Consider the following 106,214-nt stretch of genomic DNA (forward strand, 5'->3'; position numbering starts at 1 on the left):
AGTTCCCTTGCACAACCTTTGTGACCTGTGGGCTTGCCTTATGTGATTGTGTTCCTATCCAAAGCACCCCAGAAAGCACCCTGTGAGCCATTTACCAAAGGGGAATTCTTAGCAACCACTTGAGATATAACTGAAGAGGACCCCTAAGTCCTGTATCTGGCTGCTGATAAGAAACTTTCAGGGTAATTAATTCTCGCTTTGGAGGTCCATGCCCATGCTTGGGTGTACACTGTCCGCTCCTGAGTGCCTTTCTTTCTATTAGCCACCTACTTAAACCTACAATAAAAATCTCTTCTCTTAGCAGGTTGTGTATTTGTATCTGTCCTTGTGTGTCTGTTTGTCCATGTGCCAGGTAGGTGTGCACATGTGTGTCTGTGCATTTGGAGGTCAGAGGTTAATGCTGGGTGTCTTCCTCAATTGCATGCTCTTTCTCTCTCCCTCTCTTTGGTTTTTCAAGACAGGGTTTCTCTGTGTAGCTTTGGAAACTGTTCTGGAACTCACTCTGTAGACCAGGCTGGTCTCAAACTCATTCTCTCCTTTTTTGAAACAGGATCGCGCACTGAACCTGGAGCTCACTGAGTGGATGAGGTTGACTGGTCAAAGAGCATTAAGTATCCTCCTGTCTCCACCTCCCCAGGGTTGGGATTACAGATTGGGATCACAGACAGCTTTTTATGTGGGGGCTGTGGATCTAAACTCAGGACCTCGTGCTTTCGAAGCAAGTGCTTTACTGACTGGTGCTGACTCTGTAGAAACTGCTCTGATTTAAGAGAAGCAGGAAGTGTTACAAGAAACAGTCCTCTGAAGGAGTGACAATTTATTGTTTTGTACTGGAAATTGAAACCAGGACCTTACATGTTTAGTGTGTGTGTCACCAACGTAATTCTGACTATATAGCTTTTCTATGTACTATGTATCTATGAACCAATCATTTATCTATTATCTCTCAATCTATTATCTATCTACTTAGATTTCGTTGAACGAAACAGAAAAGACTAAAAAAGGGAAGATAATTAAAATGAATCTTTTTTCTTTCTGTTAAAAACAAGGGAAGAGTAGTCCCCTTAACTTCCAGAATACACACACACACACACACACACACACACACACACACACACACACACAGAGCAATAACAACAACAAGAAAAGAAGTGGGCATGGTGGTACATGCCTATAATCTCAGTAAGGCAGAAAGCTCTAGTCTGAAGATTGTCAAAGGCTACACAGCAAGAACTTTTCTTAAAACACATAAAAAGGAAGGAACAGACATCCCCTCCATTTCCTTTAATTCGATCATTTACGCATGCTTCTGTAAAGTCTTTCTCTAGCTCTTTGAAGTGTTAGTCTTTCTAAAAGTCAAATAAAGGCTGGCAAGATGACTTGGTTGGTACAGTGTTTGCTGTGTAAGCATGTCCCAAGTCTCGGTTCTCAGCACCCACATACAAAGTGAGGTATAGCTGTTTGCACCTCTTATCTCAGCTGAAGACAGAGTCAAGAGGATCCCCAGGCTCTCTATCCTTTCTTAAAGAGCTAGAAACTATCTCTTTAAGATGCAAATGTCCAGACCGGGTGGTACTGTGGAGGATGGTCTTCCCTCCTCTTCTCTCCCCAGCCTTCATGCTGTGATCACAGGGATGTATCCAAACCCTGGCTCTACAGCAGACAACCTTTTATTGAGTTTCCTTTATATCTTGTCCTAATGGAATGGGTTATTGTTAAACCCATAATACACATTTTATGTTCTGGAAATGTTCACTGGAAGGTTCAAGTTTATTTCAGTTTTCTGATCATGTGTGAGTGACCAGGAGAGGTTGCTCACTTAGGCATTACTATTGTATAATCAGGATGGAATGATAATCTTTCCCTCTTGGGTGTGAGACTAGATTAAAGACATCAATATGTCACACCAGCAATTATCCAGTCTAACACAGCTTAATTGCATCAACAGACCATCTCATTTGGCACAGATAGAATATTTGTGTTCCTGTAAATAACTTTGAGCAATTGGAGAAAATGTTGGGGTGTTAGTTTTTAGCTCTCAAAAGTCATTGTCTCCAGGACCTCCCTAGATAGCTGTAGGACAAGCAACTCATGCATGGATTGAGAGTATTGAAATCAGCGCTATGAGGATCAGGGAAAGCACATTCCTTCTTGTCAAATCCCTGTGAGAGTGTGAGCAAAGCTGGTGGCTCCCCTTTCCAGATGTTTGATCCTATCAGACGCCTTTGATAGTTAAGCTCTCTGAGGTTGCTGTGGCACTTTTAATTAGCAGTCAGTAGGCTTTGGGCTGTCCGTGGAGTGGAGTGATAGTCTAGCAGTAAATGAAGGTGGGGTGCACCATCCAATCCGGATGGCAAGCTGACCCCTCCTGACCACCTTGCCCCAGAACAATCCACTTCCTTACTGAGTGCCTGGTGCAATTGCTGGTTCCCTGAGCACTGTGGTCTGAAAAACTCCCCTCTTGATGACACAAAGAGTTCTCAAATTCTTGAATAATTTTTACATCCTTGTAATCTTGTAGCCCCCTCCATTGGATTTTTCTTTTTGTTTTTTTTTCCTTTGTTTATTTAGGTTCTTAGTCCTGGCAACCACGAATCTTTGTTTTTTTTTTTTTTTACATTTCAGTTAGTTTGTGTGTGTGTGTGTGTGAGTGTGTGTGTTTGTGTGTGTGTGTGAGAGAGAGAAATAGAGAGAGAAAGAGAGAGAGACAGACAGAGTGTGGAGGTCAGAGAAGAACCGATGACCACCAGCTTTATTTATTTATTTTTATTATGTGGGTCCTAGGGATGGAACAAAGATTATCAATCTTGATGACAGACACCTTACCTGCCAAGCCATCTCCTAATCTTGACTTTTATAATTCTATGACCTCTTATCTTATGGGTCCAATTAAGAAAAGAAAAAGAATAATGCATTTTCAAATGCCCTTTGCCTTCAATTGCAAGCTTTTACATTTGGCCTTTCTGGAACAAGTCCAGCTGATATGAAAGCAAAGCACTTGGTGGGACAGGCTGAGTGGATTAGCGCCCACACGCAGCCACACCCCTTCACAGATAATTTCCATGCTGCTGCCAGGAGAAAAATCCATTAGGTGGATCCACCAAAGCTTCAGCTTCTTCTGAATTGTTTTTCTCACGTTTCATAACTTGCTTGTGGCTCGGTGCCATCTGTCACCACTGACTCCAGATTGGGATTAGAGGATTTGTTGGCCTGCAGGTGCCACAAGCCCGGTCACCTTCAAAAATCATTATCTCTGAGATGTCTGCAAGCTGCCACTGTGCACCGCCGATGCCTCCACTGAATGAGATGGTCACTAATGTCACTGTGTTTCTTTTGAATTTGGGAATTGCTCCCTTATGAAACTCGGAGCTGCCTGGCATTAAGAGCATGTGCTCTGGGGCCACACTTGGAACGGTCAGTTGGCAGCTGCCTCATCAAGTTGTTTCTCTGATGGGGAAAGAAGTCCTCCATTTCACAAGACTGTAGAGAAGGTAGACTTAGTTGATGCGTAGGAGCTTCCAGAACACAGTCAGGTGCCAGAGCTGACTCGGAGAGGAAGGAGGGTGGTAAGTACGGGGTCAGAGGGAAGGTCAGCATGCGGCCGGAAGTTAAGGTCAGCATGTGGCCGGAAGTTAGGGCATAAGTCCAGCAGGGCCTGGAGGGGCTGTGAGGGAAGCATCATCAAGTTAAGCAGGTTGGTGCCTGAGGCTGAGGGGTGACCACGTGCACCATGCATGGGAAGCCCAAAGCTGTGGGAAGAACAGGGAGGATGCGATGCGAGCTGAACTTAGGAGGTGTGGCAGCAGGGTGGGTGATGGCTGATGCAAGTGGGGACAGATTGCAAGAAAAACTCTCACAATTGGATACGTTCCGTTTCTATTGCTGTGATAATACACTATGACCAGGGCAAGTTCTAGAAGGAAGGGCTTATGTGGGCTTCCTGTTCCAGAGTGATTAGAGGGTATCATGGTAGTGGATGGGGGCTTTAGGTTCCTTTGTTTATTTAGGTTCTTAGTCCTGGCAACCACGAATCTTTGTTTTGTTTTTTTTTTACATTTCAGTTAGTTTGTGTGTGTGTGTGCGTGTGTGTGTGTGTGTGTGTGTGCAGACATGGTGGCCGAAACAGCTGAGAGCTCACGTCTCAGACCACAGGCAGGAAGCAGAGAGAGCAAGCTGAGAATGGTGTGAGGCTTTTGAAACCTCAGACCTTATCCCTAGTGGCATTCTTCCTCATCAAGGTCACAGTTCCTAACCCTACACAAACATTGCCATCAACTTGGGAACATCTGAGCCCATGGGGGGACAGTGTCATTCAAACCACCACACAGATGCATCAGCAAGACAAAACCTTTGTAAAATAGTATTGGTGGATAACATCTCCCTATGTGGCTTAGGGTGGGCTTGAACTATCCATCCTCCAGCCATTTCTTCTTCAGTGCTGTGGTAACAGGAATAATATACCTAGTTAATGTCTATGCTGTTAATTATGCATGAGATAGTACCCGTATTACTTATTAGGATTTAAAACTTATATTTATTTATAATCTATTTATATTTTTTGTGTGCTTCTCTGTGTGTGTGTATGTATGTAGGGGGTGCATGCATCATACGGCATGCATGTGGAGGTCAGAAGACAACCTGAGGGAATCAGTTCTCTCCATTCGCCACGCGGGTCCCAGGGACAGAACTCAGGTCGGCAGTCACGGTGGCAAACACGTTTATGCACTAAGTCATCTCCTGGCTCTACCACATATTATGTAAAATACTGCCTACTGTCTCTACATAATACGCATTGTGGTATTTTCTGTTCCATTCCACCTAAAAATGCTGATTGTATTCCAATATTTTTAACTGAGAGGTCACAAGCTGAAGCTGGAAAAAACAACACCTTCAACTCACCTACATATTTAAACATTATTTGACCAATTTTCTGTTTTCAGTTAACCATCATGTTTTAAAAAACTTGATGTCTTTCTTTTCCTTCTCTATGGCCTTTGAACTTCCCCAGTAATTAGTACAGCTGAGAATGTCTCCTGGCATTCTGGATCAAGTGATGTCAGAAGAAAGCCCTTTAAATGTGACACAGTAATGACTTCTAAGAAATGTATTATCTATTATTGTAAGTATGAGTTTGAAAACTAGTACAGCAGTTCTTGGAGACGCATCTTAGAGGAATGATTCCACAGATGACTTTTGATTTTATATGACAGTGACTTCCTAATACAGTACTTAATTCATGTACAAATTATGCTTTTAGGCCATGGGATATATTGTAACTGAAGAACATGAAGGAGACTAATGAAAAGGTTTTCCGTAAGCTTACGCTTGGGCTGGGGATGTAGCTCAGTTACTAGCATGCTTGCCTAGAACACAGGAAGTCCTGCGTTCTACCCTTAGCACTGCAGACCCCCTGGTGCATGTCTGTAATCTCAGCCTTTAAGAGGAGGCAAGAGGATCAGAAGTTCACAATTATCCTCAGCTCCAAATTGAGTTTGAAGAGGCCAGCATGGGCTATACGAACCCTTGTTTAACAATAACTAAATAAAATACAAAAGAACTTTCTCTTGATTTTACTTCGTTTTGTTTTAGGTCAGTTTTAAAGCTTATGAATAAAAACAGAAGTAGTCTTGTTTTGGTTGTTTTAGTTATTTATAAAAATTGTAATATCAAGCCGGGCGTTGGTGGCGCACGCCTTTAATCCCAGCACTCGGGAGGCAGAGGCAGGCGGATCTCTGTGAGTTCGAGGCCAGCCTGGTCTACAGAGTGAGTTCCAGGACAGCCTCCAAAATAATACAGAGAAACCCTGTCTCGAAAAACCAAAGAAACAAAACAAAACAAAACAACAACAACAAAAAAAAAACCAACAAAAATTGTAATATCAAGCTGAGCATTGGTGGCGCATGCCTTTAATCCCAGAACTCAGAGGCAAAGGCAGGTGGATCTCTAAATTCAAGACCAGCCTGGTCTACACACTGAGTTCCAGGACAGCCAAGGCTACTCAGAGAAACTCTCCCTCAAAAACTATCTGGAATGCTTCTTGCAATTCTTAGTTGCCTGGGGCTATGGAGAAGATGGCTCAGTGGTTAGGGCACACTGCTCTCTTGAGAAGGACAGGAGTTCAGTTGCCAGCACCCACATCAGGCAGTTCACAATTGCCTGTAACTCCACCTCCAGGAGAGCTGGTATGCTCTTCTGCCTCTGTAGGCACCTGCCCTTTTGTGTACACCACATACACACATACACACACACACACACACACACACACACAAATAATATAAAAAATAAATCTTTAAAGCACTAAGTTAGAATCACTGGGTTTTAGCCTTTTCTTTTCTTCTTTCCTTCCTTCTTTTTTTTTTTTTTTTTTTTTTTTGAGACAGGGTTTCTTTGCATTGTTTTGGGGGCTGTCCTGGGACTCGCTCTGTAGACCAGGCTGGCCTCGAACTCACAGAGATCAGCCTGCCTCTGCCTCCCGAGTGCTGGGATTAAAGGCGTGTGCCACCAGTGCCCGGCTGGTCTTAGCCTTTTCTATCTTCCTTTTATCCAGTTTGCTTTTGAGCGCCACAGCCTCAGATAACCTTTAAGTATGAAATATGCTGAGCACGTGTGCTTATTTTTAGTGTAGGAGTCCTAGTTTCTTTCTCTTGCTGCAGCCCATCACTGAAGGAAGTCGGGGCAGGAACCTGAAGCAGAGATCATGGAAGAATGCTGCTGGCTGCCTGTTCTGCTGACCCGGATGAGCTACCTCTCTGGTTTTCGTTTTTCAAGACAGGGTTTCACTGTGTGTGTAGCCCTGGAACTCATCTGTAGACCAGGCTGGCCTCGAACTCACAGAGCTCTGCCTGCCTCTGCCTGTGAGTGCTGGGATTTACGGTGTGTGCCACCACTGCCCCTTAACTAGCATCCTTATAAGGCTCAGGAATATCCGCCCAGGATATGGAATGGGCTGGGCTCTTCAACATCAATTAAGAGGCAAGACGGTCTCCACAGACATGCCCATGGGTCAATCTGATCTGGGAAATCCCTCAGTGGAGACTCCCTTCTCAGGTGACTCTAGGATGTGTCAATTTGACACTTTGAGCAAACTAGGACAGACGGGAAGGCAGCGCAATAGTGATGGCCTAGATCTCAGTTTGACTGGATGAACAACTGTGGACTCCCTTGTCCCTGCAGCCATCCACGGGACTAGGGTCTGGTTCCTGAACTAAAAGCTAGTCACTGCTGTCACAGAGCAGGAACGGGGTTCTGAAGCAGTCCTTAATAGATGGGCTTGGCGGAAGCCTGTTCAGCCTTGGTAGCACAGTATAGTATTGTTGCATTAATTAAGAATGGGTTCCTGTAGTTACCCCTGCCCCACTCCTCCTCTTCCTCACCACGTGCACGGCGTTGGGCATTGTCACTGGCCCCGTCCTTTGTGCAGGTGGTGGCTTCGTTCTCCAGGTAAGTCTGGAAGCCTAGGAGCTGCATGGAGTCCGCTGTCTGTCTTTGGTTCTCTCTGGGGCACTGGGTCTCCGGTGTGCTGATTTGCAATTTGGGTCCCTGAGATTGAGTGTGGGAGTTGGCCTTGATTTTTCAAGGGATTTTTTTTTCTGGGAGTGGGAGTGAAGGTTTCCAGTCGCAGATAGATGAGCAGGATAGTCTGGGTAGGTGAGTGGCAAGAAGAGACCACAGGCTGTGTGTGGGTTTTCTCTCTTCCATGATAATCTCTACCTTCCCAAGTAAATCAGAGCTAAGCTTCCCCACAGCACTCACTTTTGGGGAAGGCTGGGTTGTGATGTTCCAGGAAGGAGGCCATCTCAGCCTCTTTTTGTCTTTCATACCGAACTGTATTCAGGGCCACGTGTTGCTGGAGTGGAGTAGGGGTGTCCCTGCTTTCTAGAGGCTAGAAATAATTGTGGACAGTGTAGCTCCCCTTTCTACTTAGTGACATTTGGAGGCATTTTTGATGGTAGAGGAGGGGAGCATCTATCACTGGCTCTCTCCAACCCACAGGAGAGCTAGCCCACCCCAAGGAATTGTCAGCCCAGGACCTCTCTGGAGCCAAGCTTGAGACGATGTTTAGAACCTGAATACTCAGATGTTACGTATTAAGCAGGTTCCAGGGCTCTGCTCTGGCCAGGTAGGGCACACTCCTAGACTGCAAAGCTAGAAGGCGCTATGCCATTGCTGTGACACACTGCCTGAGATCATTAATTTATAAAGAGAAAATGTTATTTATTGTTTTGGGGGATCGAACCCAGGGCCTTGCCGGTGCTAGCCCAGTGCTCAGCCTCTGAACTGTGTTTAGTCAGCTTGACTTTGGTTTTAGAGGTTACAGGTCACCATCAGGTGGCCCCATCACTTGAGGTCTCCGGTGAGGAGGGTGCTGAATGGTGATGGTGATTGTGCAGGATGAAGCCAGTTCCTTATGTCATGTGCCCGGAAGCAAAAGAGGAGAAGAGGAAGGGGCTGTGGGCCCCCCATCTCCTTTAAATAAGGGATCTCCGGTGACTCAGTGATCTCCCTCTTGGCTCCATGTCCTAATCGTGTTACCGAAGGGACAAATCCTTTGACACACAGGCCTTTGAGGGGAGAAAACTTAAGATCTACGTTATAACATCTCTTTAGGCCATCACCAAGTGTTGCCTTGGAGATGATAACTGGTACAGCACTGGCCTGGGCATCACCAGCTTTTTTGTATTGCAGGAACGGTAGGAGGGACTGGGGAGGGACCAGGACTGGAGAGAGACCAGGTAGGGACAAAGAACTTACAGACAGCCCAGGAGAGTGAGGCTCAAGTGGGAAACTGGAAACTTTCTCATGAGTGGGCAGCAGAGGAGCCTGTCTCAGTGGCTACCCACAATTCCCAGAAGATGAAGTTGATGCTATTCTGGATCCTTCCTCACTGCTCCTGAAACGTGGAATGCTGAGTGTGCCAGCAGGTGGGTGCTCCCCATGTGAGCGATTGGGTGCTCCCCATGTGAGCAAGTGGGTGCTCCCCATGTGAGCAAGTGGGTGCTCAGGAATACTCTTAGGTCTTAAGAGTATAAATGGGCCAGTGAGGTGGCTCAGGGGGCAGTGAAATCTCTTGCCACCAAACGTGATGACCTGAGTTCAATGTTGGGGATCCCCAGGATGGACAGAGAGAAACACGACCAGTCAATTGTCTTCTGACCTCCACATGTATGCTGTGGCACACATACACTACCCCCCAAGTAAACAAACAAATAAATGTGAAAAATACAATGTACGTGAAAGTAGATTTAGAAAGTGGAACAATGGCCGGGCAATGGTGGCTCACGCCTTCAATCCCAGCACTTGGGAGGCAGAGGCATGCAGATCTCTGTGAGACCAGCCTGTTTTACAAGAGCTAGTTCCAGTACAGGCTCCAAAGCCACAGAGAAACCCTGTCTCAAAAACAAAACAAACAAAAAGTGGAACAATGTGCTGGAGAGATGGCTCATTGGTTAAGAGTATTGACTGTTCTTCCAGAGGACCCTGGTTGGATTCTCACCACCCACAGGGCAACTAACAACTATTTGTCACTCCAGTTCCAGTGGATCCAGCGCCCTCTTCTGACCTCCTTGGCACCATGGGCACCAAGCAAGTATGTGGTGCATAGGCATACATGCAGGCAAAACGTGTATACATATAAGCTAGTAACATTTTTTAAGAGGTAGGCCCTTACACAGGTTGAAGTGTGCTGTCTTCTTATTTAAAAGGGGTGCATATGTTTTTCTCGGTGCTGAAGAGACCCCCAACTGACCTACACGTAGGCATTTTATCTAGATTATGTTTCTCAAGCTATCAGACAGAAGCCCGCCTTGCCACCTGCCTGGCGAGGGAGCGGTGATCTCACTCTGAAGCCAAGCCAGAGCTTTCCTGACAGCGCCTCACGCTGGCGCGCTCAGTAGCTTAGCTCGTTCTGTGTCTGGATCATTTTCAAAGCAGGGCCTGGTGTGTGCGGTCATCGTGTGGCTGCCAGACTTGCTTTTTTTAGACATTTGGTGGAAAAATTCCTGTCCAAGTCACTGATTGAAGAAGTCCAAGGTCTTGGAGACACCCTCCTCACTCTCTCCTTCTCCTTCTACCCTGTAACTCTCTCTCTGTTTTATGAGACAGGGTCTCATATGGCCCTCAAACTTGCAATGGAGTTCAGCGTGACTTTGAACTCCTGATCCTCCTACCTCCATCTTCCAAGTGGTGTGATTAACGGCATGTACCACCATGCCCAGGATGAATTTTGTCTTGAGTCTTAAAATAATCCAAACACCTTTATTAGGGGATGTAATGCTTTCAAAAACGTTTCACATGAAATTATGAAACTGTCTTTGAGGGCCCTTAGTTTATAGCATGCTCACTGGGTTGGCAGGGATGGGGGTGGGGGTGGGGAGGACTGTTCAGTATCGGGCTACTGTTGGCTATAGTTCTGTCTCCGGGACCTGAAAAGCCTTTTCAGCTCTTTCTTCCGAATCTTCCTGGAACTGCTGCTGCAGCAGGAGCAGCAGAGTCTGAGGCAGCAAACTGCTGTGGTAGTTCTTTGCTACAACAGACCATAAATACTTTTCTTAAAGCAGAGTCACTGAAGGAAAATCGTCCTTGGTTTCTTGACCTTGGCTGTTTTTTGGGGGGTCTCACTGTGTAGCCCAGGCTATCCTCCCATCCCAGCTATGGATCTTCCCACTTTAGTCTTCCAGTGCTGGGACTAAAGGCATGCTCTTCCACACTTGTCATCAGCTGTCTACCTCATTTCAGTCTCTTGGTGATCGGCTCTGCTGGCTGGGGTTGAGCTTTCCTGTCCCTGAGATCTGGTGCTGGTGTCCCTACCCACATGCATGTCACACCCTCTGACAACTGGCTGGTTTTTTGTTTCCTGGGTTGGAAATGATCGAGGACCTTAACCATCATGGCAGAAGTCACTTCCTTCAGGATCCCCTCCTCATAAGAGTTGACTACACGATAGGGACTAAGCAAGGCAGAAGAGGTCGCTGCTTGGACACCCACACTGGTGCTTCACCTGGAGACTGGCTGGCTCCTGTTCCAGGGTTTCCATCTGTGTCTTCTCGTTGGTCTCAAGCAAGGTCAGGTCAGGTGACCCAGGGTACGGTACAGATGGTGGATGTGAGTCTTTGCTGCAGGGTCAGCTTGGGTCCGCATCAGGAAAAAGGTTCCCAACACTTTCAACAGTCATTATCTATTACAATGATCTAGTTAGGACATTTATTTGTTGATGTGACTGGCTGTTAATGACTCCTTGTTGCATAGAACATGCTGGAAGTCTCGGAGCAGAATGTCCTCAGCACTTTGATTGTACAGGACACTGTAGTTTCACCCTGTCATCCTCTCAGGTGTTGAAGACCTGCACTTCAAGAAGAGTAAGTAAGAGACTCCTTAGGAACACACCACATTTTTTTTTCCGGAACCTTATTTAAAACCTAATTCAAAACCCTGGGGCTGGTGGTGGCGGAATACTTACCTTGAGTTTGAGAAAAAAAATTACTTATGAAACACAAACTAGATGGTGTGTCTCTGAGACAGGATCGCCATAGCATGATTGTAAGTGACGTGCTCTAGCTGGGCCTGGTGGTGCACACCTGAAATCAGAGCGCAAAAGAAGTGGCAGCAGGGGGGTCAGAAGTCCAAGGTCATCCTTGGCTACACATCAAGTTTTAGGCCAACCTGGGCTACATGAGAACCTGTCTCAAAACACCAAGGGGGAAGAATGAGTTGCTACAAGGTTTTCAGTGCAAACATTATTAGGAGCTTATCCTTTCCAAAAAGGAAAACACTTCTTCTCTAATTTATTATTTGTGGGGGGACCTTGAAGGTATCCAGGCAGGGAAGCAAACCCATGAAGAGATGGGAACGAAAACCCGGTGCAGATTGACCTGAATCAGCGGCAGGCGGTTCATTGTCAGCATATTGGAGACACAGAAGATTTGGGGGAAGGTCTCCAGGCAACAATCAGTCCAATTTCAGGTGCACAATAAAGCGTGACTATACAGAGACTCTTACAAAATACGTGTGGTGGCAGAAAGGCCTAGAGTCTAGCGTGGTCTCTGACTGATAGCATAGCAGTCAACAGTACACAAAGTACATGTGACATCTCCCCGAGGTGGGTAATGGTCTAGGGGGGGAAGAGTCTGGGATAATCACTCTTGGGGTCAGGGTGAGGTCTGCTTCTATAGCAAAGGTGGGTGATAGCAAAAATGTCACCAGGTCGTTAACCAAATCTACTCTGTTTTCTGGATGGAATGCTGGTATTGGATTTTCTCTCCTCCAGTGAGGAGACAAGGGTGTGTGAGTAACACTCCCGCTTCTCTTCCCGCTTCTTTGTGAGTTCAAAGACCTCTGTGGCCAAACAAATATTTCTGTATATAAAGCTTGAATTCGCATTTTGACTATTTCACAACTCTGTGTCCACTCTGATGACGGTGAGGCACACCCGAGTTTCTCTGGGGTCTTCTGTCAACCTGGAGTGTTGGGCATGAGAAGCAGGTGCTCTGTCCCTGGGCCACATCCCCAGCTATGCTGATGTCCTGACATAATTCGCAGGGCGTTGGTGGCGCACGCCTTTAATCCCAGCACTCGGAGGCAGAGGCGGGTGGATCTCTGTGAGTTCGAGGCCAGCCTGGTCTACCGAGTGAGTTCCAGGACAGCCTCCAAAACAATACAGAGAAACCCTGTCTTGAAAAACAAAACAAAACAAACAAACAGAAAAAAGAAAATGCCAGTTGACAGGGCAGGCGAGTGTGATGTGACGGCTGCTGTTAGACAGTGTGGCTTCCAAGCCAGAGATTGTCCTTCCATGGCCGAAATCTTTCTGCTTAATTCTGGGTGTCCCATTTCAGAAGGAATATATATGTGTATGTATATGTGTATATGTATATTTGTGTGGTTTTTTTAGAACAGAATTTCTTTAACGATTCTTTGGGAAATTCACATCATGTACCCTAATTCTGCTCACCTTCCAGTCCCCTCACACTCTCCTTTCACCCCTGCAGTACCCCTAAAAGAAAGTTTAAAAAATCAAAACAAAACAGAGCAAGCAAACAAAACAAGAAACCTTCCCCAACTGCCAAAAACATCTTCCCTCCTCATCTTTCCAGCCTCGCCATCGCCTCTTCATTCATCCTGGTGGCATAGGGAGAAGGGTGTCACACAGTGTGTCCTTTTGTCCAATCAGTTTTACTGGCAGGTGTTCAATGAATTGAGTCACTGGTCTGGTTCAAGACCTTTGGTTTCTGGTACACCATCACCACTGGATCCTCACCGAAACTCCTCTGGGACATCCCATGACTCCTCCAAGTCATGAAGATCCTGGGGTATCCTTCCACAGGACACGTCTCTTCACAAGCTCCAGCAGGTCTTAGATTGAGTAGATGTTAGGGTGAGCCAAACCAAGGCCCGGCTGTGGGCCTGGGTGGTACTGAGCTGGCCAGTCTGGTTCCCTGGGGCTACCTGCCTCAGACAAGGGGGCCGAGTCAGCTCCCCTTCCCTGTGCCCTCAGAGTCAGTTCCCCCTCACCTGTGGTGAGGGAGGGGGCCATCTCTCCAGAGTGCAGTGGTCATCTCTCTTTTGGTGAGGGAGGGGGCCATCTCTCCAGAGTGCAGTGGTCATCTCTCTTGTGGTGAGGGAGGGGCCAGCTCTCTTGCTGCAATGCTCATCGAGAGGCAGGACCAGCTTTCTCAGGGTCAGTGAAGGATAGGGCAGGCTCACATGGCCCTGTGATGTCATTACACACAGTGCTTAAGCCCTCCCAACCCCCAGGTGACACGAGCCACAGACATCATTTTATTTTATTTTTTGGTCTTATGTGGCCCAGGTTGGTCTTGAACTCCTATGTAGTTAAAGATGATGTTAAACTGATTCTCCTTTCAGCACCTCCCATGGGCTAGGATCATAGCCTTGTACCACCGTCATATACTTACTGAAGGGAATTTTAATGGGAAAATGATCATTGTATTCAAATTTTGTGACCTTGATGATGAAGACTCTGAGTCAGATAAGACACAGCTAAAGAAACTAAGATCTTTGTCTAGAACGGAGATGACACAGTGGCTGTTTTTAAACATTGTCAGAAGCCAGGGTCAGGATCAAAGAGCAGGAAGTTCACAAGAAGACGGACTTGGCCGATACAAGGGAACATTTCCAGTACAGCACTTGTTTTAAACTGATTGTGCTGCTTTGCCAAGTGAGGAAGTTTCCGAGCTCTAGGCACCTTGGCCTTACGGAATAATCTAGATTAGAATAATCTTCCAGGAGAAACTTCTGTTCTGAATGAGAGGTGAGAATAAGAGTCCCCACCCGACTCATTAAAATTCTTTGATTTTTATATTGTCATGATTGTGCGAGAAATGAAGAGCATAGATATCAGAACTTCATGGAAAGTTCTGGGTGTGAAGTACCCGTTGGGGAAAGAAAAAATTACCTCATCTCGACAAGATGTAGCAAAACCCTCATTTGCATTAAAACCAACAGAAAGACTAAAACAAAACAAAATGAAACAAATCAAAAACCCCAACCTTTCTCCCCGTCTTCCTTTCTCCCTCCTCCCTCCTCCCTCCCTTCCTTCCTTCCTTCCTTCCTTCCTTCCTTCCTCCCTTCCTTCCTTCCTTCCTTCCTTCCTCCCTTCCTTCCTTCCTCCCTCCCTCCCCCCTCTCTCTCTCTTTCTTTCTTTCTTTCTTTCTTTCTTCTCCCTATCTTCTTTTCTTTCTACCAGAGGACTGTGTATCCCAGGCAGGCCTATGGGCCATCATGCCCAGTTCTACATGGTGCTAAGGATGGAACCCAGGATTGCACACATGTTGTGCAATCACCGAACCACACCCCCAACTCCTAGGTTTTTTTTTTTATTATTGTATATTTTTTATTCTTAGGACAAGTAACAAAAAATCATTTGAAACAATTTATTTACAGATACCTACAAGCAATGAGGCTTTTGACACATGACCTTTGGGGGAATGCTTAAACCTTAGCACTGCCCAGCTGGAGCTAAGTGATACACATTTCATGGCAGTTTTGCTATGAACTCTCCATGCCTCCACTTTGGAAAAATAACATTAGATCGTGCCCTCTTTACTACCTCCCCAAGCTTGGAATGCTAGGATGCCTTCTCCTATGCTATTAACTGCTTTTTTTTTTTTTTTAAAGTATGGTGATTGGGCCTGGAGATGGCTCAGCAGTTGGGAATGCTTGCTGCTCCCGAGGAGGACACAAGTTTGATTCCCAGCACCTACCTGGTAGCTCTAGCTCCAGGGGTTGAGTACCTCTGGTTTCTTTAGCACCTTCACTCAGTTGCACACACCTGCGCACGGGCACCAACACATATACAATAGAGAAAAAAGTCTAAGCGACTTAAAAGGGTGGTCGAAGCATCCTTTTAGCATTTCCTCTAGTCTTCACCATTTCAGGTAAGGCTTGATGTTACAGATGAGTAAATTCCTTTCAGAAGGTTTTGACCTTTTGCTCTTTTTCTGTTATTCAATGTCACATTGGACTTAGAGATAATAATTCAAAGCGATTTCTTATTTGTGGCCTTTTGTTACTCTGGGAGGTGGCTTGGGCAACATTGCTTGAGCCACATCGCAGATGATTTACGTCCTTCCCTTTGTCTCCTCTTGTTTGAACTACCTGCTGATTCCATGAAGTCACCGGGCAAGTCTGGCCTTGTTCCTCAGCGCCTGGAGTCCTTTAGCACCTTCCAGCTGGCTGCCATGCACCTCGCCTGTAATCTCTGCGACGACAGATGACACGTCAAACAGTCTCGTCCTTTCTGTCCCCTTAAGATCACAAAGAGGAGAACAGCTCTGTGAATCTCTGGATCAGAAGTTGGCAGAAATCCATGTGCTTCTAGCCGAGGCTCTTCCTCGGGGGCAAGTCCACCCAGGGGAAGCTCCACTCCCCTAAAAGCCAATAGAGAGCTGAACCGTAGAGTTCCCAGACAAACCCTTTCCTGCTGGGTAGCACGAACATAATTTTTGGACAGTGAATAATGTGCAAACACTAAGTTCTATTTTGTTTTTGTTTTTTTGAGACAGGGTTTCTCTGTTGTAGCCCTAGTTGTCCTGGAACTAGCTCTGTAGACCAGGCTGGCCTTGAACTCACAGAGATCTGCCAGCCTCTCCCTCTGCCTATGCTGGGCTTAAAGGCGTATGCCACCACCGCCCGGCTCAAATATTAAGTTCTTAATGTTTTGTTTTTCAGCCCTCTAAGTAAATTTCATGATCCAATGGGATTCAGTAGTTTATTATTAAGAACACTAAGCGACAGGTTCTATTGCAGCACTGTCACTTGGTACAGGCAGCTGACTTTCCTTGTGTAAGCAACCCTTTCATAATAACACATCGTGTTAACACTGGCCAAGGCAGCCAGGGCTCTCAGCTCCAGGGAATTTTCTGGGCAGGTTTATCGTTTGCTTTGATACAAGGGTTGAAGGGTGCTGGAGACCACATCTGGGCCACATCAGCCATGAACATAGGTCTAGATAGTCAGGACCCACAGTTAGAAAAGTAGCTCTGGGAAGACTCCTGGCCAATGGCTGACTTGGGGTGGCTGGATGCTGCTGCACAGAACACACCTCCACGCCTGGAAACGTCAAGGCTTCATCATTTGGGCCAAGCTTTTACTTCTGCTGTTCTTAATCTTTGAGTAGAACTCTCCTGTGTTTTCTTTACTGTATGGAGGAGATGAGAAACGCCTTTGCCTCTTACAACGCTGCACCTTCTTCTCATGCCGTGATCTTATGCTTAAGTCGTCTCACTTTGTTCTGGGGTGGGTGACGACTGAAAAAGTTATAGGTACCCAGGCGTTTTTATTTTTAAGCACAGAAACCAGATTTATTAAAGAAAAGTGAAGAGGATCACTAGAGTAGGAGGTACTCCAAAGGAGGAATTCACTGACATTCATTTTTTTAAAAGATTTATTTTTATTGTATTCTGATTATGTCCACATATGTGTGGCTGTCTGTATATGAATGTAAGGTGCCTATGGAGGGCAAAGGCATCAGATCCCGTGGAGTTGGAGTTACAGTGGTTGTGAGACACCTGACGTGGGTGCTGGGAAATGAACTCAGTTTCTCTGTAAGAATAGTACGTGCTCTTAGCATCTGAGCCGTCTCTCTAGCCAGGATGTTCATTTTTAATGCTTTCTTCAGGGTGCTTACATTATGAACTCCTACATTTTCATGATTAAGGTTGATATTATATAATTCATACTGGTTTTATACTTGAAGTTATAGGTTTTGTGAATTAAGTTCGGGTTCATTTGTGTGTGTGCGTATGTGTATGTGTGGGTGCAGGGTCTCTTCACTGGCCTGGAGATTGTTGGTTAGTCTAGACTGGCTAGCCAGGGAGGGTCAAGGATCCCTCTGCCTGTCTCTGCCTTCCTAGTGCTGGAATTACAAGTCCACACACCATGCCTGGCTTTCAAAACTGTGAACTCTAGGGACTGTACTCGGGTCATTTCGCCTGCTGAGCTGTGGCTGCAGCCGAGGTTCATTGCTTTATAACTTTAAATTTGGCTCTCTGTGTCACACTTTGTGAATTTTTTCCCCTCAAAGACTGGCTTATGGAGTTGGCTCTCCGACTTGTGATGTGGTCAATAGGAAACTTTTTGTGTGAAGTACTGTTTCCCAGCCTGGCTAGATCTTCAGCCTGGTTCTTCCTGGGGCTTGGACCATCCAACCAGAACTCTTTGACTGTCATCACCAAGACAGAGTTCTGAACCTTCGGAGATACCTTGTAAATGAAGGAACAGGGCCTCCACTACCTGTGGGGTAGCAGGTCTCCAATGTGCACAGTGGGGAAAACCAATACCAGAGTTCTGAATATAACTAGCAAAGGAACAAGCTCCAAGCATTTCTTCTCTTTGGGGCTTTTCAAGTGCTAACAAATCAGATCCCACATCACATGTGCAGCCATCTTTTCCTATGGTCTTTATTTGGTCATCTCTTAATGTCTCCAAACATACAATGTCTCATTTCTCTGATGTGTTTGGCAAATACTGTGCAATCAAGTCCTACATTAATCCTTTTTTTTTTTTGAAACAGGGTTTCATGTAGCTCAGACTAGCCTCAAGCTTGCTGTGCAGTTGAGAATGACATTGAGTTCCTGATCTTCCTGCCTCTGCTTCCCAAGTGCTGGAATTTACAGGTGTGTGCCACCGTATCGGGCTGAAGTCCTTCACAATGAGTACCCTTTAGACCCTGCTTCATGTTTAGTTTCCTTACTCACTGACAATGTGAACTTTGTACTGTTCAGACAAGGCCTCACTCTGTAGCCTTGGCTAGTCTGGAATTCAATGTGTAGCCAATGTTCACCTGGAACCTCATTTACTCCAGACTCCCAAGTGCCGAGATTACAGCTGTGAACAGGCCCGGCCCGCTGTGAGCCGGCTTAGGTACATGGCATAGCTTGTGCGTTTTCTCTAAATGTATGAAACACTTGTTCAGTGACTGACATAAAGAAGCAGGCATAGATGAATTAAAAGTGGATCATTCTAATAATTTAACCCTTGTCTGATGAGCTAGACTGTTGGCTACAGTGCTAGGGACCCTGAGGTCTACTTTCAGCTGTGGCACCATTCTTGTCTTGTGCGATGTTAAAACCCACATGCTAAATGGCTGATATCTTCACTTAATAAGGAAGTCACCAAATAAATAATGGGCCAGAATTAACGACACAACAATGAGCTGTCAATCCCTGAGTAAAATATTACATTTCTTAGGAAAATAAGTATCCAGGAATGACTTTGTTAGCTTGTAGAAGTAAATTTATTGAAGCACAGGACTAGTCGGAGCCAATTTCTCCTTTCTACTTTTTAAAGGAAATAAGGGGATGCAGGAAATGGGCTGGTGAGCTAATTTTGGACGGCAGGTTTTCTCGGGAGTGCGTCAGGATGGTATAGCTCTTCAGTGCCTCCCCTCTCAGTGGTTTCCTTTGACAGACGCCCCTGCTGGTCTGGAAACTGCTTATTTTATTCTCACTTCAGAAATGTTGCTGACTTGAGAGGAGACAACTACGCCATCTACCACCTCCTCTATGATGGTCTTCGTCACTCTTGTCTTGCTGGGATCTGAAAATCACGGGACCATGAGATCAGTCTGAAAATGGTCACTGAGGCCCAGAGCAGGAGGAACTCAGTACTTGCTGACTGTGCTCTCTCCGCATAGATATTGTCAGCAGCTGTGTACATTTTAACATTTATTTAGTGTGTATGTGCGCGCGCACGCGTGCGCGCGTGAAGGTGGGTACACATGCATGTGTATGTGTGCACATGGAAGTCAGAGGACAACCTCAGCTATGGTTTCCCAAGCAACGCCCACCTTTTTTTTTTCCTGAGTCAAGGTCTCTCAGTAGCCTGGAACTTGCCAAATGAGCTGGTCAATCCGAAAGCTCCAGCAATCTACCTGTCTTTACCTTCCCCAGCCTTGGAATTACAAGTCCATAAATCAGTGACACTATGCCTGGCCGTGGTCCCCTGCCCCTCCCCAGGGGTTCTGGTGTTGAACTAAGGTTCTTTTAACTTGTAAGGTAAGTTCTTCTGACTGAGCCATTTCCCCGGCCCAACAGTAAGATACAACAGACAAAATCCGCTTTTCATTGCAAAATACTCTTCAACAGCAATCCATTATAGAAACACTTTGAGATGGTAACATTGTCATGTCTACCTTTTCCTTGGCCAGAACAGCTCCCGGATCTTGAGTCATCCAACGCCACATGTCTGGATACTAAGTTTCTATAATCACATCCACTGGAGGCAAGAGGAAAGAATCTAAGGTGGGAGAAATCCTCCAGCCCCGCCCAGGCCTGGGTGTGTTCTGATTGGGCTATGTCTATTACCTTACTACTTTATAAGTCCATGTCTGACCCTGCCCGCTCCGTCTTTGATTTCGCAAGCCCACCTCACGCATCTCAGCGACTTTTCACTCACCCTCCCTCTCCATTGAGCAGGCGACGGTAGGTCTCGATCTCCTCCTCCAGGCGTGTCTTGATGTTCAGCAGGCATTCGTACTCTGCATTCTGGCATTGTGTCTCACCGCGAATCTGGCTGAGCTGCTCCTCCAGGCTGCTGATCTGTGTCTGGATTCCAGACAGTCGAGACATGTAGCCAGCTTCTGTGTCAGCCAGGGTCCCTTCCAGAGAACATTTCTAAGACAAAGAGAAAATAAACATTCACGTTGAAAATAAGTCAGGGGATGGTTTGGAAAAACGTCCGATTTTGTATGAGTCAGAGTATTCTTTCATCTGCTACGGGTACAATCTATATTATCTTGTCTTGCTTCTTTAACTTTCTTTGGCACTAGAGAGGGGTGTGTGTGTGTGCGTTTGTAGCTGGGAGTTGATACATATATATCTTCCTCTTTTGCCTTAGACATTTCAAGACAGAGTCTCTCACTGAAACTGGAACTCACCGATTTGGCTAGGTTAGTCAGGGATTTATCTGTTTCCATGCACACCCTCCTCTCCAAGTTTTCAAATGGGTGCTGGGGATCTGAACTCTGGTCCTCATGCTTGCACAGCAAGTACTTTCCACATGGAGCCATCTCCCCAGCCCCAGAGAGCAGCATGCTTGCCTCTTTATGCTCTACAGTAGACTAAACAGTTTTTCCTTTTCTGTGTTTATGGGTTAGTGGGCATCTGGTGAAGGAGGACAACTCATTTGCTTAACTCTTTGTTGGAGGGTTAAAACAAACTAACTAACAAATTATCAATATGTACATACCAGGGCCAGCTGGGTTTGAAGCTCGATTTCCAGGGCTTGCACGGAACGCCTCAGTTCCATTACCTCATTCTTGGCAGAATTGGCTTCCCCTGCATCTGTTGAGATTTGGGCTTGCAGGGATGCACTCTAGATGGAAATGAAGTAAGTTGTCATAGGCTGCAGCAGCAGAGGTGGCAGCTTAAGCAGGGCTACAGGTTGAGGTGCTCAGTGCAACACCATACCCGCTCATTGAACTGTTTCTCGGCTTCCTGGCGGTTCTGCTCGGCCAGCGCCTCGTACTGTGCCCTCATGTCATTCAGGAGTTTGGTCAGGTCGGTTCCTGGGGCAGCATTCATTTCTACTGTCACATCCCCTCCAGAGCTTCCCTGCATGCATTTCATTTCCTAGTATATAAAGAGATGTTTAAAAAAGGCGTCACGTTGCTGCGAATGGTGGGCTGCCAGTTTCTAATGCATGTGTCATTGTAAACATTTGAAACCGTGACACCCCGGAGGAACTTCAAGATGCAGCATGCTCTCTGGCCAACGGGTGTGTGGGGAGTTCGTTTAGTAAAACTGAGTTTACTTTTGTAGATTAGATGCTATATAAAACATGGACAGCCGAGCTGTTCATGCATTCAGAGCCCGTTCCTACCTCCTCGTGGTTCTTCCTGAGGAGGACCAGCTCTTTGGTGTAATACTCGATCTGCATCTCCAGGTCAGAGCGAGTCATGGTAAGGTCATCCAGCACCTTCCTAAGGCCATTGATATCGGCCTCTATGCTCTCCCGGAGGCACAGCTCATGCTCGTACCTGGAAGGGACAGCAGGAAGGCAGGTGAGGGACTCTCTCAGTTTATTTTATGTGACTGGTGTTTTTCCTGCATGAGTGAGGCTGTCAGAAGCCCTGGCCCTGCAGTTACAGATGCGAGCTGCCATGTAGGTGCTGGGAACTGAACACAGTCCTCTGGAGGAGCAGCCAGGGCTCTTAACTGTTGAGCCATCTCTCCAGCCCCAGAGTACCCCTCTTTCTCACCCCTGGAAACAGTTCTGACTGTGGAGCACTGTTTTTCATTTTTCCTTCTGTGTGGAGCCCAGGTCCTTTGGCTTTTGCAGGAAAATTTTCTAACCGTTGAACTACACACCCACAGTCATCCCCTGACTATTTTTTTTCAAGAAGGGGTTCTCTGTGTTACAGCTCCGGCTGTCCTGGAATTCACATTGTAGACCAGTCTGGCCTCGAACTCACAGAGGTCTGCCTGCCTCTGCCTCCCAAGTGCTGGGATTAAAGGCGTGCGCCATCAACGCCTTGCTCCCCCCTGACTATTTTGATAAATAAAATTAACTGAGGTTTCTTTGATGATTTTTAATCTCATAAATAAAAATAATTTCTAATATTAATTCTAGTCATGTACAATATTTTTCTAATAATTTTCAACTTTAATTTCCTCTCTCCCCTCCCCACTTCCTCCCTCTCTCCTGCTCTATTTTACTTTCCCTTCCCTCCCCTCCCCTTCCCTTCCCTTCCCTTCCTCCCCTCCCCTCCCCTCTCCTCCCCTCCCCTTCCCTCCCTTCTCTTTCAACAATAGTCTCCATAGTTTACTCCTGAGAGCCATGGATGGGAGTGCACTCTTGGACCATAGCAGTCGGGAGCTAGAGGCAGGAAGATGAAGAGTTCAAGGCCAGCCTCCATTCCACAGAGAGTTTGACTCCATTCTGGGCTACAACAGTCTCTGTCTAAAAAGAAAAGAAAAGAAAACAAATACAACAAACCCTCCTCCAAACCAAACAAATAGTAAAACAGTAAAAGATAACCATCCAAGTTCGCCCCTGGTCTATTTGGGAATTTAGGTCATGATCCCCCAAAGGGTTTTTTTCCCCTCAGCAAGTGTGTTGTTTTACTCCCTATGGCACTTGTTTTCAAATTCTTCCTGCTTCTTACTTCACCCTGAAGTCATCAACAGCCAGTCTAGCATTGTCGATCTGCAGAGACATCCTGGCATTTTCAGTGGTGGCTGAAATGACCTACGAAAGAGGGAAGACCAAATCCTAGCTGATTCTTCTCTTGCTTTTGACACCTACCTGTGACAGTAGACGTCTCGTATGCTCTTATGTCATTAAAGGTGGGTTGGCCTGCAAACTTCCTTCGCAGTGGCACATGTACACTTAGCACCATGTGCCTCTTACAGGAAACATCTTGCATAGTTTTTGGGGTAGACACAGGACACTGTTCTATAGAAAACTGTCCTTTGTCTATTTCTCCTGTTGAGAAGATCAATCATTTCCTCACCGATTGAAGAAATTAGTGTTAAACACTTAATTTCACTTAAAATATGCGACTCATACATCACCAGATTCTATAAGAATAATAGTCCTAAAGATGAATCCGGAAAGACACAAAAATGCACTAACCCGTCAGAATGAGTCATGAAGTAATTAGGTCACCCTAATTAACCATTTGGTACCATTACTCTTATATACCTGTCAGGTGGCTATCCATCATTGTAGGAATTCCATACTCAAATCTGATATTCAGACAGAGTACTATTGGCGTCTGTCATAAGCAGGATTGCTATAATCAAGATATAAGGATGTCCCATTGTGCACACATGAATAATTCATTGATTTAGCATCTCATTATGGGCCCCCGAGATGGCTCAGCAGGTGAAGGCACTTGCTGCCATGTCTGATGAGCTGAATTTGATCCCTGGGACTCACATGGTAGAAGGAGAAAGCAACTCTTATAAGTTGTCCACTGACTTCCACACTTGTGCAAAGGCATACATGCCCCTTCTGTACACACAAGTGCACACAAACATGCACACACACACACTCTCTCTCACACACACACACACACACTCTCACACACACACACTCACACACACTCTTTCTCTTTCTCACACATACACTCACACACACTCTCTCTCACACACACACTCACACACACACTCACACACACACTCTCTCTCTCACACACACACTCTCTCACACACACTCACACACTCTCTCACACACTCTCTCACTCTCTCACACACACACTCACACACTCTCTCTCACACACACACACACACAAATGTAAAAAGAAATTCATCTTAGTATATGATCTGAGTGAAAGACATGCTGTAGGAGAACAGCCACGGAGTCCCACCTGGTTCTTCAGATCTTCTATGATCGGCCAGTATTTGCTGTAGTCTCTTCCAGATTCACCTTTTCCAGACCCATGCTTGTCGTACCACTCCTTGATTTTAGTCTCCAGGTCAGTGTTGGCCTCCTCCAGGGCTCGCACCTTGTCTAGGTAGGTGGCCAGACGGTCATTGAGGTTCTGCATGGTTTGCTTTTCACTTCCAGAGAGAAGGCCCCCCTCACTGCCACCGATGCCACCAAGGCCACCTCCCAAACTACCTCCATAGCTAGAGAAGCCTGCACTAGAGTTCCCACCAAAGCCAGAACCTCCACCAAAGCTAGAGCCTCCACCAAAGCCAGAGCCCCCATGAAAGCCAGAACCTCCACCAAAGCCAGAACCTCCAACCAAGCCAGAGCCCCCATGAAAGCCAGAACCTCCACCAAAGCCAGAACCTCCAACCAAGCCAGAGCCCCTTACCGAGCAGCCACCAAAGCCCCCTCCAATGCCACTTCCAAAGCCACCTTTAGACACCCCACTCAGGCCACAGCTGCTGCTGCTTCCCTGGAAGCCCCAGGAAGACCCTCCCCCGAGCCCACAGCTGCTTCCACTGCTGAAGGTGTATCCAGCATCGTACACCCTGCTGCCCACGGCCCCGGAGGAGGAGGAGGAGACTTGGGAGGAGCAGGACCCTCTCTGAGCTGAGCAAAACATGCTGCTCCTGCTGATGCTGAGCTGTCTCCCGAGACTGGAAGAGGTGGAGTGAATGGCCTGTTCTAGTCTGCCTTTTGGCCCTTATATCCACACCAGCAGGGTGTTCCTTTTCTCTGTCATTTCCTAATCCCTGTTACAGTTTTCTTAATCCCTAATTGGATAATTTCTTTTCCATGAACCTACTCTACTGGCTCTTTTTACGAGGCTGGGCCAGACAGAAAAAATAAGGTGGAGCCATTTTTTTTTCAGAATTACTGTCCTAAGCTTTGAGAGGTTTTGATGACTGGTAATTCCTTCAGAAAATATAATTCCATTCAATTTGCTCCACGATTTCCCAATGGCAGAGAGTATCCCAGACTAGCAAAAGTAATTAAAACCCTCGGAGAGATGAGAGGGAACATTTCTCAACATGTAGCTTTTTGTTTGTATTGTTATCAAAGTCAAAATTAGTGTTAGCGTCAGATTTGATTTTGCATTTAATGAGGCCCTCTCCTCTTTGATTTGGTTATTTCTTGGTAATTGAAGATGAACTGATGCTTTCTTTCTTTTTTTTAACAGTTGATAAGAAAAGCCAATCACATACTTTCCCTAGAGGTTTGTTGGCTCTCAGGGACATACTCATTCAGGCAGATATTAACCCAACAAGGTTTCAGATTGTTCTAGCATGGGACCAGGGTGAGGCTACTAATACCTCATCCATGCCTTTCTGGTTGAACTCTGGTCCTCCTTGCACCACTTCCCGCCTTGAGATAGGGTCTTGTGTAGTCCAGGCTCGTCGAGGGAGCACTTGCCTTTCTGATCCTCTGCCTCTCCCTCTGGAGGCCTGCAATTATAGGCCCAGGGTTTTGTGGTCTCTAGGCAAGCAGGCTACCAACAGAGAGATACCTTTAGACCCCTGCTCTGATCTTACAGCGATGGCAAGATACCAAGTCGTCAGAAGCAGAGAGGAAGCATTGCTTACTGCTCCTGCCTCTGCTTTGAAGGGCACCGGAAAAGAGGAATCTGAGACCACTGTTAATATAAAAAAGAGCCACTTACACATGGGGAAATCTGGAATTATTCCAACCTGTCCAGTCTTTGCTTAGGCTTTTTTTGTTTTTGTCTAAGGGATATTTAGAAAAGAGGACCTTAATTTCTAATAACTCATGATATGGCTAAGATCATCATGTCTTAGCATCTTCAGTTCTGGGACCTTCCCCATTCATTTTCTGCTTTGTGTTGTTCCATCATTTTTGTGGTGTAGATATTTCCTTTTAGGCTGGCTACTAATTCCTCTGGTTTAAAAGTGTCGCTTTAAGGCCAGGTGGTGGTAGCCCGCGCCTTTAATCCCAGCACTCGGGAGGCAGAGGCAGGCGGATCTCTGTGAGTTCAAGGCCAGCCTGGTCTACAAGAGCTAGTTCTAGGACAGCCTCCAAAGCCATATAGAAACCTTGTTTTGAAAAACCAAAAGAAAAAAAAAAGTGTCACTTAAAAAGACTAGCAACTCTGGGCGGTAGAGGCACAAGCCTTTAAGGCCAGCACTTGGGAAGCAGAGATCTCTGTGAGTTTGAGGCCAGCCTGGTCTTCAGATTGAATTCCAGGATAGTCAGGGTTATACAGAGAAACAATGCCTAGAAAAACCAAAAGGACAAAAAACAAAGACTATCCATGGGGCTGACGAGATGGCTCAGCAGGCAAGGGTGCTTGCTGCCAAGTCTGACCACTCAAATTTGGTACGTGGACCCAAGTGGAAGGAAAGAATTGATTACTGCACGTTGTCACCTGACCTTCAGAATTCACTGCAGGATGTGAGCACTGGAGGGCATACACACATACAAAATAAACATGTGTAAATTGAAAATATAAAAGATTGCCAGTGTTTGACTCCACTTGTATTACGTTCCTAGAGGAGTCAAATTCATAGACATAGACAGTGGGGTGATGCTGCCAGTGGCTGGGCGGGGTGGGAGGTAGTGCCACAGCAGCTGTTGAGTTGGTGGAGAGCGTGAGCCTTGAAATGTGGCCGGGCCTCAGTAGATCAGTTGCACAGACAACGAGAGTGTGCTCAGCCCTGTTGAACTGTGTATGCCAAGTGATTATGATGGTAAGCTTGATGTGTGTAAGTCATCACAATTTTATAAAAGGTGTAAATGCTGGTGAGTCTTCCTTAGCTTTATATGCAAGGGACTGAGTTTCCATATTTGAAATGTTCTCCCTCATTGTGGCGGTGTTTTAAGTCTTGGGTATGTTTAATCATTATCTAACCTTCTTCCTTCATTAACTTTTCCTTAAGCTGATTTTTATTGTATGTTCATTATTCAATTAGGTGAAAGTTACCTTTATCACTTGTGTGTGTGTGTGTGAGCCTTTTTTTTTTTTTTAACAGGTTCTGGGAATCAAATGCAGGGGCTGGCAAGCAAGCGAGGTTTTTTTCCTTTGTAGATTACGCAGTGGAATCTTTCCACTCTGATAAATTGGACTAAGGAGGTTTTATTAAGAAAGGAACAAAGTGAAGAGCAAGAGACCTGATGGAACTTAGAAGCCGAAGAGCCTGGGGCCGAGAGCCTCATGTGAGAGAACAGGGAGAGACAGCATTCAAAGGGGTTGAGTTTCTCCTCTGTGTTCACGGTGGTTTCTGCAGCTGTCGTCTGTGCATGAGTTCATTATGATGTGTTTTAGGATGTTCAAGCCTTTGGGCCTTAACTGAGGAAGTATGGGATGGTGGAGGGACCCAGGGACCCGCACATGCTGGCAGTGTTCCACCAATGATCAACATTCCTAATTTTTTTTGTCTTTTAAATTGACATTCAAAATTAAGCCGTGTGTGTGTGTGTGTGCGCGCGCGCGTGCGTGCGCGCGTGCACGCAACCAACTGTGCAGAAGAGTGCAGAGGTCAGACGTTGACTTTAGAAAGTGTTTTTCATTCATTTCTCTACACCATCATCATCGAGACAGAAACTCTTACTGAACCTGGAGTTCACCATTTCGTTGGCATCAGCTGCCCTGTGAGCCCCTGGAATCCACCTGATTCTGTCCCCTCAGTGCTAGGTTACAAACCTGTCTTTTATGTGGGCTTAGGGCATCTGAACTAAGGTCCTCATGTGTGTAGCAAGTTCTTTATGCATGGAGCCATATCCTCATGTCTCAAATTAAGTTCTTAGGAGACACTTCCCTGGATCTTTTCAGAATGGACCAATGGGGCAGGCGTTTACTGATTGAAACAGCCATTGCTACCTCCAGTACTATGGATAATGAGTCAGTGTAGAAATGAACACACAGACACTCTGCAGGATTTCCATCTCTTTGTTAGTCTCCCTTAAATGCATTTTCGAATATGTGTGGCTTTTCTTCTACCTATCGAATCTATTGAGAAGACTAACCTAGACTCTGTGATTTGCCAACTGTCTAGTGCATTTACTGGATTAAAGGCTTTTTAATCACACATTTAAACACAACTCTGCTCTGGACTGAGGTCTTAGGATTTGTTAGTAAACATTACTCCCCATTGTTCCCAGACACCCTCACATGGAACTCTCACTGTATTCGAAATAAGGACCTGCCAAAGACAACAAATTAGTTCTTGGCATTTCCTTAATCTGTAATTGGAAGCATCAGGGACCTAGCGAGTTTTCAGTGGACTGCAACATTCAGAAGTGACAGTCTGGGTGTCTGGCAGCTAGCCAGGGGTTGTCTGATTCCTGAGAGCTCAAAATAAAGGACCAAACTGCAATGCTGGGGCTGTCAACTCAGTGCTCTGCCTAACTTACGTCCTATTTCGACCAGTAAAGACTTGTATAAATGACACTTCTTATAGGGTATGCTCTTTACAGAATGACTCACAAGTAGTAATTTTCTTAAATTGTTGGAAAATAGATGCTGGGTATTTTTAGTTTTTAATTTCAGATGTTTATGTTGCATATTTTTTGGGTCAATGGGAATTCCACCTTCGGATGGGCTTGGCTTATTGCTCCTGATGAATCTTTGCATAGTTGAGAATGGACTCAACTTACATGTCCTGCCTGTCCCAGAGGATATTCGAGTGTGTGTTTCTCATACAAGGCATATGATCAAGGTAGGTAAGGGGAGTGCCTAAGTTCAGAGCATTTATTGACTGTTGCTAGAGCTTTTGGTGGCACATGGTACAGGGTGGGGGAGTACAAACGGGACAGGAGGGGATGAGCAAGGTCACTGGGCCACGCCTATGCAGAACCATTGTGTAGAATAGCTTTTTGGTGGTGCTTCCAGGTTCAGCTACTTGAAGGAAATAAAAGTTTTGTCACAATATATATGCCTAGAAGCCACTCAGTGGGCCTAGCAGGGTCCTCCAGTTGATTTCAGTTGGTGCTGCCGTGGGACGCCAGAGAAGTTACAAACCACCAGTAAAAGGAAAGCAAACTGGGGCCAGGGATAGGGCTCAGTAGTTAAAGAGCACGGCTGCTCTTCCAGAGCACCCAGGTTCAATTCCGGGTATCCACAGCATGGCTCGCTCCATCTGTAACTCCAGTACCAAGGGATCTGGTGCCCTCTTCTGGCCTCTGTGGGCAGTGCATGCATGTGGTATACAGATGTACCTATAGACCAAACAATAATACACACAAAATAAAAAAAAGTAAGAGCAGATATTATACCCGTGTCTGTTTCTTCTCCTTCACTTGTCTTCTTACATTCTTTATTTCTTCTTTCTCTTTACTTGAGTCTTCTTTAACTTTTCTTAGTTTAGCTATTTATTTGTGATTTTATCCTTCAAGAAATGGACTGTTACTTTACAGCTAATATTAGCTTATAAGTGAGCACATACCATATTTGTCTTGCTGGGTCTGGGTTACCTCACTCAGGAAGATTCTTTCAAGTTCCATCCATTTGCCTTCAAATTTCCTGATGTCATTGCTTTTAACAGCTGAATAATACTCTATTGTGTAAATATCCATTTTTAGGTTGAGGGGCATCTAGGTGGTTTCCAGTTTTCTGGCCATTATGAATAAAGTTGCTATGAATATAGTTGTGTAAGTGTCCTGTGGTAGGATGGAGTTTCCTTTGGTATAGGGTATACCTGGGTCTTGAGGTAGATCAATTCCCAGTTTTCTGAGAAACCACCATACTGATATCCAAAGTAGCTGCACAAGTTTGCACTCCCATATAGCTGGGACCAGAACCCAGTAAAATCCTCATCAAAGAGACCAGAGAGAGTTCATTCAACAGCTGATGGGAACCGATGCAGAGTCCCACAGTCAAACATTAGGCAGAGATTGGGGAGTGCTGGGGATGAGGGAGAGGAAGGGCAGGAGAAGCCAAAAGAGGACAGGGACACCACAAGAACACAGCCACAGAATCAGTTGACCGGGACTCACGGGGTTTGCAGAGATCAGGGTAGGGATCTGACCTAGGTCCTCTGCATGTGTGTTAGAGCTGAGTAGCTTGTGTTCTTGTGGGATTCCTAACAGCAGGAGCAGGGGAAGTGCTGACTCTTTTGCCCATTTATGGGACCCTTTTCCTCCTACCGGGTTGCTTCATCCAACCTTGATATGGGGGTTTGTGCCTTGCCTTATAGTAGGATATTATGCTGGGTTTGGATGATGTCCCTGAGAGGCCTGCTCTTTTTTTTTTTGTTTTGTTTTGAGACGGAGGGAGGGTGGATCTGGGGGAGATAGGAGGTGGGGGAGAAAGACTGGATGGAGGGGGAAGGGAAGGAAAACTGCTGTTGGGATGTAATGTATGAGAGAAGAATTAAAAAAGAAATGGGGTTGTTAATTTCATTCATCTTTTAAAAATTTAATCAATTAACTTTTTTGAGATAGAGTCTCAAGTAGCCTAGGTTGGCCTTGAACTTCTAATGTAGCCACAGATGATCTTGAACTTCTGATTCTTCTGCTTATTCCTCCCAAGTGTGAGGATTACCGGGACAGTCCCAGTTTGGTGCAGCGCTGAGGCTCTAAGCCAGGGTTTTGTACAAGCTTCACCAGCGCTGTGCTAATGGAGCCCCATCCAGCTCTTGTTAATCGTGTCTATGGTTTTCTAATTTCTACTTCGTCTTTGTTATTTACATCTTCTGCTAACTTTGAACTTAGTTTGTTCTTATTTTGCTAGTATCTTAAGCTGTGATTGATTTCAGGTTCCATATTTGACATATTTTTTCCAGTTTTTAAATTAATTGAGTACATGCATATGCAGGTCATGTATGCTTGAATATCCATTTGTCACTGTGTGTGTGTGTGTGTGTGTGTGTGTAGGTCAGAGAACAACTTGTAGGAGTTTTGGCCATGGAGCTCATGCCATCAGGCTTGGTGGCCCTTACCTACTGAGCCTCTTTTGAGACAAAGTCTTATAGGATAGTTCAGGTTGGCCTGGGACTTATTATGTAGCCCAGGCTAGCCTCAAAATTGGCATGTCCAACCAGACCTCTTCTTATGTAGTTACTTGTCATTGTAAACTTTTCTCTTACCTTTGCTGTGTCTCTAAGATTTTAAAGTATTGTGTTTCCATTTTTGCTTGTTCTAAGAAATGTTCAATTTCCCTTTCTAAATTTGTTGCCAATCCATTGGTAGTTTAGAAACATAATTAATTTTCACATATTTGTAAATCTTTTTTTTCTTTTTTCAAGACAGGGGTTTTCTGTGTAGCTTTGGCTGCCCTGGAACCAACTCACTCTGCAGACCAGGCTGGCCTCAAACTCAGAGATCCCCTTGCCTCTGCCTCCTAAGTGCTGGAATTAACTTCATGTACCACTGCTGACTGGCTATATATCTGTAAATTTTCTAAAGTTCCTCTTGTTATTGGTTTTTAGTTTTACACCATTGTGATTAGAAAAGTGTTTGACAGCTGGGCGTTGGTGGTGCACACCTTTAATCCCAGCACTTGGGAGGCAGAGGCAGGCAGATCTCTGTGAGTTTGAGACTAGCCTGGTCTACAGAATGAGTTCCAGGACAACCTCCAAAACAATGCAGAAAAACCCTGTCTCGAAACAAACAAACAAAAAACAACAACAAAAAAAGAAAGGTATTTGACACAGTTTCAGTCTTCCTGAATTTGTTGACCCAATGGCTGACTACCCTGTGACCAGAAGCAGTTGGTACCCACTTCCCTGTGCTGCTGTGATGGTGAACACTGTCAAGTTTCTAGGGTCTGTAATCTCCAGAGACCAGCCCCTGGGCATGTCTGGTGGTGCTGAGACTCACCCTAACTGGGCGGTACCCATTCTTGAGTTGGGGTCCTGGACTGAGGAAAATGGAGAAGTCTAGCTGAGTGGCAGTGTCTGCAGCTCTCTGCTCTGGACTGTAGATTTGCTGTGAGCAGACCCTAAGCCCTTGCCACAGCGACTTCCCTGTCATGATGGACTGAACCCTCAAGTGTGAGCCATGGTAAGCACTTCAGTTCTTCGGTTGTTTTTGTCAGCGTTTGTATCACAGTGACAGGAAAAGCTGTGAATATAGTTGCGTTGTCTGGGTTTGGGGAAAGATGACTCAGGTTACATTAAACTGTCCCCTTTACTCATTCCAACTCATATTTTGCAATTAGTAATGTAATGAGATGGTTCTCACATTGTATCTGTGTGGATAGCTCTTCAAATTGACAGGGGCTGGAGAGATGGCTCAGCAGTTAGCACTGGCTGCTCTTTAAGAAGTCCCAGGTTCAATTCCTAGCACCCACATAGAAGCTCATAACTATCTGTAAGTCCATAACAGGGGATCTGATACCTTCTTCTGGCTTCCCTGGGCACAAGGCATGATGGTAGGAAAAGCATCCCCCGACTCTGAGGATGGTTTCCAGAGGGTCTCAGTCCATCTATCTTCTTTTTCCTCTTTTTTTCTCTCCTCTTCCATATCTACTTCTCCTCCTTCTTTTTCTTCTTCCTCCTCCTCTTCTTTATAGTGTGAGGTCAGAGGACATCTCAGCGTAATTGGTTCTTGTCTACCATCTTTACACTGTGTGTTAGCTAGTTTAGGTCAACTTGACACAAAGCAAAGTTATCTGAGAGGAGAGGACCTCAACTGAGAAAAAGCCTTCATATAGGTAAGCCTGTAGAGTGTTTTCTTAATTGGTGATTGATGGGGGAGGGCCCAGGTTACTGTGAGTGGTACTGTAGTGGGCTTGCAGTGGTGGATGAATCCTATGGGTGTGGCTTCTGGAGTTCAAGAGAGGGAGCCAACCCTCCTCTTCCTTATAAGGGGTCATATCTGCACACCTGAAGCCACATACTTAGGGTGTGGCCACCACTGCAAGTCTGCCATCAAAACAAGATGCCAATACATCTGGACTGGTGGTTCTGTGTTCTATAAGAAAGCAGGCTGAGAAAGCCATAGGGAGCAAGTCAGGAAGCAGCACCCTCCATGGCCTCTGCATCAGCTCCTGCCTCTAGGTTCCTTCCCTGTTTGAACTCCTGACTTCTTTCAATGATGAACATTGATGTGTAGGTATAAGCCGAATAAATCATTCCCCCCTAAGTTGCTTTGGTCGTCATGGCATTTCATCATAGCAATAAGAAACCCTAACTAGGACAAGTTGATAGGGGGGTATTGCTGTGACAGGTCTGACCGTGATTTTGGGAGGATTGTGGAAGGACTTTGGAACTTAGGGCTAGAAAAGCCATTAGGTGCTGAGAGCTCAGGTGGCTGTTCTGTAAGAGCTTGGATGACAAGAATGTTGAGAGCAGTGCAGAGGATGGAGGCCTGGCTTGTGAAGTTGCAGAGGAAAGTTTAAAGCTTCTATCAGGGCTGGGTGGTGTGGTGCAGGCCTTTATTCCCAGCACTAGGGAGGCAGAGGCAGAGATAGGTGGATCTCTGTGAATTTGAGGCCAGCCTGGTCTACAGAGTGAGTTCCAGGACATCCAAGGCTACACTGAAAAACCCCATCTGGAAATCCCCCACCACAAAAAAAAAAAAGACTCTATCAGGGCCATTTGCTATTTTGAATTAAGAATCTGTCATTCTGATCAGCTGGGGCTGAAGAATCAGCTATGATTCTTACCGGAGTCTTCCTGACTTGGCAGGCAGAGCCCAGGCGGCTGGCGGGGGTGGGGGGTGGGGGGTGGGGGGGTGGGGTGGGGGGTGGGGGTAGGATAAACCAAAGCGGCTAGCAAGAAAAAGCTTCTCTTAACAAAATGGTGTCAGGAGTGGGATTGAATTTCCACGCAAAATAACAAAAGATTTGAAGGAATTTTGGAAGCAGAAGAACGGAGAGAAGGACAGATTTTTGGTAGCAGCATTTTTCTCAGGTGTGCTCTGTTTTGCTAGCGACAAACTGAGATTCACGCGGCTCGCTTACGGGCGTCTTCCTGATGCGGCATAAAAAGAAAAAAAAACCCAACAAGGTTGTTTTAAGAGACTCTGCTAACGATTGAAAGGTGTGTACGTACAGCTGGAAGTGGCAGCTTTTGCTGGATGTCAGCATGGACTGAGGCGGTAAGCTGGAGTCATGCTTACGCCCGCCATCTTGACAAAAAACCGGCAGTTTAAAACAGCAGCGGTTTTACAGATTAGACACGTGGCCAGAAAAACATAAAGATTTACAGTAAAGTCAGACTTGGATGAACAAAACTTCTAAAGGTTTACAGTGTGTTTAAAAATATACGTGAGATTGAGAGAGAAAATAAAACAGCAAAGTGGTATATAAATACAAAAGCCGGCGTTGTGGTGGAGCATGCCGGTAGGATTTACTCCAGAGGCAGAGGCAAGCAGATTTCCAAAGAGAAACCCTGTCTCAGAGAAAAATAAATTAAAATAAATAAAGTAATGATCTATAAATAAATAAGCCATGTAAAGATGAAAAATACACAGAGAGTCTGGATACTGTACGCTATTATGTTTTTCAGTTTTTTCATTGCTAAGGAAGGAACAAATGCTAAAGTACACTTGATTATAAATGCTTCTGAATTAATTCAACATATATCTTTTGAAAATGCTTTGACCTCAAAATTTAAGTATAAGGATATGTTACTCGGAAAAGGAGTTTTAATTTATGTTTCCACAGAACATAAAAAGCTGAGGATTCCTTCCAGGCTTCTGTGGTTTGATGAACCAAGACCCCCGGAAGCAGTGGACCAGATGTTCCAACAATTGAGACAGCTAAGATGATGGAGCTTTATAGACCCCGAAAATATGGACTTATACTGGTTTCTGAGTTTTGTCATGATCCACATGGTATGAACAGCGCCCCTTCCAGCAGGAAGCAGTTTGGAATGAGCGACGTCCTGATTCCCATCTTGTTTATAAATCTTTGTTTTCATTTAAATGGGGTTGTTTATAATTGGCTAATGATCACAGCCAATCTTTTTAATGGTAAAAAAGGGAATTATGATATAGGTATTGTTTTTCATTTATTGATACAAATTCAAGGTCAATTTTGTGATATGTATATTTCTCCTCTTGATTAAGTATTGTGCTTATAATGATCTTTTAAAACGTAATACATAATTGAATACAGACTATAGACAGTTACTTTTAATAGTCAGAACTTATAGTTAGGTTAGTTAGGTTTTCTAGATATACAGAAAAATATTTGAGATAGATAAACAGTCTTCAAACCTCTCAAAGACCTTCAGAAAATGGCATTTAAAATGGTTTAGGGCTTTTCTTGACAATGAGAAATGTCTGCTCCTGGAAGCACCAATTACGTCTGAGAGGAAGATGGGCATCGAAGAAACTTGTTATGGAGTTTGCTTTCAACATGGCAAGATTAGCCATTTGGGCAAGAAACTGCTCTTGCCTAGACTGTTTGACTGTTGCTGTATAAACTGGACATGCAGGACCCACAGGAAAGTGAATGCTGAACTCAGTCTTACAGGGTTCCTGCTTCATGGAAGAGTCTATGAGACTTTCTGCAGGACAAAGAAAAATGACTGACAGACTGCCTACGCAGATGGACAGTTTGAAATTTCCTGCTTTGCTGAGAAGTGTTCCAGACACATTGTGGCCTATGGGCTGAAGATGGATGCCCCAACGTTACAGAGGAACTTCGGGTGACTGTCCAGGCAGTAAGATGTCTCTGTCAATCCTAGTGTTTATATATTGTCCTTCTGTGGTCTTTGATGGAGTTGAAGACAGATAGTTATAGTTTTCCTTAGTTATGATAAAAGATAAGCTACATATAGGACTTTGGACTCACAAGAATGAGATAGATGATATTTTCTTTAAATCTTACTGAATGTTGATAGACAAAATATTGTAACTGTATTCTTACTTGATAACTGTTCTGTTGTATATAATTTGACTATGTTAAAGTTAAGACCTTTCTTTTGTTTAAACAGAAAAGAGGAGATGTTGGGGAAGTCCTGTTATTTGCCTGTTATTTGTCAATAAAGTACTGTTGAGCCTATAGGAATCTAGATAGGTGGGGCTAGGAGTCCAGGAGGATTCTGGGAGGAGAAACACAAGAGAGTCAACATGTAACGCCATGGGGGTAGGAAGCCTGCAACTATTCTCCGGTAAGAAACATACTTATATTAACAATTATGGGGTAATTACTTAAGTCAGAGCTAGCTAGTAAGAAACAAGCAAGGCCAACAGCTTCATAATTCATATAGCCTCCTGTGTGTTTATTTGGGACTGATACGGCTCTAGAACCAGGCTGGCGGGAAAGCGGCTCTGGAACCAGGCTGGCGGAACGGCTCCTTCTAAAGGAAAAAGCTTCTCTCAACAGGGCACGATGGTTCTTAGATGGAGTTTGACTGGTGTTTTCTAAGTGTACTTACTCTTATATTGTGGCTCAGGTTTCAGTATGATAAAGGAGCTGGGAAGAATAGACAGCTATTAATAATTGATCGTGTAAGGACAGATTCCTAGAAGGGGAATCGTTGACTCTAAGGAGCCACGTGGAGCCTGTCTCTGTGTTGTTTTACGATGATGTTGCCAGCTCACCCTCCACCACGGTGTTAGTGTCTTTTCCATACTCTCTTGACAACATGGGTTGTAGTGGCCTCTTGCTTTGCCAGTGAACTTGTGGTAGTAGCATCCTAGGGGCGTGGCTTCAGGTGTTCAGATGTGACCCCTTATGAGGTAGAAGAAGGACTGGATCGCTCTCTTGGGTTGTGGTGAGAGCATTGGAAGGGCAGAGACTGCATCTTCTGGAGCAGGAAGACCAGGTGGTTATTTATTATTATTTGTGTAAGTGCTTCCCTAATAAATACCTAATTATCATTTATCTTGGGTCTGGTGGACTCACTTAAACCACGCCTTCAATGGGTTTTTACTGTTATTAAACAAATAGTAATTGTTTGATATTGAAAATGGCATCTCTTATTTTAATTTGCTTTGATTCCTGCCCATGCTGGGTGTGACTCCAAATGCAATGCTGCGTGGCCATTCCTAACCCATGAATTGTTCGTGCACATTGTGGGTTCATTTCTTACTGGTCGTGTTACAGCTTACTTATAGATCTGTTCAGCCTGTCTGTTGGCCACATATGACAAGAGTAATGAGAACGCTTCATGTCTTAGGGTATTATAGTGAATTTGGACCCACAGCAATATTTTCTTGGTTTCCATTCTGCACTCAGCCCTGGAGATGACCAGTTAATATAATTATATTTTTTTCAGACAGCAGGTGGGGCCAAATGGCAGCCAAGGCAATCTTTTTTAAAATTAATGTCTACTAATCACTGAAAAAAGTGAATTTCATGATAGCACTTCCATGTATGTATGTATGTATGTGTATGTATATAAACTAATATATATTATAAACATTAGTTTATATTATATTAATTATAAACTGCCTGGCCATCTACCTTATATTTTGAGACAGAGTCTCACATGGAACCTGGTGCTCGCTAGGTGGTCGGCAAGTCCCAGGGCCTCCAGTCTCTGTCGCCCCAGCACTGGGATTACAACCATGCTGCCAAGCCCATTGTTTTATGTGGCCCAGCAGATCTGAATCCAGGTCTTTGCACACGTGTATCAAGCACTGACACAGCCATCTCCCCAGTTCCTGTGCAAACATTCTCTTTTTAAAAAATTGAGGTATTCGAACATTTGCTTTCTCACATTTCTGTAGTCTCTGTGTGACTTATTTTGGTTTGAAGGGAAACTCTCTAAATCTGATTGTTGCTAGGGCTGGGGACAGGAGTGTGTGCAGCCCACACAGGCGGGAGTCAGGCTTGTCAGGGCGCCAGATCCATTCTTTGGAGAGTGGTCAGGCAGATGAAGGAACCAGGCTGCAAAAGGCCTATGTGTGCATAACCCCAAACCAAGCAAGTGCTCAGAGCACTGAGCCGTCTTCATGCTTGCCGGCCTCAGAGCTCCCGCTCTCAACAGGTGAGTGTGTGTGTGTTTTACACAGTCACAGGCAGACTTATTTGTATTTGCACAATACTGAGAAAGTGGCAGAAAAGTAATCCACCCCCTCCCCCACATAAGAAAGGTGACTCACAGAGCGTTGACCTAGATGTTGTCTCTCGGTTGCAGATGGCCAATTTGCTGTCTCCACTTGCTGACTGGCCACCAGCTGCCTTAGTCGGAGACCCAGTTTCCTCAGGGCTGGCCCCAGAGGCCCCTTGCCACCCCACTTTCCAATTCCACACCTGCTGTCACACACTTGCTACACATCCCCTGACCTGGCAGCAAGTCACAGATCCCCATTGCCAAGCTTCCTGCTATCCTCCTGCTGCTAAGAACCCCCCTTTGTCACTTGCTGTGAATGACTGTTGTCACCCCTTCAACCACTGAAATTCCATTCAGTACCAACTGCTGAGATCAGTGTGGGAACGATGAGGAGGAGGATATGTGGGTTCGCATCCTTGTCTCTGTGCTCCAAACTGGTCTAGAGCGCTGACGCCTAAGTGGGGAGTCTGTTCTGTGGTAAACTTAACAAACATCACCCAGCACTCTGAGATAGATACTGAGATGGGGCATGAGCAGCATTTCCTTGGCTCTATAGAGTTTCAGTTCAGCACCATGTGGTTTGAGTAGGCTGATACGGAATTTCATAACTTTATATAACTGCATCCGTGGGAAATATCTTCAGCTTGCAAAAGGTGGACATGGTGTGACCACTGAAAATCCTGGAGCTGTATTTTCACTTTTCTATTTCCTAACTTATTCAACTTTTGACTAGCTTTGTGACCCCGAGAAAGTGTCTTAATGTCTCCGGGCCTTCGCACCCCACCTGTAAAACAAAGACACCGGTCCCAGCTTTGGAGGGCTACCACAAGGCATCCATACATTTTATTTGTAAGGACAGGAACAATGACTGACATACAGTAAGTGTGAAGTGTGGAAAATAAAAACATTTACAAATCAAGGTGTGGTGTTCTATGCCTTTTATCCCAGCATTCTGGAGGCTGGGGAATTAGAAGCTAGCCTGGTCTACATAGAGAATCTCAGATCAGCCAGAGCTACATAGTGAGATCCTGTCTCAAAAATTATTATTATTATTTTTCAAATTACTCTTGTACTATGACTTTCATTTAAAACTGAGGACAGCTTTAAAACCTGTGTGTGTGTGTGTGTGTGTGTGTGTGTGTGTGTGTGTGTGTGTGTGTGTGTGTAAGTTAGAGGGCAACTTAGTAGAGTGGTTTCTGGGAATCAAACTTGGGTCTCCAGGCTTAGCAGCAAGTACCCGCACAAGTTGAGCCATCTTGCCCTGCCTGTGCCTTTGTTTTAATGATATTCTGAAGATATAAAAGTTATTCTGTCCTTTCCCACTTAACAATAAGTAGGAGTTTAACCACCAGTAGTATTTACCTTTAAAACAGAATAATAAAAAGGGTTGTAGTTTTAAACTCTCTGGAAGTCGTCTCTGGACCGTCACAGAAGGAGGGCGTCAGTGCTGAATGAAAGCCGCTGAATCTGGTCAGCGCTGTGTGAGAATTTAGGGAAACTGCTTCCGGCCTCTCTAAAACATCTCACCATTAATCTGAAAGCATGAGTGTGGCCGTAGATACTTTTGTAGATTGTTTGACCCATATGCTTTTGATAGTTAAGCTCTATTTTCTTGTGTACTTAAATATATGCAGCTATATTTTTATGAAAAATAATTAAGCATGGCAGTGCGCATGCCTGTGTCATATCCTCACTGTTCTATGTTGCACTGGATGCCTGTACACTGTGGTCTGAAACACCACACTACACACAGTGGGTTCTGAAGTTTGTGAACAGTTTTTGCTGCCTTGTTGGGTTTTTGGCACCCACTGTTTTCTCTTCATTGGTTTATCCCCAAAATAATAATAATAATAATAATAATAATAATAATAATGATAATAAAAGTTTAATACATTTTCAGACACCTTTTGCCTTCAGTCACAAACTTTTACATCTGGAAATTGCAAACAACACACTGCCCTAATGCTGCTCTTCTGTAACAACATAGCATAACCTCCCCATTTACCACTGCCTCCTGATTGGTTGGTTGATAGGTTGGCTTTACTAAGATCCTGTTGGAGACAGGGTCTCTCTCTGTAACCCAAATCAGCCTTGAACTCTCGGTCCTCCGGCCTCAGCCTCCAGAACGCTGGACCTCCCATCCAGAGCTGTACATCCGTCTGCCGCCATCATTTCTTACTGCTGACAGAAGGCTCTCCAGCTCTCTGAGCCGAGTTCTCAGTCACATCTGCTGCTTGGCCCTGTCCCCTCTCTGTGCCTTGCTTTCATCTTCTCAGGTAGTTCTGAGGCATCAGATCGCCCCTGGTCACGCAGAGCCCTTGATGGCTTTGAAGACCACAGTGTGCTCCGTGGCAGCACACTTGCATTTGACACTCATGCGGCTGTCTCTCTAAAAGAGCGAGGTGTCTAAAAACTTCAGTCCCTGAAGTGACATCCCTGGGCTTTGACAGGAGAAAATTTGCCAAAACAATTAGCAGCACGCACACACACATAGACACACACAGACACACACACACAAACACACACACAAACACAAAAGCTATTTTTGGTTATAGTCCTCGTAGACTTTGTGGTGGAATAATGCCCACTCTATCTGGCATGCAATTGTCCATTCATTCATGATGGCAGCTTGGGTTGTTTTCAGCTCTAGTTGCTGTGAGTAGTCCTGACCTCCATAGCAACCAAAAGCAGATTGCTACCTTCCAGGACTGAGGTGTGCATTAGGGACTAGAGTGCGAGCTGATTGGTGGTAGAAGTTTTCCCTGGTGAAGAAAATGGTTTGGAGCTAGGTTGTGAAGTTGGTCCTATAAAGCTGTGATTGTATTCAGTGGCACTGAAGCATGCATTTAAGTGAAGTTTCATGTTGGTGTTAAAAACTGTTTTTGAAATTTTTATCATTTTATGTGTATGGGTGTTTGGACTGCATGGATGGTACCCTGGAAGGCAGAAGAGGGAGTTGGATTTCCTTGGACTGGAGTTATGGGCAGTATGAATCACAAAGTAGGTGCTGAGAATTGAACCCCAGTCCTGGAAGAGCAACCAGGGTCCCTAACCACTGAGAAATCTCTCCCGTCCCAAGACAACAGTTTTATTAGAAAATAAACATGAAGCCATCATGTGCCACACAGCACACATGATTCACTGAGAGATTGCAAGCACAGAAAGAAAATGCTACTCTAAATTATTTTAAATTATATTTTTTCATTTTTATTTTGTGTGCACAAGCAAGCATGTGTATGTGTGTGTGTGTGTGTGTGTGTGTGTGTGTGTGCACGCGCCTTCATGTGCCACAGCATGCATGTGGAGGTTCAGTTTGGTTCTCTCCTGCCATGTGGGTCTTAGGGACTGAACTCTGGTCATTAGGCTTGGTTGCAAGCACCTTTATTCACTGAACCATCTTGCTGGCCCTGAAGCAAGCATGCCTTTTTATACAGCCAAGAAGATAAAACCCATCAGACCGTGTTCTCAAGATAAGCAACCATGAATTGTCAAAGGAAGACCTGAAAGATGTCCAAGGTTTGTGTCATGCACAGCAGAAACCCACTGGAGGGTGTCAAGAAGGCCGAGAATTGTGTATGCATGCGTGTTTAAAGGAGACAGAAGTTCTGTTTTGTAGTATTTGCCAGTTTCTATGATGTAAATACTTTTCAAGGGCTGATATTAAGCTGGAGAGCAATGGCACCAAAGGAGTTGGGAAGAGATATTCTGAAATCTCTCAGGAGATGGTAAGCATTTTCAGCAGACTGTGTGTATATAAATTAAAATTTCTCTTTTTAAGTACATAGGTTTGTACAATAAATGTATAGTTGTATAAAATTTACATTTGGAAGCATCAGTATAGCTAATGATGGAGGACCGGATGGGGGCAGAGAAGAGGGATGTGGGTTGCTTTCAGCGTTTTTGACAATTACGAGGTATGTTTTGAAGTGGAGTTTTCTCTGAGATAGAAATGTTTTCTTTTCACATAATCTAGGATTCCAGCTTCAGTGGCCTACAGCTAAGATTGTATCAGATGACCACAAAAGCAATTCATGGGTAATTACAGTGTGCTTAAGTGATGTCATCATCTTTTCTGTTGATGTTTTCCCATAGAGCTTCAAAGTAAAATTTCCCAAATGGATTTCAATGTAGATAATTCATCCACAGAGATACAAGGCTCAGTTAAGTACAAGAGACTACATTTGACACAAGCAAATTCATGTTTACAGTTCATCTAACAGGCGTGTCCAACCTGTGGCCCATGGGCCCCATGTATCTGAGGATAGTTATGAACATAGCCCAACACGTTTGTAGATGACAGCATTGTGTTGCAATGTCAAAAACAGTCAATACCCCTGACTAACATATTTCTCTTTATTTGGGATAAAGAGTTACAAATATTTGCTGTATGACCTTAAGAGACAAATGGATGAGAGGCCCCATCTATCTCTGAGGAGTTTAAGCCGTTAACGATTGCTGGGGGGTGGTGGTGCATTTTCTTCAGTGTTGTATCCATTGGTATGATACCTACTTGCCTGTAAGCATCCTTAATGATGAACCTCATTGTAATACACACACACACACACACACACACACACACACACACACACACACACACACACACAAATGGAAGGACTCATTGGGCCGGGCCGTGGTGGAGCACGCCTTTAATTCCAGCACTCAGGAGGCAGAGGCAGGCGGATCTCTGTGAGTTCGAGGCCAGGCTGGACCGATAGCCTCCAAAACAATACAGAGAAACCCTGTCTTGTAAAAACCAAAAACAAACAAACAAACAAAAACCCAAAAAAGGACTCATTGGGAAGAGGAAAGGCACTATATGAAAATGTCATAGTTCAACACATTATTATGTAATATTGATTTAAGTTAATAAAGAACTACAACAAAACCCCAAGTGGATGACTCTATTAGTATGCTTTGGATTCTAAGCCAACTTTTGCTCTAATCTTGATTATAATTGGAATATTATTTTAATATATATTCATAAGAACAGTGATTTTGAAAATGTATTTACTATCAGTATTGAAATTAAACTTAAGTCAGCACTTACTGAAGGTCTATCTCACTTTAAAAGATCCTTTACAGTGATTTGTTTTATCTTTACAATAATTTGGGACAAATGCTTTCTTTATTCCTAGTTACAGATGGAAGAATTTACCATGCACACGTTTGCCTATTATGACAGGAAATAGGTTTTCTTTGTTCAAGTGTGGCTGATTGATGTGTCAGCGTACACACTTTTATTCTCTCTAACCTTGTCTAGAGAGCCTTGTGAAAACCTAGGGGGCAGACTGCTTACTTAGTTTATAAACTTTCCACATAAATCCAAAATTGCTGTGCTAATATTCTGTAGTCCGGCCAAGAAGCTTTCAAAGATAAGACAATGCCAGCCACCAGAGATCAGTTGCTCAAGGAAGGTTTATTGACAGTAAAGAACTGCTAACAGACAGCTGTGGGGTAATCGGGTGAGCCTTCACGTTTGCACGTGACATCTCTCCAGACGGATGGGGAGTTCTGCTGCTGATGGCTCAGAAACAGAAAGGAACAGAAGGCAACAGGACAGACATTCTTCATAGGCTTGCTCATTTCCCAGACGCATTTCATGCCTTGTATTCTCTGAGGTTTTGACTTTTTTTTTGCTTATGATCTTTGTTAATTGCTTTGAGATTTCTCTTCCAGGGAGTGGAGCCTAGTGGTGAGTATTTTGCTGCGCTGGTCCACCTCCTCTAGAACTTTCTTAACCACTATGGCTTTGGCTGAATCTGAAAATTCCAGGTTAAAAGAAGGTTTTAGAAGCTAGGAGGAAACGAATAAGAAGTTATATAAAGGAATAATAAGATTTTTTTTTCCCAAACGTAGGTTGGAGTAGGTAGAAGGCACAAACATGACTCATTTTTGGTGAATTTTGATTACTTGGTTAGGCCAAATCATGCTGATGTTTGACTTTATTTAAAATAAGCTCACAGGTCTAAAGTTAGACATTCTAAGTCCTACTGCAGAAGAAAGACAATGATCTGTGTACTGGCAGTGAGGTAGACTGATATAACAATGGAATTTTATTTTCATTACCTTTGATTTGATTTCCAGCATTTCCAGATCCATAATCTTTAGACTTATAACTGGCAGACTTACAAGCCCTGCGAAAACACCACAGAAGAGTGACATGGAGAGATCTGTTTTGTTCTAGACCCAGTATTAGAATTTCTTTTGCTCTTTGGAGAACATACTCAGTGGGTTACAGTGGAAACCACTCTCCTTTAACATGAAGAAGTGATAGTTTTAATCTTCATTCCCTGTTGTGTTTGATTTTTGCCAAATGCTGCTGAGTTGTTTCTTGGCAATGGAGTATGATGCTTAACCCCGGCACCCATGGCAACAGATATAGCCACAGTTGTTCATGGTTACAGTCTCATCACAGATCTAATTGTTAAGTGCATTTCTGGATAGTCATCCCTCAGCATCAGGGGAGATAGGTTCTATGGCAGCAATGGATTCAGAGTCAAAGGATGTTCAAATATCATCACAAGGATGGCATCGTCCTTACATAGAACTTGCATACATTCTCCTCTACCTTGTCTGTCTGGGTCACTTACACTGTTGACTCTACTGCAAACGCTGTGCAAGTAGCTGCTGTTCTTTAAGGTTCAGGGCATGATCAAGAGAGAGCCTGTGCATGTCCAGCACCAATGTAGTGTATTCTTTGTGATATTTTCCTGTTGTGGGTGCTGGTATCCACTGCCGTGGGAGAAGTGGACAGGGAGGGTGGGGTGTATATGGCCTTTTGCATGTAAAGCCCTTCACCTACCCTTCATCTCCCCCTATGAGGAGGCAGTAGGTCTCGATCTCCTTCTCCAGGTGGGCCTTGACGTTCAGCAGTTGCTCATATTCCAGCTTCTGGCCCTCGGTCTCAGTCCTGACTTGGTGCAGCTGCTCCTCCAGGGCGCCGATCTGAGCCTGGATCTGAGCCAGCTGTGTGCAGTAGTTGCCCTCGGTCTCGGTCAGGGAGCACTCCAGCGAGTGTTTCTGTCAGGAATAACACAGAGCGGATGAAAAGGATGTATAGACGTGTTTGTCCATCAGGTGTGGTGGTGCACACCGCTAATGCCAACAGTCAGGAGGCAGAGGCAGGTGGATCTCTTGAGTTCCAGGTTAACCTGGTCTAAATACTAAGTTTCAGGTCAGTCAGAGCCATATGCGAAATCCAGTCTCAAAAAACAAAAGTATATGTGGATATCTTTTCGGCAACAAGCGAGACTTTTAAATCAGTAGGTGGAAATTTAAAACAAACTTATGGAGCAATAATATACTCCTTCCATGCATACCGTGGCTAAGAGAGACTGAAGTTCAATTTCCAGGGTTTGGAGAGTACGCTTCATTTCGGTCAGCTCGTTCCTGGCTGAGGTGGTGGCACCCACGTCCTCGGTGATCTGCTGCTGCAGCGAAGCGCTCTGAAATGGCAAATGACAACCAAGAGGGGCAGATCTTAGTTTGGGAATAGCCCTGAAACACATAGGGACAGTGTCAGGGGAGAGTTACCTTTTCCTGGAACCAGGCCTCGGCGTCCCTGCGGTTCTGCTCAGCCAGGGCCTCGTACTCGGCTCGCATGTTGTTCAGCAGGACCGTGAGGTCCACACCAGGGGCAGCGTTCATCTCCACGTTCACATTGCCTCCAGCCGCGCACTGCAGGGCCTGCATTTCCTGGAGGCATAGAGGTGCTGAGCTGAAGTCAGTGGGACTTTCAGGGATTCTAGAAGCTTAGCTTGCGTGGAGTTCTCATCGTGGTTTCCTGGAGTTCTCATCCTGGTTTCCCCACCTTGGCTCTGCAGTGACCATCTTTCCACATTTTATTTCTCCCATCCAGTTTGGCTTACCTCTTAAGGCCGGGGAAGATACTATATCATCAATTAGCCTGCTTCTTTTGGGAAGAAATCTTACAGGCTCCAGAGTGCTTTGTTATGGCCTCTGTAACCCTGCTCCTGGGACAGTTTTGCTCTGCTACCCAGAATAAGTCTTGATTCCTTCACAAATACAAGTCCTTAAACCACTTAAAAGAACTGTCCTCTGACTCTTATTTGGATTGTTTAAATATGCACCCTTTCGGTCTGTCCTCTTCAAGCAGGTAGAGACCATCTTGAAGGTCCTCTCGACTCAGCTACTCCCTGAATACAGTCTGAGCACCGTCAAAAGGTTGAGTTCAGATAATGATATAAATAGATAAATCAGTGTGTGTGTGTGTGCATGTTTGTGCAGGGGAGGAAGGATCCAGCTGTTTGGAAGTTTACACAATGGTCGCAGTGCCCTTTTGGATTTTGGAGTCACACAAATCTCTGTATGATTTCTGGTTCTGGTCAGTTGTAGCTGTGTTAATTTGGGAAAGTTATGATTACTCTGAAAATTGAAGCTAATTAAAAAATCCTTCTTTGGGTGGTGTTAAAAGCAGTGGAAGGATTAATAATAAAATGGTGGCTTTGCGATGCTGTTTGACCTGTGAATGCTGGTTATTATGGTTCCTGTCATTGTGATAGCAGGACTCTGTTCTGCTGCCAAAGATGGCACAGTATTCTGACCAAGTGGCCTACTGTTGCCCGAGTCCATTCTAAGTATATGGACAGCAGGCATCTCAGCCAAGCCTGTGCAAACTGATACGGTCGGCTGTCTTCTGCCTAGACCTTCTTCCTCACTCCTGAATCAGGGCAGCTTTCTTTCCTCCATGATATCAGTCCTCAGGCGTTCCTTACATCAGATCCTTCCTGGTACACACTATATCATCTGTCTCTGCATGTGGCTTTGAAGACCACAGGGTTGAATGAAAACTTGCCCAGTCCAAGCAAGCAAAAAAAAAAAAGATTAAAAACAAAGGAAAACCCATGTATCAGTGGGTCTATCCATAAGCAAAGTATTTAAAAAACCAATTGCTCCTAATTCATCAGCAGTTTATTGAGTAACTGCCATGGATTATAACCACACATGAACTCACAGCACCAAATGAATGCTGTAATTCAAGCAGTTTAACTTACAAGCTAGCATCATGACTAACCAAGTAGACCACTAGCTTTTGCTCCAGATTTAAGCATCCATATTAACTGTGGATATCTTCGACCACTTAAAAAAATACCAAAGACGTTTAAAAGACAGAAGATAGGGACTGTAAAAACAATAGCTTCATGATCAAGTGAGAACATATGAAGGATATTATGTGCTAGGAAGTATAAATTCTAGCGTAAGCATTTGGTTGTAGTTTCACATCTTTCAGTGTGTCTTTTAAGAATATATTTTAGGGGGCTGGAGAGATGACTCATTGGTTAAGAGCACTGACTGCTCTTCCAGAGGACCCAGGTTCAATTCCCAACACCTACATGGCAGCTAACAACTGTCTGTAACTCCAAGATCTGACACCCTCACACAAACATGCATGCAGGCCAAACACCAGTGCAAAACAAAACAAAACAAAAAACCAAGGCCACCAATAAAAATATATTTTAAATGCTAAATGGAACCTGTATATCACACACCTCTCCTCAAGGCTTAGGGGTCATTGTGGAAGAGGCGATGGAATAATTCGAAAACTTGGAGGTGGTATACAATGCTAAGGAATTCTGGACATGCCCGTGATTTTCTGGACACAATGGGGCAGTTGCATGCACAAATTCACAGCAGTTGTAATGGCATTTGCAAGACTTGCACAAGTTCAAACCAGATAAAATCCAAGCATGGAGCAGGAGAATTGGGCACAAAATCCTATGCCCAGTGGAGGTACTATTGGCATTTGATAGCTTCTGGGAGAGGGAGGGTCAATTTTGTTTAATGATGTGAACCCTGATAGTGACCATACTCCAGGGAGGGCCCCATTCCCAAGAGTAGTTAAGCAACACAACCTGAACTTGATGTGGGTAGGAGTGAAGAAAACTCAGAGTTGGGTGGGTACGGAGGTGAGGGATGAGGAAGATGACTATGGGAGGAGTTGGGGGAGGAAGGGTGAGTATGATCAACTTCTATTGCTCGAAATTCTCAAAGAATTAATACAAATATTATTAAAAAAGAATGTCTTAAGACTATATACTGAATGTCTGAGGGTAACGTGTGCTGCTGTTGGGAAGAAATTAAGATCCAGTTTTCCTAGAATGGCTTTTAAAGCACAATCATTTTGTCTAATTAGGTATAATTATCTAAGTAGACCACTTAACAGCTGTAATGATAGCCAGCGACTGATCTTAGGAGTGGCCTGGAAAGTAGGGTTCTTTCCCCCCAGCCATGTGGAAATGGGCACAAGAATAAGAGTGACTATAGACAACTCAGCTCAAGCAAAGACAAGCTGGCCTCCTGTGGGTTTGACAATGACCAATTGCCAGTTGGGTGTTATCTGCAGAGAGGTGGACATGGGGAGAAGCAGAGCAGAGCCAGTCTGCTGGTCCTTACCTCTTTGTGGTTCTTCTTGAGGTAAGTCAGCTCCTCACTCAGGGTTTCGTATTGAATCTCCAGGTCAGTCCTGCACAGGGTGATCTCATCCAGAACTCTTCGCAGCCCGTTGACGTCAGCCTCTACGCTCTGGTGGAGAGCCAGCTCATTTTCATACCTTCAAAAGTAGCAGTGATTTTCCCAGTTTGTCACATGGTTGAAGAGTCACCCATCATGGATGTACTTCCAAACTCTAGACTTCTCAAGTGGTAAATTAGGCCACTTTTGTGATTTCTTTCCAGTTTATTATACACTTACCATTTTAAAAATGTGAGAGGTATTTCACACAAAAAGAAGCAGGTTATTGCACGCTAGTTTTATAAATAATCACTGAAGCTAGTCAATGTATAGAAAAGCAGTAGCATTCTGTTTCTTTTCTAAAAGAATTAAGATGTGTCTTGATCATACCCATCCCTAGCTCCCTAGCTCCCTACTCCCACTCCCCCTGGGTAGCCCCCAACACAACCCCTCCCCCTTTCTGGTCCTCTTTTTGTAACCTAGAGTTCAATCAGTGCTGCCTGCTGGGATGCTGACTCATTTTATTGGCTTGACTTCATTTAGGTAACCATAGTTGCAATGAGGATGTGATTGCAATGGCTGTGTCATGTCCAGAGCATTTCATAGTACCCCTTTCCATCTCTTTTCATTCCCTGTGTTCATCCTGCTTGTTTTAAATCCAAGTGCTTTCCAGTGTTGGGGTGAGAGTGACTAGTGTCTGATGGGGAGATGACAAGAGGAATTTGAATTAAGACCGCATGAATCACCGCAGATGCACTCGCTCTGTGACGACTTACTTGAGTCTGAAGTCATCAGCTGTCAGCCTGGCATTGTCAATCTGTAGAACAGCGTTGGCGTTGCTGGTGGTTGAAGTGATGATCTGGAAACCAGGAGTGTGAGTTTTTAAAAGGCCATGTATCACAATTAAAAAGGCAAAGTTCTTTTTTTATGTTAGAAAATGCCCATGATAAAAATTAAGTAGGCAGCAAATGCCTTTAATCCCAGCACTGGGGAGGCAGAGGCAGGCCGATCTCTGTGAGTTCAAGGCCGGCCTGGTCTACTGAGAGAGCTCCAGGACAGCAAGAGCTGTTACCCAGAGAAACCCTGTCTTGAAAAACAAAAACAGAAACAAAAACAAAACAAACAAAAAATGTTAGGCTATCATCAAGGGCACTTTAAACATGGGGTTAAACATTTGAATTTACTTCATGATTATTTCCAATGTTAAAGTGACATGCCCTTAAAATGACCACAAATAAAGATGTAGCATGTTTTTTTCAGTGAAGAGAAATTTAGATACATGTGACAGCGAAGATATAATTTCTTACCTGGTTTTTAAGGTCATCGATGATCGGGAAGTATCTACTGTAGTCATGATCGAGACCACGACATGACCCAGGTCCAAACTTTTCATACCAGCCTTTGATCTTCTGCTCCAGGTCAGCATTGGCCTCTTGCAGCGCTTGTACGTTATCCAGGTAGGAGGCCAGGCGGTCATTGAGGTTCTGCATGGTCACCTTCTCATTGCCGGAGAGAAGGCCCCCTTCATTCACGGTGAAGCCAGCACAGGAGCTGGCCACCCCCGCGTTTCCTCCTGTGGAGCTGCTCCCAAAGGCGCAGGCGAAGCCACTTCCAATGCCCGCTACGCCACAAGTATTCCCAGAGCCAAAGCTGGCTCCCCTGAGTGACCCTGTGCTGGGACGGGCATAGGACCTCCTGGATCCACTGGAAAAGCGAAGAGACATGATCCCGGGGCAAGCGTGTCACAGAGCTGTGTTCTTCAAAGTCAGAACGGAGTGCCTTCTGACCCTGATGGTTTCTGTTGGCCTTTTTATAGACAATTCTCAAGGGTGTTCTATGAAATTCTGCCTACATAGAGTAAAGTCCGGCTTGCCAGCCTCAGCAAGTTAGCATAATTGGGTGATTTTTTCTAATTAGTAACTAACTTTGTTGGGTTCCTTTCTGTAGAAGGGCAGTTGCCCCTAGGTTGGTGTTTATCTGAGAAATGGATCCGGGTGGAGCAATGTCAGGCTCATTATTACAATTTAAAATTACCAGTGAGTCATAGTTCACTTCTAGCCTAAGCAGATAATGCTTGGGGCTCCGTCACAGAACAGGAATTTGGCATTGGGGGGTGGGGTGGGGGTAGGGTGGGGGTAGGGGTTGGGTTATCACGCCAAGGAGGGTTTTGATGTTTCTGAGATTCAATTTTGTTGTTCCAATTCTTCCCCCATTGCTTGAGAAGAGTGATGTCCATGATTCCCTTCCCTGCCCATTCAACTCCTAGGTTGTGTGGTTCATCCATTTGTTCTGAATTCCTCTTGTCATGGTTTCTGATGGGAAATTAGCTTCCATTCTGCTGACATGTGCAACATACTTTGTTGACACTTAGGAGTGAGCACAGTTGTCTCCTTCACTCATCCGTTTTAGTAATTAGGAACACACCTCTAATTGCTGTTATGTTTTGTGGGGGTTTGAAAGGACATCAATTTATTTCCTGACCCCACAAAATTTGAAGCCAACTTGGAAGGAAAAATTTCATCTTTATGTGGTTTGTGTAGCTCAGGTAAAAGTCATGGGATGGTAGCTGTTCATTGGGTGTGGGTTCATATGTATTAATTGAAAACCCTAAATATGAAAAGCCCACATTTAAAGGACAGTTTGAATTACATGTATCTATGCACATATATGTATGGGATATGATGTTTTGTTACGCACACACAGGGGAATGACTAAGTCCAGCTAATTAACATATTCATCCTCTCACATATTTTGGCAGTGAGAACATTTAGAATACACTCAGCAATTTTCAAGCGAAATATGCGTTGCTATTAAGGTAGTCACCTAATTGCATAATGTGTCTCCTGAACTTAAATTCTCCTAAATTTTACTCCCCTTGACCAACATTTCCCCTTTGTGCTTCCATGTGGTTAGTGAGGTTGAATACCTTTTCAAAGACCTACTGGCAGTGTCTCTAAAGGAAAGTCTTCTAAATCAAGTTGCTTTCTTGTTATTGAGTCAAGTTCTTTATCTACTTTGGATACTAACAATCTTACTGGATACTGGATCTTTACTCTGTTCCTTTGTTTGGAGGAAGCTTTTTAGTGTTTTGTAGTTCCATAGTGTTTCTAATTTTGCATTAGTTGATTGTATTTTTAGGTTTTTCTTTTCTTTTTTTTTTTTTGAGCATTTGCCACATTTCCAGAGGACTTAAATTTGGTTCCCAGTACCCGCATTAGACAGCTCACAACTCCAGCTTCAGGAGATCTGAGATCTCTTCTGGCCTCCACAGGCACTCATACACACATATATGTCACACACACACACACACACACACACACACACACACACACACACGGTCCTATAATGCTTTATCATAATTGTTGGAACTAATAAATGATTCAATAAAATTGTAGAAACAATGTCCACTTTACTTGTTCTCTGCTTAGTGGGGCGTTGGTGGCACACACCTTTAATCCCAGCGCTCGGGAGGCAGAGGCAGGCACATCTCTGTAAATTCGAGGCCAGCCTGGTCTACAGAGAGAGTTCTAGGACAGCCTCCAAACAATACAGAGAAATCCTGTCTCGAAAAAACAACAAAAATGTTATTATTATTGAGTGTACATGTGCATTTATTGTATTTGTAATGTATGTACATTCCACAGTGTATAGAGTCAGGAGACAACTTTGTAGAGTTGCTTTTCTCCTTCTACCTTTATTTAGGTTCTAGGGATTGAGCTGGGTCTTCAGGCTGGCCTGGCAGGTGCGTTAACCACCAAGCTGTCTTGTCACCCACCTCTACTTTAGTTTTTGAGATAGGATCACTCACTGAACCATTTTATCTAGACTGGTTGTTCAGCAAGTCCTTAGGATCCTCCTGTCTCTGTACCCTTAGCACTGGGATTGCAGACATGCAACCCAAATCTTATGCATGGGAGTTGGGAATCCACACTTTGGCCCTCGTGTTTACACAGCCAGCAACTCACCCATTGATCCATCTCCCTTACCCTATTTAGGAATTAAAAAAGAATAGCAGTAATGGGCTGATGCAAATGGCTTAGTGGCTAAGAACATGTACTTCTCAGTTCCCAGCACTCACAATGGGTGTTTCATAGGCTTTACAGCTAAGTAAGATTACTGATTATCACTGTTATTACTTGTTGTTATTATTATTTTTTGTCCCAGAAACCAGCATAACATTTTTCAGTACTATGAAAGCTTGCCAAGAGGGAGTAAACTTTTTGAGAAATTACTACTGTGATTTCTCTATGTCATATAGTGTGTTGTCTTCAGCAACAGATTCTTATCATTGAGTTCTTGGGCAACCAAGAGTGATGGCAATAATCTGTATTGTTGGGAGGTGTGGTGGTTTGAAAGAATATGTCTCTCAGAGGGAGGGGCACTACTGGGAGGTGTGGCTTTGTTGGAGTAGGTGTGACCTTGTTGGAGGATGTGTGTCACTGTTGGGGTGGGCCTTGAGGTCTCTTTTGCTTAAGCTTCTCTCAGTGGCCTGCAAGATGTAGGACTTCTCCAGCACCAAGTCTGTCTATACACTGGCATGCTTCCCACCATAATGAGAATGAACTGAACCTCTAAAACTGTAAGGGAGTCACAATAATTAAATGTCTTCCTTATAAGGGTTGCTGTGGTTATAATGTCTCTTCATAATAATAAGAACCTAAAGACAGGAGGGGGTTCCCAGGATATCCTCGACCAACAACTTGAGGGGAGATATCACATATATACATTTATATATTTTTTATATGAAACATACACAATAGTAGATTTCATATGGCCTTTTAAAACATCCTTGGTTTTAACTATCCTTCCTTTCACCCTCTCCTCTGCTCTACTCTCCTTCCTGTCTCCCCACCTAAACTTCCTTTCCCATTATTCCCCTTTCTACTTTATATTACCCATCTTTCATTTACCTTTAATTGTTTTTAAGCTAATCTCCTCCTCTTTCTCCTCTTTCTTTTTTTCTTCCTCCCCCTTTTCCTCCTTCTCTTCTTCACCCTCTCTTACCTTCCTCCTCTGTTGAGAGCCAGGCCGATTCAAGGGTTTCTCAGAGCCCTGACAGAAGTACAAAGGGAGCATTCATTCTGTGCTCTTTCCCAATAGCAGACTTGGCAATGTCAGTCTGGGGCTAAGGCAAGGGCCTTGAAGGAGTTAAATTTCTGTTTCTGGTAACTTAGCTTTTCCTGAGGAAGAGACTGGAGTTATCAGTCCCAATGCTGCTGTGTGTTTGGTCTTGAGATACCCTGTGTTCTCTTTGTGCAACATTGCTTGATTAGCCTTATACTGACTGTTTCATTGTATGATATTTTCTACTGACTGTTCCATTTCTCCCATGGAAGTAATACATAAGGTGCTGCATTCTTAATAAGCTTGCTTGGCATAAAACACAGCAGACCTCTTAATTCCAAACTTATCCATCATTTTGTTTTCTGATTCGTTGGTCCTTTCTCTCAGGATGCTCTCACTGAAAAAATGACCTGCCTGTCCATGTCACTCCTCCTCCTTTTCCTCCCCCTTAGTCTTCTCCTTGGACAGGCTTTCATATCCTAGGCTGGCCCAGAATTTTCTGTTAGTACAGGCTAGCTTCATACTCACAATTCTCCTGCCTTGGCTTTTTGAGTGCTGGGATTAAAGGGATGTGCCACCATACCCAGATTCATTTTTCCTTTATTTTGTTTCTCTGGTTGACTAATTTCACATAGTTTTTCTTTTTTGAAATTTCACATATTTTATGTAAGGAACATTTATCAATCATTGTTCATAGTGTTCCCTAAGCAGAAACAATTTGGCAGTAACATGAAGAATTTTTGACAGATACTCTAAAGCTGTTTTCAGTCTGTTGGGACTGTAATAGTGTCTCATGTGGCATAAATTAAAAATTTTTAAGTTAATGGTGTGGTTGAACCCTTCTAATAAATTAATTTGTAATTTTGAATTCTTAGCACATTGAAGACATCTTTGCTGAGAAGTTGGTATGCATTCTTCTTATTCGTTTGAAAGAATTAAAAAAAACTTTTATCAGGTTTTTAGGACCCATATTTTATTTTTGTTTATTTTTGATACAGGGTCTCACTGTGTATCCCTGGATGGCTTGTAATTAGACCAGACTGGCCTTGAGCTCAGGGGACTTGACTGCCTCTGCCTCCAGAGTACTGGGGCTGAAGACTTGTGTCACCAGCCCCCATCCCCTGTTTTTTGCTACATCGTGGCCTTACTTTGGTCTGCCTGTTGTGTATTCACTGGTATGTTATTGTTAGCTCACCGTTAAGAATGTCTAATTAGGTAGCGAGTGGGGGAAGATCTGGGAGTTGGGGAAAGAACATGACAGAATTTGTATGTATGAAATTCTCAAAGAATAAATAATAGAATTACAAAAGGACAAAAGAATGTCCAGTGAAAATTTTGTACTGATAAGACACTTTTACTTTATTGTTTATTTTTGGTAAACCTTGACTTTCTGGAAACAAGGAAGACTACTTAAACTTTCCTGTCTTCGTAAGGAGAATGTATTTTCATTTAAAGTGTTTACTAGTTGTAAATCTGTCTACCATGGAGGTAAGCCTGTCTGTCTGCTTAAGAAGGAAAACATGAACATAAAAAAGTGTTCTTGGAAAGAAGAGAACTCTATTGAGAATAAGGTGGCATCATAAGATTCCTGGTAGTCAGAAGATAAAGAGAGTCTACTGCTATGATTCCTAAATAGTAAGTTTGCTATGTGTTTTGAGATAACTGAGTATGTGTCTCTACTCTTTAAATTTCTAGGACCCAGCCTCAATGTGACAGTCGTGAGAGTAATGAAGTATAATGAGGAAAACAGTAGGCCCAGGGGGGCTGGCATCCAAATGATAAGACTTAGTAGAGGAGTAGGGGAAGAGAAGGGAAGTACAGGGGAGGAGCTGGTGGGGAGCGAGCAGAGGAGAGTGTGGGTAGTGTGTAGCTCCACTCTGCTAGTAGCCTTCATTGGATCATTGGTGACTATGCATGGAAGAACTTGTCTGTTTGTGGTGTCTCCTTGGTGGCAGAAGAATCTCACTGAGAAAATAGAATGTGAAATTCCTATGCTGATTCCATTTTGCATATTAGGACTGTGATAGTTAATCTTGGCTTTGTCAACTCAATTGGATCTGGAATCAACTAAGAGACCTGCCTCTGAATGAGTCCCTAAGGGATTGCTTGAGAAGGGAAATCCCTCCTGTAGAATAGGTGATTCATTTCAGCAGTTGCAGATGGAAGTTTCTGTCCTGACTGTTTCCACAGCCATTTAGTCCCAAATAAAAACACAGAGGCTTATATTGATTATAAGTTGTTTGGATGATGGCTCAGGCTACTCTCTTTTTTTTTTCAGGCTACTCTTATTGGCTATCTCTCTCTTAATTATTAACCCATTTCTATTCATCTGTGTATCTCCACATCGTCTTGGCTTACTGATGATGCCTAAGTCTCTTTCTTCCTTGGCAGCTACATGGTGTCTCTTTGGTGACTCTCTCCAGTATTCTCATAGTCCCACCTATCCTTCCTTCCTGGTTGCATCCTGCCTGTCCACCATCCTTTGCTAATATCAGAACCTGGTTCCTTTGACCTTCCAACCTGAATTGACGGTCAGTGGCTCTCCAGTAGTCCTCCAGTCTGTCAGCAGCAGATTAGCACTCTGGGGCACCCAGCCTCGTGGACTAAGTAGCTACTGAGTTCTCACCCTCTTCATCGTGAAGACTGCCACTGTTGGTCTACACCAACTGTATGTGTAAGATGATGAATAAATTCTCTTTGAATATATACTTATTCTATCAGTTCTGCCCCTCCAGGGATAAATGCAAGGCCTCTCATGAGTGAGAAGAAGATTTGGATTTGAACCCAGGTTCCACTATATATCAGCTGTGTGCCTTTAGGAAATTCCTTAATCTCTTTGAATATATATTATACTATATATATTTATATATTAACTAAACTCCCATATAAACTAAAAATAAAACACGGAACTTAACAATTTTTAAAGATTAAATTGGTTAATTCGTTTAAAGTACACTTAAGCACACTTGATATAAGTGACAATATAAGCTATCGTCACTGTAGTCCTGCTCTCACTAGCACTTCTAACCTGACTTAATCTAACTTACTCTGAATTGTAGCTTTGAACAGCGCAATTGGGGTCATTCATAACAACAGACTCTGTCAAGGGAGCAATCAGCTATGTCAACATCTTAAGAAACTGTCTACGCACTGGAGTCAATTATATCATATGGGAGTTGGAAAAACCTGCAATCAAGACAGAGATGCACCCCCAGAGGAGTGAGCACTTCTGTTCTGAATTCCATGTTGTCTGTACTCCAGGTTGTTAAAACCCTTCAGTGATGCCTGCCATGCATGTTGGAGAACCAGGTTATTGCGTTGCTGCCTTATTTGGCCACAAGTGGAAAAACGTCTTTAAATGAATGTTCTAGTGTTTGCCAATCCTGGCTGTACTTCCCAAGAAGAAGAAGGTTGTGTCAGATTTTCAGGCACAATGTTATTTTTATTATTATTTTCATTGCTTTTAATTCTTTGAGAATTAATTATGTGCACTGACTATATTTTGATCATATTCACCCCCTCTTCTTCCCATAACTCCTCCCAGATCCATGTTCCAGCTCCCTCCCAACTTCATGCCCTACCCTATTTTATAAACCATTGAATTAAATTTGTGCTTCTCACTTACATAGAGGTGTGTGTTTAGCCACCCACTGGAGAATGGTTCACCTAACAGGGGTCACACCCCCAAAAGAAAACTGACTCTCCTCCTGGAAGCCATCAACTGTCAGCTAGGGGTGGGGGCTTGTGAGCCCCCTGTTTCATTCATGTTTGTTGACTGGCCCTTTACCGAATTTCTTTGTTAATGGTTATCCATTGCACAGTGTCAGGCATGGTCTTGTACTCAGAGGATGTCAGTTAGAAGCCCTGTCCTGCTTGAGTGGGGCAGTTCTAGGTTTGCTTAGTCATCACTAAGGGGTTGGGAGAAAAGACGCATGCATTATCAAGTGGAAAAAGAGCTAGCCAGGTTCAGATTTGAGAACATTTCTTGATCATTAATGTAAGCATCAGAAGAGTGAATAGACCCTAATGAACAATGGATATATTAACTTCTACACCCATAGAAGACCTAATAGTCATTGCACAGTTAACTGGGATTCGGGACCTGAGGTTAGTATCCTTTCTGTTTTCTACTGTCATTGAGGAAAATGTGACTGTGAGATGAAGCATGCTGGTTTCAGCCTTGGCATGATCACATAGGGAGCAGCTGTGGAAATTAAAAAGAAGCAGATAAGTAAAAATAATTTGCACTGGGTGGCGGTGGTGCACACCTTTAATCCCAGCACTCAGAGAGGCATCTCTGTGTGTTTGAGGCCAGCATGGTTTACAGAGTGAGTTCCAGAATAGCCAAGGTTACACAGAGAAATCCTGTCTCCAAAACCAACCAACCAACCAACCAACCAAACAAACAAACAAACAAAATTTGCAACAGAACTCTTCATGAGATGGTCACAGGTTCACAAAATAAAAACAAAACCTACCAAGATAGTCTCATTTCCGAAGCACTGGGACAGGGTAGACAGATAAGAACATTATGGTCACATGGAAGGAAAGGATGAAAAAAATAAGCCTTTGTTCACAGAGTATGACCCATCCTTTCTCCTGAGAAAGTCAGGAAACTTCAGAAATCCCTGGTGAAGCCCCAATGGCCAGAGAGACAGAGCATGACTTTCCCCCAAAGATGCCTTGTCAAGCTAAACTATACTTACTTAGGTCCAACATGACGTATTATCACCTCCATTCCCTTCTCCCTCCTAAATCTAAACAACATCCCCACCAATCCATCTTCCAACCTTGTTTATAGAAGGAAACCCTTAAGTTTTAACCTTGTTAGAAGCTGTACCCTTTGAGCAATGTTAAAGGAACAAGAGGGGAGTTTCTTGTAACCTTTAGGGATACAACTTGAGAGGCACCAAAATCCTATATGTACACGTGTGATAAAAACGCCTAAGTGTTTGCTGGGTGGTGATGGTGCACACCTTTGATACCAGCACTTGGGAAGGGAGGCAGAAGCAGTTGGATCTCTGTGAGTTCAAGGCCAGCCTGGTCTACAAAGTTCTAGGACAGCCAGAGCTGTCACACAGAGAAACCCTGACTCAAAAAAATCTAAGCAACAAGAAACAAAAGTGACTCTCCTGGGAGAAGCCCACACTGATGCTTGGGTACGCCTCATCTCTGTCCTGAGCACCTCTCTATTGACCCTGCTTCAGATCCAAGTTACAAATGTCTTTTAATAAATCCCCAACTCTGCTTCACGTCGGCTCTCCGTGGATTTCTTTTCTCTGTCAAAGAAGGGTCCTGGCACCTCCACCTGTGTTGCCCATGACAGTGTGAGAAGAGGAAGAAAAGGAAACCTGAGTCTAGTCCTCTTGAGTTTTAAGAACAGGTATGGATGATTTTCTTGGGTTACTTGGCCAGTGAAATTTTTCAGAGGCAACTTTCTGTGTTATGAATTATTTTCCCCGCCATCAAGGGGTTTTGGAGGGCACCCGCTGCTCCATGGTGATGTTGCTGATTTTAGAAGACTTTTCTTCTACGGAGTGCACTCTCAGGGAAAGGAGGCTGCCCAGCTGATCTAGCTCTTCAGCCACCGTCCTCACAAACGTCTCTTCTGTCGAGTCTAAAGTGAAGACAGGGGAAGGTCAGTGGTCAGTCTTGAAGGGGAAAAGTACTTAGTTGTGGCGTGTCTGCTTTTAAAAACTGGTTTTTGCAAGTTTGAAGACATTTGAGATATAAGGATATGTTTAAAGTCAGCGCTTAACAAGACCCAGGACTGATTGAACTCTATCTCCTTGTCTCCCCCTCTCTGCAAACGGCACTTGAAAGCACACATGAAGTATGTGTGAAAACAATTAAAACACGAGGTCTGTCTAAGTGGGGTGGTGGTGGCGCACACCTTTAATCCCAGCACTGTGGAGGCAGAGGCAGGAATATCTCTATGAGTTTGAGGCCAGTCTGGTCTACAAAGTGAGTTCCAGACAGATTCCAAAGCTAGACAGAGAAACCCTGTCTTGAAAAAACCAAAACTAACCAACCAAACAACCAACCAACCAACCAACCAACCAAACAAACAAACAAAACATCAGGTCTGGAACAATCAATGCCCTCTCCTCTCCTCTCCTCCCCCCCTCTTCTTTCCTCTCTCCCTCCCTCCCTCCTTCCTTCCCCTTTCCTTCTTCTTTTCCCATTTAGAACTAGAACCTGGCCAGGTTCCGTTTCTCACCTGTATGCCCAGCTCTCATTTCACTCTTTATTTTGAGATAGAGTCTCATTAAACCACTCAAACTGGTTTCCACCTCACTTTGTGACCCAGACAAATCTAGGATATATAAACCTCCTGCTGCATTCGCCCAACTACTTGGGATTGTAGGCCTAAATTGCCAGGCTAGGCTATTGCAGTCTTTAAATACCAGGTTGTCCTAGCTTAGTGATTTTAAAAAAAGCTCTTTTATTAAGTAGTAAAACTGAAAAATAATGTATTCTAGGCACTAAGGATATTGGAGGGCTTATTCTTTATGACAGTCATTTATAACTTGATCATATCTGTTCTACAGGGATATAAGATATAAACATTAAGAATTGTCAGGTGGGTATGATGGTATAGATCTGTAATCCTAGTATGTGATAGGTCAGACAAAACAAAACAAAACAACCTCCCCCTTCCAAAAAAAACAAAAAACAAAAAAACAAAAAACCACCTATGTGTTCCAGGCCAGTTTGAGCTACATAGCAAAACATTAGGTAAAAATCAGTAGACAGATAAATAAATAGATAGAGTTACAACGACCTCATTGGTTCATTCACTAGATCTAAACTTAAAATAAACTTGTAGTTAACAAATAAGTAGCTCATTCAACAGCACTGAAGGGGTTTAGAGGAATTGCTCAGGGTTGGGGAGATGGCTCAGTGCTTGATGTTCTTGTTGTGGGAGTGTGAGGGACTGAGTCTGATCCCCAGAAGGCAGGTACAAAAGCCAGGGTGGTGTGCGGCTCGTAAACCCAGCACAGGACAGTCTGTGGACAAGCAAAGTTCCAGAGAGACAGTGTCTCAAAAGAGCAAGGTGGAGAGCAATTGAGAGCACCCGAGGTTGACCTTTGACCTCCACAAGCACATACACACACACCAGGCTCGTGCGTGCACACACTCACACACACACACTCACACACACACACACACACACACACTCAGAGACAGAATTACACTAAAATCCCTTCCATACCATTGACTTCATTCCCAGGCTTGCCATCCTTTGGTTTGTAACACGTGGACTCGCTTCTTCTGCGAAGAGAAGAGTAGATCATTATCTTTGTCTTTCAATTAGAAGATCATAAATGATTGTGAATTTAATTGTTTTTTTAAAATTACATTTAGTTATATTTCAGTGCCTGTGTATGTGTGTGTCCACATATATGTGCGTGTCTGTGGAGGCCAGAAGAGGACATCAGATCCCCTGGATCTGGTGTTACTGGTGATTGTGAGCTATCTGACATGAGTTCTGGGAATTAAAATCACCTGTGATTGCTGAGCCATCTCTCCAGCACCAGAAATAATAATTTTGGAGTTCTAGTTTCAGTAAGTTTTAAGTTGTTCTATTTTAAAGGGACATTGGTAAGCTTTTTGCGTCTTCGGCACAGTGAAAAGAAATGAAATGGCTGTTTATGGCCAGACATCATCTCTTCTGTCTAGCAACATGGGCACCACAATCTCTCCTCCTGACTTTCCACTCAACAGCTCAGTGCCTGCTCACTGAAGGATGTGGACTAGGTGCTGTAGAAAATAGAGACCTAGCCAGGCATAGTGGCACATGCCTTTAATCCCAGCACCCCAGAGGCAGAGGCAGGGGCAGGCAGAGCTCTGTGAGTTCAAGGCCAGCCTGGTCTACAGAGTTAGTTCCAGGACAGCCAGGAATCTGTTACACAGAGAATCCCTGTCTTGAAAAACTAAAAAAAAAAAAAAAAAAAAAAAAAAAAAGAAAGAAAGAAAGAAAATATAGACCTAAGAAGCACAGTAGTTTGTAATGTTAGAAAGACAACATATCTATCTAAAAAGTTGTGTTTTATTTTTATTTTTTACAAGACAGGGTTTCTTTGTGTAGCCCTACCTGTCCTGTGACTCACTCTGTAGACTAGATTGGCCTCAAACTTAGATATGAGAGTTTGTGCCTAGTCTTATCATATCTTGTTATGCTGTGGATATCTCTGAGAGGCCTGATTTTCCCTGCAGGGAAATGGAGGAGAGGGAGTAGATCTTTGGGAGAGTGGAGGTACTGGTGTACTGAGAGGAGTGCAGGAAGGGGAAACTGAGGTCGCGATGTATTGAAAACAAAACCCAACAACAACACAGAATGGTCTGAGGCGGGCTTCCCCTGGCCTTGGAGACTGCAGAAGAAGGTGGCTTGCAGTGTGAAATGTGAGAGTGTTTAGTAACAGCCGCTGATGACCAAGTAGATTTTGAGAGTCAGCCTCTGCTAAGGCACGTCTGCTTCATGACGAGGTAGCTGAGAACAGTGGTTTCACTATACTCACAACTTTACCAAAAGGTAACTGTGGTTCAAAGGGGTTTATTCATGTGCTCAAATTCACTCAGGATGTATGTCACACCCAGGACTACAGTCCTGGGGCTGTTGGAGCCTTGGCTAACAAACTCTAATGACGTCTTCTCAGGAGGTGGCTGAGCTCACCATTATACACCAATGCAGTGAAACGGTAATCATTATTCAACTAGGACAGAGAGTGTGTGTGTGGTAACTAGTGAAGTAATGTAACAGGTGGAGTTATAAAAAATGTATTTAAATATAAACATAAAAAAGCAAATCTTTCCTTGGACCAGAGTCCTGGAATGACCAAGGATTTTGTACTTAATTGCCCTTCATATGCTTATGCATGCAAATATCTTCCATATTTAGATCTTTGATTTCTAGGCTATGCGTGTGACCCATGCCTGTAACCCTAGTACTCAGAAGGTTGAGGCAGGAAGATCACAGAGTTCAGGGTCTGGACTAGTAATGAGATCCTGTCTCAAAAAAAAATTATCCTCATTACCCTCATCATCAAAATCATCATCATCATCGTCATCAACTTCCTCATCATCAGTAACAGCAACAGCCACAACACTCAAGCCCAAAGAACCCTCTAAGTTTTGATTTCAGATTTCTGTCTGTTTTCATTTCATTGGATGCAATAATGTACATAATTGAAAATATATACACACTTAAATGATTTTAAGACAGTCTAAGATGTAATATTCTATGTATTATAAAATAAACAAAGCATATGCTAAATGTGTAATATATGCTGCGTGTATTAAGCACTTATGCCACATCTAGTGCATGCATGATAAGCATGTGAAAACCTAGTCACTCGATAGTTGTTTCACATGTTAGCTCTCACCGTTCCTCCCCATCTAGTAAGTTGCAGTACATGTCAATTTCCTTCTCTAGACACGTTTTGATGCCCAGCAGCTGCTCGTGCTCCAGCTTCTGGCCTTCGGTCTCTGTTCGGATCTGCTGTAGCTGCTCCTCCCGCACTCTGATCTGCTCCTGGATTTGCTGGAGCTGGGAATAGTAATTCCCTTCGGTCTCAGTCAGCGAGCCTTCGTAGGACTGTTTCTGAAAGAAAGGCAGAGTAGTGGGCAAGAGAGGGTGACATGTCCGCACTGAAACATTTCCAAGGGAGAAGGATGTATTTGTACCAGGTGTACATATTTTCAACGATTACTTAATAGATTGTAGTCATTTAATTATGGAATTCACATTACTTAAGATAGCATACCATGCTCATTTAATTATATATACTACATTTAGTGTTATAAACATTCATCTTATAGGGGCTGGAGAGATGCTCACCAGCTGAGAACACTTGTTCTCTCAGAGGACCTGGGTTCCCAACACCTCCATGATGGATCTCAACCATCTATAACTCCAGCTCCAAGGGATCTGACATCCTCTTCTGACTCCACACACACACACACACACACACACACACACACACACACACACACACACACGATATGTATACACTCATATAGACAAAACTCATAGACACAAAATAAAATACTAAAAATATCCATTGCATATATGTATTTACTTATCTATGTCCATATAATGTTAGGTTTTTGGGATGTAGTTTGAGTATGAACCTTCAAGGATTTATCTACCAGAAGCTTGGTCCCAGTATGGTGATATTAAGATATGTGGGGACCTTTAAGAGGTGGGGGGTGGGGTTAAGTCACCAAGGACACTGCTCTGAGAGTAATGTGATTTAGTTCTAGTCAGACACAGTTAGTTATTCAGAGAGAGCTATTTTAAAACAGTTGAGTGTGGTCCCTCCCTGTGCTCTAGCTTCGTGTCTCACGATGGCTCAAACTTCCGTCACGATGATGCCACTCGTCATGATGTGATGTTGCTGGGGAGGGCCATGTTGCTTGGGTTTGCAGCTTCCAAAACGGTGAGTAAATAAACCCTTTTCTTTACAGACTATCCTGCTTGGGGTGTTTTGCTGCAGTAGTGCAAAGTGTGCATATGTACGCCTCCAGTTCCATTTTTACGTACCATGGCTGAGATGGATTGAAGTTCTATTTCCAGAGTCTGCAGGGTGCGTTTCAGTTCCATGAGCTCGTTTCTGGCCGCCGTGGCTGCTCCTGCATCATCGGAAATCTGTTGCTGCAGTGTTGCACTCTGAAGAGGAATTGTCACAAGGGTTAATAACCTGCTTGACTGCTTATGGAACCAGCCTCTCCCGTGTCTCCTGCTGCAGACGTACCTTCTCTTTAAAGCAGGCCTCTGCATCTTTTCGGTTCTGCTCAGCCAGATCTTCATATTCAGCCCTCATGTTGTTCAACATGGCGGTTAGATCCACTCCGGGGGCCGCATTCATCTCCACGTTGATGTTCCCCCCTGATGCGTTTTGCAGGACTCCCATTTCCTGGAAAGGGGTAAGTAATCGTTAATACTCAGGGGAGGATTGTGATAGACGTTCACACCCTGGTATGGACTTGAAGAAGGAAACGGTGTGCGAGGCTGTCTGTTCTGCAGGCGCCCTTACCTCCTCATGGTTCTTTTGCAGGTACATCAGCTCCTCGTTCAGAGCCTCACGCTGTATTTCCAAGTCGGTTGTAGAAAGTGTCAGCTCATCCAACACTCTTCGAAGACCGTTGGTGTCAGCCTCAACACTCTGGTGCAGAGCGAGCTCATTTTCATACCTTAAAGGGTGCAAAGATGTTTTAAATTGAGATTACACGTGGGTACAAGTTGTAAAGACACGTTGTATGCCGAGGGGTGGAGTGTTCTGATTCTGCTTGTATTTCTGAGGCTCCTTGCCATGGCAAATTATTAAGATAGTTTGAGATACCTATTAGTTTATAAGTACTATTTTTTGGTGTTTGTACAAGTGTGGTCAGAGGTCAATATTAGGTGTCTTTCTCAATAACTTGACACCTTCTTTTTTTGAGACAGGGTCTCTCATTGAACCTGGAACTCAATCAATTAGCCCAGACTAGCTGGCCAGAAAGCCCCTCCTGTCTCCATGGACCAGCATTGAGATTATACATGTGTGCTGCTGTTCTCTTCTTTTTTTTTATGAGGATGCTGGGGGTAGACCCTCATGATTTTGTGGCAAACCCTTTACTGACATCCCAGCCCCTACAAAAACATTATTTTAGAGGTGTTATTTCTTTACAATTGTTCTTGGCCATCCAATAACACATCAGAATAAAATAGTGTCAGATTTTTTTAAAAAAATGATAGATTTTTTATAAGGAGGCATTAAATTCAACTTCTTTGTTGATATAGAGTGGCTTCATTAAAACAGTTTGTTTTGGGGGGCTGGAGAGATGGCTCAGTGGTTAAGAGCACTGACTGCTCTTCTAGAGGGCAGACCCACATCTGATTCCCAGCATCCACATGGCGGCTCACAACTGTCTGTAACTCTGGTTTCAGCGGATCTGATGCTCCCTTATGGCCTCCAAAGGTACCTGGCACACAAGTCATGCACAGACACACATACAAAGCACCCATATGCATAAAATAAAACTCACAAAATACAGGTTTTAAAGGCAAGAGACACACTCTTTCGTGCAGCTGTAGTCTTTCAGCCATTATTAATAATAATTGCTTCACTTTCACCTACTTCATCTTGAAGTCATCCGCTGTGAGTCTAGCATTGTCATTCTGAAGAATAAGGTTGGCGTTGCAGGTGGTCATAGAAACAATCTGAATGGACAGATCAAAGGACATTCCAGAATCAGCGTGACTCTGTTGCAAATGTTTATATTGGTATCTTTATTTGGATATTCAAAGAAACTTGGTATAACTCAGTAGCAGAGCTCTTGCCTAGAATATTAGACAATAGTAACAGCAAAACAACCATGGGTAAAATTCAGATAATAAAGAGCCCCACAGATAATTTCATTGTTGTTCATCAAAAAGTATGAATTAAGTATCAAAATAAAAAAATTAGTGCAACATCCCTGTGGTTCTACACGGTGGTTGAACACTCTGTTATTGAACTACACCCCTAGCTCTCATTTCAGTTTTTGTTTTGAGAAGGATCTCATTAAATTATCCAGGCTGGCTTCAAACTTGTGATCCTCTGGCTTCAGCCTCTGGTGTGGCTGGGATTACAGGACTGTATCACTGGGCCTGCTCGATTGTAATGATTTTGAAGCTATTTCTCTTTCACTATTTGATTGTACATTTCTAAAAAAAACTTTTAGGCACCCCCTTAACTCCAGGAACAAAGAGTGAGAAAATTCCACACTCTATACACTTGGTGAGTACATTTGAAATGAGCGAATGAATTAAGCTCTTTTATGATACTGGAGGTTGAATTGAGAGTCGCAGCATGCTGGGCAAAGCTCTACTATTATAGTTCTAGCTTTAAAAAAATGAGCTAGGGTGTCTACGTTTCCAGGCCAGCCTCAGCCTTGTGACCGTCTGTCACAGCCTCTTCAGTAGCTATGATGACTGGTGTGTGCCACCACACCCCACTGCCAACTACTTCCTAGGTTTCCTTTGCTTTCAGTTATGGTTGGTCCATGCCTATAGCCACGGCGTGGGACTCTGTTTCTTACCTGTCTTTTCAGATCCTCGATGACTGAGAAATACTTGCCGCAGTCATAGTTGAGTCCTCGGCCCCTGCCAGGCCCGTATTTCTCATACCAGCCCTCGATCTTCTTCTCCAGGTCAGTGTTGGCCTCCTCCAGGGCGCTCACATGGTTCAGGTACAGTGCCAGACGGTCATTAAGGTTCTGCATGGTCACCTTCTCATTCCCAGAGAGGAGTCCCGGCTCGTTGTTAAGGAAACCAGTGCTGTTAGCCCTTCCTGATACCTCATTGCCATTGCCAAAGCTTCCTCCAGAAGAGACGCCTCCAAGGGTGCAAGAAAAGCTACTTTCTGCTCCAGGCCCCCCACACACATTCCCAGCCACAAAGCCTGCCCCTCCCCTGGACAGCCTGACGGACCCAGCCCGGGAACAGACCCGGGATCCCCCAGAAAATCGAAAAGACATAGCACCGGCACAGCACAGCGACCTTCGTCCCCAGAGAGGCACAGAGTCAGTCTATCTTCCACGGGGGTGACAACCCCACTGTCTTTTATAGGACTCAATCCCAGCTACGCCGATCTGTAATAAAATATTAGTCGTATCCTAATTGCTGTTTTTCATAATTGGGTGATTTTTAATAGTGTCCAGTAGGTGGCAAAGTGCCCCAAGGATATTTTTTATGAATGATAAAGGTGCCAGGGACAGTGATCCTAATTCATAGCTTTGCAGTCTCAGTAACATTAAATCATAGCCCCATAAATCACAGAGAGGAAACCATCATTTGTGCTACCACGATGAGAGTTTACATCCTTTTGACCCCTGGAAAAGAGCAGAGGCCTCCCCCTCCACCATGTAACAACGAATTCACATTAGAAATATTTGCTCCCGGTGGTGTAGAAATGCACTAGAACATCTCACTTGTCCCCCCTTTACTGAGTGTTTTCCCTTCTTACTGAGACGGAAGCTTTCCATATTGAGTGACCTCTTGCTAGTAAGAATTCTTGAATTAATCTATTTTTGTTTGTGCATGTATATGCATATTCATGGGTGTTTGTGTGTGCTGTTGCACGTGTGTGTGCATACAGGTGCACATAGGTGTGGAGGCAAGGGGGGAACATCAGGTGTTGCTCTGTCATCCACCTTGCCTGTTTTTTGAGCCAGGGGTCTCATTGGTTTGGAACCTGCGAAGTAGGCTAGCTAGTCTTGCTGGCCAGGGAGCCCCAGGATCTGCACGTCTTTGACTCCCTAGTGTCGGGATGCAGGCAGCAGCCCAAGCCCCTGGCTTTTTTACACAGTCACTGGGGACTAAACTCATGTCCTCATACTTGCACGGCAAACACTTTATTTACCGAGCTCTCTCTCCAGACCCTTGCACTTGTTTGTAGTAAGTTGAAAATGAGGTACAAACTCTATAGTAACTTTTGGGATGCGTCTCACTGAGCCAAGGCTGGCTTTGAACTCCAATTCTCTTCTCTCAGTCATCTGAGTGCTGGTATTGCAGACACATGCCACTGAACCTGGTGAGACTTTTTGATTTGCTCTAGGAGCAGAACATCAGTTCAACTAACTACCAAGATTCCAAATTGCTTGTCTTTTATCCTTAAAAAGATCACTTTTGAGACAGTCTCACTATATAGCCTTGGTTGGCCTGGAGCTTATTATATAGAGCAAACTGACCTTGAACTTGTCTGATCCCCTTGATGCCTCTTCCTCCCAAATGCTGAGGTTGCAGGCATGCACCACTCCACCCCACCATGGTTCTCTAGTTCACCTGTGTACATAAATCATGTGACTTTGAGACATGAGTTTCATGTTGATCAGTGAGAAATGAAATACATGAAAGAAAGGGCTGTGTCCATCACTTCCTAGGAAATCCACAATCTGGTACCTTGGTGACTGGTTGTCATGGATAAACAGATGCTTTCCTCTTTTCCACGAAGCCCTCAGGGAAATTAACCTGTCTCTTCTTGCTTCACTTCTCTAGGAAGAAATGAATATAATCACGTCCGACAGTGCCAGTCAAAGGCTTCAATGAACAATAATGAAAGACTGTAAGACGGTCTGAAGGGCACAGACACTTTATAATGTTAATTATTTGTATTATTATAATAAGGTGGACACATCAGACAGGGCCAGGTTGCTGTCACTTATGATGGGGACACATTGATCGGTCCACTGATTACAGGTTTAGTTTTGAAAACATGAATTCTTTCCCCGATGAGATTTTTCAATGTTGTAGACCCTGAATTTTGAGAGGTAGCAGATGTTTGTCACTCCAAGACAAGAGCTGTAGATGTATGAATTTAAAAAGCGCAAATATTGAAAAGTAATGGATACAAAATTGTAATTGAGACCTTATCAGTGTACTATAAGATTTCTAAATTATATTCAGAGAATTATTGTGATTCGCAGCGATCTGGCCAAAGCTTTACATGTTTTTTGGTCAATGTTTCCCACGAATGAAAGAACCAAAACAGTGTTGGCAGAGTAATAGTTTGTAAGACTTGATTTATTTTTTTAGATAAGAGTTCTAATGAGACTGCAGAGTATTATTTGCACAATCTATTTATCTCCAGGTAGCTTATAAATACTAATTAACTTGTCTTTTGTAGAACACGTTAAGCATATATTATTAGAGCCACTTTGGAGATGAGCTGTCTCTGGAAATAACATGGCCACACAGATCACAGACAGTCTCCATCAAAGCAGGACGGATGATGGATGATGCTTAACTTCCGGAAACACAGTCAGTGTTTATGCATAGGATGTCTCTTCACAGATTTCCTGTAAACTGATGCTTTTTTAAAGTTGATTATTTTGTGTGTGTATATGAATGTTTTGTCTGCATGTACGTCTCTGCACACCACTTGCGTGCTTGATTCTGGTGGAGGCCAGAAGAGGGTGTTGGGGTTCCTGGAACTAGAGTCACAGATGGTTGTGAGCTGCCCTGTGGGTGCTGGGAATCGAACCCAGGTCTTCTGCAAGAGCAGCCAGTGCTCTACACTACTGAGCCATCTCTCCAGTCCTCTACACTAAAACTTTAAAAGTGTAATTGTGCTTTAGTCCTTTCTGGAAGTAGAAGATGACTTGAGCAAATTCCCCAGGTCTCTTCTACCGTTGTCTTGGCTTCTTCAGATCATGTATTCATAGTGGCATATCATTCATCATTTCTCAAGAATCTGATAGGTATTAAAGTGTGGCATTCTATACATGTTGCTGGTATCCGAAGAATTTGAGCTGAACTTTTATGCTGTTTCCATGTCTCGTGTCAGCATGAAGCTTTTCATTGCTGTCTTACTTTAATGATCTTACACCAACTTCACTGTGGATACATGTATTATTTAGTTTCAAACATTCCATTGTTTAAAATGTAAATTCTGGGGGTGGGTGAGATGGCTGAATAAGTAAAGTCACTTGATGCCAAGCCCGAGAACCTGAGTTGGGTTCCAAGACCCACATGGTGGAAGCAGAGGACTTAGAGAAGCAAGTTGTCCTCTGACTTTCATGTGTGTGTCATGGTGTGTTAGGTCCACACATCCACATCTACACCCACACAAATGAAAACAACTTAAAAATTAAATATGGGCATCTTATATTCCTCTTGGCTATTTTAGAGAGCATTTCTATTAAAATGTTTTATGTATGTATGTATATTTGTGTGTGTACATTTGTGTACTTACAATACGAATGTGGAGATCACAGGCTACCTTCCAGGTGTCAGTTTTCTGCTTCTGCCATGTAGACCCTGGGGATCCAACTTAAACCTTTACCCACTGCCACCTTGCTTACCCAGAAAAACACTTTTCTTGGACATGGATGAGGTTTGTTTTGTCACTAGATTCCTCGTGTTTTTTTCTGGGAATCAGATATGGTGTGTTAGCGTCTCCCCAGGTGGCTTTTCTGGGAAAGAGATGATGAAGACTAGAGCTAGCACCCATTTTCACTAGAAGGAGGGTGGAGCCACAGAGTTCTTGGTTCTCACCAGTAGGGCATTAGGTTGCTGCTAAGCACAGACCGTGAGTCAGTCTGTCTGGACTCCAGCACCTCTGGTTATTAGTTGTATGACTTTGAGAAAATGACTCCACTACTCTGACTCAGTTTCCTTACTCATAAAACGATGATGAGCACAGTATCTACCTTATAGTGCGATTGTGGGAACCAAGTGGTTTTTAGACTAATGCTTAGCACACAAGTGCTGGTTATCTGTTATCACTGAGGTTATAGTTTAAACACCACAAATATACCCAACTATTCTTTCAGCATGGTTCCAGTAGAAAGAGTTTATTGCCTTAGTTTGGACGATTTGGTGATCAGACATCCAAAACACTGAAGAAATCTGAGCTATTTAGTCCCTTTTTAAAAAGGCTATAAAGAATTTAAGAGTGTTTTTTAACTCACAACAAAAATCGGAGGAAGGTACAAAGGTCTCCTGCATACTCCCCACCAACACATTTTGCCTCCCTGCTTATCAGCTCCCACTGGTCCACTTGAACACTCCTCTCTGGAGCAGTGTGTTTGTTCCACAGATCAGTGCCATACTCACCAGAGTCCCTGGTTCACGCTGGAGTGCACTCTTGATGAACCCTGTTGGTTGGACAATTGGATATTGACCCATGCCTGCCCTCATGGTAGCCTGTAGAGTATTTTCATTGTCCTATGAATCCCTCAGATCCCCATTTATCCTCTCTCTCTCTCTCTCTCCCTCTCTCTCTCTCAGTCCTTGGCAACCATTGATCAACATAACTGCTTTCATAATTTTGTGATTGGCTGCTTTCACTTAGTAATACACATTGAAGTTTTCTGTCTTTTCATGGCTTGATAGCTCTAGTTAATGGCCCGTCGTCTAAATCTGCCATCATTTATTTGGTCCCCTGGAAGAGCAGCAAGGGCTCTTAAACACTGAGACATCTCTCCAGCCCCTCCTGTGCAGGTTTTGTGTGGCAATGTTCAGGAGTAAGGACCCAGTGGTTTCTAGTAATTGCTGGAGCAAATGGTCAGAGTGTATTTAGCTTTGTAAGAACCTGGTGAACTGTCTTCCACAGTGCCTAAGTATTTTTGACTATAGAACTATATGGCAAGAGATCCCCCACCGTTTTGGTATAAGGGTATAAGATATAAAAGCCAGTTATTCAGAAAGTTAAATGAGCATGTTTGCTTTAGGCTTACCTGGGTATGTTATCATATTTATATTTTTGAAGCTAGGTCTCATGTAGTCCAGGCTGGCTTCTTTATGTAGCTAGGAATGACGTTAAGCTTCTGGTCTTCCTACATCCACCTCCAAGAATGTGGACACAGGGGAGTGCTGCCACCTCCAGGGATGTGGACACAGGGGAGTGCCGCCACCTCCAGGGTTTACATCGCCCTGAGAGAAGTGAGTGTTTTGTGCATGCCCGGGTAGCACTCTACAAATTAAGCTACACCCAGACCTATTTTCAATTAATTAGTGAATTTTAATTTTTCTTTCTTTAAGAAAACATTTATTTATTATGTATACAGTGTTCTGCCTGCATGTATGCCTACAGGCCAGAAGAGGGCACCAGATCTCATTACAGATGGTTGTGAGTCACCATGTGGTTGTTAGGAATTGAACTCAAAACCTCTGGAAGAACAGGTCGTGTTCTTAACCTCTGAACCATCTCTCCAGTACCCTTAATTTTTCTTTGTTCTTGAGAATTTCATACAGATAGATAATGAAATATGGTTATATCTTCTCCTTCCAATTACTTGAGTGAAAACTGTTCCCTACAGTCTTGGGCATTTGAACACTTGGTCCGCACTTGGTGGCAGTGATTTGGGGAGGTTTAAGAGGCATGGCCTTGCTGGAGGAGGTGGGGGTGGGATTTGAGTGCTTTGTGCTTGTGGTTCAGATGTAAGCTGTCAGCATTTTGCTCCAGGCGCCATGCCTGCCTGCTGGCTTTGCCTGGCCATTATGGATTCTAACCCTCTAAGCCAAAAGAAATTCTTTCGTCTGTAAGTTGCCTTAGTCATGGTATTAAATCACAGTGAATGAAAAGTAATGCCCCCAATATACACCCTTCCCAACTTCATAGTTTTTTTTTTCTTTCATAGTCCACTAAGTCCAGTTAGTGTTACCTATATGTGTATGGGTGTAGATTGTTCATAAAAGCCCTCCAATGGGCGTATTTTCAACAAAGAATTATTTTCTTCTCCCTGGCAACTATCTACTGACAGTAGCTCCTTGATAAGTGTGGGCCCTAAAGAATCATCTACTCCATCTCTACTGGGATATAGCTGACTTGATCTTGTGTAGGTAGCCACATCTACCTCCATTAACTCTCAGCCGAGTTCACAAATGCAGTAGCCATGTCAAGTCCAGAAGACAGCATTCTACAGCACTCCTCTGTAGGCAGAATTTTCTGTCCCACCAGCCAGCTCCCAAATAACCACACAGAGATTAATTATTATAAATGCTCAGTCGATAGCTCAGACTTGTTACTAACTAGCTTTTACATCTTAAATTAACCCATATTTTTATCTGTGTTCTACCACTTGGTACCTTTCCTCAATATAACACATTCATTTTGCTTCTCCCTGTATCTCCTGGTGACTCCACCCTTCTTCACCCCGGAGCTCTCTCCTTGTCAGCAAGTCCCATCTAATCCCTTCCTGCCCAGCTATTGGCCATTTGGTTCTTTATTAAATCAATGGGAGCATTCATTCACAGTGTACAAAAGATTCCCCATCACCCCTCCCCATCCTCCAGCTCTTACATTCTTTCCTGCCTCTTTCATGAGCCTGGACTCTTACTACCCTCTCAGCCATCAGTTGCCAGCTAGCTCCTTTCAGGGGTGAGATTTCATGAATCCCTTCACCACTGATGTTGGAAATTTGATTGCCTTGGTATTGTATGGGCCTTGTGCACAGAGTCAAAGCTGCCACAAGTTCCTGAGCATAGCAGTCCTGTCCTGTCCAGAAAACACTGGTTTGCAGCAATCTTCCACTACCCCTGGATCTTACAATCTTTAACCCCCTCTTATGCAATCTCTCTCTCTCTCTCTCTCTCTCTCTCTCTCTCTCTCTTCTTTAAAAAATCCACGTGTATCATCTTTCCTTTATGTTTAGGATGTTTCTGACTCTTCAGTTTCTTATTTTCATGTCCATGAGCCTGTTTTACTCAACATCTGTTTTTTAATGATTCATTAGTTTAATTTAATGATTTGTTTAATGATTCATTATTCATATTTTATAAGTATGAGTGTTTTGCTAGTATGCATGTATGTATGTATATATGTATATTACATGTATGCAGTGCCTAAGGAGGCCCAGAAGAGGGTGTCAGATCCCCTGAAATTGATGTTGCAGGAGGTTGTGAGGCACCATGTGGGTGCTGGGAACTGAACCTGGGAACTGAATCTGAACCATCTCTCCAGTTCCAGAAACTGGCCTTTTATTTATTTTTTATTAGTTGTTTTATTTTCACTGCCTAGCCCTCAACACATGTATGTCTAGTATGTGTGGAAGGATGGAAGACACAATTTTATAGACGTGTGTGAAAAGACTGCAGCCTTTGCATATTCAACCAGTTCCTAACTTGCAAAGAGCAGTGGATTAAACAGAGGAAATTAAAGGCAGAGCTTAGCTTCCATGGGAGAGTGTACTTCAAATGCAGCAACAGACCAGAATCAGGGAGCATAGCTTGCAACAGGAAGACATTTATTGAAACATCACCAGAGGGAAAACCAAAGAAATGTCACTAGTCTAAAAGGAGCTCTCTCTTCACTCACTGGAAGAGAAGCAGAAACATAAGAGGGCCCTATTTCGGAAAACCATTTAGATGTGATATTTTAAATAGGGCTCTTCGTTTTAGAGAGTGGAGTTCAGGAAGTCCTCTGTTCATTCTTGTTGACTTTGGTGGATTTTTCTTCCAGAGTGTGAACTCTGGAGGAGAGAACCTTGCCACGGGGATCTAATTCTTCAACAACAGTTTTAATGATGGCAGTTTTAGATGAGTCTAAAATTAAACATACAAACCAATAAAATGTTAAAGTCACAGAGGGAAAATAATTCATCATTTGAAAGCTCTATAACACTCTAGGTGGTAGTGCCTGCCTTTAATTCTAGCATTCAGGAAGCCGAGGCAGATGGAGTTTGAGGCCAGCCTGGTCTACACAGAGAGTTCTAGGATAGCTGCGGAGATGACTCAATCTGTGAAGTTCTTGCTTTGCAATGATGAGGACCTGCGCTCCATCCCCAGAACCCACATAAAACAAGACTCTTGTGATTCGAGGTCTCGGGAGGTGGAGACGGGAGGATTCCTTGATGTCACTGGCTGGCCAGCCTCACCTACTCGGCAAGCTTTAGGTCCATAAGAGACCCTGTCTCAAACAAAAAGGTGGACCTTGGCTGAGGAACACTACTTGAGGTCGTCCTTTGGTCTCCATATACAGCTGCACCTGCGCACATGCGCACAAGAGAAAAAGATGGTCCAGGAAGAAGAGCAGCAGTAGGAGGAAAGGAGAAAAGAGAAGAGAGGGCACCGAACGCTGCACGCGGCTTTTTTATTTACCCTTTGTCTGATTCCCAGGTCCTCCTTGGCCTTTCGACTTAACACAGGAGCTGTGAAAAAAGAGATTTTGCGTTAGTTACTTCTGTGTGTTGTGCTAAAGCAACCGGGAAGCACAGATTCGTTAACTGCTGAGATGACGCTGAGAACTGTGCATCCGCCAGTGATCTGGACCGCAGAGACTTGGCTCCGCTTCAGATGACCTTTAGGAACCTTCTAGAGTGTTCTCAGAGGAACAGTGCCTACCCCTCATCTCCGTCTATGAGGCGGCAGTAGGTCTCGATCTCCTTCTCCAGGTGGGCCTTGACATTCAGCAGCTGCTCATATTCCAGCTTCTGGCCCTCGGTCTCAGTCCTGACCTGGTGCAGCTGCTCCTCCAGGGCGCCGATCTGAGCCTGGATCTGAGCCAGCTGTGTGCAGTAGTTGCCCTCGGTCTCGGTCAGGGAGCACTCCAGCGAGTGTTTCTGTGGTTTGGGAAGAGGGTATTGGAGAAAATGTCACTGTACTGATTCAGAATAAGCCTCTTACAAGAGAGTCATCCTTACACAAGGCAATCACTCCTATCCAGGGCCGTGGAGACAGCTGTTGGGAAAGTGCTTGCTATGCAAGCCTGTGGACCTGATAGCAATCCCCATTACATACACAAAAAGTCAGTTATGGCTGTGTGCGTCTAATTCCCATTCCTGGGAAGTGGAAACAGGATTTCTACTGCTTGATGATCAGCCAGCCTGGCCTAACCTGTGAGTCCCATGTGAGAGACTCTGTCTCAAAAAACATGGTGGAGAACTCTGGGGGAACAGTACCTGAGGTTGACCTCTGACCTTCACACACGTGTACACATCCTCACACCCACATGTACACCATACACACGAGCACACATTGCACATATACACAAATAGCCGTATCCATTTTAAAGAATCCATTTGCTCAGCATTCGTGGTGGACACCATACTAGTCTATCTGATAGTGACACAGATGGTGGCGCATGGTCCTTGTCAATCCAGAAAGCTGAAACCTCTTCTCTCTACCATATACACAGATACACGCTGCACTTGTGGGAAGCAGCAGTTCCCAGCTTTCTCAGTAATGAAAAGCCTCCTACACTCTGCTTCCTCATTGTGAATCACGTGAAGTCTGTCTCCTGCCAATCACTGCTTCTCTATGTATATGTAGAGTGGTCCAAAGAAAAGCACCACCCCTTTAAGCTTTTAACTGTCCATTTGCTTGGCTTGTCTAGTCAACGAGTCTGGATAGACCAAGAGGGTCACCTGTTAGAATTTTACATGCAATGAAGATGACAAATGGAGAGGACAGTATCTTCCTTTTCTTTTTCCTTTTCCCTTCTTTCCTTCCTTCCTTCCTTCCTTCCTTCCTTCCTTCCTTCCTTCCTTCCTTCCTTCCTTCCTTCCTTCCTTCCTTCTCTTTCTGTGAGGAGCCGCCCTCGCTATCGCTATTGCCGTTAGAAGATGGCGCTGACATCCACTGTCAGTTGGAGTTAACTGTCGCTGTCAGTTGGAGTTAACTGTCGCTGTCAGTTGGAGTTAACTGTCGCTGTCAGTTGGAGTTAACTGTCGCTGTCAGTTGGAGTTAACTGTCGCTGTCAGTTAGAGTTAACTGTCGCTGTCAGTTGGAGTTAACCGTTTAAACTGTGCCTCTCCCGTGACGTCATCTGGGGTGATGTGCAAACCACCAATCCCGGCTCTACACATCTCACTCGGAGCTCCTAGGCTTATATAAGGGGCTGGGTTTCTTAGCTTGGGGTCTCCCTCTAAGAAGCTGATCATCTATCTCTCAAGATGCATTAAAGCTTTACTGCAGAAGGATCCGAGTGTTCTGCGTCGTTCTTGCTGGCGAGACGGTAGCGCGGGACATCTTTCCCTCCCCTTCCCTTCTTCTCTCCTTCCCTCCTTCCCTCTTTTGCTGTCCCTGCCTTCCTTCCTTCCTTCCTTCTTTCCTTCCTTCCTTCCTTCCTTCCTTGCTTCCTTCCTTCTCTTTCCCTTCCCCTCCCTCCTTCTCTCCTTCCCTCCTTCCCTCCCTTGCTCTGTCCCTGCCTTCCTTCCTTCTCCCCTTCCTTTTTTTTGAGGCAGAATCTCTCTACATAGCCCTGGAAATCCTGTAACTTGCTATTTAGACCAGGCTGGCCTTGAACTCACAGAGATCCAATTGCCTTTACTTCCAAGTGCTGGCATTAAAGACTTGCACCACCATGCCTGGCTAGATGACAGTATTTTACTGACCCCTTGTAGCCAAATATTTTCCTATATTTTACATACATTCACATACATTGTGTGCATTCTTTTGTGGGTAAGTGCTGGTGGTCTCCTAGCCATAGGAGGAAAGGGACAGACTCCGGTTAGGCAAGTGGAGAGGAAGTCCCATTCTTTGTCTCCACTTGTGCAACTCTGGGAGTCGCCTTTTCTCTTTGAATCTGATTATTCTTTTGGAGATAATGATGCGAGTTGTGAAGTTTGCCTGCCTATGCCTCAGGGGGTATGGTGGACTAACCTGTGGGTGAAATGACTAGGCAAACCCTTAATGAAAAGGGTAATTATTACTGTCATTAGGTGCGTTTCGCATTAGATTGAACCTTCGCACCTCTACTTTGCTTCTTATTTATGACACTTAAAAGGAACTTAATTGCTCTTAATTAACTGACCAACAGGAAGGCTGAGTGGGGAAACCAGGGGACATACTTTTGCTCTGCAGAGATATTTGGTAAGGTAAAATGACCTTTCTTCTGGAGCAAGTCTAAATAAGTGTATTTGCAGGTCTTCAGGGCTTATTAACATCTAGGCATAATTTCCAAGCAGAAGTCAACGTTAGTAATCAGTGGATAAAATCCCAAGAGAGTAGCACTACGAGGATGAAAATTCTTGTGAGGTTTTTTTTTGTTCAGCTTCCACAGCAACTCTGCCTTGTCCCTCATACTTACCATGGCTAAGAGGGACTGCAGCTCTATTTCCAAGGTTTGGAGGGTCCGTTTCATCTCAGTAAGTTCGTTCCTGGCTGAGGTGGTGGCTCCAGCGTCGTCTGAAATCTGCTGCTGCAGGGAAGCGCTCTGCAAAGGCAGGAGCTGGGGTCAGGATGGGGACAGGCATTCACACCTGGCAGTAGGCATGTGCCTGCAAACCTGCCTTTACCTTTTCCTGGAACCAGGCCTCGGCGTCCCTGCGGTTCTGCTCAGCCAGGGCCTCGTACTCGGCTCGCATGTTGTTCAGCAGGACCGTGAGGTCCACACCAGGGGCAGCGTTCATCTCCACGTTCACATTGCCTCCAGCCGCGCACTGCAGGGCCTGCATTTCCTGAAACGGTTTTGTTCAGCCACATTAGGTTCTGACTGCTTGTAAGGGAGCCAAGCGGATAGGCTCCAAGTGGCTCAAAGATTTTTGTGAGGTTGCTTTCTCTCTTTTGAGACAGTCTCAATCTGAGCTCAGGCTGCCCTTGGACTCTCAGCAATTCTCTTGCCTGATCTGGACTTGTAGCTGTGAGCTACCATCCTGTGCTGGTTTGTTTCATTTGAGAGGGAATAATTTCAAAGGTGTAGGGGGGGAATTAAAACAGTCTTCATATTAAGATATACTATTTACTATCTGAAGTTAGGCTTTGATTTTGGGAAAGAGGTGGGCTAGGAAGGCAGGGAAGACTGAGTACCTACCTCCTCATGATTCTTTTTGAGGTACGCCAGCTCCTCAGTGAGTGTTTCCAGCTGGACCTCAAGGTCAGTTCTGCACAAGGTCAGCTCGTCCAGGACCCTTCTCAAGCCATTGATGTCTGCGTCGACACTCTGATGGAGCGCCAGTTCATTTTCGTACCTTAGAGATGTGTTGGAAAGGTTCGTTCTCTCCCACAAGATTTGAGTCACCCCACTTTTCAGGTCATCCTAAAACTTCACCTAACACAGCAAGCTTCAGTGAGACCTACCCGCGATGGAATAGACACACTTCTGTGAAGCAAGACAATGGGGGTATTCAAAGTTCCCCTCCCTTATGACCTTGATTTGTGTTAGCTCCAAATTTTCTAAGTTAATTAATTTCTAGGTTAATTAATTAATGCTTTAAAATGAACAGAATGACAAAAGCAGAGCAGAGAAGACTCCCAACGGCCCAAGGAAACGAGGGTAGTGTCCAGATAACTTTTGGTCTGATTGTCTTTGGCGCAACTCACTTCATTTTGAAGTCATCAGCCGTCAGTCTTGCGTTGTCATTTTGCAGGACGATGTTGGCGTTATTTGCAGTTGCAGAGATTATCTGATGAGTGGAGAGTTAGGTAAGAGGTAGGACATAGTAAAATATCCAAATTGCCTTGTAATTAAGTAACATGCGAAATCATAGGAATACTTCTCGAACCTACAGCTGATGATAAGGTGTTTTGAAAATGGGGACTTAAGATGTAGTCAGTTTTACTTTATATTTTAATTTTACTTTAAAAAATTTCCTTTTAAGTTTATAAATATCTAGTTGGAGATGTTGGGCATTTTTTAAAAACTATTTTTTATTACTAAAAACATGCATGCATGCCTACTTTCAGATGATGGGTCGGTCATGCTCAAAGATTATAATTGTAATATAAATTATTATTGTTTTTTTAATTCACTTATTTTATCTGTATTGGTGTCTTTCCTGTATGTTTGTACACCATGTGTATGCTTGGTATCCCCAGAGATTGGGAGAAGGCTTCAGGTCCCCTGGAACTGGAATTACAGAAGGTTGTGAGCCACTGTGTAGATGCTGGGAATTAAACCCAGGTTTTCTGGGAGAGCAATAGCCAGTGTTCTTAACTGCTGAGCCATCTCCCCAGTCCAGAAATTATTTTGAATATTGATAATGAAAGTCTAGAAGCTGTGCTCCGTTTCTGCTGTGACCTTTCCTACTTTTCCTTGTCTAATGACCCATGCCACTGTACTTCTTACCTGGGCCCTGAGGTCATCGATGATCGGGAAGTATCTACTGTAGTCATGATCGAGACCACGGCAGGAGCCAGGTCCAAACTTTTCATACCAGTCCTTGATCTTCTGCTCCAGGTCAGCGTTGGCCTCCTCCAGTGCTTGAACGTTCTCCAGGTAGGAGGCCAGGCGGTCATTGAGGTTCTGCATGGTCACCTTCTCATTGCCGGAGAGAAGGCCATGCTCGTTCATAGTAAAGGCCCCACAAGAAGTGCTGCCCAGACCGAGCCCTCCTGCCGATGAACTGCCCCCAAAGGCGCAGGAGAAGCCACTTCCAATGCCTGGCACACCGCATGCATTTCCAGCCCCCAAGGCTGTTCCGGCACTGGAGAGCCTCACGGAGCCCAGCCGTCTGGATGCGGAAGAAAAGCGAACGGACATGGCGCTTACACGGGAGTGCTGCTCTGATGGTGAATGGTGAATGTCCTACTGGGTGACGACTGCTTTATATATACATCGTTAGGGTGTCTCTAGGTGAACTCTGCCTCTCCTAGCAAAAATGGTGTTTACCAGCTCACTAAGAATTATCCGTAAGTGGGTGACATTTTCCTCTAATGAGTGTCCTTACTCCGCTGTGTCCACTTCCGTAGGTGAATAGTTACCTTGATGTTTGTTATCTTTGGGAGGGAGCAGGGTGGAGTATTTTCAAAGTTATTATAGTGATGCCTTTCAATTTAGTTTGAGCAACCCTTCCTGCCTTCTAGGCTCCGTGAGCATAAAATTCCTTAAAGAGTTAAGAAGCAGTGTGGTAGATACAGCTACTTATCTTTCCCTTGCCCAACACCGTCTGCATTTCTCTGGCAAGTTAATCATTATCTGCCTTGTTCTCTACCAGGGAAGTTGAAAATAATTTCAAGACCACGAGTCCTGGATTCTAGAGGAAGGAAGCTAGTTTTAAATAAATAAAAAAGGTCCTTTATCCTTCTTGAATTACCATTTAATCTGCACATGTTTTTGCCTGAGCCGTGTTGCTAGGCGGGTCATATGGGAGAGTCTGTTAGCATCCACGGCCCCAGTTCCTTTAGCTGTAAAGGAAGGACCTAACTCACAGCCTCCGGCTCCCTTCCTGTCTGTGGGTTTCTACTTCTCCTACACATCTTTCTTCCTTCCTGTCTGGGGGTTTCTAGTTCTCCTACACATCTCCCTTCCTTCCCTTCTGTCTGTGGATTTCTAGTTCTCCTACACATCTCCCTCCCTTCCTGTCTGTGGGTTTCTACTTCTCCTACACATCTCCCTCCCTTCCCTTCTGTCTGTGGGTTTCTAGTTCTCCTACACATCTCCCTTCCTTCCCTTCTGCACTTCCTACTCTACTTCTCACCTCTCACTCCTCCCTGAATTTTGGTTCTATTATTTTAGAGACTTCAGGTTTATCATGAATCACTGTCCACCTCCAGTCCAGCCTTCCCACCCTCTCTCCTTCCCTCTCCTCTCTTCCCCTCCCCTTCCCTCCCCTCCCCTCCCCTCCCCATCTCCTTCCTTCCCCTCCTCTTCCCTTCTCCCATCTGACAGGGTCTCGCTATGATGCCCAGGCTCGGGTCCTTCTGCCCCAGCCTCTAGAGTGCTGGCACTATAGGCGTGGGCCCCAGTGCCTGCTCAGCCATGTTCCTTATGTTTGTTCTTCTGTGTCTCTACTGCTCACCTCTGCCATACCGTGTTTCCCTCTGAGAATCCCCCAAATGCCGGCTGCTCCCCTTCCTCTTCCATGCATGCCTTGCCCGTCCCACATTTTGCCACTGTGTGCTCACAGCTTTGCACTTGCCCTGTACGATTTTTCCTGGTGCAGCTGTCATCTTGCTGACTTGTCAGCCTGTTTCACGATGCCCCCTTTCTGTCCTTTGTTCATGTTGTTGTTTTCATCAGTTTGTTTTTTTTCAATTTTCAATGTAAGATCTTACATTTGCTAGGAACAACTGCCGTTACTTTCAGTTGTGAATATTTGAAACAAATAAGCTAAGAACAAAACATTTTATGACCTAGTAGGTATGCTTGCAGAGAAGAAAACCAGAAAATCTGAATCAAGAAGTAATGTTCAGAGGCTGGAGAGGTGGCTCAACAGTTAAGAGCACTTGTTACTCTTCCAGAAGACCAGAGTTCAATTCCCAGCACCCACACTGGCAGCTCACAACAACCTGTAACTCCAGCTCCAGATGGTCTGATGCCCTCTTCTGGCCTCCATGGTCACCTACACTCACATGCACAAACACACATACTCATAGTTAAAGATAAAATAAATCCTTAAAAAAGAGATAATGTTCATATGGAAAACTACTGCTTCAAAGGTACTTAAAAATAAAATTAAAAAGAAGTGTTATTAAAGTATTTTAATAATTTACTGCAGTGCATAAAATGATACTGATATTGTTTGTTTGCAGTTGTAAGTTTATGCTGTTATATGTACAGTGTTATTATTTCTGTTATATATTATAAGTAGTAGATGTTTTAAAAGATAAATTTTAGTATTTTTAGCTGAATGTTTTCCTGACATTTGGACAAGGGACCTACCATCTTCATTTTTCACTGAGTCCTGGAAATTGTGCAGCCAACTATAATTGTTCTGTTCTCTTCCAAGGAGGCTGAAAGATTCTATAACAAGACTCTGAGATGTGTAGATCTGCAGACCCCTCATTAAGGAAGCCTATCCCACAATGGTACCGGAATACAGATGCCATCTCTAAATATTGAGGCTTTCCCTTGAAAATAAACAATCTCAAAAATCACCATACACTACAATAAAAAAACATATACTACAATACAGACCATATACTACCTGACAGGTAGGCTCAAAGCTACAAACGAGAAATGACACTCAGGAACAAACATAATAAGAGGAAGCTGGAGAAAACGTTCAAAACAAACCACTTATAATTATTAACTTTAGAAGAAACAAAATATTGCACATTCAGAAGATGGCTAGAATATATCAAACAGAGCAGCAAACACTTTTAATTAAAAAAGTATGTGAGGATTTGGGGTAACAGGTGCCATTCCTCATTGCTTCTACACTTTTTAATTTTTGAGCAAACTCTTTTATTGAACCTGGACGTCACTGTTTCAGGCCCACGGGTTGCCAGCAAGCTCCAAGTGTCTACCTGTCTCTCTCTCTCCACTTTCCCAGTGCCGGAGTAACAGGCCCTGATTTAATAAGAAGGGGTCAATGGTTCTCAACCTGTGGGTCCCGACCTCTAGGGGATCAAATACCCCTTTCACAGGGGTCACCTAAGGTCATGCAGCATATTAGATATGTACATTATGGTTCATAAAAGTAGCAAAATCGCAGTTACAAGATAACAACGAAATACTTTGGGAGGGGGAGGGGGGAGTACTTAACACGAAGAACTGTGTGGAAGGGCCACAGCATAAAGGGGATTGACAACCGCTGAGGGGTGCTCTGAGAGGGAGGTTTTAGTGGGGATAGATGCATTTGTTGTTGTTGTTGTTTTGAGTCTGGGTCTCTCTGTGTAGCCCCAACTAACCTGGGACTTTGATGTAGACCCAGGCCTCAGACTCACAGAAACCCACCTACCTCTGTCTCCTGAGTGCTGGCATAAAAGATGTGAGTCACCACACCTGGCCTGATAAAAAAGATTTTTTTGATGCTAAGGAAGCTATTATGAAAGATGAGCATACCCAGGAAACCAGGGTAATACTCCCATGGTCTGAAAAAGTCCAGTCCAGTGAATTAATTTAAAATTTAATTTAATAGGGCTGGGGAGTTGGATCAGCTGGTAAAGCACCACCAGGGCCTGAGTTTGGCCCCAGCACCCATGTGAAGAAGCCAGGTGTGGCAGCATGTGTTGTAACCTCAGTGATGGGTGGGGGACAGAGATCGGTGGATCTCTCTGACCTGCTGGCCAGACAGCCTAGCTGAGTGAAAGCCCAAGGCCAATGAGAGACTGCATCAAAAGTATGGTGGATAGTGTTCCTGAGGAACACACACACACACACACACACACACACACACACACACCAGTGTACCTGCAGGCATGCACACATACAAAACAAACTAAGTTAGTGATATTCTGTACTACTCAAGAGAAGCCATTTCAGTGCAGGTCCCACAAGATCCCTAAAGTTATGTTTCAACCAAACTAAACAAACAAATGAAGAAACAAGAGCGTATGACCAAGAGTCAACGTTAACTACAGTCTGTGGAGCATGAAAGACCAACAATCATGAAATTACAAGGAAGTATATGCAACACACACACACACATACACACACACACACACACACACACACGGTTTTAATGTATAGGAATGGAAGGAGCTAGAAGTATTGTCAATGGACAAGTGACTATCGGAAAAGATCAGGCCACTCCACAGGTGTGAATTCATTCCTAACTCTGTAAACCCTCATGCCCGATTCTGTAAACCTAGTCAAGAGCCTGTGGCTGGGGAGGTCACAGGCCCTAGGGCAGAACCTACTACTGTTGTTTTGCTAAATGGACACGTTGTCAAACTGCCTTCTAAATACTTCTCTTTATACCCATAGGTTATTGCTGCTCTCAGCCTTCATCAGCGAGGCTCATTTATGCAATGTGTGACAGTGCAGAGTTCACAGTTGGTCAAATGGCCAACAGTTAAGTGACTGTGAGTGCTCAGCTCAAATACCCTGTAGGGAGGACTGATGATGTGTCTGCCACAAGCTGGGTTTGTGCCCAAGTATGGTCAAAAGCTAAACACTTTAGGTGGGGACTTGGGCTGCTGGCAACTTCGGGGGAGGAGCTACTGTAGTCACCAGGAATGGGGGACTGGGTTTTTTGGTGCCTTTTCTTTGTTGGGGAGCCTCTGAGAAGGTGGAGTTTGGAGAGAGAGGGGGATGAGCTGGAGACCAACTACACCGGTGTGCATAGGAGCACAGCAACAGAGACCCCGACTCAATCAAGGTGGAACCGAAGGGATGACACCGAAAGCTTCTCTGATGGCTACACATGTGCCATGGCACCTGCATACCCTCCCTTGCATATTCAAGTGTGCACACAATGTATATGATTGGGTAGATCTGAAAACTACAGTAAAATATAATAACTTAAATGGAAGTCCAGCTGATGGGTTGAAGAACAGGTGAGGCACAAAGAGAAGAAAGCCAGCTGAAGGAGAGCCAGGGTACTATTCTACTTAAGCAAATGTATAAAAGCATGGGTTTCATTATGATGTTCTCTCTCTCTCTCTCTTTCTCTCTCTCTCTCTCTCTCTCTCTCTCACACACACACACACACACACACACACACACGGCAATTTCATCATATTCTTTCCCTCTTATCCTCTTTGGTCTTCTCTCTTCTCTACCTGGTCTCCTTCCCTTTTTGTCTATTTTTAAATAAATATTATTCTAAATGAGACAGGAGAGGGAAAGAAAGAGGGAGGGACAAGGGAGTGGGTGAAAACTATGGAAGAGAGAATAAGAGAAAAAGACAACAGTGGCAGACGTTCTTAAAAACATTTTGCCAGAGTTCAAGCAAAATGAATAAAGACAGTGGGGCAGAGGAAAAGAATTAGTAGAGTTCTGGAAAATGGTGGCAGAATTTCTGACTCCTTACATAAAACTCAAACAGAACATTCATGCCACAAAAATCAAAGCCCATGTTCAGATCTGGGGGAAGCATATTGGCATGAATCCCAACATGTACACATGTAGAATAGACCACAAGCATCTAGAGGGAAGAGGTGGAGACATCTGAAGACTCTGATCATAGCACAATTCTCCCCTAAGCAAACTGGAAATAATAGCAGAGATTCAAGAGGGAGAGCTGGGAGAACTCCGCTTTTCCCAAGTGAGTGAAAAGATTTTTACAAGGTCCAAAGGAAATGAAGACTGTCCAGGTCTTGTGAGTTCTCAGAAGTTCCCAGTTGTCTCCCTTTCCCAAGAGCAGTCCCAGGTGAAGCGATGCAGCTGGAGGAGGGAGCCAGCTGACCAGATCATAGAGATGGAGGAGGGAGCCAGCTGACCAGATCATAGAGATGGAGGAGGAGGGAGCCAGCTGACCAGATCATAGAGATGGAGGAGGAGGGAGCTCCTGACTGGATCATAGAGATGATGGAGGAGGGAGCCTGTGGACCAGATCATAGAGATGGAGGAGGAGGGAGCCAGCGGACCAGATCATGGAGATGGAGGAGGAGGGAGCCAGCGGACCAGATCATGGAGATGGAGGAGGGAGCCAGCTGACCAGATCATGTAGATGGAGGAGCAGGGAGCCAGCTGACCAGATCATGGAGATGGAGGAGCAGGGAGCTTCTGATTGGATCATAGAGATGATGGAGGAGGTCAGAGTACAAGTGGGATGGGAGAAATGGGATGGGAAACTTTAGAAATTAAACCAACACCTTTTTAAAAACTAACGTATTTTAGTTAATGTGCAAAATGGTGGGTGTCATGATCACATTTCATACATATGTGTTATGTACTTTCACCATGTTCGCTCCCATCTTCCTCTCTCTTGTTCCCTTTCTTCCTCTCCATTGGACACCCTTTCCCCTCACATAGACCCTCTTCTGCTTTCATGGCTTGCATATGTTTTTGAAATCTAGATGCTGCCTATGAGAGAATATGCAATATTTGTTTTTCCGAATTTGATTTTTGATTGTTTGTTTAACGTGACAATTCACATCCCATCCACGTTTCTGCAAATGTCATGGTTTTATTTTCCTTTATTTGTCAGCTGTGGCGGTTTGAATGAGATGCTCCCTGTACATCTTGGGCATTTGAGTGCTTGGTCCCTGGGTGGTGGCTGCTTGGTGAGGATCGGGAGGTGTGGCTTTGCTGAAGGAAGTGTGTCACTGGGGGCGGGCTTTGAGGCTTCCAAAGACTCCCTGCTTCCTGTTTGTGGGCTCTCAGCTACTGCTCCAGCGCCTTGCTTGCCTGCCCGATGCCATGCGTCCCACTGTGATGGGCACAGACTCTAAACCTCCAGGAACCACAAACTCCAAATAAAACCTCCCTTCTATAAGCTGTCTTGGTCATGGTGTTTTATCACCCCAGTGGAAAAAACAAATACATCATCCATCTGTTGATGGACACATGGGCTGATTCCTTGTCTTGGTTATTGAGATCAGAACATGAATGTGCCCATGTGTCTGTGCTGTGCTGACTTGGGTGGGTCAGGCCGCAGTTCTGTTTTCAATGCTTGGAAGAGTTTCCATGTGGATTTCATACTGTCGCGCTAATTTACACGCTACCTGCAGAGTATGAAGGCCCCCGCCTCCCACACTCGCACAGCATTGCCATTGCTTGTTCTCTTGGTGGAAACCACGCCGACTGGAGTGCAGTGGAATTCTAAATTAGTTTTCATGTCACACACCTTTCACCTATGTGCTTTTTCTTTGCTATTTGAGGATTGTCTGTTCAATTCACGTGCCCATTTATTGATTGGGTCTCTATATTTATGTATGTGTGTATATATTTATATAGATACATACATATATGTGTTCATGTAGAGCCATCTCTTCAGCCCCAAGGCCAACAATTTTGAACCCCGTGTCTAAGCAAGAGAATAGATAACTCCAAGAAGTTAGAAAAGCCATTTGGAATTGTCCATTACTTTAGAAAACAAGGACTAATTGCCTGGAGTAAATGAGCAAAAGAAATAAAGTGAGGTAAAAGGTTACAAAATGCAAATACATATAGGCAGTAGTAATCCTTGCACTTGGGAAGCAGAGGCAGGAGGATTTCTGCAAGCTCAAGGCCAGCTTGGTTTACATAGTGAGTTCCAGGACAGCCAAGGCTACACAGAGAAACCCTGTCGAGGAAAAAAATGTTAATACATATGAATAAGAAAATATATAAATGGAAAGTATTCCTCTATAAAACAAAAACATTTTGTGCCTGCAAACAGATGAATATATCATCTACCACTTCAAAATCACCTAAAATGCATGAAAAGGGATAGAAGAGAAGAGTTAGAAAAGCTTAGGGATGCATTAGTAGAAATGAGATGCAGTCACAGGGCACGTGGAGTTCAGGGAAAACCAGTGTCCAGAGGAAAATTACATTCTGCAACCACATAATCTCAGAGTATCATGGAACACAATTCAGGAGCACATTAAATAGTGTATAATGGCCCACAGAAGCTACTCACGGGAAGCTGATGTAATTTACTTCCTGCAAAGGGCTCACATGCATCTTGGACACCTGTGGTTTCCTTTGTAACAACTAAATGCTGAGAGGCAGATGTGATGGTGCAAGCCTGTTCTCCCAGTGTTGAGGCAAGGGGATTGCTAGGAGTTTGAGCCCAGCTTAGGCTATATAGTGAGTTGCAGTCAGGCAGGCCTGGGGCACAGAATGAGATCTTATGCTAACAACAACAACAATAACAAGAAGTCATAAAACCAAATCAACACACACACACACACACACACACACACACACAATCAACTGTCCAAGCAGAGTGGTCCAATTCCTTCTCCTTCAGATGGGTATTGATTCTTCAAAACCTTGAAGTATTCAAACCCACTACAGTAAAAAGAAGTGGGGATTTTCAGAGACTGGGGAAGAGCCTGTATCCATCAGCAGAACTCCTTCAGATCCCAGGTACTCTAACTTTAGCTGGGACAGGAAAAGCTCAGAACTGAATAGCATAGTCATTTTCTAGGAAGTCCAAGCATGACATGTTTCTTTCCACACTGCGAACTCAACAGAACTTAAAGGAGATTCACTGGGCTTAAGTCTATATCCGTTGCTTTGTGAATAGACACCTGGGGAGCTCAGGTTATTTCTTCAGCAAAAGGTGCATTTAGAGAGTTTTGCTTTCCTTTGAGACTTTATGTGCCAACAGTACTCGCACTGACCACAAAGTGTGTTCTGTACTCCTGAGCCTTCCTGGGCATTCCTACAAAAAGGGAATTCCAGGCAGACAGTGTTTTCAAAGTTCATTGGTCTCTGAGCACACCTGCAAGGCAGGAGTTGTTTCACAGGCTCCACACACAAAGACTCTGTTAGAAGAGTCCTGAACTTGGTCCAGTGCTCTCTGTTGCTAACTTGAAATTCTCAATAATCGTGTCTCCAAACTCGTGTTCTGTGAAGTGAATTCTGATGGACTGTGAGATGCCTGTGCATGGGGGAGGGTGTGAGCCGTTTGTGGTTTACTCTGCTCTGTAGCACAGAGCATAAACAATGCCCATGTGCACTGGGTTCTGGTTAACAATGATGCAAGGGGGTCCAACCATACCGAAAGTGGGGAAATGTTTGGTATCTAGCCTCCAAGATGGAGTAAGCTGGGTCTCTGGCAACCCCAGGGAGACAGGGTTTCCATGCAAACTAGAACTTACTTCAAATGTCATGGGTGTTCCAAGCAGCCTAATAAATGAAGAATTCAGTACGTATAAACCTTTTCAGAATCTATAACTAGATGTGGTGGTGCTTGACTTTAATCCCAACACTGAAGAAGCAAAAGCAGGCAAAACTCTGTGAGTTTGAGGCCAGTCTGGTCTACACAGTGGGTTCCAGGCTAACCTACGCTCTATTTAAAACAAAACTAGACTAAAAAACCAAAACCAAAACCCAAACCATACAAACTCAAACCCAAACCCAAACCAAACAACAATAAAGTGAAATAAAAATATTTTTGTTTTGTTTTGTTTTGTGTTTCCATTATTTGGTAAGAATAAAATACTTACACATGTGTGAGCTACAAAATGCAGATTATATAATTTTGGTGTTTTGATTTAAAACTGGAATTTCATGGCATAAAAGCAAGTGGTAAATGTATGCAGTAACCTAAATTTTATTTTTTCTCTTTACTTAGAATGATATTAAATAGCAAAAGACCAGAAACAAAAGCAAAAACAAGCAAACAGAAAACCTCCCCCAAACAAAATCATAAAAAAATCCAGGATAAACCAGGAACATAATTGAAAGGTCTGGGCTGTAGTGGTGCCTAGCTTTAATCCCAGCACAGGCAGGGGCAGGTGGATCTTGAGTTTGAGGCCATCCTGGAGAGTTCCAGGACAGCCAGGACTATACAGAGAAACCCTGCCTTGTAAAACAAAACAAACAAACAAACCAAAGAAAGGTCATAAATGAAGAAGAAAGCAAAAGCATCATATTCTAGACTCTTCAATGCCATGAGTTTTGGACATGAGGACCTCCTATTTTCTTTCACAGTCTTCCAAGTTATGTATCTGGCCCTGAGTGTTTAGAAGTCATCTCCTCATAACTTCCAGAACTTGCTTCATGTTATGCATTTGGGCACAAAATTTGTAAGTATTTGATTGTTTCCTCCACTTCTTTGAACTCCCAGGGAGCTGTTGGGTTGTTGGGTGGAATGGAGCTTCCCAATGAGATCAGGAAGACACTTGAGAGATGAAAGAGCAGCTTTCCTAAGGCTGAACCACTCAGTGACCTTAGAGACCACACACTCTCCAGTCTTAGCACACATCTTGGGATGGGGATGGATTTAGAGCTGGCATGATGTGTTTTTGTACAGCCCCAAGGTAAGAATGGTGTTTTGCCGGTATGTATGTCTGAACACATGACTGCCTGGTACTCGAGGAACCCAAAGATCCCTTGGAACTGGAGTTAGAGGTGATTGGAGTTAGAGATGGTTTTGAGCCATGTGTGGGTTCTGGGAAATGAACTAGAAGCCAATGCTCTTAATTGGCTGAGTCTCTTTCGTTCCTGGCTTATACATTTTAAACAGTTGAAAAAATGGAAAGAATAACTTTTATGAAACATTAAATTATTTGCAATTCAAAAATATGAGTGACTCTAAATAAAGTTTTGTCCAAAGTAGTTGTACCCATCAACACATGGCTTTCTCTTAATAATAGCAGTTATAAAACTGAGCAGTTGCAATAGTGTTCTGCAATGCCTAAAGTATTTCTGTCTGGGCCTTCAGGAGGAAAAGCTTCTATAAGTATGTTCTGAAAAAATCATCAACACGTGCTTCAGAGGTTTTTTTCCCCCAAACTGCGAATGGTTCCCTAGTTTGTAGGTGATCTTGAGACATGCTCTTGACAAAAATACCAGACACGCGCCATCTAGTGGTAGAGTGTGTCAGTTGCAGGAGAACTTCTGAACGTTCCCAGATAGTTTATCTATACAGATACTTGATGGGATTTAAAAATTATGCCTGGTGATCTTATTTATAAAACTAGAGTGAAACTCAGTGAAAACGTTTTCCATAAGGATCTTCTTAAGGGATGAAAATGAATCATAACTCAATATTAACCGCCAGCAAACGGAAGTGTGTGCCCATCACGTATTTTATTTATTTGGAACAGAAACATCCAACATCATGTGAAAGTCACCAAGAAAACAGGTATTTTGCCTAAGGTCACTCACTCTTCCGTAACAGTAGAAAGTGTTTCCATTCTCCCTGAGACTTAGAGTAGCGTGTAGCTGTGCCGGCTCCGCCTCCGGAGTTATTTCATCCCCTAGGGCGAGAGCTAGAAGGGGGCCCTCTGTTCAGCCTTGCCGGGGCTTGTCTTAGACATCTTTTCCTCGATGGAGTGAATCCTCGATGACAGAACCTTACCGCGCTGATCTATTTCTTCAACCACCGCCTTTACCAGCGTGGTTTTGGATAACTCTAGAGAAGAAAGCACAGGTGAATGCACGAATTCTTCCCAAAAGATCATGTGGGGGAGGAGAACACTGTTGGGCTCCGCGCACTGCATCACACACATCGGGGAGGGAGTGCTATAGTAAGGTTTTGGGATGTCTGGAGAACATTTCCAGTAGTTAAAACCACTTAGCTGTATGGTTGGCTACTATGTGTGATCGATATTGATGGGAAGGATTTTTTTTTGCTACAGAAATGGAAGAGGTTTTCATTTACCTTTGGATGAATTTCCTGAGCTTCCTGATTCAAAGACCTTTGAATTGGAGCAGGAACTGGAAGGAAGAAAAGATTATTATTTTACATTGGTGTTTATGATCATTTTGGAAACTTTTCATTGAAACACCGACTCAACAGATCTCAGTGTTTACTACTGAAGAAAATACTAGGATTTCGTGTGAAGGAGCAGGAAGTGATTACGGGTTATCTAAAGAGAGACTTTTTTTTTCTTTTTGGTGGTGGGGGTGATGGTGTGTTTGTGTGAATATGTGTGTGTATAAGTATGAGTGTGTGTGTGTGAATATGTGTATGTGTGCGATTGTGTATGTGTGTTAATGTGCTTGAGAGTGTGTGTGTGGTGTGTGTAGGTTGGCATCGGGAATCTTCCTTTATTGTTTTCAACTTTAGTTTTTTTTTTTTTTCCAACAGGGTTTTTCTGTATTGTTTTGGAGGCTGTCCTGGAACTCGCTCTGTAGAACAGGCTGGCCTCGAACTCACAGAGATCCGCCTGCCTCTGCCTCCCGTGTGCCGGGATTAAAGGCGTGCACCACCAACGCCCGGCTCAACCTTAGTTTTAAAGACAGATTTATTGCTTTTTATTGTATGTGTACGAGCATTTCACCTGGATGCATGCATGTGCACCACCTGTATGCCCCACCTTCAGAGGCTGGAAAGGGCATCGGTTTCCCAGGAACTGGAGTTATAGGCTGCTGTGAATCCTGCAGGGGCTGAGAACTGAACCCCGTCCTCTGCAAGAGCAACAAGTGCTCTTAACCTCTTAGACATCTCTCTAGCCCCTCCACCATATTTTTCTGAGACAGGGTCTCTCACTGAACCTACAGCTCACATATCAGCTAGATTGACTGGCCAGGGAGCCCCCATATCCAGTCTCTACCATGACCCCAGGTATGGAGTTACAGGCTCGAACCACTACACTCAGCATTTACACAGGTGCTGGTGACCAAAGTTGGGTCCTCATGCAACAAGAACCTTACCTATTGAGCCTCTTCCCAATCCCTCCCATCTGATGTTTTTAAATCCAATAATTAAAAACTTAAGAAGCATGCATTAGCTTAAGAGAGACACATATAAAATATGCAGTGACCCAGGAGTCACACATACATATAGAATGTATACTGGAGGCATCATCAAGGGTTTGGGGGAGGGATGGGAGTCAGGAAAACCTTAAAGTCACAATGCTTTAACATGAACAGTGGTGAGGAACTTGTGCAGGGATGATGGGAGTCATCTGAGGCAGATAAGGGGGCTCTGCGATGTATAAAATATAGAGGAAATGATTCTAGAAGCAAGAGAAGGACATGTATTTGTGCAATGGGAGAGAAAAACTGGCAGGTTAAGTGTGGAAGGCTAAGGGGTAGAGTATGGTTGTCACGGGGACTTCCCAATGGGCTTACTTTTCATCTCCGTCTATAAGGCGGCAGTAGGTCTCGATCTCCTTCTCCAGGTGGGCCTTGATGTCCATCAGCTGCTCATGTTCCAGCTTCTGCCCCTCGGTCTCGGTCCTGACCTGGTGCAGCTGCTCCTCCAGGGCGCCGATCTGAGCCTGGATATGTGCCAGCTGTGAGCAGTAGTTGCCCTCGGTCTCCGCCAGGGAGCACTCCAGCGAGTGTTTCTGTCGCATCAAAGATCACAGCAAGGGATGAAATCCCCAGAGTACCCAGCCCTGGGTTTCTCAGTATCTGCAGGACCATTCCCTGGCAAGTAGGGGCCTGACACAGTAAGACAGGAGCTGAAGTCTGGCATTAACCAGGTGATGAGCAGACTTCATTTATTATTTTAACATTTTCTTACGGGTGTGTGTGTGAGGGGGGCAGGCATGTGTCACAGCAAGCATGTGGAGGTCAGGGGACAACCTGCAGGATTTGGTTCTTTCTTTCCATTGTAAGGGTCCCCGGGATCAAACTCTGGTTATGAACCTTGGCAGCAAGTACCTTACCCACTGGGTCATCTCACCGTCCCCTTGTAAGATATTTGACTGTTAAGATTTTGGTAACAATTTCTGTTAACACACACACACACACACACACACACACACACACACACACACAGAGAGAGAGAGAGAGAGAGAGAGAGAGAGAGAGAGAGAGAGAGAGAGAGAGAGAGAGAGAGAGAGAGAGAGACTTTGTGGGGCAGAACAGTAAGAAATTCACAAAGGATGATTTATATTCTAAAATTGTTTTTTTTGGGTGTGTGTGTCTGTTATATCCAAGTCTTACTCCTTAACATCCTATTTATCATCATATTCTTAGGCCTGCTGGGCTCTTGTTTCTTTTTCTGATCCATTTTCGATGTTCTGTCATTCACAAAGCCCTCTTTTGTAAAGCAGTTAAGATCGAATGAATCTCAAGGTGTGCTCTCAAGGCTGGGGCACATGACACACAGGTCACTGTGTCCACACCACCCTTATGAGTATCCTACTTCCCCTAACCTTCCATAGACTGCAATTTGTCCTGCCACATGATCCCTGCTTCAAGCATGGTAATCTCCCTCTTCTCTTATCACATGAGTGTATATGTCTGGGCAGTTATTACTTCTGAAGATACCACCTCTTCCAGTCTGTCATTTTCCTTTTCTTCTTGTGTGGTGTGACTGAGCTCTTACATCACAGGAAATAAAGCCTCTATGATAAGGAGATACAAGGCTCTGCCTGGCATTTTTGAAGCAGTTTGGCTTAAGTGTTTATATAATAAAGGCATTTTATTTAAAATTTTTTCTTTTTATCTTTCCGTGTGTGTTTGTATATGTGAGTGTGTGTGTGTGCATTTGTGTGTTGTTTATGTGGTGATATCTACTTATTTATTTAACCATTCTTTTAAAGGCAGCCTGGGGTTCACTGATCCAGTGAGCCCCCAGGATCCCCCTGTCTCTACTTCCCAACACTGGGATTACAAGCTCATGCCTCAATGCCTGGCTTTTGTCTTTCTTTACTTCTTTCTTTCTTTCTTTTTTTGTTTTTCCATGAATTCTAAAGATCAAGCTCATAGCCTGACTCTTGCCTGGCAAGCACTTTACCAACTGAGCTAGCTCCCAGCTCCCAGTCTTACTTCTTTATTGCAATAGTAGCATTACAATTTTAAGGATGATTTTGTGCATTGTCAAACATATGATGTATTGATTCAATCCTAGGATCAGAAAGAAGGGGATTTAGGTAGCAAGATTTTTTATCATAACAGGCTGGCATTGGTCCAATGGGCTGAGACTTGTAGGACACTGACCCACCTTGGCTGCTGCATTTGGAGAGTCCACTGGACTCTCCAGGAACATTCAAGAGGAAGGTGACCGTATGGTAATGAGGAAGAAGAGATGACAAATAACAAGAGGTCAGGGAGGGGCATACCCTCAGTTCAAAACCTTAAAACCTCACTTTCCCTTGTTGGGTATTCCTTTACAGGATGGCTAATACCCTGGGAAGTCAGAGGGGTCAGGATCTCTCTTAACTGCCTTCCACTGGGAAGTTAGGTGCTGAAGAGAGAGAACCAGATGAACTTGGAAGTTTGCATAACACAGAAAGCAAACATATGGATGTTTGTGTAGATAAACCCTAACCTATAATTGACTTGTATTCTACCTGTGGGAAACTGAATTTAGAATTTATCTTGACCAAAGAATGTCAAGTATGGAAGCTAGGTTATCAGCATTACTCTGTAATTTGGTAACACTGGCTATTAAGTGGATTTTTTTTGGAGGGTGGGTTATTTCCTGACTCCCAGAGCATTGCTTCCAGGATGGGTGATCTGAGCCCCGAATCTAACTGCTTTGTGATTTCATTGCTTCTATGAGAAGATGGTTATAATGGAGGATCTGAACCTAGACTCTGAATCATGATGTCATTGCTGTTATGTGAAAGTATTTCTAATTCTGGTGAGGGAATTTGAGAATTTATTTCTACATGGGGAGAATTCACCCCCACCCCTGTCTTGGGTAACAAGGGTTTCTCCTAGGTTTATGGGAATGAGGAAGCACACGCCTGGTATCAGCACCTACCGTTGCTGAGAGTGACTGCAGCTCTATCTCCAGTGTCTGCAGCGAGCGCTTGAGCTCAGTCAGCTCCGTCCTGGCTGAGGTGACTGCACCCATGTCATTGGAGATCTGCTGCTGCAGCGTGGCACTCTGGAAGGCAGGGTGCACAGGGTCACATTGGGTCTGGGCTGCTAGGATGGAATAGACAGAGCAGGTCTGGCTCCCCTCACCTTTTCCTGGAACCCTGCCTCGGCGTCCCTGCGGTTCTGCTCAGCCAGAGCCTCGTACTCGGCTCGCATGTTGTTCAGCAGGACCGTGAGGTCCACACTGGGCGCAGCGTTCATCTCCACGTTCACGTTGCCTCCAGCCGCGCACTGCAGAACCTTCATTTCCTGGAACAAAGTGCAAATGACTGTCCACATGCCATCTGAGAAGGTTTTTGAGGTGCCAAAGTTTCCAGAGTAACGTGCAATTTATGGGTCCTATTTAATCTGTGTTCACACAAGTCATCCATCTATCCCTCTTTCCCTCCTTCCTTTCTTCCTTCCTTTCTTCCTTCCTTCCTTTCTTCCTTCCTTTCATCCATCCATCCATCCTTGTTTTTATGAGACAGGGTCTCAATCTGTATTCAGACTAAGCTGGAACGTGCTCTGTAGACCAGGTTGGGCCTTGAATTTGTGGATCATCCTGCCTCAGCCTCCCAACTGCTGGGATTAAAAAGCTGAACAATCATCGAGGTGGTGGTGGCCACACCTTTAATCCCAGTATGTGGCAGACAGAGGCAGACAGATCTCTGTGAGTTTGAGGCCAGTTTGGTCTTCAGAGTGAGTTCCAGGACAGCCAAGGCTACACACAGAAGCCCTGTCTTGAAAAACAAACAAAAAAGTTGAACCACCACACCAACCCCAATCATACCAGGGACTGGTGAGATGGCTCAGCTGGTAAAGGTGCCTGCTGTCAAAAAACCCAAGTTCAGTCCCCAGACCCACAGGGCAGAAGGAGAGAACCAACTCCTGAAAATTGTTCTGACCTCCACAGACACACTATGGCATGTGTGTGGTCCTTCTACCACATACAAACACATACAATGCAATTTAAAATGACAACCATATCTACCACTTTTAAGAAAAACATGAAAGGATTACAAAGACCAGAGAGTTTATTCAACAAATAATTGTCAACTGTCGGGTTGATGGCCTAGAGTGGTGCTCCCACCCCTAAAATCCAAGCCATGGAAGAATTTTCACCTGAGGGATACTAGCTGTCATTTATTGAGCGACCATTGGATGATGGACACTGTTCTGAGCACATACTACATGTCTGAGCATCTTTATGACATAGACACTCCTTCACAGACTAGAGCAGTGAAGAATGGAGTGGAGAAGAAACACGCACACGTTGCTTGCTGGGATCTGGTTGAAGGGAGAATGAACACAGCTCTCCGACTCTGGAGTGCCTGTTCTACGTGGCTATACTCTCCAGCTTTGGCACTCTAGAGTTCACCTAGGACTGTATTGTCAGAAAATGGGGTTCTCGAGTGAAGCAATGATCCGCACTTGTTCACCGACTACCTGACATTTCATTTGGACTGATTTCCAAGGGCTGACATCTCAGGTTTCTCCCTCAGACCCTGCTGACAGGGGCTTGCTATGTAGCCCAGGCTGGCCTCCAGTTCACATCCCCTACACAAACACAGACACACACACACACACCCACACGTTGCCCCTAAAAAGCTGTTATTAATTTATTTCTGCACTTTGAAGTTCTGTGTAAGATTCCATACAAAGGAAAATTCTTGTTGCTGTGCGAGTTTCAAAAATCGAACTACTTGCAATTAGCCCACATCTATCATGGCGAGTGTAGCAAATGCTCTCTGCCTCACAATGTGAGTGGCTTTTTACCCAACCCTCAGTGTAGTCAAAGCTGCCTTCTTTCAGTTGCTGTGACTTTAAGAGACATGGATCCTGCTGTGCTCCAGCCCCTTGCCTGGTGCTTGCTATTTCTTCTCTTCCTTCCTCTGGTTTTCTTGTCTGGGGACCACTCCCTTGCCAACACTCCCTAGTGGCCTTATTCTTCCAGTGCTATGCTGTAGAATCCCCTCCCCCGTCTCCTTTCTAACTTCCCTTCCTATGTCCTCGAGGGAGGCAAGTAGGTTTCACGTGTGATTTCTGCAAGCACGGATTAGTGCTGGGATTGCAGCACCTTCCCTCTGGAGAGTTTCCATGGGCAGAGCTGTGAAGGGACTTAGGTGAGGCTTCCCCTACCTCTTCGTGGTTCTTCTTGAGATAGGTCAGTTCCTCACTCAGGGATTCATACTGCAGCTCCTGGTCTGTCCTGCAGAGGGTCAGCTCATCAAGGACACGGCGCAATCCATTGATGTCTGCCTCTACGTTCTGGTGAAGGGTGAGTTCATTCTCATACCTGTGGGGGGAGAGGGGGTGAATTTAAATGACTCTCAGTGCAAGTTAGCTCTTCAAGAAGCGGAAGGCGTTGACCTCATCCTGATGCCAACTGGAAATCCAAAACTAAATCAGGACTCTCAATATTATAAAAATCCACAAAAAAGTCTTATGTGATAGCCCATGTCTGTATTCCAAGAACTCGGGTGGCTGAGGCAGGAGTATTGTGAGTTCTAGATCAGTCTGGACTACACAGTGAGACCCTGTCATAGAACAAAACAGCTAGATACAGAGAAAGACCAGTCCCTCTGGTTCTGTGTAAGACAACGAGTGGCGAATCCAGCATACAGGTTTCAGTGCCTATCACAGTTAAGTGAAAGCATCCTCTTGTAATCTCATCTAAGTTAACATTCTTATGGAGTGAACAATGTCACTGGACATTGACCTGGTGCTTCGCATTACTTTAGGCAGGCATGGAGATACTTGGACAGTTTATTCCATGGATTTAATAAGTATGTTACATTTTGACTCAAGTCAATTGTTGTTTTGTAACATATTATTTGATTCCTTTACTCTTTTGGATTATAATTTATTTTACTTGAGATGAAAATGAAAAACAAAATTTTAAACAGCATAAACAGATAGGAACTTTGATTTGGGGCCATGATTGTCACCTGTCACTTACTTTAGTCGGAAGTCATCAGCAGCCAGTCTGGCATTGTCAATCTGCAGAATTATATTAGCATTAGCAGCCGTGGAAGAGATAATCTAGAAGAAATTAAATGGGAGTTAGCAGAAATAACGTTGCTTTTGTTACTTATTATTTAAAAATAATTAAGCCTTTCCATCAATTTTTAACTTGTGCTATTATCAAAATATTTAGAATTTAATTTTTAAAAAAGTAACAATGCTTTAAATTTATTCTCATGTAATTGTCTTGTTTTTAGAATAGAATAATTATCTATACATGTATTTCAAAATAAACAGTGGAGTTAACATTTAGCTACACTGAAATTCATAAATCAAGGTTCCTGATTTTGAGTATTGAGAATTATGTATTAAAATTAAATACAAAATAGAGAACAGCCATTACAAATTCCCGTCTGTGATTATATATACTTTTGCTGGAAGTTACCAAGTTTTAAAAATTTGACTAGTTCCTAGTTTGTGGCTTTACCTTGCTTTTAAGGTCCTCGATGGTCAGATGATACTGGCTGTAGTCATGATCAAGTCCACGGCAAGATCCAGGTCCGTATTTCTCATGCCAGTTCTTGATCTGTCTCTCTAGCTCAGCGTTTGCCTCCTCCAAAGCCTTCACGTTATCCAGGTAGGAGGCCAAGCGGTTGTTAAGATTCTGCATGGTGACCTTCTCGTTCCCAGAGAGGAGACCCCCTTCATTTCCAACGAAGCCAACACCAGCAGCATTTCCTAGCGCACCAGTGGGGTGGCTCCCACCAGGAGCACCGCTCAGTGTCCCTCCTAAAGACCAAGAAAATCCACTACCAGCAGCCGAACTGCCACCCGCACTGCTGCCCCCAAAGCCTGCGCCTGCGCCGGATGGCCTGAGGGATCCCGACTGTAGGCCAACGTGCCTGGATCCGCCAGAAAACCGGAGAGACATGGTGCCAGGGCAAATGTTCCACTTGTCTGTGGGCAGCCGGAACTTTAAAGGAGAACAAAACATCATCTGCTTGTGCGTTCTTTGGCTTTTATACACAGATATGGGGGTTGTCTGGAGCTGAGCGGTGTCTGCCGAGAGAGAAACGGCATCATTTAGATTAGCATGAAATGATGTATAATTGGATGATTTAAAAAATAATTAATACCTAACATCCCCCGGTGTTGCTTCAGGATATTTGTTATCGTACATAAAGTAGAGCTTAGTTCTATATTAAGTTCATTATTTTGACTTTTAATTTTGAGTGAGTAACCCTTTTCTTTCATCTAGAGACCCTATGAACATGCTGTCATTATCTAGCTCAGGGGCTAATAGAGTGTTGAAGGCGAAGTGAGACTGAGATAGGGCCCTGTCTGCCTGGCTTACCACGCAGGTATGGATGAAGGACTATTAGATACAGAAACAGGTACTTTACACCATGAGAACCAGAAAACGTGCCATTTAAATAAATATATCCTTGGTAATTTCCCCTTCTCTCCATAGCTGCAACAACTGTGTATTGTCTTGGCCAACAACAGACGCACAGTATGGCTATCTATGGCTGTCACGTCTAGTGTACTAGATTAAACGCAGACATGGAAGATGTGAGGCTAAATACATGGAGAAATGACAAGCTACTTTTATAGTCTTCAGGGAATTGTTAGTTCCATACCGGGACTGGATCCTGTTTAGTTTTGTATGTTAGACCAAAGAGTTTGGGATGACTCTTAAGTAAAAAGCAGAGAGAAATATCAAGTTGATTCTGAGAGTTGAGGAAGTGGTCCACACGCAAGAAGGAGCCCCTCTAATTGATGACCCAATACATAGCGGTCAGCCCTGAAGTCGTGTGCACGCAAGCCGCACTGAGCAGGTTGTATTTTATACATGGGCATATGTATGTAACAATAACAATTAAAGGAGAGGAGGCCAGGAACTTGATAGGGAGTCTGGGTGAGTGGTGGGGGCCATGAGCAGCGGAGTCGGAGGAAAGAAAGGGAATGGAGGGAAATGATGTAATTACGTTTTAATTTAAAAAGCAGCAGAAGTACCAAGCTGCAATGCGTTGGCAAACCACAGGGGTGGAAGATGAAGGAGGTGATGATAGAATAGGGTGTAGTGGAGAGGAAATGGTGATTTATTGACATCTGAGAGTAAAGGAAGAACTGGACTTTTTTTCCTGACAAGGATCTTACTATGGGCCAGGTTTGGAATTTGCTATGTAGCTCAGGCTGGTCCTTAACCAGTAGCCAGACACTACAATAACAAGTGCACAGTGGCTGGGCCTGACTCTGATAATTAATACTGTTAAATGAGATGGGATTATGGTGGGTACACTGAGTTTAATTTTGGGCTAACTGAGTTTGAGAGGTGGCTGCCGATAGGGAAAAATCGATGTTTAGAGTAAGCTCACTGCTCTGGGCAAATGCCTGGCTAGCAAGGTGTAAAGGGATTGATTGCTAAGCAGGCCTGGCTCTCATTTCAGCTGATGTTCCATTATGTATCTGGAAGTAATCCTGTGCCGGAGTAGACAGAATGATGCAGGTGTGGGGGTCTAAAGATGGGAGCAAGAAGGACAGTGCTCAAGAAATTCCTGGTACTCTGGTGAAGATGACTGGGTGACTGGCTGTAATTTCACAGAAAGAAGACATGGTATCAGAGGGACAGGTAGGCTGAGGAGAGACGTGAGTCACGGGATGTCTTTATGTCACAGGAGCCAAGAGTGACCGTGACATGGCTAAAGTTGAGGGAAGGCCACATTAAGCTGCTTTGTTGATCTGTTTTCCGTTGCTTTAGCAAGGCACCCGAAGCTGACTGCTTTATAAAGGAAGGAGATCTATTTCACTGACAGTTTTGGAAGCTGAGAGTCCAAGATTGGGCAGCACCGTGTTTTCAGCTCCCGGGGAGCTTCCCTTTGTCTCCATCACAATGTGGCAGAGAAATGGAAAGGAAAACGGTGAAGAAGGAACAAGTATTTGCCGATGGCCCTGCCTTAAAGTGGCTCTCTCTAAAGAGCTGGCTGGGTCTCATGAACAAAACTGCAAAGTTAATCCTCTTTGAGGCAGGGTCCCTAATAAAAAGTGAACCAACCATCTTCCACCATGTCCAACCACTGAACTGACCATCTGTCTTGGGGTCTTTAGTGCTGTGAAGAGACACCATGATCATGGCAACTCTTACAACGAAAACCTTTAATTGGGGTGGCTTGCTTACAGTTTCAGAAGTTCAGCCATCATGGCGGGGAGCATGGCAGTGTGCAGACAGACCTGGTGTTGGAGCTGAGGGTCCTACATCTTGACTCTGAGGTGACAGGAAGTTGACTGAGACACTCAGCAGTATCCCAAGTATAGGAAACCTTAAAGCCTGCCCCCACACTGACACACTTCCTCCAACAAGGCCTTACCCACTCCAGCGAAACCACATCTCCTAATAGTGCCATTCCCTATGAGATTATGGGGGCCAATTATATTCAAGCTACCACACCATCTGCCACTGTGACCTTTGAAAGGCCCCACTCCCTCAAACCACCAGCTGGGTCCAAATCTCCAACATCTAAGCCTTTAGGAAACTTGCATAAACCACCCTCAAACTCTAGCAATTGGAGAGTGGAGACCAATGCACTGAATTTTAACACAGAGAGAAGCCCAGATGTTGTCCAAGTCTTGTCAGGGACCTCTGACCATCAACCAGGTATGGCTGCCTCACGTACTCATAAGAAAAGACGTGAATCAACCCTCATAGAAAGTACGTGACTCGGGACCACCCTGCTACCTGCCAAATTCCAGAAACAGACCTGCAGCTTATCTAGAGCGTAGGCTTAATAGAATATGAAAGATAAAGTTAGAGTCTGCAGTTAGGTTACCAGAGGACACAGGATGCCCTACCCATCCCACTGACCTTCCGCTCCGCCAGGTTCATCGCAGCTACAGCACATCCCCCATTCCTTCCCTTCCTCCCTTCCTCCATATAAATCCCTTTGGGATGAATAAAGTTGTCGCCTTGATCAGACTCTTGTCTTGGCGTCCGTCCTTGTGTCCCCTGCTCCCCATCTTTTTCCTAGGTATCCACCAGACCCAGGTTGAGTGTCCTGCGGGTTAGGACAAGTCTAGAGACCAGCCATGGGACTCAGCATCATTGGAATGAGAAGTCAGGAGGAAATTAGGTTCCTAAGTCACTGAAGACCTCCTGGACATGAAGTGTCCTATGACGACTGGAGGTAGGAGAGAAATGGACCATCAGCCAGCTGCAGACATCTTGGGATGATGGCCTAACAAGAGTATGTGGTAAGGGGCACTTGGGTGGCATTTTTCCTCAAAATAATTTTAGCATAAGGATTAAGTGGCTCAGGCCTAAGGGCTGCCTTGATGGGTAAAAGCGTTCGCTTTGCAAACATGAGGATCTGAATTTGACTCCACAGAGCCCATGTAAAAGCCAGACTAACTCCAGCAAGTCTACAGGGAGACGGCGGGTGAGACAGGAGAATCCCTAGAAGCCCACAGGCCATCCAGTCTGGTATACGCAGTGGGAAAAACCAACAGAATCAACACAAGACAAAACACAAAGAGACCCTGTATCAAATGAAGCTGAAGGTGAGGATTAGCACCAGAAGTAATCCTCTCACCTCTACATGGAGGCCATAGCATGTACAAGCCTGCATTACAGACAGATGGACAGACACAGATGCACACAAACACACATACTTTATACATCTATACACACAAACAAAAAAGAATTAAGTGGCACAAAGTTGTGTGTAGCACTGGTCATGGAGGGAATACGGATTTGCATTTCTGTCTTGATATCCATAGATGGGGTATGTGGAAAGATTAAGGTTGATTCTGGAGGAGGGAGTTAAAAATTGGTAGGAGAGAATGCGTGGGTAGGGAGAGAGACCAACGGGCTGGGGACTGATGAGAAGATTGTGCTAGATGACATTGCTAGGACACTTCAGAGGAAAGATACATTAAATGGTTAATGCTGCAAGACATAGATTCTCCTTTAAATCTTTCCCTTTTCTTTATTTTGTTTTCAGAGAAACTTGCAGAAAAAGTTCACATAAATTGTCCAAATGTAGTTGAAAAGTTCCCATCTTATGGGTGTGTTTAGGTACCCCAGGGTGTGCTTAGCATAGTGCCTGGAAAGTGGAATGCTTCAATAAATGGCAGCTGTCATACTGATGGTGGTGGTGCTGTGTGTGTGTGTGTGTGTGTGTGTGTGTGTGTGTGTGTGTGTGACTGGAGAAATGTAGATGAAAGCAAAGGAGATGAGAGCAAGGAGCCTTCCCTGACGCAGTGGCTCAGAGGGGTGAGATGAGGGTTGAACGGAGGGGCTGGGGGCACTTTGGAATGACTGGCTTTGGATTCAGGTGGAGTGGATGGTATGGAGCTGTGTTACCTCTAGGATAATCAGGGGTGCCACCAGGACCCAAGTTGGCATAAACCTGGTGCTGTGGTCAGCTGGTGCTGCGGCCAACATTGGCATGATCTTTAAATGCATGACCTGGGCAAAGCTGCAGGATATTTTTAAGGTTATGAAGAGCCCTAGATATCTCTTAATTCAGTTCCTTATTAGCGGGTTAGGCAAATAAGACCCCAGCATGCCAAACATTTTATTCAGGACTTGTTTGTTCAAGGTGACTTGAGAGTCCCATGCTGAGATTTACTTATTCTTTGAGAAAAGCGTAGGTGAGTGCAATATATTTTGATCACATCCATGCCCCTCTCCAACTCTCCCCAGACATACATCCACACATCCCCTTCCCAACCAGCGGGTCCAATATCGGTGCTCATAGCACACAGATATGGAGACATCTACTGGAGCATGGACAACCTAGCAGGGGCCCACACCCTTAAAGAAAAATGACTTGAGGACACTATTTTACTTATGAATAATTACTCTGTATGCATATGGATTTGCATACTTACTTTGCATATTGTCATCTACAGTCTAAACTGTTCGTGTATTGTGAAATCATTCTTTTGATTGAGTTGTTGAAATTGAAACACTAATGTAGTTCATTAGCATATGGTAAGAATTTAAAGTGTCTCTAGTGCTTGATTACTACATAAATGACTTCCTTATTATTATTACTCTTAGTTATTACTAATTATTGCTAAGTATTTATTATAATAATTGTAATTAAAATTAGGCAACAAGCAGAAAACTAATTGGTGTAGTATTTTCTTATTACGTATTTTCATATGTAAATAAAATATTTCTAAGAAAATATTTTATGTCTAAGTAATGGAGAAAGCAACAATGCATTTTATCATCATAATAAAGGTATAGGATATGTCAGTTTAATTTAGTCATTTCACAAATATACAAACTCCAAGGCATATTATATAAAATAAATATATGTGAACATTATTTCTCAACAATGCAAATGGTACACACACAAATAAAAGCTCTTCAAGAAGCATATATTTAAGTTAGTTCCTTGATACCACGTTAGTGGCCATACTTGCCCCTGGCCATTATTTCCACCAGGGGGCAGTGCTGGTCTTCAAATGGATGTCGCTGCTTGGGATTGCCTATATTGATAGTGTGCAGTATCCAACTGCCTTTTTTGCGCCTCATCTCAAGGAAGCTGGAGATCAGGAAGGGAGAGATTTCCTTTCGTGTAGTCTAGGCTTTTATTTTTTATTTATCCTACTTGACCCAAACTAGTGTTGTCTGAGAAGAGGTATCCTAGATTGAGAAAATACCTCCATCAGATTAGCCTCTAGGCAAGTTTGTGGGAGCACTTCCTTTCTTTATGATTGATGTGGGAGGACCCAGCCCACTGTGGATGGAGCCACCCTTGGGCAGGTGGTCCTGAGCTTCAGTCCTGCTTTCAGGTTCCCGCCCTTCGTGAGTTTCTGCTTTGGCTTCCTTCACGGATGGACTGTGATTGGGAGGTATAAGATGAAATAATCTCTTTCTTCCTTCAAGTTGCTTTTGGTCACAGGGTTTATCTTAAAGTGGTCCTGGGTTTGGTTTCCAGTACCCACATCCTACCACCCATAATTCCAGTTCCAGTGTAAAAGACGCCCTCTTCTGGCCTGCGCAGGTACTGCATGAGTAGAGTGCTCAGACATGAGGAGGCAAACACACACACATAAAATGAAATTAAATAGGCTTAAAACAAAGAGGCATTTAACGAACACCTATTATATACCAGGCTCTATGCTAGCAGCAGGCAAAACAGAAAGAAAAACATACATTCTCAACTCTTATGGACTTTTTTGGGGATAGGGTGGGGATTGGTCCTAAGTAAATAATTATAAAATAGAAATTGTGTTAAAAATCAGGGAGAAAAACAATATACAACTACTGAAGGAGACTTAGTTTAGACTAGGGTACTCTTTCAAGGAAACAACATTAAGTAAAACAAGAAAGATGAAAAATTATTTTCTAGGTAGGGATATGATGAGGCTCTTTTTAGAGGGGAAAAGAATATAGTTATGGATAAAATATTTATACTTAACTCGAGAAGCTGTTAGTTTGTTTTACATTAATATAATGAGGTGCCAGAGACTGGATACATTATAATGAAAGGGTTATTTGTAGCTCACGGTTCTGGAGTTA

At 44.1% G+C, this 106,214-nt stretch overlaps 5 protein-coding genes and 1 long non-coding RNA gene across 6 annotated transcripts; 1 reads left to right on the forward strand and 5 right to left on the reverse strand.

Moving 5' to 3' along the window:
* Positions 1–18,732: 18,732 nt before the first annotated feature.
* Positions 18,733–24,557, reverse strand: Krt24 (keratin 24). Its single transcript, XM_040749661.1, has 8 exons — positions 23,828–24,557; positions 22,622–22,704; positions 21,337–21,493; positions 20,925–21,086; positions 20,704–20,829; positions 19,912–20,129; positions 19,649–19,731; positions 18,733–19,053 (listed from the first exon to the last, which is right to left on the reverse strand). Exons 1-8 carry the CDS (start codon positions 24,512–24,514, stop codon positions 18,950–18,952), a joined length of 1,620 nt encoding a protein of 539 aa, XP_040605595.1. The 5' UTR covers positions 24,515–24,557; the 3' UTR covers positions 18,733–18,949.
* An 18,639-nt stretch (positions 24,558–43,196) lies between these two features.
* On the reverse strand, positions 43,197–50,355 carry Krt25 (keratin 25). The gene is made up of 8 exons (XM_005075976.4): positions 49,577–50,355; positions 49,046–49,128; positions 48,213–48,369; positions 45,333–45,494; positions 45,119–45,244; positions 44,602–44,819; positions 43,866–43,933; positions 43,197–43,558 (listed from the first exon to the last, which is right to left on the reverse strand). Exons 1-8 carry the CDS (start codon positions 49,991–49,993, stop codon positions 43,449–43,451), a joined length of 1,341 nt encoding a protein of 446 aa, XP_005076033.1. The 5' UTR covers positions 49,994–50,355; the 3' UTR covers positions 43,197–43,448.
* A 7,366-nt stretch (positions 50,356–57,721) lies between these two features.
* On the reverse strand, positions 57,722–66,836 carry Krt26 (keratin 26). Its single transcript, XM_005075977.4, has 8 exons — positions 66,399–66,836; positions 65,456–65,538; positions 64,373–64,529; positions 64,091–64,252; positions 63,880–64,005; positions 62,720–62,937; positions 60,550–60,608; positions 57,722–58,950 (listed from the first exon to the last, which is right to left on the reverse strand). The coding sequence occupies exons 1-8, from the start codon at positions 66,834–66,836 to the stop codon at positions 58,799–58,801; spliced, it is 1,395 nt and encodes a 464-aa protein (XP_005076034.1). The 3' UTR covers positions 57,722–58,798.
* LOC121141494 lies at positions 63,633–66,972 on the forward strand. Its single transcript, XR_005878434.1, has 3 exons — positions 63,633–63,775; positions 63,913–64,262; positions 64,394–66,972. It is a non-coding gene; the product is annotated as an uncharacterized LOC121141494 (long non-coding RNA).
* Positions 66,973–74,028: 7,056 nt separating this feature from the next.
* LOC101824884 (keratin, type I cytoskeletal 27) lies at positions 74,029–80,218 on the reverse strand. The gene is made up of 8 exons (XM_021230605.2): positions 79,805–80,218; positions 79,060–79,142; positions 78,551–78,707; positions 78,036–78,197; positions 77,828–77,953; positions 75,142–75,359; positions 74,899–74,948; positions 74,029–74,343 (listed from the first exon to the last, which is right to left on the reverse strand). The coding sequence occupies exons 1-8, from the start codon at positions 80,216–80,218 to the stop codon at positions 74,210–74,212; spliced, it is 1,344 nt and encodes a 447-aa protein (XP_021086264.2). The 3' UTR covers positions 74,029–74,209.
* A 10,799-nt stretch (positions 80,219–91,017) lies between these two features.
* LOC101829810 (keratin, type I cytoskeletal 28) lies at positions 91,018–99,611 on the reverse strand. Its single transcript, XM_005075978.4, has 8 exons — positions 99,168–99,611; positions 98,676–98,758; positions 97,856–98,012; positions 95,822–95,983; positions 95,616–95,741; positions 93,026–93,243; positions 91,611–91,666; positions 91,018–91,361 (listed from the first exon to the last, which is right to left on the reverse strand). The coding sequence occupies exons 1-8, from the start codon at positions 99,609–99,611 to the stop codon at positions 91,219–91,221; spliced, it is 1,389 nt and encodes a 462-aa protein (XP_005076035.3). The 3' UTR covers positions 91,018–91,218.
* Between the last annotated feature and the right edge of the window lie 6,603 nt (positions 99,612–106,214).

The sequence above is a fragment of the Mesocricetus auratus genome, unplaced genomic scaffold, assembly GCF_017639785.1.
Source record: "Mesocricetus auratus isolate SY011 unplaced genomic scaffold, BCM_Maur_2.0 Super-Scaffold_100007, whole genome shotgun sequence".
NCBI classification, from domain to species: Eukaryota; Metazoa; Chordata; class Mammalia; order Rodentia; family Cricetidae; genus Mesocricetus; species Mesocricetus auratus.

What these genes read in the sequence shown, in the direction of transcription:
- Krt24 (XM_040749661.1), bottom strand. Translation starts at nt 24,514, where the DNA reads ATGTTTTGCTCAGCTCAGAGAGGGTCCTGCTCCTCCCAAGTCTCCTCC. An exon ending in TAGAAGATCTGAAGAACCAG is followed by an intron (nt 22,705 to 23,827) that starts GTGGGACTCCGT and finishes CCTCTTTCGTAG; the next exon opens with GTCATTTCAGCCACCACTGA. An exon ending in GTTGATGACTTCAGGGTGAA is followed by an intron (nt 21,494 to 22,621) that starts GTAAGAAGCAGG and finishes TGTCCCTTCCAG; the next exon opens with GTACGAGCATGAGCTGTGCC.
- Krt25 (XM_005075976.4), bottom strand. Translation starts at nt 49,993, where the DNA reads ATGTCTCTTCGCTTTTCCAGTGGATCCAGGAGGTCCTATGCCCGTCCC. An exon ending in TCGATGACCTTAAAAACCAG is followed by an intron (nt 49,129 to 49,576) that starts GTAAGAAATTAT and finishes CCTGGTTTCCAG; the next exon opens with ATCATCACTTCAACCACCAG. An exon ending in CTCATAGGGGGAGATGAAGG is followed by an intron (nt 43,934 to 44,601) that starts GTAGGTGAAGGG and finishes GTGTTTTCGCAG; the next exon opens with GGCTTGTAAGTCTGCCAGTT.
- Krt26 (XM_005075977.4), bottom strand. Translation starts at nt 66,836, where the DNA reads ATGTCTTTTCGATTTTCTGGGGGATCCCGGGTCTGTTCCCGGGCTGGG. An exon ending in TCGAGGATCTGAAAAGACAG is followed by an intron (nt 65,539 to 66,398) that starts GTAAGAAACAGA and finishes CTGTCCATTCAG; the next exon opens with ATTGTTTCTATGACCACCTG. An exon ending in AGGCCTGCTTTAAAGAGAAG is followed by an intron (nt 64,006 to 64,090) that starts GTACGTCTGCAG and finishes ATTCCTCTTCAG; the next exon opens with AGTGCAACACTGCAGCAACA.
- LOC101824884 (XM_021230605.2), bottom strand. Translation starts at nt 80,218, where the DNA reads ATGTCCGTTCGCTTTTCTTCCGCATCCAGACGGCTGGGCTCCGTGAGG. An exon ending in GCTGATGACTTCAAAATGAA is followed by an intron (nt 78,708 to 79,059) that starts GTGAGTTGCGCC and finishes CACATCTCTAAG; the next exon opens with GTACGAAAATGAACTGGCGC. An exon ending in TGCAGTCCCTCTTAGCCATG is followed by an intron (nt 75,360 to 77,827) that starts GTAAGTATGAGG and finishes CCCAAACCACAG; the next exon opens with AAACACTCGCTGGAGTGCTC.
- LOC101829810 (XM_005075978.4), bottom strand. Translation starts at nt 99,611, where the DNA reads ATGTCTCTCCGGTTTTCTGGCGGATCCAGGCACGTTGGCCTACAGTCG. An exon ending in GCTGATGACTTCCGACTAAA is followed by an intron (nt 98,013 to 98,675) that starts GTAAGTGACAGG and finishes CTCCCCCCACAG; the next exon opens with GTATGAGAATGAACTCACCC. An exon ending in CTCAGGAAATTCATCCAAAG is followed by an intron (nt 91,362 to 91,610) that starts GTAAATGAAAAC and finishes TTTCTTCTCTAG; the next exon opens with AGTTATCCAAAACCACGCTG.